The sequence below is a fragment of the Anolis sagrei genome, chromosome Y (genome assembly GCF_037176765.1).
Source record: "Anolis sagrei isolate rAnoSag1 chromosome Y, rAnoSag1.mat, whole genome shotgun sequence".
NCBI classification, from domain to species: Eukaryota; Metazoa; Chordata; class Lepidosauria; order Squamata; family Dactyloidae; genus Anolis; species Anolis sagrei.
Genome location: NC_090035.1, coordinates 20443666 through 20587844, shown reverse-complemented (window position 1 = coordinate 20587844; position 144179 = coordinate 20443666).

Here is a 144179-nt window from a genome sequence, read left to right as displayed (position 1 = left end):
ACAGTCGGATGATCCACTTCAATGTGTATTTTATGCCGCTGTATGGAAGAGGACCCAGATAACACAATACACTTCCGCACAACTGAACGAAAACCCACATTATCTGCTTTGAACTGGATTATTTGTGTCCACACAGCCGGATGATCCACTTCAATGTGTATTTTATGCAGCCATATGGAAGCGGACCCAGATAACCGAGGCCTCTTCCACACAGCTAAATGCAATCCCACATTATCTGCTTTGAATTGGATTATCTGTGTACACACAGCCAGATAATCCACTTCAATATGTATTTTCTGCAGCTGTATGGAAGAGGACCCAGATAACATAATCCCCTTCCACACAACTGAACGAAAACCCACATTATCTGCTTTGAACTGGATTATCTGTGTCCACACAGCCGGATGATCCACTTCAATGTGTATTTTATGCAGCCATATGGAAGGGGACCCAAATAACCCAGGCCTTTTCCACACAGTTGAATGAAATCCCACATCTACTTTGAAGTGGATTATCTGTGTCCACACAGCCAGATAATCCACTTCAATGTGTATTTTATGCCGCTGTATGGAAGAGGACCCAGATAACACAATACACTTCCGCACAACTGAACGAAAACCCACATTATCTGCTATGAACTGGATTATTTGTGTCCACACAGCCGGATGATCCACTTCAATGTGTATTTTATGCAGCCATATGGAAGCGGACCCAGATAACCGAGGCCTCTTCCACACAGCTAAATGCAATCCCACATTATCTGCTTTGAATTGGATTATCTGTGTCCACACAGCCAGATAATCCACTTCAATATGTATTTTCTGCAGTTGTATGGAAAAGGACCCAGATAACACAATCCCCTTCCTCACAACTGAACAAAAACCCGCATTATCTGCGTTGAACTGGATTATCTGTGTCCACACAGCCGGATGATCCACTTCAATGTGTATTTTATGCAGCCATATTTAAGGGGACCCAAATAACCCAGGCCTCTTCCACACAGTTGAATGAAATCCCACATTATCTACTTTGAAGTGGATTATCTGTGTCCACACAGCCAGATAATCCACTTCAATGTGTATTTTAAGCCGCTTTATGGAAGAGGACCCAGATAACACAATCCCCTTCCACACAACTGAATGATATCCCACATTATCTGTTTTGAACTGGATTATATGTGTCCACACAGGCAGATAATCCACTTCAATGTGTATTTTATACAGCTTTATGGAAGGGGACCCAAATAACCCAGGCCTCTTCTAAACAGTTGAATGAAATGCCACATTATCTGCTTTGAACTGGATTATCTGTGTCCACACAGCCGGATGATCCACTTCAATGTGTATTTTATGCAGCCATATGGAAGGGGACCCAGATAACCCAGGCCTCTTCCACACAGCTGAATGATATCACACATTATCTGCTTTGAACTGCATTATCTGTGTCCACACAGCCAGATAATCCACTTCAATATGTATTTTCTGCAGCTGTATGGAAGAGGACCCAGATAACACAATCCCCTTCCACACAACTGAACGAAAACCCACATTACCTGCTTTGAACTGGATTATCTGTGTCCACACAGCCGGATGATCCACTTCAATGTGTATTTTATCCAGCCATATGGAAGGGGACCCAAATAACCCAGGCCTCTTCCACACAGCTAAATGCAATCCCACATTATCTGCTTTGAAGTGGATTATCTGTGTCCACACAGCCAGATAATCCACTTCAATGTGTATTTTATGCCGCTATATGGAAGAGGACCCAGATAACACAATCCCCTTCCACACAACTGAATGATATCCCACATTATCTGCTTTGAACTGGATTATATGTGTCCACACAGCCAGATAATCCACTTCAATGTGTATTTTATGAAGCTGTATGGAAGGGGCCCCACATAACCATGCCTCTTCCACACAGCTGAATGAAATACCACATTATCTACTTTGAACTGGATTATCTGTGTCCACACAGCTAGATAATCCACTTCAATGTGTATTTTAACAGCCATATGGAAGGGGACCCAAATAACCCAGGCCTCTTCCACCCAGTGGAATGATATCCCACATTATCTGTTTTGAACTGGATTGTCTTTGTCCACACAGCCAAAAAATCCACTTCAATGTGTATTTTCTGCAGCTGTATGGAAGAGGACCCAGATAACACAATCCCCTTCCACACAACTGAACGAAAACCCACAATATCTGCTTTGAGGTGGATTATCTGTGTCCACACAGCCAGATGATCCACTTCAATATGTATTTTATGCCGCTATATGGACGGGGACCCAAATAACCCAGGCCACTTCCACACAGTTGAATGAAATCCCACATTATTAGCTTGGAACTGGATTCTCTGTGTCCACACAGCCAGATATTCCACTTCAATGTGTATTTTATGCAGCTCTATGGAAGGGGCCCCAAATAACCCATGCACCTTTCACACAGTGGAATTAAAACCCACATTATCTGCTTTGAACTGGATTATCTGTGTCCACACAGCCAGATAATCCACTTCAATGTGTATTTTCTGCAGCTATATGGAAGGGGACCCAAATAACCCAGGCCTTTTCCACACAGTTGAATGAAATCCCACATTATCTACTTTGAAGTGGATTATCTGTGTCCACACAGCCAGATAATCCACTTCAATGTGTATTTTCTGCAGTTGTATGGAAGAGGACCCAGATAACACAATCCCCTTCCACACAATTGAACAAAAACCCGCATTATCTGCTTTGAACTGGATTATCTGTGTCCACACAGCCGGATGATCCACTTCAATGTGTATTTTATGCAGCCATATGGAAGGGGACCCAAATAACCCAGGCCTCTTCCACACAGTTGAATGAAATCCCACATTATCTACTTTGAAGTGGATTATCTGTGTCCACACAGCCAGATAATCCACTTCAATGTGTATTTTATGCCGCTTTATGGAAGAGGGCCCAGATAACACAATCCCCTTCCACACAACTAAATGATATCCCACATTATCTGTTTTGAACTGGATTATATGTGTCCACACAGCCAGATAATCCACTTCAATGTGTATTTTATGCAGCTTTATGGAAGGGGACCCAAATAACCCAGGCCTCTTCCAAACAGTTGAATGAAATGCCACATTATCTGCTTTGAACTGGATTATCTGTGTCCACACAGCCGGATGATCCACTTCAATGTGTATTTTATGCAGCCATATGGAAGGGGACCCAGATAACCCAGGCCTCTTCCACACAGCTGAATGATATCACACATTATCTGCTTTGAACTGCATTATCTGTGTCCACAAGCCAGATAATCCACTTCAATATGTATTTTCTGCAGCTGTATGGAAGAGGACCCAGATAACACAATCCCCTTCCACACAACTGAACGAAAACCCACATTACGTGCTTTGAACTGGATTATCTGTGTCCACACAGCCGGATGATCCACTTCAATGTGTATTTTATCCAGCCATATGGAAGGGGACCCAAATAACCCAGGCCTCTTCCACACAGCTAAATGCAATCCCACATTATCTGCTTTGAAGTGGATTATCTGTGTCCGCACAGCCAGATAATCCACTTCAATGTGTATTTTATGCCGCTATATGGAAGAGGACCCAGATAACACAATCCCCTTCCACACAACTGAATGATATCCCACATTATCTGCTTTGAACTGGATTATATGTGTCCACACAGCCAGATAATCCACTTCAATGTGTATTTTATGCAGCTGTATGGAAGGGGCCCCACATAACCAGGCCTCTTCCACACAGCTGAATGAAATACCACATTATCTACTTTGAACTGGATTATCTGTGTCCACACTGCTAGATAATCCACTTCAATGTGTATTATAACAGCCATATGGAAGGGGACCCAAATAACCCAGGCCTCTTCCACCCAGTGGAATGATATCCCACATTATCTGTTTTGAACTGGATTGTCTTTGTCCACACAGCCAAAAAATCCACTTCAATGTGTATTTTATGCTACTGTATGGAAGGGGCCCCAAATAACCCAGGCACCTTCCACACAGTTGAATGAAATCCCACATTATCTACTTTGAAGTGGATTATCTGTATCCACACAGCCAGATAATCCACTTAAATATGTATTTTCTGCAGCTGTATGGAAGAGGACCCAGATAACACAATCCCCTTCCACACAACTGAACGAAAACCCACAATATCTGCTTTGAAGTAGATTATCTGTGTCCACACAGCCAGATGATCCACTTCAATGTGTATTTTATGCCGCTATATGGAAGGGGACCCAAATAACCCAGGCCTCTTCCACACAGTTGAATGAAATCCCACATTATTAGCTTGGAACTGGATTCTCTGTGTCCACACAGCCAGATATTCCACTTCAATGTGTATTTTATGCAGCTATATGGAAGAGGACCCAAATAACCCAGGCCTCTTCCACACAGCTAAATGCAATCCCACTTTATCTGCTTTGAAGTGGATTATCTGTGTACACACAGCCAGATAATCCACTTCAATATGAATTTTCTGCAGCTGTATGGAAGAGGACCCAGATAACATAATCCCCTTCCACACAACTGAACGAAAACCCACATTATCTGCTTTGAACTGGATTATCTGTGTCCACACAGCCGGATGATCCACTTCAATGTGTATTTTATGCAGCCATATGGAAGGGGACCCAAATAACCCAGGCGTTTTCCACACAGTTGAATGAAATCCCACATCTACTTTGAAGTGGATTATCTGTGTCCACACAGCCAGATAATCCACTTCAATGTGTATTTTATGCCGCTGTATGGAAGAGGACCCAGATAACACAATACATTTCCCTACAACTGAACGAAAACCCACATTATCTGCTTTGAACTGGATTATTTGTGTCCACACAGCCGGATTATCCACTTCAATGTGTATTTTATGCAGCCATATGGAAGCGGACCCAGATAACCGAGGCCTCTTCCACACAGCTAAATGCAATCCCACATTATCTGCTTTGAATTGGATTATCTGTGTCCACACAGCCAGATAATCCACTTCAATATGTATTTTCTGCAGTTGTATGGAAGAGGACCCAGATAACACAATCCCCTTCCACACAACTGAACAAAAACCCGCATTATCTGCTTTGAACTGGATTATCTGTGTCCACACAGCCGGATGATCCACTTCAATGTGTATTTTATGCAGCCATATGGAAGGGGACCCAAATAACCCAGGCCTCTTCCACACAGTTGAATGAAATCCCACATTATCTACTTTGAAGTGGATTATCTGTGTCCACACAGCCAGATAATCCACTTCAATGTGTATTTTAAGCCGCTTTATGGAAGAGGACCTAGATAACACAATCCCCTTCCACACAACTGAATGATATCCCACATTATCTGTTTTGAACTGGATTATATGTGTCCACACAGGCAGATAATCCACTTCAATGTGTATTTTATGCAGCTTTATGGAAGGGGACCCAAATAACCCAGGCCTCTTCCAAACAGTTGAATGAAATGCCACATTATCTGCTTTGAACTGGATTATCTGTGTCCACACAGCCCGATGATCCACTTCAATGTGTATTTTATGCAGCCATATGGAAGGGGACCCACATAACCCAGGCCTCTTCCACACAGCTGAATGATATCACACATTATCTGCTTTGAACTGCATTATCTGTGTCCACACAGCCAGATAATCCACTTCAATATGTATTTTCTGCAGCTGTATGGAAGAGGACCCAGATAACACAGTCCCCTTCCACACAACTGAACGAAAACCCACATTACCTGCTTTGAACTGGATTGTCTGTGTCCACACAGCCGGATGATCCACTTCAATGTGTATTTTATCCAGCCATATGGAAGGGGACCCAAATAACCCAGGCCTCTTCCACACAGCTAAATGCAATCCCACATTATCTGCTTTGAAGTGGATTATCTGTGTCCACACAGCCAGATAATCCACTTCAATGTGTATTTTATGCCGCTATATGGAAGAGGACCCAGATAACACAATCCCCTTCCACACAACTGAATGATATCCCACATTATCTGCTTTGAACTGGATTATATGTGTCCACACAGCCAGATAATCCACTTCAATGTGTATTTTATGCAGCTGTATGGAAGGGGCCCCACATAACCATGCCTCTTCCACACAGCTGAATGAAATACCACATTATCTACTTTGAACTGGATTATCTGTGTCCACACAGCTAGATAATCCACTTCAATGTGTATTTTAACAGCCATATGGAAGGGGACCCAAATAACCCAGGCCTCTTCCACCCAGTGGAATGATATCCCACATTATCTGTTTTGAACTGGATTGTCTTTGTCCACACAGCCAAAAAATCCACTTCAATGTGTATTTTCTGCAGCTGTATGGAAGAGGACCCAGATAACACAATCCCCTTCCACACAACTGAACGAAAACCCACAATATCTGCTTTGAAGTGGATTATCTGTGTCCACACAGCCAGATGATCCACTTCAATATGTATTTTATGCCGCTATATGGACGGGGACCCAAATAACCCAGGCCACTTCCACACAGTTGAATGAAATCCCACATTATTAGCTTGGAACTGGATTCTCTGTATCCACACAGCCAGATATTCCACTTCAATGTGTATTTTGTGCAGCTATATGGAAGGGGACCCAAATAACCCAGGCCTTTTCCACACAGTTGAATGAAATCCCACATTATCTACTTTGAAGTGGATTATCTGTGTCCACACAGCCAGATAATCCACTTCAATGTGTATTTTCTGCAGTTGTATGGAAGAGGACCCAGATAACACAATCCCCTTCCACACAATTGAACAAAAACCCGCATTATCTGCTTTGAACTGGATTATATGTGTCCACACAGGCAGATAATCCACTTCAATGTGTATTTTATGCAGCTTTATGGAAGGGGACCCAAATAACCCAGGCCTCTTCCACACAGTTGAATGAAATCCCACATTATCTACTTTGAAGTGGATTATCTGTGTCCACACAGCCAGATAATCCACTTCAATGTGTATTTTATGCCGCTTTATGGAAGAGGGCCCAGATAACACAATCCCCTTCCACACAACTGAATGATATCCCACATTATCTGTTTTGAACTGGATTATATGTGTCCACACAGGCAGATAATCCACTTCAATGTGTATTTTATGCAGCTTTATGGAAGGGGACCCAAATAACCCAGGCCTCTTCCAAACAGAATGAAATGCCACATTATCTGCTTTGAACTGGATTATCTGTGTCCACACAGCCGGATGATCCACTTCAATGTGTATTTTATGCAGCCATATGGAAGGGGACCCAGATAACCCAGGCCTCTTCCACACAGCTGAATGATATCACACATTATCTGCTTTGAACTGCATTATCTGTGTCCACAAGCCAGATAATCCACTTCAATATGTATTTTCTGCCGCTGTATGGAAGAGGACCCAGATAACACAATCCCCTTCCACACAACTGAACGAAAACCCACATTACGTGCTTTGAACTGGATTATCTGTGTCCACACAGCCGGATGATCCACTTCAATGTGTATTTTATCCAGCCATATGGAAGGGGACCCAAATAACCCAGGCCTCTTCCACACAGCTAAATGCAATCCCACATTATCTGCTTTGAAGTGGATTATCTGTGTCCACACAGCCAGATAATCCACTTCAATGTGTATTTTATGCCGCTATATGGAAGAGGACCCAGATAACACAATCCCCTTCCACACAACTGAATGATATCCCACATTATTAGCTTGGAACTGGATTATATGTGTCCACACAGCCAGATAATCCACTTCAATGTGTATTTTATGCAGCTGTATGGAAGGGGCCCCACATAACCAGGCCTCTTCCACACAGCTGAATGAAATACCACATTATCTACTTTGAACTGGATTATCTGTGTCCACACTGCTAGATAATCCACTTTAATGTGTATTATAACAGCCATATGGAAGGGGACCCAAATAACACAGGCCTCTTCCACCCAGTGGAATGATATCCCACATTATCTGTTTTGAACTGGATTGTCTTTGTCCACACAGCCAAAAAATCCACTTCAATGTGTATTTTATGCAACTGTATGGAAGGGGCCCCAAATAACCCAGGCACCTTCCACACAGTTGAATGAAATCCCACATTATCTACTTTGAAGTGGATTATCTGTATCCACACAGCCAGATAATCCACTTAAATATGTATTTTCTGCAGCTGTATGGAAGAGGACCCAGATAACACAATCCCCTTCCACACAACTGAACGAAAACCCACAATATCTGCTTTGAAGTGGATTATCTGTGTCCACACAGCCAGATGATCCACTTCAATGTGTATTTTATGCCGCTATATGGAAGGGGACCCAAATAACCCAGGCATCTTCCACACAGTTGAATGAAATCCCACATTATTAGCTTGGAACTGGATTCTCTGTGTCCACACAGCCAGATATTCCACTTCAATGTGTATTTTATGCAGCTATATGGAAGAGGACCCAAATAACCCAGGCCTCTTCCACACAGCTAAATGCAATCCCACTTTATCTGCTTTGAAGTGGATTATCTGTGTACACACAGCCAGATAATCCACTTCAATATGAATTTTCTGCAGCTGTATGGAAGAGGACCCAGATAACATAATCCCCTTCCACACAACTGAACGAAAACCCACATTATCTGCTTTGAACTGGATTATCTGTGTCCACACAGCCGGATGATCCACTTCAATGTGTATTTTATGCAGCCATATGGAAGGGGACCCAAATAACCCAGGCGTTTTCCACACAGTTGAATGAAATCCCACATCTACTTTGAAGTGGATTATCTGTGTCCACACAGCCAGATAATCCACTTCAATGTGTATTTTATGCCGCTGTATGGAAGAGGACCCAGATAACACAATACATTTCCCTACAACTGAACGAAAACCCACATTATCTGCTTTGAACTGGATTATTTGTGTCCACACAGCCAGATTATCCACTTCAATGTGTATTTTATGCAGCCATATGGAAGCGGACCCAGATAACCGAGGCCTCTTCCACACAGCTAAATGCAATCCCACATTATCTGCTTTGAATTGGATTATCTGTGTCCACACAGCCAGATAATCCACTTCATTATGTATTTTCTGCAGTTGTATGGAAGAGGACCCAGATAACACAATCCCCTTCCACACAACTGAACAAAAACCCGCATTATCTGCTTTGAACTGGATTATCTGTGTCCACACAGCCGGATGATCCACTTCAATGTGTATTTTATGCAGCCATATGGAAGGGGACCCAAATAACCCAGGCCTCTTCCACACAGTTGAATGAAATCCCACATTATCTACTTTGAAGTGGATTATCTGTGTCCACACAGCCAGATAATCCACTTTAATGTGTATTTTATGCCGCTTTATGGAAGAGGACCCAGATAACACAATCCCCTTCCACACAACTGAATGATATCCCACATTATCTGTTTTGAACTGGATTATATGTGTCCACACAGCCAGATAATCCACTTCAATGTGTATTTTATGCAGCTTTATGGAAGGGGACCCAAATAACCCAGGCACCTTCCACACAGTTGAATGAAATCCCACATTATCTACTTTGAAGTGGATTATCTGTATCCACACAGCCAGATAATCCACTTAAATATGTATTTTCTGCAGCTGTATGGAAGAGGACCCAGATAACACAATCCCCTTCCACACAACTGAACGAAAACCCACAATATCTGCTTTGAAGTGGATTATATGTGTCCACACAGCCAGATAATCCACTTCAATGTGTATTTTATGCAGCTGTATGGAAGGGGCCCCACATAACCATGCCTCTTCCACACAGCTGAATGAAATACCACATTATCTACTTTGAACTGGATTATCTGTGTCCACACAGCTAGATAATCCACTTCAATGTGTATTTTAACAGCCATATGGAAGGGGACCCAAATAACCCAGGCCTCTTCCCCCCAGTGGAATGATATCCCACATTATCTGTTTTGAACTGGATTGTCTTTGTCCACACAGGCAAAAAATCCACTTCAATGTGTATTTTCTGCAGCTGTATGGAAGAGGACCCAGATAACACAATCCCCTTCCACACAACTGAACGAAAACCCACAATATCTGCTTTGAAGTGGATTATCTGTGTCCACACAGCCAGATGATCCACTTCAATATGTATTTTATGCCGCTATATGGACGGGGACCCAAATAACCCAGGCCACTTCCACACAGTTGAATGAAATCCCACATTATTAGCTTGGAACTGGATTCTCTGTATCCACACAGCCAGATATTCCACTTCAATGTGTATTTTGTGCAGCTATATGGAAGGGGACCCAAATAACCCAGGCCTCTTCCACACAGTTGAATGAAATCCCACATTATCTACTTTGAAGTGGATTATCTGTGTCCACACAGCCAGATAATCCACTTCAATGTGTATTTTATGCCGCTTTATGGAAGAGGGCCCAGATAACACAATCCCCTTCCACACAACTGAATGATATCCCACATTATCTGTTTTGAACTGGATTATATGTGTCCACACAGGCAGATAATCCACTTCAATGTGTATTTTATGCAGCTTTATGGAAGGGGACCCAAATAACCCAGGCCTCTTCCACACAGTTGAATGAAATCCCACATTATCTACTTTGAAGTGGATTATCTGTGTCCACACAGCCGGATGATCCACTTCAATGTGTATTTTATGCAGCCATATGGAAGGGGACCCAGACAACCCAGGCCTCTTCCACACAGCTGAATGATATCACACATTATCTGCTTTGAACTGCATTATCTGTGTCCACAAGCCAGATAATCCACTTCAATATGTATTTTCTGCCGCTGTATGGAAGAGGACCCAGATAACACAATCCCCTTCCACATAACTGAACGAAAACCCACATTACGTGCTTTGAACTGGATTATCTGTGTCCACACAGCCGGATGATCCACTTCAATGTGTATTTTATCCAGCCATATGGAAGGGGACCCAAATAACCCAGGCCTCTTCCACACAGCTAAATGCAATCCCACATTATCTGCTTTGAAGTGGATTATCTGTATCCACACAGCCAGATAATCCACTTAAATATGTATTTTCTGCAGCTGTATGGAAGAGGACCCAGATAACACAATCCCCTTCCACACAACTGAACGAAAACCCACAATATCTGCTTTGAAGTGGATTATCTGTGTCCACACAGCCAGATGATCCACTTCAATGTGTATTTTATGCCGCTATATGGAAGGGGACCCAAATAACCCAGGCCTCTTCCACACAGTTGAATGAAATCCCACATTATTAGCTTGGAACTGGATTCTCTGTGTCCACACAGCCAGATATTCCACTTCAATGTGAATTTTATGCAGCTATATGGAAGAGGACCCAAATAACCCAGGCCTCTTCCACACAGCTAAATGCAATCCCACTTTATCTGCTTTGAAGTGGATTATCTGTGTACACACAGCCAGATAATCCACTTCAATATGAATTTTCTGCAGCTGTATGGAAGAGGACCCAGATAACATAATCCCCTTCCACACAACTGAACGAAAACCCACATTATCTGCTTTGAACTGGATTATCTGTGTCCACACAGCCGGATGATCCACTTCAATGTGTATTTTATGCAGCCATATGGAAGGGGACCCAAATAACCCAGGCGTTTTCCACACAGTTGAATGAAATCCCACATCTACTTTGAAGTGGATTATCTGTGTCCACACAGCCAGATAATCCACTTCAATGTGTATTTTATGCCGCTGTATGGAAGAGGACCCAGATAACACAATACATTTCCCTACAACTGAACGAAAACCCACATTATCTGCTTTGAACTGGATTATTTGTGTCCACACAGCCGGATTATCCACTTCAATGTGTATTTTATGCAGCCATATGGAAGCGGACCCAGATAACCGAGGCCTCTTCCACACAGCTAAATGCAATCCCACATTATCTGCTTTGAATTGGATTATCTGTGTCCACACAGCCAGATAATCCACTTCAATATGTATTTTCTGCAGTTGTATGGAAGAGGACCCAGACCACCTCATCCCTGGACCCATGCCCATCTTGGCTCATTAAATCAGCCAGAGGGGGGTTGCTTGACTGGTTTGTACCGATTATCAATACATCGCTGGAGCAAGGAATTTTTCCATCTAACCTGAAGCAGGCCGTGGTCCGCCCACTTATCAAAAAAGCTTCCCTTGACTCCTCGGTACTGAATAACTACAGGCCGATCTCCAACCTCCCCTTTTTGGGAAAGGTGCTGGAGAGGGTGGTCGCCTCTCAGCTTCAGGGTTTCCTAGACGATACCAACTACCTAGATCAGTCACAGTCTGGTTTCAGGCCTGGCCATGGCACCGAGACAGCCTTGGTCGCCTTGGTGGATGACCTCCGCAGAGAACTGGACAGGGGGAGTGTGACTCTGCTGGTTCTCTTGGACATCTCAGCGGCTTTCGATACCATCGATCATGGTATCCTTCTGGGTCGTCTCTCCGGGATGGGCCTTGGGGGCACGGTTCTGTCGTGGCTCCAGTCCTTCCTGGAGGGACGAACTCAGATGGTGAAGCTGGGAGATGCCTGCTCTGACCCCTGGCCTTTGACCTGTGGGGTCCCGCAAGGCTCTATTCTATCTCCCATGCTTTTTAACATCTACATGAAACCGCTGGGAGAGGTCATCCGGGGTTTTGGAGTTGGGTGCCATCTCTACGCGGATGACACACAACTCTACTACTCCTTTCCACCTAATTCCAAGGAGGCTTCTCAGGTGCTAGGTGAGTGCCTGGCCGCTGTGTCGATCTGGATGAGGAAGAACAAGCTGAAGATCAATCCCGACAAGACAGAGGTCCTCCTGGTCGATCGCAAACCGAATCGGGGTATAGGGTGGTTACCTGTGTTGGACGGGGTTACACTCCCCCTGAAGCCACAGGTCCGCAGTTTGGGCGTCCTCTTGGATTCCTCGCTTACACTTGAGGCTCAGGTGTCGGCGGTATCCGGGAGGGCCTTTGCGCAACTGAGACTTGTGCGCCAACTGCGACCATACCTCGTGAAGGCTGATCTGGCCGGGGTGGTCCACGCCTTGGTCACCTCTAGAATGGATTACTGCAATGCGCTCTACGTGGGGCTGCCCTTGAAGACGGCCCGGAAACTTCAATTGGTCCAGCGGGCAGCAGCCAGGATGCTAACTGGGGCTCACTATCAAGAGAGGTCTACCCCTCTGTTTAAGGAGCTCCACTGGCTGCCTTTTATTTTCCGGGCCCAATTCAAGGTGCAGGTGCTTACCTACAAAGCCCTAAACGGTTCGGGACCACCCTACCTGCGTGACCGCATCTCCATCTACGAACCCACACGCTCGCTACGGTCATCCGGAGAAGCCCTGCTTGTGATCCCACCCACGTCGCAAGCGCGCTTGGTGGGGACACGTGACAGGGCCTTTTCCGTGGCGGCCCCCAGACTTTGGAACGCCCTCCCAAAAGATCTCAGACAGGCCCCCACTCTAGCCGTTTTCAGAAGGAAGTTAAAAACCTGGCTGTTCCGTTGTGCCTTCCCAGACTAGGAATCCCCATCCCAGGTCCTAGAAGCACCTTAGCATAACCAATGTTGCTGCACACCACACTTTAATCCTACGTTCCTCCTGCCATTTCAGCACTTTTAATCCCTGTACCCCACTGCGCCGGCCGAACCAGTTTTTAATAGTGTCCTGATGTATTGTCATTGTGGTTTATTTTGCTTAATTGTTTTGATTTGCTTTGTTTACTGTTGTGCTATGTTTTCTTTTGTATTGTGTTTGAGGCTTCGGCCGTGTAAGCCGCATCGAGTCCTTCGGGAGATGCTAGCGGGGTACAAATAAAGTTAATAATAATAATAATAATAATAATAATAACACAATCCTCTTCCACACAACTGAACAAAAACCCGCATTATCTGCTTTGAACTGGATTATCTGTGTCCACACAGCCGGATGATCCACTTCAATGTGTATTTTATGCAGCCATATGGAAGGGGACCCAAATAACCCAGGCCTCTTCCACACAGTTGAATGAAATCCCACATTATCTACTTTGAAGTGGATTATCTGTGTCCACACAGCCAGATAATCCACTTCAATGTGTATTTTAAGCCGCTTTATGGAAGAGGACCCAGATAACACAATCCCCTTCCACACAACTGAATGATATCCCACATTATCTGTTTTGAACTGGATTATATGTGTCCACACAGGCAGATAATCCACTTCAATGTGTATTTTATGCAGCTTTATGGAAGGGGACCCAAATAACCCAGGCCTCTTCCAAACAGTTGAATGAAATGCCACATTATCTGCTTTGAACTGGATTATCTGTGTCCACACAGCCCGATGATCCACTTCAATGTGTATTTTATGCAGCCATATGGAAGGGGACCCACATAACCCAGGCCTCTTCCACACAGCTGAATGATATCACACATTATCTGCTTTGAACTGCATTATCTGTGTCCACACAGCCAGATAATCCACTTCAATATGTATTTTCTGCAGCTGTATGGAAGAGGACCCAGATAACACAGTCCCCTTCCACACAACTGAACGAAAACCCACATTACCTGCTTTGAACTGGATTGTCTGTGTCCACACAGCCGGATGATCCACTTCAATGTGTATTTTATCCAGCCATATGGAAGGGGACCCAAATAACCCAGGCCTCTTCCACACAGCTAAATGCAATCCCACATTATCTGCTTTGAAGTGGATTATCTGTGTCCACACAGCCAGATAATCCACTTCAATGTGTATTTTATGCCGCTATATGGAAGAGGACCCAGATAACACAATCCCCTTCCACACAACTGAATGATATCCCACATTATCTGCTTTGAACTGGATTATATGTGTCCACACAGCCAGATAATCCACTTCAAAGTGTATTTTATGCAGCTGTATGGAAGGGGCCCCACATAACCATGCCTCTTCCACACAGCTGAATGAAATACCACATTATCTACTTTGAACTGGATTATCTGTGTCCACACAGCTAGATAATCCACTTCAATGTGTATTTTAACAGCCATATGGAAGGGGACCCAAATAACCCAGGCCTCTTCCACCCAGTGGAATGATATCCCACATTATCTGTTTTGAACTGGATTGTCTTTGTCCACACAGGCAAAAAATCCACTTCAATGTGTATTTTCTGCAGCTGTATGGAAGAGGACCCAGATAACACCATCCCCTTCCACACAACTGAACGAAAACCCACAATATCTGCTTTGAAGTGGATTATCTGTGTCCACACAGCCAGATGATCCACTTCAATATGTATTTTATGCCGCTATATGGACGGGGACCCAAATAACCCAGGCCACTTCCACACAGTTGAATGAAATCCCACATTATTAGCTTGGAACTGGAATCTCTGTATCCACACAGCCAGATATTCCACTTCAATGTGTATTTTATGCAGCTCTATGGAAGGGGCCCCAAATAACCCATGCACCTTTCACACAGTGGAATTAAAACCCACATTATCTGCTTTGAAGTGGATTATCTGTGTCCACACAGCCAGATAATCCACTTCAATGTGTATTTTGTGCAGCCATATGGAAGGGGACCCAAATAACCCAGGCCTTTTCCACACAGTTGAATGAAATCCCACATTATCTACTTTGAAGTGGATTATCTGTGTCCACACAGCCAGATAATCCACTTCAATGTGTATTTTCTGCAGTTGTATGGAAGAGGACCCAGATAACACAATCCCCTTCCACACAACTGAACAAAAACCCGCATTATCTGCTTTGAACTGGATTATCTGTGTCCACACAGCCGGATGATCCACTTCAATGTGTATTTTATGCAGCCATATGGAAGGGGACCCAAATAACCCAGGCCTCTTCCACACAGTTGAATGAAATCCCACATTATCTACTTTGAAGTGGATTATCTGTGTCCACACAGCCAGATAATCCACTTTAATGTGTATTTTATGCCGCTTTATGGAAGAGGACCCAGATAACACAATCCCCTTCCACACAACTGAATGATATCCCACATTATCTGTTTTGAACTGGATTATATGTGTCCACACAGCCAGATAATCCACTTCAATGTGTATTTTATGCAGCTTTATGGAAGGGGACCCAAATAACCCAGGCACCTTCCACACAGTTGAATGAAATCCCACATTATCTACTTTGAAGTGGATTATCTGTATCCACACAGCCAGATAATCCACTTAAATATGTATTTTCTGCAGCTGTATGGAAGAGGACCCAGATAACACAATCCCCTTCCACACAACTGAACGAAAACCCACAATATCTGCTTTGAAGTGGATTATCTGTGTCCACACAGCCAGATGATCCACTTCAATGTGTATTTTATGCCGCTATATGGAAGGGGACCCAAATAACCCATGCACCTTTCACACAGTGGAATGAAATGCCACATTATCTGCTTTGTACTGAATTATCTGTGTCCACACAGCCGGATGATCCACTTCAATGTGTATTTTATGCCACTGTATGGAAGAGGACCCAGATAACACAATCCCCTTCCACACAACTGAAGGAAATTACACATCTGCTTTGAACTGGATTATCTGTGTTCACGCAGCCAGATAATCCACTTCAATGTGTATTTTATGCAGCTGTATGAAAAGGGCCCCAAATAACCCAGGCCCCTTCCACACAGTTGAATGATATCCCACATTATCTGCTTTGAACTGCATTATCTGTGTCCACACAGCAAGATAATCCACTTCAATGTGTATTTTATGCAGCTGTATTGAAGAGGCGCCAAATAACCCAGGCACCTTCCACACGGTTGAAGGAAATCCCACATTATCTGCTTTGAACTGGATTATCTGTGTCCACACAGCCGGATGATCCACTTCAATGTGTATTTTATGCAGCCATATGGAAGGGAACCCAAATAACCCAGGCCCCTTCCAAACCGATGAATGAAATCCCACATTATCTGCTTTGAACTGGATTATATGTGTCCACACAGCCAGATAATCCACTTCAATGTGTATTTTATGCAGCTTTATGGAAGGGGACCCAAATAACCCAGGCCCCTTCCAAACAGATGAATGAAATCCCACATTATCTACTTTGAACTGGATTATCTGTGTCCACACAGCCGGATAATCCACTTCAATGTGAATTTTATGCAGCTGTATGGAAAGGGCCCCAAATAACACAGGCCCCTTCCACACAGTTGAATGAAATCCCACATTATTACCATGGAATTGGATTATCTGTGTCCACACAGCCAGATATTCCACTTCAATGTGTATTTTATGCAGCTCTCTGGAAGGGGCCCCAAATAACCCATGCACCTTTCACACAGTGGAATTAAATTCCACATTATCTGCTTTGAACTGGATTATCTGTGTCCACACAGCCGAATGATCCTCTTTAATGTGTTCTTTATGTAGCCATATGGAAGGGGACCCAAATAACCCAGGCATCTTCCATACAGTTGAATGAAATCCCACATTATCTACTTTGAACTGGATTATCTGTGTCCACACAGCCAGATAATCCACTTCAATGTGTATTTTATGCCGATGTATGGAAGAGGACCCAGATAACACAATCCCATTCCACACAACTGAAGGAAATCACACATCTGCTTTGAACTGGATTATCTGTGTTCACGCAACCAGATAATCCACTTCAATGTGTATTTTATGCAGCTGTATGAAAAGGGCCACAAATAAACCAGGTCCCTTCCACACAGTTGAATGATATCCCACATTATCTGCTTTGAACTGCATTATCTGTGTCCACACAGCCAGATAATCCACTTCAATGTGTATTTTATGCAGCTGTATGGAAGGGGCGCCAAATAACCTAGGACGCTTCTACACAGCTGAATGAAATGCACATTAACTTCTTTAAACTGGATTATCTGTTTCCACACAGCCGGATGATACACTTCAATATGTATTTTATGCAGCCATATGGAAGAGAACCCAAATAACCCAGTCCTCTTCCACACAGCTAAATGCAATCCCACATTATCTGCTTTGAAGTGGATTATCTTTGTATACACTGCCAGATAATCCACTTCAATATGTATTTTCTGCCGCTGTATGGAAGAGGACCCAGATAACACAATCCCCTTCCACACAACTGAACAAAAACCCACATTATCTACTTTGAACTGGATTATCTGTGTCCACACAGCCGGATGAACCACTTCAATGTGTTCTTTTATGCAGCTTTATGGAAGGGGCCCCAAATAACCCAGGCCTCTTCCAAACAGATGAATGAAATCCCACATTATCAGCTTTGAACTGGATTATCTGTGTCCACACAGTCAGATAATCCTCTTCAATGAGTATTTTATGCAGCTGTATGGAAGGGGCCCCAAATAAAGCAGGCCTCTTCCACACAGAGGAATGAAATCCCAAATTATCTGCTTTGAACTGGATTATCTGTGTCCACACAGCCAGATAATCCACTTCAATGTGTATTTTATGCCGCTGTATGAAAGAGGACCCAGGTAACACAATCCCCTTCCACACAACTGAATGATATCCGACATTACCTGCTTTGAACTGGATTATATGTCTCCACACAGCCAGATAATCCACTTCAATGTGTATTTTATGCAGCTTTATGGAAGGGGACCCAAATAACCCAGGCCTCTTCTACACAGCTAAATGCAATCACACATTATCTGCTTTGAAGTGGATTATCTGTGTACACACAGCCAGATAATCCACTTCAATATGTATTTTATGCCGCTGTATGGAAGAGGGCCCAGATAACACAATCCCCTTGCACACAACTTAATGATATCCCACATTATCTGCTTTGAACTGGATTATATGTGTCCACACAGCCAGATAATCCACTTCAATGTGTATTTTATGCAGCTTTATAGAAGGGGACCCAAATAACCCAGGCCTCTTTCAAACAGATGAATGAAATCCCACATTATCTGCTTTGAACTGGATTATCTGTGTCCACACAGCCGGATTATCCACTTCAATGTGTATTTTATGCAGCCATATGGAAGGGGACCCAAATAACCCAGGCCTCTTCAACACAGTTGAATGTAATCCCACATTATCTACTTTGAAGTGGATTATCTGTGTCCACACATCCGGATGAACCACTTCAATGTGTATTTTATGCAGTTCTATGGAAGGGGCCCCAAATAATCCATGCACCTTTCACACAGTTGAATTAAGTCTCACATTATCTGTTTTGAACTGGATTATCTGTGTCCACACAGCCGGATGATCCACTTCAATGTGTATTTTATGCAGCCATATGGAAGGGGACCCAAATAACCCAGGCCTCTTCCACACAGTTGAATGAAATCTCACATTATCTACTTTGAAGTGGATTATCTGTGTACACACAGTCAGATAATCCACTTCAATATGTATTTTCTGCAGCTGTATGGAAGAGGACCCAGATAACACAATCCCCTTCCACCCAACTGAACGAAAACCCACATTATCTGCTTTTAACTGGATTATCTGTGTCCACACAGCCGGATGAACAACTTCAATGTGTATTTTATGCAGCTTTATGGAAGGGGTCCCAAATAACCCAGGCCTCTTCCAAACAGATGAATGAAATCCCACATTATCTCCTTTGAACTGGATTATCTGTGTCCACACAGCCAGATAATCCATTTCAATGTGTATTTTATGTGGCTGTATGGAAGGGGATCCAAAACATCCAGGCCCCTTCCACACAGCTGAATTAAATCCCACATTATCTGCATTGAACTGGATTTTCTGTGTCCACACAGCCGGATAATACACTTCAATGTGTATTTTATGCAGCTGTATGGAAAGGGCCCCAAATAACCCAGGCCCCTTCCACACAGTTGAATGAAATCCCACATTATTAGCTTGGAACTGGATTATCTGTGTCCACACAGCCAGATATTCCACTTCAATGTGTATCTTATGCAGCTGTATGGAAGGGGCCCCAAATAACCCATGCATCTTTCACACAGTTGAATGAAATCCCACATTATCTGCTTTGAACTGGATTATATGTGTCCACACAGCCTGATGATCCACTTCAATGTGTATTTTATGCAGCCATATGGAAGGGGACCGAAATAACCCAGGCCTCTTCCACACAGTGGAATGAAATCCCACATTATCTGTTTTGAACTGGATTATCTGTGTCCACACAGCCAGATAATCCACTTCAATGTGTATTTTATGCCGCTGTATGGAAGAGGACCCAGATAACACAATCCCCTTCCACACAACTGAATGATATCCGACATTATCTGCTTTGAACTGGATTATATGTCTCCACACAGCCAGATAATCCACTTCAATGTGTATTTTATGCAGCTTTATGGAAGGGGACCCAAATAACCCAGGCCTCTTCTACACAGCTAAATGCAATCCCACATTATCTGCTATGAAGTGGATTATCTGTGTACACACAGCCAGATAATCCACTTCAATATGTATTTTATGCCGCTGTATTGAAGAGGGCCCAGATAACACAATCCCCTTGCACACAACTTAATGATATCCCACATTATCTGCTTTGAACTGGATTATATGTGTCCACACAGCCAGATAATCCACTTCAATGTGTATCTTATGCAGCTTTATGGAAGGGGACCCAAATAACCCAGGCCTCTTCCAAACAGATGAATGAAATCCCACATTATCTGCTTTGAACTTGATTATCTGTGTCCACACAGCCGGATTATCCACTTCAATGTGTATTTTATGCAGCCATATGGAAGGGGACCCAAATAACCCAGGACTCTTCCACACAGTTTAATGAAATCCCACATTATCTACTTTGAAGTGGATTATCTGTGTCCACACAGCCGGATGAACCACTTCAATGTGTATTTTATGTGGCTGTATGGAAGGGGATCCAAAAAATCCAGGCACCTTCCACACTGCTGAATTAAATCTCACATTATCTGCTTTGAACTGGATTTTCTGTGTCCACACAGCCAGATAATCCACTTCAATGTGTATTTTATGCTGCTGTATGAAAAGGGCCACAAATAAACCAGGCCCCTTCCACACAGTTGAATGATATCCCACATTATCTGCTTTGAACTGCATTATCTGTGTCCACACAGCCAGATAATCCACTTCAATGTGTATTTTATGCAGCTGTATGGAAGAGGCGCCAAATAACCTAGGCCCCTTCTACACAGCTGAATTAAATGCCACATTAACTTCTTTAAACTGGATTATCTGTTTCCACACAGCCGGATGATCCACTTCAATGTGTATTTTATGCAGCCATATGGAAGGGGACCCAAATAACCCAGGCCTCTTCCACACAGCTAAATGCAATCCCACATTATCTGCTTTGAAGTCGATTATCTGTGTACACACAGCCAGATGATCCACTTCAATATGTATTTTCTGCAGCTGTATGGAAGAGGACCCAGATAACACAATCCCCTTCCACACAACTGAAGGAAAAACCACATTATCTGCTTTGAACTGGATTATCTGTGTCCACACAGCCGGATGAACCACTTCAATGTGTATTTTATGCAGCTTTATGGAAGGGGACCCAAATAACCCAGGCCTCTTCCAAACAGTTGAATGAAATCCCAAATTATCTGCTTTGAACTGGATTATCTGTGTCCACACAGCCAGATAATCCACTTCAATGTGTATTTTGTGCATCTGTATCGAAGAGGACCCAGATAACACAATCCCCTCCCACACAACTGAACGAAAACCCACATTATCTGCTTTGAACTGGATTATCTGTGTCCACACAGCCGGATGATCCACTTCAATGTGTATTTTATGCAGTCATATGGAAGGGGACCCAAATAACCCAGGCCTCTTCCACACAGTGGAATGAAATCCCACATTATCTGTTTTGAACTGGATTATCTGTGTCCACACAGCCAGATAATCCACTTCAATGTGTATTTTGTGCATCTGTATCGAAGAGGACCCAGATAACACAATCCCCTCCGACACAACTGAACGAAAAGCCACAATATCTGCTTTGAACTGGATTATCTGTGTCCACACAGCCGGATGATCCACTTCAATGTGTATTTTATGCAGTCATATGGAAGGGGACCCAAATAACCCAGGCCTCTTCCACACAGTGGAATGAAATCCCACATTATCTGTTTTGAACTGGATTATCTGTGTCCACACATCCAGATAATCCACTTCAATGTGTATTTTATGCCCGCTGTATGGAAGAGGACCCATATAACACAATCCCCTTCCACACAACAGAATGATATCCGACATTATCTGCTTTGAACTGGTTTATATGTCTCCACACAGCCAGATAATCCACTTCAATGTGTATTTTATGCAGCCATATGGAAGGGGACCCAAATAACCCAGGCCTCTTCCACACAGCTAAATGCAATCCCACATTATCTGCTTTGAATTGGATTATCTGTGTACACACAGCCAGATATTCCACTTCAATATGTATTTTCTGCCGCTGTATGGAAGAGAGCCGAGATAAGACAATCCCCTTCCACACAACTGAATGATATCCCACATTATGTGCTTTGAACTGGATTATATGTGTCCACACAGCCAGATAATCCACTTCAATGTGTATTTTATGCAGCTTTATGGAAGGGGACCCAAATAACCCAGGCCTCTTCCAAACAGATGAATGAAATCCCACATTATCTGCTTTGAACTGGATTATCTCTGTCCACACAGCCGGATGATCCACTTCAATGTGTATTTTATGCAGCCATATGGAAGGGGACCCAAATAACCCAGGCCTCTTCCACACAGTGGAATGAAATCCCACATTATCTGTTTTGAACTGGATTATCTGTGTCCACACAGCCAGATAATCCACTTCAATGTGTATTTTATTCCGCTGTATGGAAGAGGACCCAGATAAAACAATCCCCTTCCACACAAGTGAATGATATTCGACATTATCTGCTTTGAACTGGATTGTATGTCTCCACACAGCCAGATAATCCACTTCAATGTGTATTTTATGCAGCCATATGGAAGGGGACCCAAATAACCGAGGCCTCTTCTACACAGCTAAATGCAATCCCACATTATCTGCTTTGAAGTGGATTATCTGTGTACACATAGCCAGATAATCCACTTCAATATGTATTTTATGCCGCTGTATGGAAAAGGGCCCAGATAACACAATCCCCTTGCACACAACTGAATGATGTCCGACATTATCTGCTTTGAACTGGATTATATGTCTCCACACAGCCAGATAATCCACTTCAATGTGTATTTTATGCAGCTTTATGGAAGGGGACCCAAATAACCCAGGCCTCTTCCAAACAGATGAATGAAATCCCACATTATCTACTTTGAACTGGATTATCTGTGTCCACACAGCCGGATAATCCACTTCAATGTGTATTTTATGCAGCTGTATGGAAGGGGCCCCAAATAACCCATGCACCTTTCACACAGTTGAATGAAATCCCACATTATCTGCTTTGAACTGGATTATCTGTGTCCACACAGCCGGATTATCCACTTCAATGTGTATTTTATGCAGCTGTATGGAAGGGGACCCAAATAACCCAGGCCTCTTCCACACAGTTGAATGAAATCCCACATTATCTACTTTGAAGTGGATTATCTGTGTCCACACAGCCGGATGAACCACTTCAATGTGTATTTTATGCAGCTTTATGGAAGGGGCCCCAAATAACCCAGGCCTCTTCCAAACAAATGAATGAAATCCCACATTATCTGCTTTGAACTGGATTATCTGTGTCCACACAGACAGATAATCCACTTCAATGTGTATTTTATGTGGCTGTATGGAAAGGGATCCAAAAAATCCAGGCCCCTTCCATACTGCTGAATTAAATCTCACATTATCTGCTTTGAACTGGATTTTCTGTGTCCACACAGCCAGATAATCCACTTCAATGTGTATTTTATGCCGCTGTATGGAAGAGGACCCAGATAACACAATCCCCTTCCACACAACTGAAGGAAATCACACATCTGCTTTGAACTGGATTATCTGTTTTCACGCAGCCAGATAATTCACAATGTGTATTTTATGCCGCTGTATGAAAAGGGCCACAAATAAACCAGGCCCCTTCCACACAGTTGAATGATATCCCACATTATCTGCTTTGAACTGCATTATCTGTGTCTACACAGCCAGATAATCCACTTCAATGTATATTTTATGCAGCTGTATGGAAGAGGCGCCAAATAACCTAGGCCCCTTCTACACAGCTGAATTAAATGCCACATTAACTTCTTTAAACTGGATTATCTGTTTCCACACAGCCGGATGATCCACTTCAATGTGTATTTTATGCAGCCATATGGAAGAGGACCCAAATAAACCAGGCCTCTTCCACACAGCTAAATGCAATCCCACATTATCTGCTTTGAAGTCAATTATCTGTGTACACACAGCCAGATGATCCACTTCAATATGTATTTTCTGCAGCTGTATGGAAGAGGACCCAGATAACACAATCCCCTTCCACACAACTGAAGGAAATCACACATCTGCTTTGAACTGGATTATCTGTGTCCACACAGCCGGATGAACCAGTTCAATGTGTATTTTATGCAGCTTTATGGAAGGGGACCCAAATAACCCAGGCCTCTTCCAAACAAATGAATGAAATCCCACATTATCTGCTTTGAACTGGATTATCTGTGTCCACACAGACAGATAATCCACTTCAATGTGTATTTTATGTGGCTGTATGGAAAGGGATCCAAAAAATCCAGGCCCCTTCCATACTGCTGAATTAAATCTCACATTATCTGCTTTGAACTGGAGTTTCTGTGTCCACACAGCCAGATAATCCACTTCAATGTGTATTTTATGCCGCTGTATGGAAGAGGACCCAGATAACACAATCCCCTTCCACACAACTGAAGGAAATCACACATCTGCTTTGAACTGGATTATCTGTTTTCATGCAGCCAGATAATCCACTTCAATGTGTATTTTATGCCGCTGTATGAAAAGGGCCACAAATAAACCAGGCCCCTTCCACACAGTTGAATGATATCCCACATTATCTGCTTTGAACTGCATTATCTGTGTCCACACAGCCAGATAATCCACTTCAATGTATATTTTATGCAGCTGTATGGAAGAGGCGCCAAATAACCTAGGCCCCTTCTACACAGCTGAATTAAATGCCACATTAACTTCTTTAAACTGGATTATCTGTTTCCACACAGCCGGATGATCCACTTCAATGTGTATTTTATGCAGCCATATGGAAGAGGACCCAAATAACCCAGGCCTCTTCCACACAGCTAAATGCAATCCCACATTATCTGCTTTGAAGTCAATTATCTGTGTACACACAGCCAGATGATCCACTTCAATATGTATTTTCTGCAGCTGTATGGAAGAGGACCCAGATAACACAATCCCCTTCCACACAACTGAAGGAAATCACACATCTGCTTTGAACTGGATTATCTGTGTCCACACAGCCGGATGAACCAGTTCAATGTGTATTTTATGCAGCTTTATGGAAGGGGACCCAAATAACCCAGGCCTCTTCCAAACAGTTGAATGAAATTCCAAATTATCTGCTTTGAACTGGATTATCTGTGTCCACACAGCCAGATAATCCACTTCAATGTGTATTTTATGTGGCTGTATGGAAAGGGATCCAAAAAATCCAGGCCCCTTCCATACTGCTGAATTAAATCTCACATTATCTGCTTTGAACTGGATTTTCTGTGTCCACACAGCCAGATAATCCACTTCAATGTGTATTTTATGCCGCTGTATGGAAGAGGACCCAGATAACACAATCCCCTTCCACACAACTGAAGGAAATCACACATCTGCTTTGAACTGGATTATCTGTTTTCACGCAGCCATATAATCCACTTCAATGTGTATTTTATGCCGCTGTATGAAAAGGGCCACAAATAAACCAGGCCCCTTCCACACAGTTGAATGATATCCCACATTATCTGCTTTGAACTGCATTATCTGTGTCCATACAGCCAGATAATCCACTTCAATGTATATTTTATGCAGCTGTATGGAAGAGGCGCCAAATAACCTAGGCCCCTTCTACACAGCTGAATTAAATGCCACATTAACTTCTTTAAACTGGATTATCTGTTTCCACACAGCCGGATGATCCACTTCAATGTGTATTTTATGCAGCCATATGGAAGAGGACCCAAATAACCCAGGCCTCTTCCACACAGCTAAATGCAATCCCACATTATCTGCTTTGAAGTCAATTATCTGTGTACACACAGCCAGATGATCCACTTCAATATGTATTTTCTGCAGCTGTATGGAAGAGGACCCAGATAACACAATCCCCTTCCACACAACTGAAGGAAATCACACATCTGCTTTGAACTGGATTATCTGTGTCCACACAGCCGGATGAACCAGTTCAATGTGTATTTTATGCAGCTTTATGGAAGGGGACCCAAATAACCCAGGCCTCTTCCAAACAGTTGAATGAAATTCCAAATTATCTGCTTTGAACTGGATTATCTGTGTCCACACAGCCAGATAATCCACTTCAATGTGTATTTTGTGCATCTGTATCGAAGAGGACCCAGATAACACAATCCCCTCCCACACAACTGAACGAAAACCCACATTATCTGCTTTGAACTGGATTATCTGTGTCCACACAGCCGGATGATCCACTCCAATGTGTATTTTATGCAGCCATATGGAAGGGGACCCAAATAACCCAGGCCTCTTCCACACAGTGGAATGAAATACCACATTATCTGTTTTGAACTGGATTATCTGTTTCCACACAGCCAGATAATTCACTTCAATATGTATTTTATGCCGCTGTATGGAAGAGGGCCCAGATAACACAATCCCCTTCCACACAACTGAATGATATCCCACATTATCTGCTTTGAACTGGATTATATGTGTCCACACAGCCAGATAATCCACTTCAATGTGTATTTTATGCAGCTTTATGGAAGGGGACCCAAATAACCCAGGCCTCTTCCAAACAGATGAAAGAAATCCCACATTATCTACTTGGAACTGGATTATCTGTGTCCACACTGCCTGATAATCCACTTCAATGTGAATTTTATGCAGCTGTATGGAAAGGGCCCCAAATAACACAGGCCCCTTCCACACAGTTGAATGAAATCCCACATTATTAGCTTGGAACTGGATTATCTGTGTCCACACAGCCAGATATTCCACTTCAATGTGTATCTTATGCAGCTGTATGGAAGGGGCCCCAAATAACCCATGCACCTTTCACACAGTTGAATGAAATCCCACATTATCTGCTTTGAACTGGATTATCTGTGTCCACACAGCCGGACGATCCACTTCAATGTGTATTTTATGAAGCCATATGGAAGGGGACCCAAATAACCAAGGCCTCTTCCACACAGTGGAATGAAATCCCACATAATCTGTTTTGAACTGGATTATCTGTGTCCACACAGCCAGAGAATCCACTTCAATGTGCATTTTATGCCGCTGTATGGAAGAGGACCCAGATAACACAATCCCCTTCCACACAACTGAATGATATTCGACATTATCTGCTTTGAACTGGATTGTATGTCTCCACACAGCCAGATAATCCACTTCAATGTGTATTTTATGCAGCTTTATGGAAGGGGACCCAAATAACCCAGGCCTCTTCCACACAGTTGAATGAAATCCCACATTATCTACTTTGAAGTGGATTATCTGTGTCCACACAGCCGGATGAACCACTTCAATGTGTATTTTATGCAGCTTTATGGAGGGGGCCCCAAATAACCCAGGCCCCTTCCAAACAAATGAATGAAATCCCACATTATCTGCTTTGAACTGGATTATCTGTGTCCACACAGCCAGATAATCCACTTCAATGTGTATTTTATGCAGCCATATGGAAGGGGACCCAAATAACCCAGGCCTCTTCCACACAGTTGAATGAAATCCCACATTATCTACTTAGAACTGCATTATCTGTGTCCACAAAGCCGGATGAACCACTTCAATGTGTATTTTATGCAGCCATATGGAAGGGGACCCAAATAACCCAGGCCTCTTCCAAACAGATGAATGAAATCCCACATTATCTGCTTTGAACTGGATTATCTGTGTCCACACAGCCAGATAATCCACTTCAATGTGTATTTTATGTGGCTGTATGGAAGGGGATCCAAAAAAACCAGGCCCCTTCCACACTGCTGAATTAAATCTCACATTATCTGCTTTGAACTGGATTTTCTGTGTCCACACAGCCAGATAATCCACTTCAATGTGTATTTTATGCAGCTGTATGGAAAGGGCCCCAAATAACCCAGGCCTCTTCAACACAGCTGAATGAAATGCTACATTATCTGCTTTCAACTGGATTATATGTGTCCACACAGCCGGATGATCCACTTCAATGTGTTTTTTATGCAGCTGTATGGAAGGGGACCGAAATAACCCAGGCCCGTTCCACACAGCTGAATGCAATCCCACATTATCTGCTTTAAATTGGATTGTCTGTGTCCACAAAGCCAGATAATCCACTTCAATGTGTATTTTATGCAGCTGTATGGAAGGGGACCCAAATAACCCAGGCTCCTTCCACGCAGCTGAATTAAATCCCACATTATCTGCTTTGAACTGGATTGTCTGTGTCCACACAGCCAGATAATCCACTTCAATGTGTATTTTATGCAGCTGTATGGAAGGGGCCCCAAATAACCCAGGCACCTTCCACACAGTTGAATGAAATCCCACATTATCTACCTTGAAGTGGATTATCTGTGTCCACACAGCCAGATAATCCAATTCAATGTGTATTTTATGCCGCTGTGTGGAAGAGGACCCAGATAACACAATCCCCTTCCACACAACTGAATGATATCTCACATTATCTGCTTTGAACTGGATTATATGTGTCCACACAGCCAGATAATCCACTTTAATGTGTATTTTATGCAGCTTTATGGATGGGGCCCCAAATAACCCAGGCCTCTTCCAAACAGATGAATGAAATGCCACATTATCTGCTTTCAACTGTTTTATCTGTGTCCACACAGCCGGATGATCGACTTCAATGTGTTTTTTATGCAGCCATATGGAAGGGGACCCAAATAACCCAGGCCCCTTCCACACATCTTATCTGCTTTGAACTGGATTATCTGTGTCCACACAGCCGGATGATCCACTTCAATGTGTATTTTATGCCACTGTATGGAAGAGGACCCAGATAACACCATCCCCTTCCATACAACTGAATGATATCCCACATTATCTGCTTTCAACTGGATTATATGTGTCCACACAGCCAGATAATCCACTTCAATGTGTATTTTATGCAGCTTTATGGAAGGGGACCCAAATAACCCAGGCCTCTTCCAAACAGATGAATGAAAGCCCACATTATCTGCTTTGAACTGGATTATCTGTGTCCACACAGCCGGAAAATCCATTTCAATGTGGAATTTATGCCGCTGAATCGAAGAGGACCCAGATAAAACAATCCCCTTTCACACAACCGAATGATATCCCACATTATCTGCTTTGTACTGGATTATATGTGTCCACACAGCCAGAGAATCCACTTCAATGTGCATTTTGTGCAGCTGTATGGAAGGGGCCCCAAATAACCCAGGCCCCTTCCACACAGTTGAATGATATTCCATATTATCTGCTTTAAATTGGATTTTCTGTGAACACAAAGCCAGATAATCCACTTAAATGTGTATTTTATGCAGCTGTTTGGAAGGGGCCCCAAATAACCTAGGTACCTTCCACACAGCTGAATGAAATCCCACATCATCTGTTTTCAACTGGATTATCTGTGTCCACACAGCCGGATGATCCACTTCAATGTGTTTTTTATGCAGCCATATAGAAGGGGACCCAAATAACCCAGGCCCCTTCCACACATCTTATCTGCTTTGAACTGGATTATCTGTGTACACACAGCCAGATAATCCACTTCAAAGTGTATTTTATGCAGCTGTATGGAAGGGGCCCCAAATAACCCAGGCCCCTTCTACACAGCTGAATGAAATGCCACAGATGAATGAAATCCCATATTATCTGCTTTAAATTGGATTGTCTGTGTCCACAAAGCCAGATAATCCACGTCAATGTGCATTTTATGCAGCTGTATGGAAGGGGCCCCAAATAACCCAGTCCCCTTCTACACAGCAGAATGAAATGCCACATTAACTGGTTTGAACTGGATTATCTGTGTCCACACAGCTGGATGATCCACTTCAATGTGTATTTTATGCAGCCATATGGAAGGGGACCCAAACAACCCAGGCCTCTTCCACACAGCTAAATGCAATCCCACATTATCTGCTTTGAAGTGGATTATCTGTGTACACACAGCCAGATAATCCACTTCAATATGTATTTTCTGCAGCTGTATGGAAGAGGACCCAGATAACACAATTCCCTTCCCACACAACTGAACGAGAACCCACATTATCTGCTTTTAATTGGATTATCTGTGTCCACACAGCCGGATGAACCACTTCAATGTGTATTTTATGCAGCTTTATGGAAGGGGCCCCAAATAACCCAGGCCTCTTCCAAACAGATGAATGAAATCCCACATTATCTGCTTTGAACTGGATTATCTGTGTCCACACCGCCAGATAATCCATTTCAATGTGTATTTTATGTGGCTGTATGGAAGGGGATCCAAAAAATCCAGGCCCCTTCCACACAGCTGTATTAAATCCCACATTATCTGCATTGAATTGGATTTTCTGTGTCCACACACCCGGAGAATACACTTCAATGTGTATTTTATGCAGCTGTATGGAAAGGGCCCCAAATAATGCAGGCCCCTTCCACACAGTTGAATGAAATCCCGCATTATTAGCTTGGAACTGGATTATCTGTGTCCACACAGCCAGATAATCCACTTCAATGTGTATTTTATGCCCGCTGTATGGAAGAGGACCCATATAACACAATCCCCTTCCACACAACAGAATGATATCCGACATTATCTGCTTTGAACTGGATTATATGTCTCCACACAGCCAGATAATCCACTTCAATGTGTATTTTATGCAGCCATATGGAAGTGGACCCAAATAACCCAGGCCTCTTCCACACAGCTAAATGCAATCCCACATTATCTGCTTTGAACTGGATTATCTGTGTACACACAGCCAGATAATCCACTTCAATATGTATTATCTGCCGCTGTATGGAAGAGGGCCGAGATAAGACAATCCCCTTCCACCGAACTGAATGATATCCCACATTATGTGCTTTGAACTGGATTATATGTGTCCACACAGCCAGATAATCCACTTCAATGTGTATTTTATGCAGCTTTATGGAAGGGGACCCAAATAACCCAGGCCTCTTCCAAACAGATGAATGAAATCCCACATTATCTGCTTTGAACTGGATTATCTGTGTCCACACAGCCGGATGATCCACTTCAATGTGTATTTTATGCAGCCATATGGAAGGGGACCCAAATAACCCAGGCCTCTTCCACACAGTGGAATGAAATCCCACATTATCTGTTTTGAACTGGATTATCTGTGTCCACACAGCCAGATAATCCACTTCAATGTGTATTTTATTCCGCTGTATGGAAGAGGACCCAGATAACACAATCCCCTTCCACACAAGTGAATGATATTCGACATTATCTGCTTTGAACTGGATTGTATGTCTCCACACAGCCAGATAATCCACTTCAATGTGTATTTTATGCAGCCATATGGAAGGGGACCCAAATAACCCAGGCCTCTTCCACACAGTGGAATGAAATCCCACATTATCTGATTTGAACTGGATTATCTGTTTCCACACAGCCAGATAATTCACTTCAATATGTATTTTATGCCGCTGTATGGAAGAGGGCCCAGATAACACAATCCCCTTCCACACAACTGAACGAAAGCCCACATTATCTGCTTTGAACTGGATTATCTGTGTCCACACAGCCGGATGATCCACTTCAATGTGTATTTTATGCAGCTTTATGGAAGGGGACCCAAATAACCCAGGCCTCTTCCAAACAGATGAATGAAATCCCACATTATCTACTTGGAACTGGATTATCTGTGTCCACACTGCCTGATAATCCACTTCAATGTGAATTTTATGCAGCTGTATGGAAAGGGCCCCAAATAACACAGGCCCCTTCCACACAGTTGAATGAAATCCCACATTATTAGCTTGGAACTGGATTATCTGTGTCCACACAGCCGGATGATCCACTTCAATGTGTATCTTATGCAGCTTTATGGAAGGGGACCCAAATAACCCAGGCCTCTTCCAAACAGATGAATGAAATCCCACATTATCTGCTTTGAACTGGATTATCTGTGTCCACACAGCCGGATTATCCACTTCAATGTGTATTTTATGCAGCTGTATTGAAGAGGGCCCAGATAACACAATCCCCTTGCACACAACTTAATGATATCCCACATTATCTGCTTTGAACTGGATTATATGTGTCCACACAGCCAGATAATCCACTTCAATGTGTATCTTATGCAGCTTTATGGAAGGGGACCCAAATAACCCAGGCCTCTTCCAAACAGATGAATGAAATCCCACATTATCTGCTTTGAACTGGATTATCTGTGTCCACACAGCCGGATTATCCACTTCAATGTGTATTTTATGCAGCCATATGGAAGGGGACCCAAATAACCCAGGACTCTTCCACACAGTTTAATGAAATCCCACATTATCTACTTTGAAGTGGATTATCTGTGTCCACACAGCCGGATGAACCACTTCAATGTGTATTTTATGTGGCTGTATGGAAGGGGATCCAAAAAATCCAGGCACCTTCCACACTGCTGAATTAAATCTCACATTATCTGCTTTGAACTGGATTTTCTGTGTCCACACAGCCAGATAATCCACTTCAATGTGTATTTTATGCTGCTGTATGAAAAGGGCCACAAATAAACCAGGCCCCTTCCACACAGTTGAATGATATCCCACATTATCTGCTTTGAACTGCATTATCTGTGTCCACACAGCCAGATAATCCACTTCAATGTGTATTTTATGCAGCTGTATGGAAGAGGCGCCAAATAACCTAGGCCCCTTCTACACAGCTGAATTAAATGCCACATTAACTTCTTTAAACTGGATTATCTGTTTCCACACAGCCGGATGAACCACTTCAATGTGTATTTTATTCAGCCATATGGAAGAGGACCCAAATAACCCAGGCCTCTTCCACACAGCTAAATGCAATCCCACATTATCTGCTTTGAAGTCGATTATCTGTGTACACACAGCCAGATGATCCACTTCAATATGTATTTTCTGCAGCTGTATGGAAGAGGACCCAAATAACACAATCCCCTTCCACACAACTGAAGGAAAAACCACATTATCTGCTTTGAACTGGATTATCTGTGTCCACACAGCCGGATGAACCACTTCAATGTGTATTTTATGCAGCTTTATGGAAGGGGACCCAAATAACCCAGGCCTCTTCCAAACAGTTGAATGAAATCCCAAATTATCTGCTTTGAACTGGATTATCTGGATTATCTTTGAACTGGATTTGTGCATCTGTATCAAAGAGGACCCAGATAACACAATCCCCTCCCACACAACTGAACGAAAACCCACATTATCTGCTTTGAACTGGATTATCTGTGTCCACACAGCCGGATGATCCACTTCAATGTGTATTTTATGCAGTCATATGGAAGGGGACCCAAATAACCCAGGCCTCTTCCACACAGTGGAATGAAATCCCACATTATCTGTTTTGAACTGGATTATCTGTGTCCACACAGCCAGATAATCCACTTCAATGTATATTTTGTGCATCTGTATCGAAGAGGACCCAGATAACACAATCCCCTCCGACACAACTGAACGAAAAGCCACAATATCTGCTTTGAACTGGATTATCTGTGTCCACACAGCCGGATGATCCACTTCAATGTGTATTTTATGCAGTCATATGGAAGGGGACCCAAATAACCCAGGCCTCTTCCACACAGTGGAATGAAATCCCACATTATCTGTTTTGAACTGGATTATCTGTGTCCACACAGCCAGATATTCCACTTCAATATGTATTTTCTGCCGCTGTATGGAAGAGAGCCGAGATAAGACAATCCCCTTCCACACAACTGAATGATATCCCACATTATGTGCTTTGAACTGGATTATATGTGTCCACACAGCCAGATAATCCACTTCAATGTGTATTTTATGCAGCTTTATGGAAGGGGACCCAAATAACCCAGGCCTCTTCCAAACAGATGAATGAAATCCCACATTATCTGCTTTGAACTGGATTATCTCTGTCCACACAGCCGGATGATCCACTTCAATGTGTATTTTATGCAGCCATATGGAAGGGGACCCAAATAACCCAGGCCTCTTCCACACAGTGGAATGAAATCCCACATTATCTGTTTTGAACTGGATTATCTGTGTCCACACAGCCAGATAATCCACTTCAATGTGTATTTTATTCCGCTGTATGGAAGAGGACCCAGATAAAACAATCCCCTTCCACACAAGTGAATGATATTCGACATTATCTGCTTTGAACTGGATTGTATGTCTCCACACAGCCAGATAATCCACTTCAATGTGTATTTTATGCAGCCATATGGAAGGGGACCCAAATAACCGAGGCCTCTTCTACACAGCTAAATGCAATCCCACATTATCTGCTTTGAAGTGGATTATCTGTGTACACATAGCCAGATAATCCACTTCAATATGTATTTTATGCCGCTGTATGGAAAAGGGCCCAGATAACACAATCCCCTTGCACACAACTGAATGATGTCCGACATTATCTGCTTTGAACTGGATTATATGTCTCCACACAGCCAGATAATCCACTTCAATGTGTATTTTATGCAGCTTTATGGAAGGGGACCCAAATAACCCAGGCCTCTTCCAAACAGATGAATGAAATCCCACATTATCTACTTTGAACTGGATTATCTGTGTCCACACAGCCGGATAATCCACTTCAATGTGTATTTTATGCAGCTGTATGGAAGGGGCCCCAAATAACCCATGCACCTTTCACACAGTTGAATGAAATCCCACATTATCTGCTTTGAACTGGATTATCTGTGTCCACACAGCCGGATTATCCACTTCAATGTGTATTTTATGCAGCTGTATGGAAGGGGACCCAAATAACCCAGGCCTCTTCCACACAGTTGAATGAAATCCCACATTATCTACTTTGAAGTGGATTATCTGTGTCCACACAGCCGGATGAACCACTTCAATGTGTATTTTATGCAGCTTTATGGAAGGGCCCCAAATAACCCAGGCCTCTTCCAAACAAATGAATGAAATCCCACATTATCTGCTTTGAACTGGATTATCTGTGTCCACACAGACAGATAATCCACTTCAATGTGTATTTTATGTGGCTGTATGGAAAGGGTTCCAAAAAATCCAGGCCCCTTCCATACTGCTGAATTAAATCTCACATTATCTGCTTTGAACTGGATTTTCTGTGTCCACACAGCCAGATAATCCACTTCAATGTGTATTTTATGCCGCTGTATGGAAGAGGACCCAGATAACACAATCCCCTTCCACACAACTGAAGGAAATCACACATCTGCTTTGAACTGGATTATCTGTTTTCACGCAGCCATATAATCCACTTCAATGTGTATTTTATGCCGCTGTATGAAAAGGGCCACAAATAAACCAGGCCCCTTCCACACAGTTGAATGATATCCCACATTATCTGCTTTGAACTGCATTATCTGTGTCCATACAGCCAGATAATCCACTTCAATGTATATTTTATGCAGCTGTATGGAAGAGGCGCCAAATAACCTAGGCCCCTTCTACACAGCTGAATTAAATGCCACATTAACTTCTTTAAACTGGATTATCTGTTTCCACACAGCCGGATGATCCACTTCAATGTGTATTTTATGCAGCCATATGGAAGAGGACCCAAATAACCCAGGCCTCTTCCACACAGCTAAATGCAATCCCACATTATCTGCTTTGAAGTCAATTATCTGTGTACACACAGCCAGATGATCCACTTCAATATGTATTTTCTGCAGCTGTATGGAAGAGGACCCAGATAACACAATCCCCTTCCACACAACTGAAGGAAATCACACATCTGCTTTGAACTGGATTATCTGTGTCCACACAGCTGGATGAACCAGTTCAATGTGTATTTTATGCAGCTTTATGGAAGGGGACCCAAATAACCCAGGCCTCTTCCAAACAGTTGAATGAAATTCCAAATTATCTGCTTTGAACTGGATTATCTGTGTCCACACAGCCAGATAATCCACTTCAATGTGTATTTTGTGCATCTGTATCGAAGAGGACCCAGATAACACAATCCCCTCCCACACAACTGAACGAAAACCCACATTATCTGCTTTGAACTGGATTATCTGTGTCCACACAGCCGGATGATCCACTCCAATGTGTATTTTATGCAGCCATATGGAAGGGGACCCAAATAACCCAGGCCTCTTCCACACAGTGGAATGAAATACCACATTATCTGTTTTGAACTGGATTATCTGTTTCCACACAGCCAGATAATTCACTTCAATATGTATTTTATGCCGCTGTATGGAAGAGGGCCCAGATAACACAATCCCCTTCCACACAACTGAATGATATCCCACATTATCTGCTTTGAACTGGATTATATGTGTCCACACAGCCAGATAATCCACTTCAATGTGTATTTTATGCAGCTTTATGGAAGGGGACCCAAATAACCCAGGCCTCTTCCAAACAGATGAAAGAAATCCCACATTATCTACTTGGAACTGGATTATCTGTGTCCACACTGCCTGATAATCCACTTCAATGTGAATTTTATGCAGCTGTATGGAAAGGGCCCCAAATAACACAGGCCCCTTCCACACAGTTGAATGAAATCCCACATTATTAGCTTGGAACTGGATTATCTGTGTCCACACAGCCAGATATTCCACTTCAATGTGTATCTTATGCAGCTGTATGGAAGGGGCCCCAAATAACCCATGCACCTTTCACACAGTTGAATGAAATCCCACATTATCTGCTTTGAACTGGATTATCTGTGTCCACACAGCCGGACGATCCACTTCAATGTGTATTTTATGAAGCCATATGGAAGGGGACCCAAATAACCAAGGCCTCTTCCACACAGTGGAATGAAATCCCACATAATCTGTTTTGAACTGGATTATCTGTGTCCACACAGCCAGAGAATCCACTTCAATGTGCATTTTATGCCGCTGTATGGAAGAGGACCCAGATAACACAATCCCCTTCCACACAACTGAATGATATTCGACATTATCTGCTTTGAACTGGATTGTATGTCTCCACACAGCCAGATAATCCACTTCAATGTGTATTTTATGCAGCTTTATGGAAGGGGACCCAAATAACCCAGGCCTCTTCCACACAGTTGAATGAAATCCCACATTATCTACTTTGAAGTGGATTATCTGTGTCCACACAGCCGGATGAACCACTTCAATGTGTATTTTATGCAGCTTTATGGAGGGGGCCCCAAATAACCCAGGCCCCTTCCAAACAAATGAATGAAATCCCACATTATCTGCTTTGAACTGGATTATCTGTGTCCACACAGCCAGATAATCCACTTCAATGTGTATTTTATGCAGCCATATGGAAGGGGACCCAAATAACCCAGGCCTCTTCCACACAGTTGAATGAAATCCCACATTATCTACTTAGAACTGCATTATCTGTGTCCACACAGCCGGATGAACCACTTCAATGTGTATTTTATGCAGCCATATGGAAGGGGACCCAAATAACCCAGGCCTCTTCCAAACAGATGAATGAAATCCCACATTATCTGCTTTGAACTGGATTATCTGTGTCCACACAGCCAGATAATCCACTTCAATGTGTATTTTATGTGGCTGTATGGAAGGGGATCCAAAAAATCCAGGCCCCTTCCACACTGCTGAATTAAATCTCACATTATCTGCTTTGAACTGGATTTTCTGTGTCCACACAGCCAGATAATCCACTTCAATGTGTATTTTATGCAGCTGTATGGAAGAGGACCCAGATAACACAATCCCCTTCCACACAGCTGAATGCAATCCCACATTATCTGCATTGAACTGGATTCCCTGTGTCCACACAGCCAGATAATCCACTTCAATGTGTATTTTATGCAGCTGTATGGAAAGGGCCCCAAATAACCCAGGCCTCTTCAACACAGCTGAATGAAATGCTACATTATCTGCTTTCAACTGGATTATATGTGTCCACACAGCCGGATGATCCACTTCAATGTGTTTTTTATGCAGCTGTATGGAAGGGGACCGAAATAACCCAGGCCCCTTCCACACAGCTGAATGCAATCCCACATTATCTGCTTTAAATTGGATTGTCTGTGTCCACAAAGCCAGATAATCCACTTCAATGTGTATTTTATGCAGCTGTATGGAAGGGGACCCAAATAACCCAGGCTCCTTCCACGCAGCTGAATTAAATCCCACATTATCTGCTTTGAACTGGATTGTCTGTGTCCACACAGCCAGATAATCCACTTCAATGTGTATTTTATGCAGCTGTATGGAAGGGGCCCCAAATAACCCAGGCACCTTCCACACAGTTGAATGAAATCCCACATTATCTACCTTGAAGTGGATTATCTGTGTCCACACAGCCAGATAATCCAATTCAATGTGTATTTTATGCCGCTGTGTGGAAGAGGACCCAGATAACACAATCCCCTTCCACACAACTGAATGATATCTCACATTATCTGCTTTGAACTGGATTATATGTGTCCACACAGCCAGATAATCCACTTTAATGTGTATTTTATGCAGCTTTATGGATGGGGCCCCAAATAACCCAGGCCTCTTCCAAACAGATGAATGAAATGCCACATTATCTGCTTTCAACTGGATTATCTGTGTCCACACAGCCGGATGATCGACTTCAATGTGTTTTTTATGCAGCCATATGGAAGGGGACCCAAATAACCCAGGCCCCTTCCACACATCTTATCTGCTTTGAACTGGATTATCTGTGTCCACACAGCCGGATGATCCACTTCAATGTGTATTTTATGCCACTGTATGGAAGAGGACCCAGATAACACCATCCCCTTCCATACAACTGAATGATATCCCACATTATCTGCTTTCAACTGGATTATATGTGTCCACACAGCCAGATAATCCACTTCAATGTGTATTTTATGCAGCTTTATGGAAGGGGACCCAAATAACCCAGGCCTCTTCCAAACAGATGAATGAAAGCCCACATTATCTGCTTTGAACTGGATTATCTGTGTCCACACAGCCGGAAAATCCATTTCAATGTGGAATTTATGCCGCTGAATCGAAGAGGACCCAGATAAAACAATCCCCTTTCACACAACCGAATGATATCCCACATTATCTGCTTTGTACTGGATTATATGTGTCCACACAGCCAGAGAATCCACTTCAATGTGCATTTTGTGCAGCTGTATGGAAGGGGCCCCAAATAACCCAGGCCCCTTCCACACAGTTGAATGATATTCCATATTATCTGCTTTAAATTGGATTTTCTGTGAACACAAAGCCAGATAATCCACTTAAATGTGTATTTTATGCAGCTGTTTGGAAGGGGCCCCAAATAACCTAGGTACCTTCCACACAGCTGAATGAAATCCCACATCATCTGTTTTCAACTGGATTATCTGTGTCCACACAGCCGGATGATCCACTTCAATGTGTTTTTTATGCAGCCATATAGAAGGGGACCCAAATAACCCAGGCCCCTTCCACACATCTTATCTGCTTTGAACTGGATTATCTGTGTACACACAGCCAGATAATCCACTTCAATGTGTATTTTATGCAGCTGTATGGAAGGGGCCCCAAATAACCCAGGCCCCTTCTACAGAGCTGAATGAAATGCCACAGATGAATGAAATCCCATATTATCTGCTTTAAATTGGATTGTCTGTGTCCACAAAGCCAGATAATCCACGTCAATGTGTATTTTATGCAGCTGTATGGAAGGGGCCCCAAATAACCCAGTCCCCTTCTACACAGCAGAATGAAATGCCACATTAACTGGTTTGAACTGGATTATCTGTGTCCACACAGCTGGATGATCCACTTCAATGTGTATTTTATGCAGCCATATGGAAGGGGACCCAAACAACCCAGGCCTCTTCCACACAGCTAAATGCAATCCCACATTATCTGCTTTGAAGTGGATTATCTGTGTACACACAGCCAGATAATCCACTTCAATATGTATTTTCTGCAGCTGTATGGAAGAGGACCCAGATAACACAATTCCCTTCCCACACAACTGAACGAGAACCCACATTATCTGCTTTTAATTGGATTATCTGTGTCCACACAGCCGGATGAACCACTTCAATGTGTATTTTATGCAGCTTTATGGAAGGGGCCCCAAATAACCCAGGCCTCTTCCAAACAGATGAATGAAATCCCACATTATCTGCTTTGAACTGGATTATCTGTGTCCACACCGCCAGATAATCCATTTCAATGTGTATTTTATGTGGCTGTATGGAAGGGGATCCAAAAAATCCAGGCCCCTTCCACACAGCTGTATTAAATCCCACATTATCTGCATTGAATTGGATTTTCTGTGTCCACACACCCGGAGAATACACTTCAATGTGTATTTTATGCAGCTGTATGGAAAGGGCCCCAAATAATGCAGGCCCCTTCCACACAGTTGAATGAAATCCCGCATTATTAGCTTGGAACTGGATTATCTGTGTCCACACAGCCAGATATTCCACTTCAATGTGTATCTTATGCAGCTGTATGGAAGGGGCCCCAAATAACCCATGCACCTTTCACACAGTTGAATGAAATCCCACATTATCTGCTTTGAACTGGATTATCTGTGTCCACACAGCCGGATGATCCACTTCAATGTGTATTTTATGCAGCCATATGGAAGGGGACCCAAATAACCCAGGCCTCTTCCACACAGTGGAATGAAATCCCACATTATCTGTTTTGAACTGGATTATCTGTGTCCACACAGCCAGATAATCCACTTCAATGTGTATTTTATGCCGCTGTATGGAAGAGGACCCAGATAACACAATCCCCTTCCACACAACTGAATGATATCCGACATTATCTGCTTTGAACTGGATTATATGTCTCCACACAGCCAGATAATCCACTTCAATGTCTATTTTATGCAGCTTTATGGAGGGGGACCCAAATAACCCAGGCCTCTTCTACACAGCTAAATGCAATCCCACATTATCTGCTTTGAAGTGGATTATCTGTGTACACACAGCCAGATAATCCACTTCAATATGTCTTTTATGCCGCTGTATGGAAGAGCGCCCAGATAACACAATCCCCTTGCACACAACTTAATTATATCCCACATTATCTGCTTTGAACTGGATTATATGTGTCCACACAGCCAGATAATCCACTTCAATGTGTATCTTATGCAGCTTTATGGAAGGGGACCCAAATAACCCAGGCCTCTTCCAAACAGATGAATGAAATCCCACATTATCTGCTTTCAACTGGATTATCTGTGTCCACACAGCCGGATTATCCACTTCAATGAGTATTTTATGCAGCCATATGGAAGAGGACCCAAATAACCCAGGACTCTTCCACACAGTTGAATGAAATCCCACATTATCTACTTTGAAGTGGATTATCTGTGTCCACACAGCCGGATGAACCACTTCAATGTGTATTTTATGTGGTTGTATGGAAGGGGATCCAAAAAATCCAGGCACCTTCCACACTGCTGAATTAAATCTCACATTATCTGCTTTGAACTGGATTTTCTGTGTCCACACAGCCAGATAATCCACTTCAATGTGTATTTTATGCTGCTGTATGAAAAGGGCCACAAATAAACCAGGCCCCTTCCACACAGTTGAATGATATCCCACATTATCTGCTTTGAACTGCATTATCTGTGTCCACACAGCCAGATAATCCACTTCAATGTGTATTTTATGCAGCTGTATGGAAGAGGCGCCAAATAACCTAGGCCCCTTCTACACAGCTGAATTAAATGCCACATTAACTTCTTTAAACTGGATTATCTGTTTCCACACAGCCGGATGATCCACTTCAATGTGTATTTTATGCAGCCATATGGAAGAGGACCCAAATAACCCAGGCCTCTTCCACACAGCTAAATGCAATCCCACATTATCTGCTTTGAAGTCGATTATCTGTGTACACACAGCCAGATGATCCACTTCAATATGTATTTTCTGCAGCTGTATGGAAGAGGACCCAGATAACACAATCCCCTTCCACACAACTGAAGGAAAACCCACATTATCTGCTTTGAACTGGATTATCTGTGTCCACACAGCCGGATGAACCACTTCAATGTGTATTTTATGCAGCTTTATGGAAGGGGACCCAAATAACCCAGGCCTCTTCCAAACAGTTGAATGAAATCCCAAATTATCTGCTTTGAACTGGATTATCTGTGTCCACACAGCCAGATAATCCACTTCAATGTGTATTTTGTGCATCTGTATCGAAGAGGACCCAGATAACACAATCCCCTCCCACACAACTGAATGAAAAGCCACATTATCTGCTTTGAACTGGATTATCTGTGTCCACACAGCCGGATGATCCACTTCAATGTGTATTTTATGCAGTCATATGGAAGGGGACCCAAATAACCCAGGCCTCTTCCACACAGTGGAATGAAATCCCACATTATCTGTTTTGAACTGGATTATCTGTGTCCACACAGCCAGATAATCCACTTCAATGTGTATTTTGTGCATCTGTATCGAAGAGGACCCAGATAACACAATCCCCTCCCACACAACTGAACGAAAAGCCACATTATCTGCTTTGAACTGGATTATCTGTGTCCACACAGCCGGATGATCCACTTCAATGTGTATTTTATGCAGTCATATGGAAGGGGACCCAAATAACCCAGGCCTCTTCCACACAGTGGAATGAAATCCCACATTATCTGTTTTGAACTGGATTATCTGTGTCCACACAGCCAGATAATCCACTTCAATGTGTATTTTATGCCCGCTGTATGGAAGAGGACCCATATAACACAATCCCCTTCCACACAACAGAATGATATCCGACATTATCTGCTTTGAACTGGATTATATGTCTCCACACAGCCAGATAATCCACTTCAATGTGTATTTTATGCAGACATATGGAAGTGGACCCAAATAACCCAGGCCTCTTCCACACAGCTAAATGCAATCCCACATTATCTGCTTTGAACTGGATTATCTGTGTACACACAGCCAGATAATCCACTTCAATATGTATTATCTGCCGCTGTATGGAAGAGGGCCGAGATAAGACAATCCCCTTCCACCGAACTGAATGATATCCCACATTATGTGCTTTGAACTGGATTATATGTGTCCACACAGCCAGATAATCCACTTCAATGTGTATTTTATGCAGCTTTATGGAAGGGGACCCAAATAACCCAGTCCTCTTCCAAACAGATGAATGAAATCCCACATTATCTGCTTTGAACTGGATTATCTGTGTCCACACAGCCGGATGATCCACTTCAATGTGTATTTTATGCAGCCATATGGAAGGGGACCCAAATAACCCAGGCCTCTTCCACACAGTGGAATGAAATCCCACATTATCTGTTTTGAACTGGATTATCTGTGTCCACACAGCCAGATAATCCACTTCAATGTGTATTTTATTCCGCTGTATGGAAGAGGACCCAGATAACACAATCCCCTTCCACACAAGTGAATGATATTCGACATTATCTGCTTTGAACTGGATTGTATGTCTCCACACAGCCACATAATCCACTTCAATGTGTATTTTATTCCGCTGTATGGAAGAGGACCCAGATAACACAATCCCCTTCCACACAAGTGAATGATATTCGACATTATCTGTTTTGAACTGGATTATCTGTTTCCACACAGCCAGATAATTCACTTCAATATGTATTTTATGCCGCTGTATGGAAGAGGGCCCAGATAACACAATCCCCTTCCACACAACTGAACGAAAGCCCACATTATCTGCTTTGAACTGGATTATCTGTGTCCACACAGCCGGATGATCCACTTCAATGTGTATTTTATGCAGCTTTATGGAAGGGGACCCAAATAACCCAGGCCTCTTCCAAACAGATGAATGAAATCCCACATTATCTACTTGGAACTGGATTATCTGTGTCCACACTGCCTGATAATCCACTTCAATGTGAATTTTATGCAGCTGTATGGAAAGGGCCCCAAATAACACAGGCCCCTTCCACACAGTTGAATGAAATCCCACATTATTAGCTTGGAACTGGATTATCTGTGTCCACACAGCCGGATGATCCACTTCAATGTGTATCTTATGCAGCTTTATGGAAGGGGACCCAAATAACCCAGGCCTCTTCCAAACAGATGAATGAAATCCCACATTATCTGCTTTGAACTGGATTATCTGTGTCCACACAGCCGGATTATCCACTTCAATGTGTATTTTATGCAGCCATATGGAAGAGGACCCAAATAACCCAGGACTCTTCCACACAGTTGAATGAAATCCCACATTATCTACTTTGAAGTGGATTATCTGTGTCCACACAGCCGGATGAACCACTTCAATGTGTATTTTATGTGGCTGTATGGAAGGGGATCCAAAAAATCCAGGCACCTTCCACACTGCTGAATTAAATCTCACATTATCTGCTTTGAACTGGATTTTCTGTGTCCACACAGCCAGATAATCCACTTCAATGTGTATTTTATGCTGCTGTATGAAAAGGGCCACAAATAAACCAGGCCCCTTCCACACAGTTGAATGATATCCCACATTATCTGCTTTGAACTGCATTATCTGTGTCCACACAGCCAGATAATCCACTTCAATGTGTATTTTATGCAGCTGTATGGAAGAGGCGCCAAATAACCTAGGCCCCTTCTACACAGCTGAATTAAATGCCACATTAACTTCTTTAAACTGGATTATCTGTTTCCACACAGCCGGATGATCCACTTCAATGTGTATTTTATGCAGCCATATGGAAGAGGACCCAAATAACCCAGGCCTCTTCCACACAGCTAAATGCAATCCCACATTATCTGCTTTGAAGTCGATTATCTGTGTACACACAGCCAGATGATCCACTTCAATATGTATTTTCTGCAGCTGTATGGAAGAGGACCCAGATAACACAATCCCCTTCCACACAACTGAAGGAAAACCCACATTATCTGCTTTGAACTGGATTATCTGTGTCCACACAGCCGGATGAACCACTTCAATGTGTATTTTATGCAGCTTTATGGAAGGGGACCCAAATAACCCAGGCCTCTTCCAAACAGTTGAATGAAATCCCAAATTATCTGCTTTGAACTGGATTATCTGTGTCCACACAGCCAGATAATCCACTTCAATGTGTATTTTGTGCATCTGTATCGAAGAGGACCCAGATAACACAATCCCCTCCCACACAACTGAACGAAAAGCCACATTATCTGCTTTGAACTGGATTATCTGTGTCCACACAGCCGGATGATCCACTTCAATGTGTATTTTATGCAGTCATATGGAAGGGGACCCAAATAACCCAGGCCTCTTCCACACAGCTAAATGCAATCCCACATTATCTGCTTTGAAGTCGATTATCTGTGTACACACAGCAAGATGATCCACTTCAATATGTATTTTCTGCAGCTGTATGGAAGAGGACCCAGATAACACAATCCCCTTCCACACAACTGAAGGAAAACCCACATTATCTGCTTTGAACTGGATTATCTGTGTCCACACAGCCGGATGAACCACTTCAATGTGTATTTTATGCAGCTTTATGGAAGGGGACCCAAATAACCCAGGCCTCTTCCAAACAGTTGAATGAAATCCCAAATTATCTGCTTTGAACTGGATTATCTGTGTCCACACAGCCAGATAATCCACTTCAATGTGTATTTTGTGCATCTGTATCGAAGAGGACCCAGATAACACAATCCCCTCCCACACAACTGAACGAAAAGCCACATTATCTGTTTTGAACTGGATTATCTGTGTCCACACAGCCAGATAATCCACTTCAATGTGTATTTTATGCCCGCTGTATGGAAGAGGACCCATATAACACAATCCCCTTCCACACAACAGAATGATATCCGACATTATCTGCTTTGAACTGGATTATATGTCTCCACACAGCCAGATAATCCACTTCAATGTGTATTTTATGCAGCCATATGGAAGTGGACCCAAATAACCCAGGCCTCTTCCACACAGCTAAATGCAATCCCACATTATCTGCTTTGAACTGGATTATCTGTGTACACACAGCCAGATAATCCACTTCAATATGTATTTTCTGCCGCTGTATGGAAGAGGGCCGAGATAAGACAATCCCCTTCCACCGAACTGAATGATATCCCACATTATGTGCTTTGAACTGGATTATATGTGTCCACACAGCCAGATAATCCACTTCAATGTGTATTTTATGCAGCTTTATGGAAGGGGACCCAAATAACCCAGACCTCTTCCAAACAGATGAATGAAATCCCACATTATCTGCTTTGAACTGGATTATCTGTGTCCACACAGCCGGATGATCCACTTCAATGTGTATTTTATGCAGCCATATGGAAGGGGACCCAAATAACCCAGGCCTCTTCCACACAGTGGAATGAAATCCCACATTATCTGTTTTGAACTGGATTATCTGTGTCCACACAGCCAGATAATCCACTTCAATGTGTATTTTATTCCGCTGTATGGAAGAGGACCCAGATAACACAATCCCCTTCCACACAAGTGAATGATATTCGACATTATCTGCTTTGAACTGGATTGTATGTCTCCACACAGCCAGATAATCCACTTCAATGTGTATTTTATGCAGCCATATGGAAGGGGACCCAAATAACCCAGGCCTCTTCCACACAGTGGAATGAAATCCCACATTATCTGTTTTGAACTGGATTATCTGTTTCCACACAGCCAGATAATTCACTTCAATATGTATTTTATGCCGCTGTATGGAAGAGGGCCCAGATAACACAATCCCCTTCCACACAACTGAACGAAAGCCCACATTATCTGCTTTGAACTGGATTATCTGTGTCCACACAGCCGGATGATCCACTTCAATGTGTATTTTATGCAGCTTTATGGAAGGGGACCCAAATAACCCAGGCCTCTTCCAAACAGATGAATGAAATCCCACATTATCTACTTGGAACTGGATTATCTGTGTCCACACTGCCTGATAATCCACTTCAATGTGAATTTTATGCAGCTGTATGGAAAGGGCCCCAAATAACACAGGCCCCTTCCACACAGTTGAATGAAATCCCACATTATTAGCTTGGAACTGGATTATCTGTGTCCACACAGCCGGATGATCCACTTCAATGTGTATTTTATGCAGCCATATGGAAGGGGACCCAAATAACCAAGGCCTCTTCCACACAGTGGAATGAAATCCCACATAATCTGTTTTGAACTGGATTATCTGTGTCCACACAGCCAGATAATCCACTTCAATGTGTATTTTATGCCGCTGTATGGAAGAGGACCCAGATAACACAATCCCCTTCCACCCAACTGAATGATATTCGACATTATCTGCTTTGAACTGGATTGTATGTCTCCACACAGCCAGATAATCCACTTCAATGTGTATTTTTTGCAGCTTTATGGAAGGGGACCCAAATAACCCAGGCCTCTTCCACACAGTTGAATGAAATCCCACATTATCTACTTTGAAGTGGATTATCTGTGTCCACACATCCGGATGAACCACTTCAATGTGTATTTTATGCAGCTTTATGGAAGGGGCCCCAAATAACCCAGGCCCCTTCCAAACAGATGAATGAAATCCCACATTATCTGCTTTGAACTGGATTATCTGTGTCCACACAGCCAGATAATCCACTTCAATGTGTATTTTATGTGGCTGTATGGAAGGGGATCCAAAAAATCCAGGCCCCTTCCACACAGTTGAATGAAATCCCACATTATTAGCTTGGAACTGGATTATCTGTGTCCACACAGCCGGATGATCCACTTCAATGTGTATCTTATGCAGCTTTATGGAAGGGGACCCAAATAACCCAGGCCTCTTCCAAACAGATGAATGAAATCCCACATTATCTGCTTTGAACTGGATTATCTGTGTCCACACAGCCGGATTATCCACTTCAATGTGTATTTTATGCAGCCATATGGAAGAGGACCCAAATAACCCAGGACTCTTCCACACAGTTGAATGAAATCCCACATTATCTACTTTGAAGTGGATTATCTGTGTCCACACAGCCGGATGAACCACTTCAATGTGTATTTTATGTGGCTGTATGGAAGGGGATCCAAAAAATCCAGGCACCTTCCACACTGCTGAATTAAATCTCACATTATCTGCTTTGAACTGGATTTTCTGTGTCCACACAGCCAGATAATCCACTTCAATGTGTATTTTATGCTGCTGTATGAAAAGGGCCACAAATAAACCAGGCCCCTTCCACACAGTTGAATGATATCCCACATTATCTGCTTTGAACTGCATTATCTGTGTCCACACAGCCAGATAATCCACTTCAATGTGTATTTTATGCAGCTGTATGGAAGAGGCGCCAAATAACCTAGGCCCCTTCTACACAGCTGAATTAAATGCCACATTAACTTCTTTAAACTGGATTATCTGTTTCCACACAGCCGGATGATCCACTTCAATGTGTATTTTATGCAGCCATATGGAAGAGGACCCAAATAACCCAGGCCTCTTCCACACAGCTAAATGCAATCCCACATTATCTGCTTTGAAGTCGATTATCTGTGTACACACAGCCAGATGATCCACTTCAATATGTATTTTCTGCAGCTGTATGGAAGAGGACCCAGATAACACAATCCCCTTCCACACAACTGAAGGAAAACCCACATTATCTGCTTTGAACTGGATTATCTGTGTCCACACAGCCGGATGAACCACTTCAATGTGTATTTTATGCAGCTTTATGGAAGGGGACCCAAATAACCCAGGCCTCTTCCAAACAGTTGAATGAAATCCCAAATTATCTGCTTTGAACTGGATTATCTGTGTCCACACAGCCAGATAATCCACTTCAATGTGTATTTTGTGCATCTGTATCGAAGAGGACCCAGATAACACAATCCCCTCCCACACAACTGAACGAAAAGCCACATTATCTGCTTTGAACTGGATTATCTGTGTCCACACAGCCGGATGATCCACTTCAATGTGTATTTTATGCAGTCATATGGAAGGGGACCCAAATAACCCAGGCCTCTTCCACACAGCTAAATGCAATCCCACATTATCTGCTTTGAAGTCTATTATCTGTGTACACACAGCCAGATGATCCACTTCAATATGTATTTTCTGCAGCTGTATGGAAGAGGACCCAGATAACACAATCCCCTTCCACACAACTGAAGGAAAACCCACATTATCTGCTTTGAACTGGATTATCTGTGTCCACACAGCCGGATGAACCACTTCAATGTGTATTTTATGCAGCTTTATGGAAGGGGACCCAAATAACCCAGGCCTCTTCCAAACAGTTGAATGAAATCCCAAATTATCTGCTTTGAACTGGATTATCTGTGTCCACACAGCCAGATAATCCACTTCAATGTGTATTTTGTGCATCTGTATCGAAGAGGACCCAGATAACACAATCCCCTCCCACACAACTGAACGAAAAGCCACATTATCTGTTTTGAACTGGATTATCTGTGTCCACACAGCCAGATAATCCACTTCAATGTGTATTTTATGCCCGCTGTATGGAAGAGGACCCATATAACACAATCCCCTTCCACACAACAGAATGATATCCGACATTATCTGCTTTGAACTGGATTATATGTCTCCACACAGCCAGATAATCCACTTCAATGTGTATTTTATGCAGCCATATGGAAGTGGACCCAAATAACCCAGGCCTCTTCCACACAGCTAAATGCAATCCCACATTATCTGCTTTGAACTGGATTATCTGTGTACACACAGCCAGATAATCCACTTCAATATGTATTTTCTGCCGCTGTATGGAAGAGGGCCGAGATAAGACAATCCCCTTCCACCGAACTGAATGATATCCCACATTATGTGCTTTGAACTGGATTATATGTGTCCACACAGCCAGATAATCCACTTCAATGTGTATTTTATGCAGCTTTATGGAAGGGGACCCAAATAACCCAGGCCTCTTCCAAACAGATGAATGAAATCCCACATTATCTGCTTTGAACTGGATTATCTGTGTCCACACAGCCGGATGATCCACTTCAATGTGTATTTTATGCAGCCATATGGAAGGGGACCCAAATAACCCAGGCCTCTTCCACACAGTGGAATGAAATCCCACATTATCTGTTTTGAACTGGATTATCTGTGTCCACACAGCCAGATAATCCACTTCAATGTGTATTTTATTCCGCTGTATGGAAGAGGACCCAGATAACACAATCCCCTTCCACACAAGTGAATGATATTCGACATTATCTGCTTTGAACTGGATTGTATGTCTCCACACAGCCAGATAATCCACTTCAATGTGTATTTTATGCAGCCATATGGAAGGGGACCCAAATAACCCAGGCCTCTTCCACACAGTGGAATGAAATCCCACATTATCTGTTTTGAACTGGATTATCTGTTTCCACACAGCCAGATAATTCACTTCAATATGTATTTTATGCCGCTGTATGGAAGAGGGCCCAGATAACACAATCCCCTTCCACACAACTGAACGAAAGCCCACATTATCTGCTTTGAACTGGATTATCTGTGTCCACACAGCCGGATGATCCACTTCAATGTGTATTTTATGCAGCTTTATGGAAGGGGACCCAAATAACCCAGGCCTCTTCCAAACAGATGAATGAAATCCCACATTATCTACTTGGAACTGGATTATCTGTGTCCACACTGCCTGATAATCCACTTCAATGTGAATTTTATGCAGCTGTATGGAAAGGGCCCCAAATAACACAGGCCCCTTCCACACAGTTGAATGAAATCCCACATTATTAGCTTGGAACTGGATTATCTGTGTCCACACAGCCGGATGATCCACTTCAATGTGTATTTTATGCAGCCATATGGAAGGGGACCCAAATAACCAAGGCCTCTTCCACACAGTGGAATGAAATCCCACATAATCTGTTTTGAACTGGATTATCTGTGTCCACACAGCCAGATAATCCACTTCAATGTGTATTTTATGCCGCTGTATGGAAGAGGACCCAGATAACACAATCCCCTTCCACACAACTGAATGATATTCGACATTATCTGCTTTGAACTGGATTGTATGTCTCCACACAGCCAGATAATCCACTTCAATGTGTATTTTTTGCAGCTTTATGGAAGGGGACCCAAATAACCCAGGCCTCTTCCACACAGTTGAATGAAATCCCACATTATCTACTTTGAAGTGGATTATCTGTGTCCACACAGCCGGATGAACCACTTCAATGTGTATTTTATGCAGCTTTATGGAAGGGGCCCCAAATAACCCAGGCCCCTTCCAAACAGATGAATGAAATCCCACATTATCTGCTTTGAACTGGATTATCTGTGTCCACACAGCCAGATAATCCACTTCAATGTGTATTTTATGTGGCTGTATGGAAGGGGATCCAAAAAATCCAGGCCCCTTCCACACTGCTGAATTAAATCTCACATTATCTGCTTTGAACTGGATTTTCTGTGTCCACACAGCCAGATAATCCACTTCAATGTGTATTTTATGCAGCTGTATGGAAGAGGACCCAGATAACACAATCCCCTTCCACACAGCTGAATGCAATCGCACATTATCTGCATTGAACTGGAATCCCTGTGTCCACACAGCCAGATAATCCACTTCAATGTGTATTTTATGCAGCTGTATGGAAAGGGCCCCAAATAACCCAGGCCTCTTCAACACAGCTGAATGAAATGCCACATTATCTGCTTTCAACTGGATTATCTGTGTCCACACAGCCGGATGATCCACTTCAATGTGTTTTTTATTCAGCTGTATGGAAGGGGACCGAAATAACCCAGGCCCCTTCCACACAGCTGAATACAATCCCACATTATCTGCTTTAAATTGGATTGTCCGTGTCCACAAAGCCAGATAATCCACTTCAATGTGTATTTTATGCAGCTGTATGGAAGGGGACCCAAATAACCCAGGCTCCTTCCACGCAGCTGAATTAAATCCCACATTATCTGCTTTGAACTGGATTGTCTGTGTCCACACAACCAGATAATCCACTTCAATGTGTATTTTATGCAGCTGTATGGAAGGGGACCCAGATAACACAATCCCCTTCCACACAGCTGAATGCAATCCCACATTATCTGCATTGAACTGGATTCCCTGTGTCCACACAGCCAGATAATCCACTTCAATGTGTATTTTATGCCGCTGTATGGAAGAGGACCCAGATAACACAATCCCCTTCCACACAACTGAATGATATCTCACATTATCTGCTTTGAACTGGATTATATGTGTCCACACAGCCAGATAATCCACTTTAATGTGTATTTTATGCAGCTTTATGGATGGGGCCCCAAATAACCCAGGCCTCTTCCAAACAGATGAATGAAATGCCACATTATCTGCTTTCAACTGGATTATCTGTGTCCACACAGCCGGATGATCCACTTCAATGTGTATTTTATGCACCTGTATGGAAGGGGCCCCAAATAACCCATGCACCTTTCACACAGTTGAATGAAATCCCACATTATCTGCTTTGAACTGGATTATCTGTGTCCACACAGCCGGACAATCCACTTCAATGTGTATTTTATGCAGCTGTATGAAAGGGGATCCAAAAAACCCAGGCCTATTCCACACAGATGAATGAGATCCCATATTATCTGCTTTAAATTGGATTTTCTGTGTACACAAAGCCAGATAATCCACTTAAATGTGTATTTTATGCAGCTGTATGGAAGGGGCCCCAAATAACCTAGGTCCCTTCCACACAGCTGAATGAAATGCCACATTATCTGCTTTCAACTGGATTATCTGTGTCCACACAGCCGGATGATCCACTTCAATGTGTTTTTTATGCAGCCATATGGAAAGGGACCCAAATAACCCAGGCCCCTTCCACACATCTTATCTGCTTTGAACTGGATTATCTGTGTCCACACAGCCGGATGATCCACTTCAATGTGTATTTTATGCCACTGTATGGAAGAGGACCCAGATAACACCATCCCCTTCCATACAACTGAATTATATCCCACATTATCTGCTTTCAACTGGATTATTTGTGTCCACACAGCCAGATAATCCACTTCAATGTGTATTTTATGCAGCTTTATGGAACGGGACCCAAATAACCCAGGCCTCTTCCAAACAGATGAATGAAATCCCACATTATCTGCTTTGAACTGGATTATCTGTGTCCACACAGCCGGAAAATCCATTTCAATGTGGAATTTCTGCCGCTGAATCGAAGAGGACCCAGATAACACAATCCCCTTCCACACAACTGAACGAAAACCCACATTATCTGCTTTTAATTGGATTATCTGTGTCCACACAGCCGGATGAACCACTTCAATGTGTATTTTATGCAGCTTTATGGAAGGGGCCCCAAATAACCCAGGCCTCTTCCAAACAGATGAATGAAATCCCACATTATCTGCTTTGAACTGGATTATCTGTGTCCACACAGCCAGATAATCCATTTCAATGTGTATTTTATGTGGCTGTATGGAAGGGGATCCAAAAAATCCAGGCCCCTTCCACACAGCTGTATTAAATCCCACATTATCTGCATTGAATTGGATTTTCTGTGTCCACAAAGCCAGATATTCCACTTCAATGTGTATCTTATGCAGCTGTATGGAAAGGGCCCCAAATAACCCAGGCCCCTTCCACACAGTTGAATGAAATCCCACATTATTAGCTTGGAACTGGATTATCTGTGTCCACACAGCCAGATATTCCACTTCAATGTGTATCTTATGCAGCTGTATGGAAGGGGCCCCAAATAACCCATGCACCTTTCACACAGTTGAATGAAATCCCACATTATCTGCTTTGAACTGGATTATCTGTGTCCACACAGCCGGATGATCCACTTCAATGTGTTTTTTATGCAGCCATATGGAAGGGGACCCAAATAACCCAGGCCTCTTCCACACAGTGGAATGAAATCCCACATTATCTGTTTTGAACTGGATTATCTGTGTCCACACAGCCAGATAATCCACTTCAATGTGTATTTTATGCCGCTGTATGAAAGAGGACCCAGATAACACCATCCCCTTCCACACAACTGAATGATATCCGACATTATCTGCTTTGAACTGGATTATATGTCTCCGCACAGCCAGATAATCCACTTCAATGTGTATCTTATGCAGCTGTATGGAAGGGGCCCCAAATAACCCAGGCCCCTTCCACACAGTTGAATGATATTCCATATTATCTGATTTAAATTGGATTTTCTGTGAACACAAAGCCAGATAATCCACTTAAATGTGTATTTTATGCAGCTGTTTGGAAGGGGCCCCAAATAACCTAGGTCCCTTCCACACAGCTGAATGAAATCCCACATCATCTGTTTTCAACTGGATTATCTGTGTCCACACAGCCGGATGATCCACTTCAATGTGTTTTTTATGCAGCCATATAGAAGGGGACCCAAATAACCCAGGCCCCTTCCACACATCTTATCTGCTTTGAACTGGATTATCTGTGTACACACAGCCAGATAATCCACTTCAATGTGTATTTTATGCAGCTGTATGGAAGGGGCCCCAAATAACCCAGGCCCCTTCTACACAGCTGAATGAAATGCCACAGATGAATGAAATCCCATATTATCTGCTTTAAATTGGATTGTCTGTGTCCACAAAGCCAGATAATCCACGTCAATGTGTATTTTATGCAGCTGTATGGAAGGGGCCCCAAATAACCCAGTCCCCTTCTACACAGCAGAATGAAATGCCACATTAACTGCTTTGAACTGGATTATCTGTGTCCACACAGCCGGATGATCCACTTCAATGTGTATTTTATGCAGCCATATGGAAGGGGACCCAAATAACCCAGGCCTCTTCCACACAGCTAAATGCAATCCCACATTATCTGCTTTGAAGTGGATTATCTGTGTACACACAGCCAGATAATCCACTTCAATATGTATTTTCTGCAGCTGTATGGAAGAGGACCCAGATAACCCAGGCCTCTTCTACACAGCTAAATGCAATCCCACATTATCTGCTTTGAAGTGGATTATCTGTGTACACACAGCCGGATGAACGACTTCAATATGTATTTTATGCCGCTGTATGGAAGAGGGCCCAGATAACACAATCCCCTTGCACACAACTGAATGATATCCGACATTATCTGCTTTGAACTGGATTATATGTCTCCACACAGCCAGATAATCCACTGCAATGTGTATTTTATGCAGCTTTATGGAAGGGGACCCAAGTAACCCAGGCCTCTTCTACACAGCTAAATGCAATCCCACATTATCTGCTTTGAAGTGGATTATCTGTGTACACACAGCCAGATAATCCACTTCAATATGTATTTTATGCAGGTGTATGGAAGGGGACCCAAATAACCCAGGACTCTTCCACACAGTTGAATAAAATCCCACATTATCTACTTTGAATTGGATTATCTGTGTCCACACAGCTGGATGAACCACTTCAATGTGTATTTTATGCAGCTTTATGGAAGGGGCCCCAAATAACCCAGGCCTCTTCCAAACAGATGAATGAAATCCCACATTATCTGCTTTGAACTGCATTATCTGTGTCCACGCAGCCAGATAATCCACTTCAATGTGCATTTTATGCAGCTGTATGGAAGAGGCGCCAAATAACCTAGGCCCCTTCTACACAGCTGAATTAAATACCACATTAACTTCTTTAAACTGGATTATCTGTTTCCACACAGCCGGATGATGCACTTCAATGTGTATTTTATGCAGCCATATGGAAGAGGACCCAAATAACCCAGGCCTCTTCCACACAGCTAAATGCAATCCCACATTATCTGCTTTGAAGTCGATTATCTGTGTACACACAGCCAGATGATCCACTTCAATATGTATTTTCTGCAGCTGTATGGAAGAGGACCCAGATAACACAATCCCCTTCCACACAACTGAAGGAAAACCCACATTATCTGCTTTGAACTGGATTATCTGTGTCCACACAGCCGGATGAACCACTTCAATGTGTATTTTATGCAGCTTTATGGAAGGGGACCCAAATAACCCAGGCCTCTTCCAAACAGTTGAATGAAATCCCAAATTATCTGCTTTGAACTGGATTATCTGTGTCCACACAGCCAGATAATCCACTTCAATGTGTATTTTGTGCATCTGTATCGAAGAGGACCCAGATAACACAATCCCCTCCCACACAACTGAACGAAAAGCCACATTATCTGCTTTGAACTGGATTATCTGTGTCCACACAGCCGGATGATCCACTTCAATGTGTATTTTATGCAGTCATATGGAAGGGGACCCAAATAACCCAGGCCTCTTCCACACAGTGGAATGAAATCCCACATTATCTGTTTTGAACTGGATTATCTGTGTCCACACAGCCAGATAATCCACTTCAATGTGTATTTTGTGCATCTGTATCAAAGAGGACCCAGATAACACAATCCCCTCCCACACAACTGAACGAAAAGCCACATTATCTGCTTTGAACTGGATTATCTGTGTCCACACAGCCGGATGATCCACTTCAATGTGTATTTTATGCAGTCATATGGAAGGGGACCCAAATAACCCAGGCCTCTTCCACACAGTGGAATGGAATCCCACATTATCTGTTTTGAACTGGATTATCTGTGTCCACACAGCCAGATAATCCACTTCAATGTGTATTTTATGCCCGCTGTATGGAAGAGGACCCATATAACACAATCCCCTTCCACACAACAGAATGATATCCGACATTATCTGCTTTGAACTGGATTATATGTCTCCACACAGCCAGATAATCCACTTCAATGTGTATTTTATGCAGTCATATGGAAGGGGACCCAAATAACCCAGGCCTCTTCCACACAGTGGAATGGAATCCCACATTATCTGTTTTGAACTGGATTATCTGTGTCCACACAGCCAGATAATCCACTTCAATGTGTATTTTATGCCCGCTGTATGGAAGAGGACCCATATAACACAATCCCCTTCCACACAACAGAATGATATCCGACATTATCTGCTTTGAACTGGATTATATGTCTCCACACAGCCAGATAATCCACTTCAATGTGTATTTTATGCAGCCATATGGAAGGGGACCCAAATAACCCAGGCCTCTTCCACACAGCTAAATGCAATCCCACATTATCTGCTTTGAACTGGATTATCTGTGTACACACAGCCAGATAATCCACTTCAATATGTATTATCTGCCGCTGTATGGAAGAGGGCCGAGATAAGACAATCCCCTTCCACCGAACTGAATGATATCCCACATTATGTGCTTTGAACTGGATTATATGTGTCCACACAGCCAGATAATCCACTTCAATGTGTATTTTATGCAGCTTTATGGAAGGGGACCCAAATAACCCAGGCCTCTTCCAAACAGATGAATGAAATCCCACATTATCTGCTTTGAACTGGATTATCTGTGTCCACACAGCCGGATGATCCACTTCAATGTGTATTTTATGCAGCCATATGGAAGGGGACCCAAATAACCCAGGCCTCTTCCACACAGTGGAATGAAATCCCACATTATCTGTTTTGAACTGGATTATCTGTGTCCACACAGCCAGATAATCCACTTCAATGTGTATTTTATTCCGCTGTATGGAAGAGGACCCAGATAACACAATCCCCTTCCACACAAGTGAATGATATTCGACATTATCTGCTTTGAACTGGATTGTATGTCTCCACACAGCCAGATAATCCACTTCAATGTGTATTTTATGCAGCCATATGGAAGGGGACCCAAATAACCCAGGCCTCTTCCACACAGTGGAATGAAATCCCACATTATCTGTTTTGAACTGGATTATCTGTTTCCACACAGCCAGATAATTCACTTCAATATGTATTTTATGCCGCTGTATGGAAGAGGGCCCAGATAACACAATCCCCTTCCACACAACTGAACGAAAGCCCACATTATCTGCTTTGAACTGGATTATCTGTGTCCACACAGCCGGATGATCCACTTCAATGTGTATTTTATGCAGCTTTATGGAAGGGGACCCAAATAACCCAGGCCTCTTCCAAACAGATGAATGAAATCCCACATTATCTGCTTTGAACTGGATTATCTGTGTCCACACAGCCGGATTATCCACTTCAATGTGTATTTTATGCCGCTGTATTGAAGAGGGCCCAGATAACACAATCCCCTTGCACACAACTTAATGATATCCCACATTATCTGCTTTGAACTGGATTATATGTGTCCACACAGCCAGATAATCCACTTCAATGTGTATCTTATGCAGCTTTATGGAAGGGGACCCAAATAACCCAGGCCTCTTCCAAACAGATGAATGAAATCCCACATTATCTGCTTTGAACTGGATTATCTGTGTCCACACAGCCGGATTATCCACTTCAATGTGTATTTTATGCAGCCATATGGAAGGGGACCCAAATAACCCAGGACTCTTCCACACAGTTTAATGAAATCCCACATTATCTACTTTGAAGTGGATTATCTGTGTCCACACAGCCGGATGAACCACTTCAATGTGTATTTTATGTGGCTGTATGGAAGGGGATCCAAAAAATCCAGGCACCTTCCACACTGCTGAATTAAATCTCACATTATCTGCTTTGAACTGGATTTTCTGTGTCCACACAGCCAGATAATCCACTTCAATGTGTATTTTATGCTGCTGTATGAAAAGGGCCACAAATAAACCAGGCCCCTTCCACACAGTTGAATGATATCCCACATTATCTGCTTTGAACTGCATTATCTGTGTCCACACAGCCAGATAATCCACTTCAATGTGTATTTTATGCAGCTGTATGGAAGAGGCGCCAAATAACCTAGGCCCCTTCTACACAGCTGAATTAAATGCCACATTAACTTCTTTAAACTGGATTATCTGTTTCCACACAGCCGGATGATCCACTTCAATGTGTATTTTATGCAGCCATATGGAAGAGGACCCAAATAACCCAGGCCTCTTCCACACAGCTAAATGCAATCCCACATTATCTGCTTTGAAGTCAATTATCTGTGTACACACAGCCAGATGATCCACTTCAATATGTATTTTCTGCAGCTGTATGGAAGAGGACCCAGATAACACAATCCCCTTCCACACAACTGAAGGAAATCACACATCTGCTTTGAACTGGATTATCTGTGTCCACACAGCCGGATGAACCAGTTCAATGTGTATTTTATGCAGCTTTATGGAAGGGGACCCAAATAACCCAGGCCTCTTCCAAACAGTTGAATGAAATTCCAAATTATCTGCTTTGAACTGGATTATCTGTGTCCACACAGCCAGATAATCCACTTCAATGTGTATTTTGTGCATCTGTATCGAAGAGGACCCAGATAACACAATCCCCTCCCACACAACTGAACGAAAACCCACATTATCTGCTTTGAACTGGATTATCTGTGTCCACACAGCCGGATGATCCACTCCAATGTGTATTTTATGCAGCCATATGGAAGGGGACCCAAATAACCCAGGCCTCTTCCACACAGTGGAATGAAATACCACATTATCTGTTTTGAACTGGATTATCTGTTTCCACACAGCCAGATAATTCACTTCAATATGTATTTTATGCCGCTGTATGGAAGAGGGCCCAGATAACACAATCCCCTTCCACACAACTGAATGATATCCCACATTATCTGCTTTGAACTGGATTATATGTGTCCACACAGCCAGATAATCCACTTCAATGTGTATTTTATGCAGCTTTATGGAAGGGGACCCAAATAACCCAGGCCTCTTCCAAACAGATGAAAGAAATCCCACATTATCTACTTGGAACTGGATTATGTGTGTCCACACTGCCTGATAATCCACTTCAATGTGAATTTTATGCAGCTGTATGGAAAGGGCCCCAAATAACACAGGCCCCTTCCACACAGTTGAATGAAATCCCACATTATTAGCTTGGAACTGGATTATCTGTGTCCACACAGCCAGATATTCCACTTCAATGTGTATCTTATGCAGCTGTATGGAAGGGGCCCCAAATAACCCATGCACCTTTCACACAGTTGAATGAAATCCCACATTATCTGCTTTGAACTGGATTATCTGTGTCCACACAGCCGGACGATCCACTTCAATGTGTATTTTATGAAGCCATATGGAAGGGGACCCAAATAACCAAGGCCTCTTCCACACAGTGGAATGAAATCCCACATAATCTGTTTTGAACTGGATTATCTGTGTCCACACAGCCAGAGAATCCACTTCAATGTGCATTTTATGCCGCTGTATGGAAGAGGACCCAGATAACACAATCCCCTTCCACACAACTGAATGATATTCGACATTATCTGCTTTGAACTGGATTGTATGTCTCCACACAGCCAGATTATCCACTTCAATGTGTATTTTATGCAGCTTTATGGAAGGGGACCCAAATAACCCAGGCCTCTTCCACACAGTTGAATGAAATCCCACATTATCTACTTTGAAGTGGATTATCTGTGTCCACACAGCCGGATGAACCACTTCAATGTGTATTTTATGCAGCTTTATGGAGGGGGCCCCAAATAACCCAGGCCCCTTCCAAACAAATGAATGAAATCCCACATTATCTGCTTTGAACTGGATTATCTGTGTCCACACAGCCAGATAATCCACTTCAATGTGTATTTTATGCAGCCATATGGAAGGGGACCCAAATAACCCAGGCCTCTTCCACACAGTTGAATGAAATCCCACATTATCTACTTAGAACTGCATTATCTGTGTCCACACAGCCGGATGAACCACTTCAATGTGTATTTTATGCAGCCATATGGAAGGGGACCCAAATAACCCAGGCCTCTTCCAAACAGATGAATGAAATCCCACATTATCTGCTTTGAACTGGATTATCTGTGTCCACACAGCCAGATAATCCACTTCAATGTGTATTTTATGTGGCTGTATGGAAGGGGATCCAAAAAATCCAGGCCCCTTCCACACTGCTGAATTAAATCTCACATTATCTGCTTTGAACTGGATTTTCTGTGTCCACACAGCCAGATAATCCACTTCAATGTGTATTTTATGCAGCTGTATGGAAGAGGACCCAGATAACACAATCCCCTTCCACACAGCTGAATGCAATCCCACATTATCTGCATTGAACTGGATTCCCTGTGTCCACACAGCCAGATAATCCACTTCAATGTGTATTTTATGCAGCTGTATGGAAAGGGCCCCAAATAACCCAGGCCTCTTCAACACAGCTGAATGAAATGCTACATTATCTGCTTTCAACTGGATTATATGTGTCCACACAGCCGGATGATCCACTTCAATGTGTTTTTTATGCAGCTGTATGGAAGGGGACCGAAATAACCCAGGCCCCTTCCACACAGCTGAATGCAATCCCACATTATCTGCTTTAAATTGGATTGTCTGTGTCCACAAAGCCAGATAATCCAATTCAATGTGTATTTTATGCAGCTGTATGGAAGGGGACCCAAATAACCCAGGCTCCTTCCACGCAGCTGAATTAAATCCCACATTATCTGCTTTGAACTGGATTGTCTGTGTCCACACAGCCAGATAATCCACTTCAATGTGTATTTTATGCAGCTGTATGGAAGGGGCCCCAAATAACCCAGGCACCTTCCACACAGTTGAATGAAATCCCACATTATCTACCTTGAAGTGGATTATCTGTGTCCACACAGCCAGATAATCCAATTCAATGTGTATTTTATGCCGCTGTGTGGAAGAGGACCCAGATAACACAATCCCCTTCCACACAACTGAATGATATCTCACATTATCTGCTTTGAACTGGATTATATGTGTCCACACAGCCAGATAATCCACTTTAATGTGTATTTTATGCAGCTTTATGGATGGGGCCCCAAATAACCCAGGCCTCTTCCAAACAGATGAATGAAATGCCACATTATCTGCTTTCAACTGTTTTATCTGTGTCCACACAGCCGGATGATCGACTTCAATGTGTTTTTTATGCAGCCATATGGAAGGGGACCCAAATAACCCAGGCCCCTTCCACACATCTTATCTGCTTTGAACTGGATTATCTGTGTCCACACAGCCGGATGATCCACTTCAATGTGTATTTTATGCCACTGTATGGAAGAGGACCCAGATAACACCATCCCCTTCCATACAACTGAATGATATCGCACATTATCTGCTTTCAACTGGATTATATGTGTCCACACAGCCAGATAATCCACTTCAATGTGTATTTTATGCAGCTTTATGGAAGGGGACCCAAATAACCCAGGCCTCTTCCAAACAGATGAATGAAAGCCCACATTATCTGCTTTGAACTGGATTATCTGTGTCCACACAGCCGGAAAATCCATTTCAATGTGGAATTTATGCCGCTGAATCGAAGAGGACCCAGATAAAACAATCCCCTTTCACACAACCGAATGATATCCCACATTATCTGCTTTGTACTGGATTATATGTGTCCACACAGCCAGAGAATCCACTTCAATGTGCATTTTGTGCAGCTGTATGGAAGGGGCCCCAAATAACCCAGGCCCCTTCCACACAGTTGAATGATATTCCATATTATCTGCTTTAAATTGGATTTTCTGTGAACACAAAGCCAGATAATCCACTTAAATGTGTATTTTATGCAGCTGTTTGGAAGGGGCCCCAAATAACCTAGGTACCTTCCACACAGCTGAATGAAATCCCACATCATCTGTTTTCAACTGGATTATCTGTGTCCACACAGCCGGATGATCCACTTCAATGTGTTTTTTATGCAGCCATATAGAAGGGGACCCAAATAACCCAGGCCCCTTCCACACATCTTATCTGCTTTGAACTGGATTATCTGTGTACACACAGCCAGATAATCCACTTCAAAGTGTATTTTATGCAGCTGTATGGAAGGGGCCCCAAATAACCCAGGCCCCTTCTACACAGCTGAATGAAATGCCACAGATGAATGAAATCCCATATTATCTGCTTTAAATTGGATTGTCTGTGTCCACAAAGCCAGATAATCCACGTCAATGTGTATTTTATGCAGCTGTATGGAAGGGGCCCCAAATAACCCAGTCCCCTTCTACACAGCAGAATGAAATGCCACATTAACTGGTTTGAACTGGATTATCTGTGTCCACACAGCTGGATGATCCACTTCAATGTGTATTTTATGCAGCCATATGGAAGGGGACCCAAACAACCCAGGCCTCTTCCACACAGCTAAATGCAATCCCACATTATCTGCTTTGAAGTGGATTATCTGTGTACACACAGCCAGATAATCCACTTCAATATGTATTTTCTGCAGCTGTATGGAAGAGGACCCAGATAACACAATTCCCTTCCCACACAACTGAACGAGAACCCACATTATCTGCTTTTAATTGGATTATCTGTGTCCACACAGCCGGATGAACCACTTCAATGTGTATTTTATGCAGCTTTATGGAAGGGGCCCCAAATAACCCAGGCCTCTTCCAAACAGATGAATGAAATCCCACATTATCTGCTTTGAACTGGATTATCTGTGTCCACACCGCCAGATAATCCATTTCAATGTGTATTTTATGTGGCTGTATGGAAGGGGATCCAAAAAATCCAGGCCCCTTCCACACAGCTGTATTAAATCCCACATTATCTGCATTGAATTGGATTTTCTGTGTCCACACACCCGGATAATACACTTCAATGTGTATTTTATGCAGCTGTATGGAAAGGGCCCCAAATAATGCAGGCCCCTTCCACACAGTTGAATGAAATCCCGCATTATTAGCTTGGAACTGTATTGTCTGTGTCCACACAGCCAGATATTCCACTTCAATGTGTATCTTATGCAGCTGTATGGAAGGGGCCCCAAATAACCCATGCACCTTTCACACAGTTGAATGAAATCCCACATTATCTGCTTTGAACTGGATTATCTGTGTCCACACAGCCGGATGATCCACTTCAATGTGTATTTTATGCAGCCATATGGAAGGGGACCCAAATAACCCAGGCCTCTTCCACACAGTGGAATGAAATCCCACATTATCTGTTTTGAACTGGATTATCTGTGTCCACACAGCCAGATAATCCACTTCAATGTGTATTTTATGCCGCTGTATGGAAGAGGACCCAGATAACACAATCCCCTTCCACACAACTGAATGATATCCGACATTATCTGCTTTGAACTGGATTATATGTCTCCACACAGCCAGATAATCGACTTCAATGTCTATTTTATGCAGCTTTATGGAGGGGGACCCAAATAACCCAGGCCTCTTCTACACAGCTAAATGCAATCCCACATTATCTGCTTTGAAGTGGATTATCTGTGTACACACAGCCAGATAATCCACTTCAATATGTCTTTTATGCCGCTGTATGGAAGAGCGCCCAGATAACACAATCCCCTTGCACACAACTTAATTATATCCCACATTATCTGCTTTGAACTGGATTATATGTGTCCACACAGCCAGATAATCCACTTCAATGTGTATCTTATGCAGCTTTATGGAAGGGGACCCAAATAACCCAGGCCTCTTCCAAACAGATGAATGAAATCCCACATTATCTGCTTTGAACTGGATTATCTGTGTCCACACAGCCGGATTATCCACTTCAATGAGTATTTTATGCAGCCATATGGAAGAGGACCCAAATAACCCAGGACTCTTCCACACAGTTGAATGAAATCCCACATTATCTACTTTGAAGTGGATTATCTGTGTCCACACAGCCGGATGAACCACTTCAATGTGTATTTTATGTGGTTGTATGGAAGGGGATCCAAAAAATCCAGGCACCTTCCACACTGCTGAATTAAATCTCACATTATCTGCTTTGAACTGGATTTTCTGTGTCCACACAGCCAGATAATCCACTTCAATGGATTATTTTATGCTGCTGTATGAAAAGGGCCACAAATAAACCAGGCCCCTTCCACACAGTTGAATGATATCCCACATTATCTGCTTTGAACTGCATTATCTGTGTCCACACAGCCAGATAATCCACTTCAATGTGTATTTTATGCAGCTGTATGGAAGAGGCGCCAAATAACCTAGGCCCCTTCTACACAGCTGAATTAAATGCCACATTAACTTCTTTAAACTGGATTATCTGTTTCCACACAGCCGGATGATCCACTTCAATGTGTATTTTATGCAGCCATATGGAAGAGGACCCAAATAACCCAGGCCTCTTCCACACAGCTAAATGCAATCCCACATTATCTGCTTTGAAGTCGATTATCTGTGTACACACAGCCAGATCATCCACTTCAATATGTATTTTCTGCAGCTGTATGGAAGAGGACCCAGATAACACAATCCCCTTCCACACAACTGAAGGAAAACCCACATTATCTGCTTTGAACTGGATTATCTGTGTCCACACAGCCGGATGAACCACTTCAATGTGTATTTTATGCAGCTTTATGGAAGGGGACCCAAATAACCCAGGCCTCTTCCAAACAGTTGAATGAAATCCCAAATTATCTGCTTTGAACTGGATTATCTGTGTCCACACAGCCAGATAATCCACTTCAATGTGTATTTTGTGCATCTGTATCGAAGAGGACCCAGATAACACAATCCCCTCCCACACAACTGAACGAAAAGCCACATTATCTGCTTTGAACTGGATTATCTGTGTCCACACAGCCGGATGATCCACTTCAATGTGTATTTTATGCAGTCATATGGAAGGGGACCCAAATAACCCAGGCCTCTTCCACACAGTGGAATGAAATCCCACATTATCTGTTTTGAACTGGATTATCTGTGTCCACACAGCCAGATAATCCACTTCAATGTGTATTTTGTGCATCTGTATCGAAGAGGACCCAGATAACACAATCCCCTCCCACACAACTGAACGAAAAGCCACATTATCTGCTTTGAACTGGATTATCTGTGTCCACACAGCCGGATGATCCACTTCAATGTGTATTTTATGCAGTCATATGGAAGGGGACCCAAATAACCCAGGCCTCTTCCACACAGTGGAATGAAATCCCACATTATCTGTTTTGAACTGGATTATCTGTGTCCACACAGCCAGATAATCCACTTCAATGTGTATTTTATGCCCGCTGTATGGAAGAGGACCCATATAACACAATCCCCTTCCACACAACAGAATGATATCCGACATTATCTGCTTTGAACTGGATTATATGTCTCCACACAGCCAGATAATCCACTTCAATGTGTATTTTATGCAGCCATATGGAAGTGGACCCAAATAACCCAGGCCTCTTCCACACAGCTAAATGCAATCCCACATTATCTGCTTTGAACTGGATTATCTGTGTACACACAGCCAGATAATCCACTTCAATATGTATTATCTGCCGCTGTATGGAAGAGGGCCGAGATAAGACAATCCCCTTCCACCGAACTGAATGATATCCCACATTATGTGCTTTGAACTGGATTATATGTGTCCACACAGCCAGATAATCCACTTCAATGTGTATTTTATGCAGCTTTATGGAAGGGGACCCAAATAACCCAGGCCTCTTCCAAACAGATGAATGAAATCCCACATTATCTGCTTTGAACTGGATTATCTGTGTCCACACAGCCGGATGATCCACTTCAATGTGTATTTTATGCAGCCATATGGAAGGGGACCCAAATAACCCAGGCCTCTTCCACACAGTGGAATGAAATCCCACATTATCTGTTTTGAACTGGATTATCTGTGTCCACACAGCCAGATAATCCACTTCAATGTGTATTTTATTCCGCTGTATGGAAGAGGACCCAGATAACACAATCCCCTTCCACACAAGTGAATGATATTCGACATTATCTGCTTTGATCTGGATTGTATGTCTCCACACAGCCAGATAATCCACTTCAATGTGTATTTTATGCAGCCATATGGAAGGGGACCCAAATAACGCAGGCCTCTTCCACACAGTGGAATGAAATCCCACATTATCTGTTTTGAACTGGATTATCTGTTTCCACACAGCCAGATAATTCACTTCAATATGTATTTTATGCCGCTGTATGGAAGAGGGCCCAGATAACACAATCCCCTTCCACACAACTGAACGAAAGCCCACATTATCTGCTTTGAACTGGATTATCTGTGTCCACACAGCCGGATGATCCACTTCAATGTGTATTTTATGCAGCTTTATGGAAGGGGACCCAAATAACCCAGGCCTCTTCCAAACAGATGAATGAAATCCCACATTATCTACTTGGAACTGGATTATCTGTGTCCACACTGCCTGATAATCCACTTCAATGTGAATTTTATGCAGCTGTATGGAAAGGGCCCCAAATAACACAGGCCCCTTCCACACAGTTGAATGAAATCCCACATTATTAGCTTGGAACTGGATTATCTGTGTCCACACAGCCGGATGATCCACTTCAATGTGTATCTTATGCAGCTTTATGGAAGGGGACCCAAATAACCCAGGCCTCTTCCAAACAGATGAATGAAATCCCACATTATCTGCTTTGAACTGGATTATCTGTGTCCACACAGCCGGATTATCCACTTCAATGTGTATTTTATGCCGCTGTATTGAAGAGGGCCCAGATAACACAATCCCCTTGCACACAACTTAATGATATCCCACATTATCTGCTTTGAACTGGATTATATGTGTCCACACAGCCAGATAATCCACTTCAATGTGTATCTTATGCAGCTTTATGGAAGGGGACCCAAATAACCCAGGCCTCTTCCAAACAGATGAATGAAATCCCACATTATCTGCTTTGAACTGGATTATCTGTGTCCACACAGCCGGATTATCCACTTCAATGTGTATTTTATGCAGCCATATGGAAGGGGACCCAAATAACCCAGGACTCTTCCACACAGTTTAATGAAATCCCACATTATCTACTTTGAAGTGGATTATCTGTGTCCACACAGCCGGATGAACCACTTCAATGTGTATTTTATGTGGCTGTATGGAAGGGGATCCAAAAAATCCAGGCACCTTCCACACTGCTGAATTAAATCTCACATTATCTGCTTTGAACTGGATTTTCTGTGTCCACACAGCCAGATAATCCACTTCAATGTGTATTTTATGCTGCTGTATGAAAAGGGCCACAAATAAACCAGGCCCCTTCCACACAGTTGAATGATATCCCACATTATCTGCTTTGAACTGCATTATCTGTGTCCACACAGCCAGATAATCCACTTCAATGTGTATTTTATGCAGCTGTATGGAAGAGGCGCCAAATAACCTAGGCCCCTTCTACACAGCTGAATTAAATGCCACATTAACTTCTTTAAACTGGATTATCTGTTTCCACACAGCCGGATGATCCACTTCAATGTGTATTTTATGCAGCCATATGGAAGAGGACCCAAATAACCCAGGCCTCTTCCACACAGCTAAATGCAATCCCACATTATCTGCTTTGAAGTCGATTATCTGTGTACACACAGCCAGATGATCCACTTCAATATGTATTTTCTGCAGCTGTATGGAAGAGGACCCAGATAACACAATCCCCTTCCACACAACTGAACGAAAACCCACATTATCTGCTTTGAACTGGATTATCTGTGTCCACACAGCCGGATGATCCACTTCAATGTGTATTTTATGCAGTCATATGGAAGGGGACCCAAATAACCCAGGCCTCTTCCACACAGTGGAATGAAATCCCACATTATCTGTTTTGAACTGGATTATCTGTGTCCACACAGCCAGATAATCCACTTCAATGTATATTTTGTGCATCTGTATCGAAGAGGACCCAGATAACACAATCCCCTCCGACACAACTGAACGAAAAGCCACAATATCTGCTTTGAACTGGATTATCTGTGTCCACACAGCCAGATAATCCACTTCAATGTGTATTTTATGCAGTCATATGGAAGGGGCCCCAAAAAACCCAGTCCCCCACCACACAGTTGAATGAAATCCTACATTATCTGCTTTGAACTGCATTATCTGTGTCCACACAGCCAGATAATCCACTTCAATGTGTATTTTATGCAGCTGTATGGAAGGGGCCCCAAATAACCCAGGCACCTTCCACACAGTTGAATGAAACCCCACATTATCTGCTTTGAACTGGATTATCTGTGTCCACACAGCCGGATGATCCACTTCAATGTGTATTTTATGCAGCCATATGGAAGGAGCCCCAAAAAACCCAGTGCCCCACCACACAGCTGAATTTAATCCCACATTATCTGCTTTGAACTGGATTTTCTGTGTCCACACAGCCGGAAAACCACTTCAATGTGAATTTTATGCAGCTGTATGGAAAGGGCCCCAACTAACACAGGCCCCTTCCACACAGCTGAATTAAATCCCACATGATCTGCTTTGAACTGGATTATCTGTGTCCACACAGCCAGATAATCCACTTCAATGTGTATTTTATGCAGCTGTATGGAAGGGGCCCCAAATAACCTAGGCCCCTTCCACACAGCTGAATGAAATCCCACATTATTTGCTTTGAACTGGATTATCTGTGTCCACACAGCCGGATGATCCACTTCAATGTGTATTTTATGCAGCCATATAGAAGGCGACCCATATAACCCAGGCATCTTCCACACAGTTGAATGAAACCCCACATTATCTGCTTTGAACTGGATTATCTGTGTCCACACAGCCAGATAATCCACTTCAATGTGTATTTTATGCAGCTGTATGGAAGGGGCCCCAAAAAACCCAGTCCCCCACCACACAGTTGAATGAAATCCTACATTATCTGCTTTGAACTGCATTATCTGTGTCCACACAGCCAGATAATCCACTTCAATGTGTATTTTATGCAGCTGTATGGAAGGGGCCCCAAATAACCCAGGCACCTTCCACACAGTTGAATGAAACCCCACATTATCTGCTTTGAACTGGATTATCTGTGTCCACACAGCCGGATGATCCACTTCAATGTGTATTTTATGCAGCCATATGGAAGGAGCCCCTAAAAACCCAGTGCCCCACCACACAGCTGAATGAAATCCCACATTATCTGCTTTGAACTGGATTATCTGTGTCCACACAGCCAGACAATCCACTTCAATGTGTATTTTATGTAGCTGTATGGAAGGGGATCCAAAAAACCCAGGCCCCTTCCACACAGCTGAATTAAATCCCACATTATCTGCTTTGAACTGGATTTTCTGTGTCCACACAGCCGGATAACCACTTCAATGTGAATTTTATGCAGCTGTATGGAAAGGGCCCCAAATAACACAGGGCCCTTCCACACAGTTGAATGAAATCCCACGTTATCTGCTTTGAACTGGATTATCTGTGTCCACACAGCCAGATAATCCACTTCAATGCGTGTTTTATGCAGCTGTATGGAAGGGGCCCCATATAACCCAGGCCCCTTCCACACAGTTGAATGAAATGCCACTTTATCTGCTTTGAACTGGATTATCTGTGTCCACACAGCTAGATAATCCACTTCAATGTGTATTTTATGCAGCTGTATGGAAGGGGTCCCAAAAAACCAGGCACCTTCCACACAGTTGAATTAAATCCCACATTATCTGCTTTGAACTGGATTTTCTGTGTCCACACAGCCGGATAACCACTTCAATGTGAATTTTATGCAGCTGTATGGAAGGGGACCCAAATAACCCAGGCCTCTTCAACACAGTTGAATGAAACCCCACATTTTCTGCTTTGAACTGGATTATCTGTGTCCACACAGCCAGATAATCCAATGCGTGTTTTATGCAGCTGTATGGAAGGGGCCCCAAATAACCGAGGCCCCTTCCACACAGTTGAATGAAATCCCACATGATCTGCTTTGAACTGGATTATCTGTGTCCACACAACCAGATAATCCACTTCAATGCGTGTTTTATGCAACTGTATGGAAGGGGCCCCAAATAACCCAGGCCCCTTCCACACAGTTGAATGAAATGCCACTTTATCTGCTTTGAACTGGATTATCTGTGTCCACACAGCCAGACAATCCAATTCAATGTGTATTTTATGCCGCTGTATGGAAGAGGACCCAGATAACACAATCCCCTTCCACACAATTGAATGAAAACTCACTTTATCTGCTTTGATCTGGATTATCTGTGTCCACACAGCCAGATAATCCACTTCAATGTGTATTTTATGCAGCTGTATGGAAGGGGACCCAAATAACCCAGGCCTCTTCCACACAGCTGAATGAAATCCTACATTATCTGCTTTGAACTGCATTATCTGTGTCCACACAGCCAGATAATCCACTACAATGTGTATTTTATGCAGCCATATGGAAGGGGACCCAAATAACCCAGGCCCCTTCCACACAGCTAAATGCAATCCCACAATATCTGCTTTGAACTGGATTATCTGTGTCCACACAGCCAGATAATCCACTTCAATGTGGATTTTATGCAGCTGTATGGAAGGGGTCCCAAATAACCTAGGCCCCTTCCACACAGCTGAATGAAATCCCAGATTATCTGCTTTGAACTGGATTATCTGTGTCCACACAGCTAGATAATCCACTTCAATGTGTATTTTATGCAGCTGTATGGAAAGGGCCCCAAATAACACAGGCCCCTTCCACACAGTTGAATTAAATCCCACATTATCTGCTTTGAACTGGATTATCTGTGTCCACACAGCCAGATAATCCACTTCAATGTGTATTTTATGCAGCTGTATGGAAAGGGCCCCAAATAACACAGGCCCGTTCCACACAGCTGAATGAAATCCCAGATTATCTGCTTTGAACTGGATTATCTGTGTCCACACAGCTAGATAATCTACTTCAATGTGTATTTTATGCAGCTGTATGGAAGGGGTCCCAAAAAACCAGGCACCTTCCACACAGTTGAATTAAATCCCACATTATCTGCTTTGAACTGGATTTTCTGTGTCCACACAGCCGGATAACCACTTCAATGTGAATTTTATGCAGCTGTATGGAAAGGGCCCCAAATAACACAGGCCCCTTCCACACAGTTGAATGAAATCCCACATGATCTGCTTTGAACTGGATTATCTGTGTCCACACAGCCAGATAATCCACTTCAATGCGTGTTTTATGCAGCTGTATGGAAGGGGCCCCAAATTACCCAGGCCCCTTCCACACAGTTGAATGAAATGCCACTTTATCTGCTTTGAACTGGATTATCTGTGTCCACACAGCCAGATAAACCACTTCAATGCGTGTTTTATGCAGCTGTATGGAAGGGGCCCCAAATAACCCAGGCCCCTTCCACACAGTTGAATGAAATCCCACATTTTCTGCTTTGAACTGGATTATATGTGTCCACACAACCAGATAATCCACTTCAATGCGTGTTTTTTGCAGCTGTATGGAAGGGGACCCAAATAACCCAGGCCTCTTCCACACAGCTGAATGAAATCCTACATTATCTGCTTTGAACTGCATTATCTATGTCCACACAGCCAGATAATCCACTTCAATGTGTATTTTATGCAGCCATATGGAAGGGGACCGAAATAACCCAGGCCCCTTCCACACAGCTAAATGCAATCCCACAATATCTGCTTTGAACTGGATTATCTGTGTCCACACAGCCAGATAATCCACTTCAATGTGTATTTTATGCAGCTGTATGGAAGGGGCCCCAAAAAACCCAGCCCCCCACCACACAGCTGAATGAAATCCCACATTATCTGCTTTGAACTGGATTATCTACGTCCACACAGCCAGACAATCCACTTCAATGTGTATTTTATGTAGCTGTATGGAAGGGGCCCCAAATAACCCAGGCCCCTTCCACACAGCTGAATGGAATCCCACATTATCTGCTTTGAACTGGATTATCTGTGTCCACACAGCCGGATCATCCACTTCAATGTGTATTTTATGCAGCTGTATGGAAGGGGACCCAAATAACCCAGGCCCCCACCACGCAGCTGAATGTAAATCCTACATTATCTGCTTTGAACTGGATTATCTGTGTCCACACAGCTAGATAATCCACTTCAATGTGTATTTTATGCAGCTGTATGGAAGGGGTCCCAAATAACCCAGGCCTCTTCAACACAGATGAATGAAATCCCACATTATCTGCTTTGAACTGGATTATCTGTGTCCACACAGCCAGAAATCCACTTCAATGTGTATGTTATGCAGATGTATGGAAGGGGCCCCCAAAAAAACCAGGCACCTTCCACACAGTTGAATTAAATCCCACATTATCTGCTTTGAACTGGATTTTCTGTGTCCACACAGCCGGATAACCACTTCAATGTGAATTTTATGCAGCTGTATGGAAAGGGCCCCAAATAACACAGGCCCCTTCCACACAGTTGAATGAAATCCCACATGATCTGCTTTGAACTGGATTATCTGTGTCCACACAGCCAGATAATCCACTTCAATGCGTGTTCTATGCAGCTGTATGGAAGGGGCCCCAAATAACCGAGGCCCCTTCCACACAGTTGAATGAAATCCCACATGATCTGCTTTGAACTGGATTATCTGTGTCCACACAGCCAGATAATCCACTTCAATGCGTGTTTTATGCAGCTGTATGGAAGGGGCCCCAAATAACCCAGGCCCCTTCCACACAGTTGAATGAAATGCCACTTTATCTGCTTTGAACTGGATTATCTGTGTCCACACAGCCAGACAATCCACTTTAATGTGTATTTTATGCCGCTGTATGGAAGAGGACCCAGACAACACAATCCCCTTCCACACAACTGAATGAAAACTCACTTTATCTGCTTTGATCTGGATTATCTGTGTCCACACAGCCAGATAATGCACTTCAATGTGTATTCTATGCAGCCATATGGAAGGGGACACAAATAACCTAGGCCCCTTCCACACAGCTAAATGCAATCCCACAATATCTGCTTTGAACTGGATTATCTGTGTCCACACAGCCAGATAATCCACTTCAATGTGTATTTTATGCAGCTGTATGGAAGGGGCCCCAAAAAACCCAGTCCCCCACCACACAGCTGAATGAAATCCCACATTATCTGCTTTGAACTGGATTATCTGTGTCCACACAGCCAGATAATCCACTTCAATGCGTGTTTTATGCAGCTGTATGGAAGGGGCCCCAAATAACCCAGGCCCCTTCCACACAGTTGAATGAAATGCCACTTTATCTGCTTTGAACTGGATTATCTGTGTCCACACAGCCGGATCATCCACTTCAATGTGTATTTTATGCAGCTGTATGGAAGGGGACCCAAATAACCCAGGCCTCTTCAACACAGTTGAATGAAACCCCACATTTTCTGCTTTGAACTGGATTATCTGTGTCCACACAGCCAGATAATCCAATGCGTGTTTTGTGCAGCTGTATGGAAGGGGCCCCAAATAACCGAGGCCCCTTCCACACAGTTGAATGAAATCCCACATGATCTGCTTTGAACTGGATTATCTGTGTCCACACAACCAGATAATCCACATCAATGCGTGTTTTATGCAACTGTATGGAAGGGGCCCCAAATAACCCAGGCCCCTTCCACACAGCTGAATGAAATCCCAGATTATCTGCTTTGAACTGGATTATCTGTGTCCACACAGCTAGATAATCCACTTCAATGTGTATTTTATGCAGATGTATGGAAGGGGCCCCCAAAAAACCAGGCACCTTCCACACAGTTGAAATAAATCCCACATTATCTGCTTTGAACTGGATTTTCTGTGTCCACACAGCCGGATAACCACTTCAATGTGAATTTTATGCAGCTGTATGGAAAGGGCCCCAAATAACACAGGCCCCTTCCACACAGTTGAATGAAATCCCACTTGATCTGCTTTGAACTGGATTATCTGTGTCCACACAGCCAGATAATCCACTTCAATGCGTGTTTTATGCAGCTGTATGGAAGGGGCCCCAAATTACCCAGGCCCCTTCCACACAGTTGAATGAAATGCCACTTTATCTGCTTTGAACTGGATTATCTGTGTCCACACAGCCAGATAAACCACTTCAATGCGTGTTTTATGCAGCTGTATGGAAGGGGCCCCAAATAACCCAGGCCCCTTCCACACAGCTGAATTTAATCCCACATTATCTGCTTTGAACTGGATTTTCTGTGTCCACACAGCCGGATAACCACTTCAATGTGAATTTTATGCAGCTGTATGGAAAGGGCCCCAAATAACACAGGCCCCTTCCACACAGTTGAATGAAATCCCACATGATCTGCTTTGAACTGGATTAAGTGTGTCCACACAGCCAGATAATCCACTTCAATGTGTATTTTATGCAGCTGTATGGAAGGGGACCCAAATAACCTAGGCCCCTTCCACACAGCTGAATGAAATCTCACATTATTTGCTTTGAACTGGATTATCTGTGTCCACACAGCCGGATGATCCACTTCAATGTGTATTTTATGCAGCCATATAGAAGGGGACCCATATAACCCAGGCATCTTCCACACAGTTGAATGAAACCCCACATTATCTGCTTTGAACTGGATTATCTGTGTCCACACAGCCAGATAATCCACTTCAATGTGTATTTTATGCAGCTGTATGGAAGGGGCCCCAAATTACCCAGGCCCCTTCCACACAGTTGAATGAAATGCCACTTTATCTGCTTTGAACTGGATTATCTGTGTCCACACAGCCAGATAAACCACTTCAATGCGTGTTTTATGCAGCTGTATGGAAGGGGCCCCAAATAACCCAGGCCCCTTCCACACAGCTGAATTTAATCCCACATTATCTGCTTTGAACTGGATTTTCTGTATCCACACAGCCGGATAACCACTTCAATGTGAATTTTATGCAGCTGTATGGAAAGGGCCCCAAATAACACAGGCCTCTTCAACACAGATGAATGAAATCCCACATTATCTGCTTTGAACTGGATTATCTGTGTCCACACAGCCAGAAATCCACTTCAATGTGTATGTTATGCAGATGTATGGAAGGGGCCCCCCAAAAAACCAGGCACCTTCCACACAGTTGAATTAAATCCCACATTATCTGCTTTGAACTGGATTTTCTGTGTCCACACAGCCGGATAACCACTTCAATGTGAATTTTATGCAGCTGTATGGAAAGGGCCCCAAATAACACAGGCCCCTTCCACACAGTTGAATGAAATCCCACATGATCTGCTTTGAACTGGATTATCTGTGTCCACACAGCCAGATAATCCACTTCAATGCGTGTTCTATGCAGCTGTATGGAAGGGGCCCCAAATAACCGAGGCCCCTTCCACACAGTTGAATGAAATCCCACAATATCTGCTTTGAACTGGATTATCTGTGTCCACACAGCCAGATAATCCACTTCAATGCGTGTTTTATGCAGCTGTATGGAAGGGGCCCCAAATAACCCAGGCCCCTTCCACACAGTTGAATGAAATGCCACTTTATCTGCTTTGAACTGGATTATCTGTGTCCACACAGCCAGACAATCCACTTTAATGTGTATTTTATGCCGCTGTATGGAAGAGGACCCAGACAACACAATCCCCTTCCACACAACTGAATGAAAACTCACTTTATCTGCTTTGATCTGGATTATCTGTGTCCACACAGCCAGATAATGCACTTCAATGTGTATTCTATGCAGCCATATGGAAGGGGACACAAATAACCTAGGCCCCTTCCACACAGCTAAATGCAATCCCACAATATCTGCTTTGAACTGGATTATCTGTGTCCACACAGCCAGATAATCCACTTCAATGTGTATTTTATGCAGCTGTATGGAAGGGGCCCCAAAAAACCCAGTCCCCCACCACACAGCTGAATGAAATCCCACATTATCTGCTTTGAACTGGATTATCTGTGTCCACACAGCCAGATAATCCACTTCAATGCGTGTTTTATGCAGCTGTATGGAAGGGGCCCCAAATAACCCAGGCCCCTTCCACACAGTTGAATGAAATGCCACTTTATCTGCTTTGAACTGGATTATCTGTGTCCACACAGCCGGATCATCCACTTCAATGTGTATTTTATGCAGCTGTATGGAAGGGGACCCAAATAACCCAGGCCTCTTCAACACAGTTGAATGAAACCCCACATTTTCTGCTTTGAACTGGATTATCTGTGTCCACACAGCCAGATAATCCAATGCGTGTTTTGTGCAGCTGTATGGAAGGGGCCCCAAATAACCGAGGCCCCTTCCACACAGTTGAATGAAATCCCACATGATCTGCTTTGAACTGGATTATCTGTGTCCACACAACCAGATAATCCACATCAATGCGTGTTTTATGCAACTGTATGGAAGGGGCCCCAAATAACCCAGGCCCCTTCCACACAGCTGAATGAAATCCCAGATTATCTGCTTTGAACTGGATTATCTGTGTCCACACAGCTAGATAATCCACTTCAATGTGTATTTTATGCAGATGTATGGAAGGGGCCCCCAAAAAACCAGGCACCTTCCACACAGTTGAAATAAATCCCACATTATCTGCTTTGAACTGGATTTTCTGTGTCCACACAGCCGGATAACCACTTCAATGTGAATTTTATGCAGCTGTATGGAAAGGGCCCCAAATAACACAGGCCCCTTCCACACAGTTGAATGAAATCCCACTTGATCTGCTTTGAACTGGATTATCTGTGTCCACACAGCCAGATAATCCACTTCAATGCGTGTTTTATGCAGCTGTATGGAAGGGGCCCCAAATTACCCAGGCCCCTTCCACACAGTTGAATGAAATGCCACTTTATCTGCTTTGAACTGGATTATCTGTGTCCACACAGCCAGATAAACCACTTCAATGCGTGTTTTATGCAGCTGTATGGAAGGGGCCCCAAATAACCCAGGCCCCTTCCACACAGCTGAATTTAATCCCACATTATCTGCTTTGAACTGGATTTTCTGTGTCCACACAGCCGGATAACCACTTCAATGTGAATTTTATGCAGCTGTATGGAAAGGGCCCCAAATAACACAGGCCCCTTCCACACAGTTGAATGAAATCCCACATGATCTGCTTTGAACTGGATTATCTGTGTCCACACAGCCAGATAATCCACGTCAATGTGTATTTTATGCAGCTGTATGGAAGGGGACCCAAATAACCTAGGCCCCTTCCACACAGCTGAATGAAATCTCACATTATTTGCTTTGAACTGGATTATCTGTGTCCACACAGCCGGATGATCCACTTCAATGTGTATTTTATGCAGCCATATAGAAGAGGACCCATATAACCCAGGCATCTTCCACACAGTTGAATGAAACCCCACATTATCTGCTTTGAACTGGATTATCTGTGTCCACACAGCCAGATAATCCACTTCAATGTGTATTTTATGCAGCTGTATGGAAGGGGCCCCAAATTACCCAGGCCCCTTCCACACAGTTGAATGAAATGCCACTTTATCTGCTTTGAACTGGATTATCTGTGTCCACACAGCCAGATAAACCACTTCAATGCGTGTTTTATGCAGCTGTATGGAAGGGGCCCCAAATAACCCAGGCCCCTTCCACACAGCTGAATTTAATCCCACATTATCTGCTTTGAACTGGATTTTCTGTGTCCACACAGCCGGATAACCACTTCAATGTGAATTTTATGCAGCTGTATGGAAAGGGCCCCAAATAACACAGGCCCCTTCCACACAGTTGAATGAAATCCCACATGATCTGCTTTGAACTGGATTATCTGTGTCCACACAGCCAGATAATCCACTTCAATGTGTATTTTATGCAGCTGTATGGAAGGGGCCCCAAATAACCTAGGCCCCTTCCACACAGCTGAATGAAATCCCACATTATTTGCTTTGAACTGGATTATCTGTGTCCACACAGCCGGATGATCCACTTCAATGTGTATTTTATGCAGCCATATAGAAGGGGACCCATATAACCCAGGCATCTTCCACACAGTTGAATGAAACCCCACATTATCTGCTTTGAACTGGATTATCTGTGTCCACACAGCCAGATAATCCACTTCAATGTGTATTTTATGCAGCTGTATGGAAGGGGCCCCAAAAAACCCAGTCCCCCACCACACAGTTGAATGAAATCCTACATTATCTGCTTTGAACTGCATTATCTGTGTCCACACAGCCAGATAATCCACTTCAATGTGTATTTTATGCAGCTGTATGGAAGGGGCCCCAAATAACCCAGGCACCTTCCACACAGTTGAATGAAACCCCACATTATCTGCTTTGAACTGGATTATCTGTGTCCACACAGCCGGATGATCCACTTCAATGTGTATTTTATGCAGCCATATGGAAGGAGCCCCAAAAAACCCAGTGCCCCACCACACAGCTGAATGAAATCCCACATTATCTGCTTTGAACTGGATTATCTGTGTCCACACAGCCAGACAATCCACTTCAATGTGTATTTTATGTAGCTGTATGGAAGGGGATCCAAAAAACCCAGGCCCCTTCCACACAGCTGAATTAAATCCCACATTATCTGCTTTGAACTGGATTTTCTGTGTCCACACAGCCGGATAACCACTTCAATGTGAATTTTATGCAGCTGTATGGAAAGGGCCCCAAATAACACAGGGCCCTTCCACACAGTTGAATGAAATCCCACATTATCTGCTTTGAACTGGATTATCTGTGTCCACACAGCCAGATAATCCACTTCAATGCGTGTTTTATGCAGCTGTATGGAAGGGGCCCCATATAACCCAGGCCCCTTCCACACAGTTGAATGAAATGCCACTTTATCTGCTTTGAACTGGATTATCTGTGTCCACACAGCCAGACAATCCACTTCAATGTGTATTTTATGCCGCTGTATGGAAGAGGACCCAGATAACACAATCCCCTTCCACACAACTGAATGAAAACTCACTTTATCTGCTTTGATCTGGATTATCTGTGTCCACACAGCCAGATAATGCACTTCAATGTGTATTCTATGCAGCCATATGGAAGGGGACCTAAATAACCCAGGCCCCTTCCACACAGCTGAATTAAATCCCACATTATCTGCTTTGAACTGGATTATCTGTGTCCACACAGCCAGATAATCCACTTCAATGTGTATTTTATGCAGCTGTATGGAAGGGGCCCCAAAAAACCCAGTCCCCCACCACACAGCTGAATGAAATCCCACATTATCTGCTTTGAACTGGATTATCTGTGTCCACACAGCCAGATAATCCACTTCAATGCGTGTTTTATGCAGCTGTATGGAAGGGGCCCCAAATAACCCAGGCCCCTTCCACACAGTTGAATGAAATGCCACTTTATCTGCTTTGAACTAGATTATCTGTGTCCACACAGCCGGATCATCCACTTCAATGTGTATTTTATGCAGCTGTATGGAAGGGGACCCAAATAACCCAGGCCTCTTCAACACAGTTGAATGAAACCCCACATTTTCTGCTTTGAACTGGATTATCTGTGTCCACACAGCCAGATAATCCAATGCGTGTTTTATGCAGCTGTATGGAAGGGGCCCCAAATAACCGAGGCCCCTTCCACACAGTTGAATGAAATCCCACATGATCTGCTTTGAACTGGATTATCTGTGTCCACACAACCAGATAATCCACTTCAATGCGTGTTTTATGCAACTGTATGGAAGGGGCCCCAAATAACCCAGGCCCCTTCCACACAGTTGAATGAAATGCCACTTTATCTGCTTTGAACTGGATTATCTGTGTCCACACAGCCAGACAATCCAATTCAATGTGTATTTTATGCCGCTGTATGGAAGAGGACCCAGATAACACAATCCCCTTCCACACAACTGAATGAAAACTCACTTTATCTGCTTTGATCTGGATTATCTGTGTCCACACAGCCAGATAATCCACTTCAATGTGTATTTTATGCCGCTGTATGGAAGGGGCCCCAAATAACCCATGCCTCTTCAACACAGTTGAATGAAACCCCACATTTTCTGCTTTGAACTGGATTATATGTGTCCACACAGCCAGATAATCCAATTCAATGTGTATTTTATGCAGCTGTATGGAAGGGGCCCCAAATAACCTAGGCCCCTTCCACACAACCGAATGAAATCCCACATTATCTGCTTTGAACTGGATTATCTGTGTCCACACAGCCGGATGATCCACTTCAATGTGTATTTTATGCAGCCATATGAAAGGGGACCCATATAACCCAGACCCCACCACACAGCTGAATGAAATCCCACATTATCTGCTTTGAACTGGATTATCTGTTTCCATACAGCCGGATAACCACTTCAATGTGTATTTTATGTAGCTGTATGGAAGGGGATCCAAAAAAACTAGGCCCCTTCCACACAGCTGAATTAAATCCCACATTATCTGCTTTGAACTGGATTTTCTGTGTCCACACAGCCGGATAACCACTTCAATGTGAATTTTATGCAGCTGTATGGAAAGGGCCCCAAATAACACAGGCCCCTTCCATACAGTTGAATGAAATCCCACATGATCTGCTTTGAACTGGATTATCTGTGTCCACACAGCCAGATAATCCACTTCAATGTGTATTTTATGCAGCTGTATGGAAGGGGCCCCAAATAACCTAGGCCCCTTCCCCACAGCTGAATGAAATCCCACATTATCTGCTTTGAACTGGATTATCTGTGTCCACACAGCCGGATGATCCACTTCAATGTGTATTTTATGCAGCCATATAAAAGGGGACCCATATAACCCAGGCATCTTCCACACAGTTGAATGAAACCCCACATTATCTGCTTTGAACTGGATTATCTGTGTCCACACAGCCAGATAATCCACTTCAATGTGTATTTTATGCAGCTGTATGGAAGGGGCCCCAAAAAACCCAGTCCCCCACCACACAGCTGAATGAAATCCCACATTATCTGCTTTGAACTGGATTATCTGTGTCCACACAGCCAGATAATCCACTTCAATGCGTGTTTTATGCAGCTGTATGGAAGGGGCCCCAAATAACCCAGGCCCCTTCCACACAGTTGAATGAAATGCCACTTTATCTGCTTTGAACTAGATTATCTGTGTCCACACAGCCGGATCATCCACTTCAATGTGTATTTTATGCAGCTGTATGGAAGGGGACCCAAATAACCCAGGCCTCTTCAACACAGTTGAATGAAACCCCACATTTTCTGCTTTGAACTGGATTATCTGTGTCCACACAGCCAGATAATCCAATGCGTGTTTTATGCAGCTGTATGGAAGGGGCCCCAAATAACCGAGGCCCCTTCCACACAGTTGAATGAAATCCCACATGATCTGCTTTGAACTGGATTATCTGTGTCCACACAACCAGATAATCCACTTCAATGCGTGTTTTATGCAACTGTATGGAAGGGGCCCCAAATAACCCAGGCCCCTTCCACACAGTTGAATGAAATGCCACTTTATCTGCTTTGAACTGGATTATCTGTGTCCACACAGCCAGACAATCCAATTCAATGTGTATTTTATGCCGCTGTATGGAAGAGGACCCAGATAACACAATCCCCTTCCACACAACTGAATGAAAACTCACTTTATCTGCTTTGATCTGGATTATCTGTGTCCACACAGCCAGATAATCCACTTCAATGTGTATTTTATGCCGCTGTATGGAAGGGGCCCCAAATAACCCATGCCTCTTCAACACAGTTGAATGAAACCCCACATTTTCTGCTTTGAACTGGATTATATGTGTCCACACAGCCAGATAATCCAATTCAATGTGTATTTTATGCAGCTGTATGGAAGGGGCCCCAAATAACCTAGGCCCCTTCCACACAACCGAATGAAATCCCACATTATCTGCTTTGAACTGGATTATCTGTGTCCACACAGCCGGATGATCCACTTCAATGTGTATTTTATGCAGCCATATGAAAGGGGACCCATATAACCCAGACCCCACCACACAGCTGAATGAAATCCCACATTATCTGCTTTGAACTGGATTATCTGTTTCCATACAGCCGGATAACCACTTCAATGTGTATTTTATGTAGCTGTATGGAAGGGGATCCAAAAAAACTAGGCCCCTTCCACACAGCTGAATTAAATCCCACATTATCTGCTTTGAACTGGATTTTCTGTGTCCACACAGCCGGATAACCACTTCAATGTGAATTTTATGCAGCTGTATGGAAAGGGCCCCAAATAACACAGGCCCCTTCCATACAGTTGAATGAAATCCCACATGATCTGCTTTGAACTGGATTATCTGTGTCCACACAGCCAGATAATCCACTTCAATGTGTATTTTATGCAGCTGTATGGAAGGGGCCCCAAATAACCTAGGCCCCTTCCCCACAGCTGAATGAAATCCCACATTATCTGCTTTGAACTGGATTATCTGTGTCCACACAGCCGGATGATCCACTTCAATGTGTATTTTATGCAGCCATATAAAAGGGGACCCATATAACCCAGGCATCTTCCACACAGTTGAATGAAACCCCACATTATCTGCTTTGAACTGGATTATCTGTGTCCACACAGCCAGATAATCCACTTCAATGTGTATTTTATGCAGCTGTATGGAAGGGGCCCCAAAAAACCCAGTCCCCCACCACACAGTTGAATGAAATCCTACATTATCTGCTTTGAACTGCATTATCTGTGTCCACACAGCCAGATAATCCACTTCAATGTGTATTTTATGCAGCTGTATGGAAGGGGCCCCAAATAACCCAGGCACCTTCCACACAGTTGAATGAAACCCCACATTATCTGCTTTGAACTGGATTATCTGTGTCCACACAGCCGGATGATCCACTTCAATGTGTATTTTATGCAGCCATATGGAAGGAGCCCCAAAAAACCCAGTGCCCCACCACACAGCTGAATTTAATCCCACATTATCTGCTTTGAACTGGATTTTCTGTGTCCACACAGCCGGATAACCACTTCAATGTGAATTTTATGCAGCTGTATGGAAAGGGCCCCAAATAACACAGGCCCCTTCCACACAGCTGAATTAAATCCCACATGATCTGCTTTGAACTGGATTATCTGTGTCCACACAGCCAGATAATCCACTTCAATGTGTATTTTATGCAGCTGTATGGAAGGGGCCCCAAATAACCTAGGCCCCTTCCACACAGCTGAATGAAATCCCACATTATTTGCTTTGAACTGGATTATCTGTGTCCACACAGCCGGATGATCCACTTCAATGTGTATTTTATGCAGCCATATAGAAGGGGACCCATATAACCCAGGCATCTTCCACACAGTTGAATGAAACCCCACATTATCTGCTTTGAACTGGATTATCTGTGTCCACACAGCCAGATAATCCACTTCAATGTGTATTTTATGCAGCTGTATGGAAGGGGCCCCAAAAAACCCAGTCCCCCACCACACAGTTGAATGAAATCCTACATTATCTGCTTTGAACTGCATTATCTGTGTCCACACAGCCAGATAATCCACTTCAATGTGTATTTTATGCAGCTGTATGGAAGGGGCCCCAAATAACCCAGGCACCTTCCACACAGTTGAATGAAACCCCACATTATCTGCTTTGAACTGGATTATCTGTGTCCACACACCCGGATGATCCACTTCAATGTGTATTTTATGCAGCCATATGGAAGGAGCCCCAAAAAACCCAGTGCCCCACCACACAGCTGAATGAAATCCCACATTATCTGCTTTGAACTGGATTATCTGTGTCCACACAGCAAGACAATCCACTTCAATGTGTATTTTATGTAGCTGTATGGAAGGGGATCCAAAAAACCCAGGCCCCTTCCACACAGCTGAATTAAATCCCACATTATCTGCTTTGAACTGGATTTTCTGTGTCCACACAGCCGGATAACCACTTCAATGTGAATTTTATGCAGCTGTATGGAAAGGGCCCCAAATAACACAGGGCCCTTCCACACAGTTGAATGAAATCCCACATTATCTGCTTTGAACTGGATTATCTATGTCCACACAGCCAGATAATCCACTTCAATGCGTGTTTTATGCAGCTGTATGGAAGGGGCCCCATATAACCCAGGCCCCTTCCACACAGTTGAATGAAATGCCACTTTATCTGCTTTGAACTGGATTATCTGTGTCCACACAGCTAGATAATCCACTTCAATGTGTATTTTATGCAGCTGTATGGAAGGGGTCCCAAAAAACCAGGCACCTTCCACACAGTTGAATTAAATCCCACATTATCTGCTTTGAACTGGATTTTCTGTGTCCACACAGCCGGATAACCACTTCAATGTGTATTTTATGCAGCCATATGGAAGGAGCCCCAAAAAACCCAGTGCCCCACCACACAGCTGAATGAAATCCCACATTATCTGCTTTGAACTGGATTATCTGTGTCCACACAGCCAGACAATCCACTTCAATGTGTATTTTATGTAGCTGTATGGAAGGGGATCCAAAAAACCCAGGCCCCTTCCACACAGCTGAATTAAATCCCACATTATCTGCTTTGAACTGGATTTTCTGTGTCCACACAGCCGGATAACCACTTCAATGTGAATTTTATGCAGCTGTATGGAAAGGGCCCCAAATAACACAGGGCCCTTCCACACAGTTGAATGAAATCCCACATTATCTGCTTTGAACTGGATTATCTGTGTCCACACAGCCAGATAATCCACTTCAATGCGTGTTTTATGCAGCTGTATGGAAGGGGCCCCATATAACCCAGGCCCCTTCCACACAGTTGAATGAAATGCCACTTTATCTGCTTTGAACTGGATTATCTGTGTCCACACAGCCAGACAATCCACTTCAATGTGTATTTTATGCCGCTGTATGGAAGAGGACCCAGATAACACAATCCCCTTCCACACAACTGAATGAAAACTCACTTTATCTGCTTTGATCTGGATTATCTGTGTCCACACAGCCAGATAATGCACTTCAATGTGTATTCTATGCAGCCATATGGAAGGGGACCCAAATAACCCAGGCCCCTTCCACACAGCTGAATTAAATCCCACATTATCTGCTTTGAACTGGATTATCTGTGTCCACACAGCCAGATAATCCACTTCAATGTGTATTTTATGCAGCTGTATGGAAGGGGCCCCAAAAAACCCAGTCCCCCACCACACAGCTGAATGAAATCCCACATTATCTGCTTTGAACTGGATTATCTGTGTCCACACAGCCAGATAATCCACTTCAATGCGTGTTTTATGCAGCTGTATGGAAGGGGCCCCAAATAACCCAGGCCCCTTCCACACAGTTGAATGAAATGCCACTTTATCTGCTTTGAACTAGATTATCTGTGTCCACACAGCCGGATCATCCACTTCAATGTGTATTTTATGCAGCTGTATGGAAGGGGACCCAAATAACCCAGGCCTCTTCAACACAGTTGAATGAAACCCCACATTTTCTGCTTTGAACTGGATTATCTGTGTCCACACAGCCAGATAATCCAATGCGTGTTTTATGCAGCTGTATGGAAGGGGCCCCAAATAACCGAGGCCCCTTCCACACAGTTGAATGAAATCCCACATGATCTGCTTTGAACTGGATTATCTGTGTCCACACAACCAGATAATCCACTTCAATGCGTGTTTTATGCAACTGTATGGAAGGGGCCCCAAATAACCCAGGCCCCTTCCACACAGTTGAATGAAATGCCACTTTATCTGCTTTGAACTGGATTATCTGTGTCCACACAGCCAGACAATCCAATTCAATGTGTATTTTATGCCGCTGTATGGAAGAGGACCCAGATAACACAATCCCCTTCCACACAACTGAATGAAAACTCACTTTATCTGCTTTGATCTGGATTATCTGTGTCCACACAGCCAGATAATCCACTTCAATGTGTATTTTATGCCGCTGTATGGAAGGGGCCCCAAATAACCCATGCCTCTTCAACACAGTTGAATGAAACCCCACATTTTCTGCTTTGAACTGGATTATATGTGTCCACACAGCCAGATAATCCAATTCAATGTGTATTTTATGCAGCTGTATGGAAGGGGCCCCAAATAACCTAGGCCCCTTCCACACAACCGAATGAAATCCCACATTATCTGCTTTGAACTGGATTATCTGTGTCCACACAGCCGGATGATCCACTTCAATGTGTATTTTATGCAGCCATATGAAAGGGGACCCATATAACCCAGACCCCACCACACAGCTGAATGAAATCCCACATTATCTGCTTTGAACTGGATTATCTGTTTCCATACAGCCGGATAACCACTTCAATGTGTATTTTATGTAGCTGTATGGAAGGGGATCCAAAAAAACTAGGCCCCTTCCACACAGCTGAATGAAATCCCACATTATCTGCTTTGAACTGGATTTTCTGTGTCCACACAGCCGGATAACCACTTCAATGTGAATTTTATGCAGCTGTATGGAAAGGGCCCCAAATAACACAGGCCCCTTCCATACAGTTGAATGAAATCCCACATGATCTGCTTTGAACTGGATTATCTGTGTCCACACAGCCAGATAATCCACTTCAATGTGTATTTTATACAGCTGTATGGAAGGGGCCCCAAATAACCTAGGCCCCTTCCCCACAGCTGAATGAAATCCCACATTATCTGCTTTGAACTGGATTATCTGTGTCCACACAGCCGGATGATCCACTTCAATGTGTATTTTATGCAGCCATATAGAAGGGGACCCATATAACCCAGGCATCTTCCACACAGTTGAATGAAACCCCACATTATCTGCTTTGAACTGGATTATCTGTGTCCACACAGCCAGATAATCCACTTCAATGTGTATTTTATGCAGCTGTATGGAAGGGGCCCCAAAAAACCCAGTCCCCCACCACACAGTTGAATGAAATCCTACATTATCTGCTTTGAACTGCATTATCTGTGTCCACACAGCCAGATAATCCACTTCAATGTGTATTTTATGCAGCTGTATGGAAGGGGCCCCAAATAACCCAGGCACCTTCCACACAGTTGAATGAAACCCCACATTATCTGCTTTGAACTGGATTATCTGTGTCCACACAGCCGGATGATCCACTTCAATGTGTATTTTATGCAGCCATATGGAAGGAGCCCCAAAAAACCCAGTGCCCCACCACACAGCTGAATTTAATCCCACATTATCTGCTTTGAACTGGATTTTCTGTGTCCACACAGCCGGATAACCACTTCAATGTGAATTTTATGCAGCTGTATGGAAAGGGCCCCAAATAACACAGGCCCCTTCCACACAGCTGAATTAAATCACACATGATCTGCTTTGAACTGGATTATCTGTGTCCACACAGCCAGATAATCCACTTCAATGTGTATTTTATGCAGCTGTATGGAAGGGGCCCCAAATAACCTAGGCCCCTTCCACACAGCTGAATGAAATCCCACATTATTTGCTTTGAACTGGATTATCTGTGTCCACACAGCCGGATGATCCACTTCAATGTGTATTTTATGCAGCCATATAGAAGGGGACCCATATAACCCAGGCATCTTCCACACAGTTGAATGAAACCCCACATTATCTGCTTTGAACTGGATTTTCTGTGTCCACACAGCCGGATAACCACTTCAATGTGAATTTTATGCAGCTGTATGGAAGGGGACCCAAATAACCCAGGCCTCTTCAACACAGTTGAATGAAACCCCACATTTTCTGCTTTGAACTGGATTATCTGTGTCCACACAGCCAGATAATCCAATGCGTGTTTTATGCAGCTGTATGGAAGGGGCCCCAAATAACCGAGGCCCCTTCCACACAGTTGAATGAAATCCCACATGATCTGCTTTGAACTGGATTATCTGTGTCCACACAACCAGATAATCCACTTCAATGCGTGTTTTATGCAACTGTATGGAAGGGGCCCCAAATAACCCAGGCCCCTTCCACACAGTTGAATGAAATGCCACTTTATCTGCTTTGAACTGGATTATCTGTGTCCACACAGCCAGACAATCCAATTCAATGTGTATTTTATGCCGCTGTATGGAAGAGGACCCAGATAACACAATCCCCTTCCACACAATTGAATGAAAACTCACTTTATCTGCTTTGATCTGGATTATCTGTGTCCACACAGCCAGATAATCCACTTCAATGTGTATTTTATGCAGCTGTATGGAAGGGGACCCAAATAACCCAGGCCTCTTCCACACAGCTGAATGAAATCCTACATTATCTGCTTTGAACTGCATTATCTGTGTCCACACAGCCAGATAATCCACTTCAATGTGTATTTTATGCAGCCATATGGAAGGGGACCCAAATAACCCAGGCCCCTTCCACACAGCTAAATGCAATCCCACAATATCTGCTTTGAACTGGATTATCTGTGTCCACACAGCCAGATAATCCACTTCAATGTGGATTTTATGCAGCTGTATGGAAGGGGTCCCAAATAACCTAGGCCCCTTCCACACAGCTGAATGAAATCCCAGATTATCTGCTTTGAACTGGATTATCTGTGTGCACACAGCTAGATAATCCACTTCAATGTGTATTTTATGCAGCTGTATGGAAAGGGCCCCAAATAACACAGGCCCCTTCCACACAGTTGAATTAAATCCCACATTATCTGCTTTGAACTGGATTATCTGTGTCCACACAGCCAGATAATCCACTTCAATGTGTATTTTATGCAGCTGTATGGAAAGGGCCCCAAATAACACAGGCCCCTTCCACACAGCTGAATGAAATCCCAGATTATCTGCTTTGAACTGGATTATATGTGTCCACACAGCTAGATAATCCACTTCAATGTGTATTTTATGCAGCTGTATGGAAGGGGTCCCAAAAAACCAGGCACCTTCCACACAGTTGAATTAAATCCCACATTATCTGCTTTGAACTGGATTTTCTGTGTCCACACAGCCGGATAACCACTTCAATGTGAATTTTATGCAGCTGTATGGAAAGGGCCCCAAATAACACAGGCCCCTTCCACACAGTTGAATGAAATCCCACATGATCTGCTTTGAACTGGATTATCTGTGTCCACACAGCCAGATAATCCACTTCAATGCGTGTTTTATGCAGCTGTATGGAAGGGGCCCCAAATTACCCAGGCCCCTTCCACACAGTTGAATGAAATGCCACTTTATCTGCTTTGAACTGGATTATCTGTGTCCACACAGCCAGATAAACCACTTCAATGCGTGTTTTATGCAGCTGTATGGAAGGGGCCCCAAATAACCCAGGCCCCTTCCACACAGTTGAATGAAATCCCACATTTTCTGCTTTGAACTGGATTATATGTGTCCACACAACCAGATAATCCACTTCAATGCGTGTTTTTTGCAGCTGTATGGAAGGGGACCCAAATAACCCAGGCCTCTTCCACACAGCTGAATGAAATCCTACATTATCTGCTTTGAACTGCATTATCTATGTCCACACAGCCAGATAATCCACTTCAATGTGTATTTTATGCAGCCATATGGAAGGGGACCCAAATAACCCAGGCCCCTTCCACACAGCTAAATGCAATCCCACAATATCTGCTTTGAACTGGATTATCTGTGTCCACACAGCCAGATAATCCACTTCAATGTGTATTTTATGCAGCTGTATGGAAGGGGCCCCAAAAAACCCAGCCCCCCACCACACAGCTGAATGAAATCCCACATTATCTGCTTTGAACTGGATTATCTACGTCCACACAGCCAGACAATCCACTTCAATGTATATTTTATGTAGCTGTATGGAAGGTTCCCCAAATAACCCAGGCCTCTTCAACACAGATGAATGGAATCCCACATTATCTGCTTTGAACTGGATTATCTGTGTCCACACAGCCGGATCATCCACTTCAATGTGTATTTTATGCAGCTGTATGGAAGGGGACCCAAATAACCCAGGCCCCCACCACGCAGCTGAATGTAAATCCTACATTATCTGCTTTGAACTGGATTATCTGTTTCCACACAGCTAGATAATCCACTTCAATGTGTATTTTATGCAGCTGTATGGAAGGGGCCCCAAATAACCCAGGCCTCTTCAACACAGATGAATGAAATCCCACATTATCTGCTTTGAACTGGATTATCTGTGTCCACACAGCCAGAAATCCACTTCAATGTGTGTGTTATGCAGATGTATGGAAGGGGCCCCCAAAAAAACCAGGCACCTTCCACACAGTTGAATTAAATCCCACATTATCTGCTTTGAACTGGATTTCCTGTGTCCACACAGCCGGATAACCACTTCAATGTGAATTTTATGCAGCTGTATGGAAAGGGCCCCAAATAACACAGGCCCCTTCCACACAGTTGAATGAAATCCCACATGATCTGCTTTGAACTGGATTATCTGTGTCCACACAGCCAGATAATCCACTTCAATGCGTGTTCTATGCAGCTGTATGGAAGGGGCCCCAAATAACCCAGGCCCCTTCCACACAGTTGAATGAAATCCCACAATATCTGCTTTGAACTGGATTATCTGTGTCCACACAGCCAGATAATCCACTTCAATGCGTGTTTTATGCAGCTGTATGGAAGGGGCCCCAAATAACCCAGGCCCCTTCCACACAGTTGAATGAAATGCCACTTTATCTGCTTTGAACTGGATTATCTGTGTCCACACAGCCAGACAATCCACTTTAATGTGTATTTTATGCCGCTGTATGGAAGAGGACCCAGACAACACAATCCCCTTCCACACAACTGAATGAAAACTCACTTTATCTGCTTTGATCTGGATTATCTGTGTCTACACAGCCAGATGATGCACTTCAATGTGTATTCTATGCAGCCATATGGAAGGGGACACAAATAACCCAGGCCCCTTCCACACAGCTAAATGCAATCCCACAATATCTGCTTTGAACTGGATTATCTGTGTCCACACAGCCAGATAATCCACTTCAATGTGTATTTTATGCAGCTGTATGGAAGGGGCCCCAAAAAACCCAGTCCCCCACCACACAGCTGAATGAAATCCCACATTATCTGCTTTGAACTGGATTATCTGTGTCCACACAGCCAGATAATCCACTTCAATGCGTGTTTTATGCAGCTGTATGGAAGGGGCCCCAAATAACCCAGGCCCCTTCCACACAGTTGAATGAAATGCCACTTTATCTGCTTTGAACTGGATTATCTGTGTCCACACAGCCGGATCATCCACTTCAATGTGTATTTTATGCAGCTGTATGGAAGGGGACCCAAATAACCCAGGCCTCTTCAACACAGTTGAATGAAACCCCACATTTTCTGCTTTGAACTGGATTATCTGTGTCCACACAGCCAGATAATCCAATGCGTGTTTTGTGCAGCTGTATGGAAGGGGCCCCAAATAACCGAGGCCCCTTCCACACAGTTGAATGAAATCCCACATGATCTGCTTTGAACTGGATTATCTGTGTCCACACAACCAGATAATCCACTTCAATGGGTGTTTTATGCAACTGTATGGAAGGGGCCCCAAATAACACAGGCCCCTTCCACACAGCTGAATGAAATCCCAGATTATCTGCTTTGAACTGGATTATCTGTGTCCACACAGCTAGATAATCCACTTCAATGTGTATTTTATGCAGATGTATGGAAGGGGCCCCCAAAAAACCAGGCACCTTCCACACAGTTGAATTAAATCCCACATTATCTGCTTTGAACTGGATTTTCTGTGTCCACACAGCCGGATAACCACTTCAATGTGAAATTTATGCAGCTGTATGGAAAGGGCCCCAAATAACACAGGCCCCTTCCACACAGTTGAATGAAATCCCACTTGATCTGCTTTGAACTGGATTATCTGTGTCCACACAGCCAGATAATCCACTTCAATGCGTGTTTTATGCAGCTGTATGGAAGGGGCCCCAAATTACCCAGGCCCCTTCCACACAGTTGAATGAAATGCCACTTTATCTGCTTTGAACTGGATTATCTGTGTCCACACAGCCAGATAAACCACTTCAATGCGTGTTTTATGCAGCTGTATGGAAGGGGCCCCAAATAACCCAGGCCCCTTCCACACAGCTGAATTTAATCCCACATTATCTGCTTTGAACTGGATTTTCTGTGTCCACACAGCCGGATAACCACTTCAATGTGAATTTTATGCAGCTGTATGGAAAGGGCCCCAAATAACACAGGCCCCTTCCACACAGTTGAATGAAATCCCACATGATCTGCTTTGAACTGGATTATCTGTGTCCACACAGCCAGATAATCCACTTCAATGTGTATTTTATGCAGCTGTATGGAAGGGGCCCCAAATAACCTAGGCCACTTCCACACAGCTGAATGAAATCCCACATTATTTGCTTTGAACTGGATTATCTGTGTCCACACAGCCGGATGATCCACTTCAATGTGTATTTTATGCAGCCATATAGAAGGGGACCCATATAACCCAGGCATCTTCCACACAGTTGAATGAAACCCCACATTATCTGCTTTGAACTGGATTATCTGTGTCCACACAGCCAGATAATCCACTTCAATGTGTATTTTATGCAGCTGTATGGAAGGGGCCCCAAAAAACCCAGTCCCCCACCACACAGTTGAATGAAATCCTACATTATCTGCTTTGAACTGCATTATCTGTGTCCACACAGCCAGATAATCCACTTCAATGTGTATTTTATGCAGCTGTACGGAAGGGGCCCCAAATAACCCAGGCACCTTCCACACAGTTGAATGAAATCCCACATTTTCTGCTTTGAACTGGATTATATGTGTCCACACAACCAGATAATCCACTTCAATGCGTGTTTTTTGCAGCTGTATGGAAGGGGACCCAAATAACCCAGGCCTCTTCCACACAGCTGAATGAAATCCTACATTATCTGCTTTGAACTGCATTATCTATGTCCACACAGCCAGATAATCCACTTCAATGTGTATTTTATGCAGCCATATGGAAGGGGACCCAAATAACCCAGGCCCCTTCCACACAGCTAAAAGGAATCCCACAATATCTGCTTTGAACTGGATTATCTGTGTCCACACAGCCAGATAATCCACTTCAATGTGTATTTTATGCAGCTGTATGGAAGGGGCCCCAAAAAACCCAGCCCCCCACCACACAGCTGAATGAAATCCCACATTATCTGCTTTGAACTGGATTATCTACATCCACACAGCCAGACAATCCACTTCAATGTGTATTTTATGTAGCTGTATGGAAGGGGCCCCAAATAACCCAGGCCCCTTCCACACAGTTGAATGGAATCCCACATTATCTGCTTTGAACTGGATTATCTGTGTCCACACAGCCGGATCATCCACTTCAATGTGTATTTTATGCAGCTGTATGGAAGGGGACCCAAATAACCCAGGCCCCCACCACGCAGCTGAATGTAAATCCTACATTATCTGCTTTGAACTGGATTATCTGTGTCCACACAGCTAGATAATCCACTTCAATGTGTATTTTATGCAGCTGTATGGAAGGGGCCCCAAATAACCCAGGCCTCTTCAACACAGATGAATGAAATCCCACATTATCTGCTTTGAACTGGATTATCTGTGTCCACACAGCCAGAAATCCACTTCAATGTGTATGTTATGCAGATGTATGGAAGGGGCCCCCAAAAAAACCAGGCACCTTCCACACAGTTGAATTAAATCCCACATTATCTGCTTTGAACTGGATTTTCTGTGTCCACACAGCCGGATAACCACTTCAATGTGAATTTTATGCAGCTGTATGGAAAGGGCCCCAAATAACACAGGCCCCTTCCACACAGTTGAATGAAATCCCACATGATCTGCTTTGAACTGGATTATCTGTGTCCACACAGCCAGATAATCCACTTCAATGCGTGTTCTATGCAGTTGTATGGAAGGGGACCCAAATAACCCAGGCCCCTTCCACACAGTTGAATGAAATCCCACATGATCTGCTTTGAACTGGATTATCTGTGTCCACACAGCCAGATAATCCACTTCAATGCGTGTTTTATGCAGCTGTATGGAAGGGGCCCCAAATAACCCAGGCCCCTTCCACACAGTTGAATGAAATGCCACTTTATCTGCTTTGAACTGGATTATCTGTGTCCACACAGCCAGACAATCCACTTTAATGTTTATTTTATGCCGCTGTATGGAAGAGGACCCAGACAACACAATCCCCTTCCACACAACTGAATGAAAACTCACTTTATCTGCTTTGATCTGGATTATCTGTGTCTACACAGCCAGATAATGCACTTCAATGTGTATTCTATGCAGCCATATGGAAGGGGACACAAATAACCCAGGCCCCTTCCACACAGCTAAATGCAATCCCACAATATCTGCTTTCAACTGGATTATCTGTGTCCACACAGCCAGATAATCCACTTCAATGTGTATTTTATGCAGCTGTATGGAAGGGGCCCCAAAAAACCCAGTCCCCCACCACACAGCTGAATGAAATCCCACATTATCTGCTTTGAACTGGATTATCTGTGTCCACACAGCCAGATAATCCACTTCAATGCGTGTTTTATGCAGCTGTATGGAAGGGGCCCCAAATAACCCAGGCCCCTTCCACACAGTTGAATGAAATGCCACTTTATCTGCTTTGAACTGGATTATCTGTGTCCACACAGCCGGATCATCCACTTCAATGTGTATTTTATGCAGCTGTATGGAAGGGGACCCAAATAACCCAGGCCTCTTCAACACAGTTGAATGAAACCCCACATTTTCTGCTTTGAACTGGATTATCTGTGTCCACACAGCCAGATAATCCAATGCGTGTTTTGTGCAGCTGTATGGAAGGGGCCCCAAATAACCGAGGCCCCTTCCACACAGTTGAATGAAATCCCACATGATCTGCTTTGAACTGGATTATCTGTGTCCACACAACCAGATAATCCACTTCAATGCGTGTTTTATGCAACTGTATGGAAGGGGCCCCAAATAACCCAGGCCCCTTCCACACAGCTGAATGAAATCCCAGATTATCTGCTTTGAACTGGATTATCTGTGTCCACACAGCTAGATAATCCACTTCAATGTGTATTTTATGCAGATGTATGGAAGGGGCCCCCAAAAAACCAGGCACCTTCCACACAGTTGAATTAAATCCCACATTATCTGCTTTGAACTGGATTTTCTGTGTCCACACAGCCGGATAACCACTTCAATGTGAATTTTATGCAGCTGTATGGAAAGGGCCCCAAATAACACAGGCCCCTTCCACACAGTTGAATGAAATCCCACTTGATCTGCTTTGAACTGGATTATCTGTGTCCACACAGCCAGATAATCCACTTCAATGCGTGTTTTATGCAGCTGTATGGAAGGGGCCCCAAATTACCCAGGCCCCTTCCACACAGTTGAATGAAATGCCACTTTATCTGCTTTGAACTGGATTATCTGTGTCCACACAGCCAGATAAACCACTTCAATGCGTGTTTTATGCAGCTGTATGGAAGGGGCCCCAAATAACACAGGCCCCTTCCACACAGTTGAATGAAATCCCACATGATCTGCTTTGAACTGGATTATCTGTGTCCACACAGCCAGATAATCCACTTCAATGTGTATTTTATGCAGCTGTATGGAAGGGGCCCCAAATAACCTAGGCCCCTTCCACACAGCTGAATGAAATCCCACATTATTTGCTTTGAACTGGATTATCTGTGTCCACACAGCCGGATGATCCACTTCAATGTGTATTTTATGCAGCCATATAGAAGGGGACCCATATAACCCAGGCATCTTCCACACAGTTGAATGAAACCCCACATTATCTGCTTTGAACTGGATTATCTGTGTCCACACAGCCAGATAATCCACTTCAATGTGTATTTTATGCAGCTGTATGGAAGGGGCCCCAAATTACCCAGGCCCCTTCCACACAGTTGAATGAAATGCCACTTTATCTGCTTTGAACTGGATTATCTGTGTCCACACAGCCAGATAAACCACTTCAATGCGTGTTTTATGCAGCTGTATGGAAGGGGCCCCAAATAACCCAGGCCCCTTCCACACAGCTGAATTTAATCCCACATTATCTGCTTTGAACTGGATTTTCTGTGTCCACACAGCCGGATAACCACTTCAATGTGAATTTTATGCAGCTGTATGGAAAGGGCCCCAAATAACACAGGCCCCTTCCACACAGTTGAATGAAATCCCACATGATCTGCTTTGAACTGGATTATCTGTGTCCACACAGCCAGATAATCCACTTCAATGTGTATTTTATGCAGCTGTATGGAAGGGGCCCCAAATAACCTAGGCCCCTTCCACACAGCTGAATGAAATCCCACATTATTTGCTTTGAACTGGATTATCTGTGTCCACACAGCCGGATGATCCACTTCAATGTGTATTTTATGCAGCCATATAGAAGGGGACCCATATAACCCAGGCATCTTCCACACAGTTGAATGAAACCCCACATTATCTGCTTTGAACTGGATTATCTGTGTCCACACAGCCAGATAATCCACTTCAATGTGTATTTTATGCAGCTGTATGGAAGGGGCCCCAAAAAACCCAGTCCCCCACCACACAGTTGAATGAAATCCTACATTATCTGCTTTGAACTGCATTTTCTGTGTCCACACAGCCAGATAATCCACTTCAATGTGTATTTTATGCAGCTGTACGGAAGGGGCCCCAAATAACCCAGGCACCTTCCACACAGTTGAATGAAACCCCACATTATCTGCTTTGAACTGGATTATCTGTGTCCACACAGCCGGATGATCCACTTCAATGTGTATTTTATGCAGCCATATGGAAGGAGCCCCAAAAAACCCAGTGCCCCACCACACAGCTGAATGAAATCCCACATTATCTGCTTTGAACTGGATTATCTGTGTCCACACAGCCAGACAATCCACTTCAATGTGTATTTTATGTAGCTGTATGGAAGGGGATCCAAAAAACCCAGGCCCCTTCCACACAGCTGAATTAAATCCCACATTATCTGCTTTGAACTGGATTTTCTGTGTCCACACAGCCGGATAACCACTTCAATGTGAATTTTATGCAGCTGTATGGAAAGGGCCCCAAATAACACAGGGCCCTTCCACACAGTTGAATGAAATCCCACATGATCTGCTTTGAACTGGATTATCTGTGTCCACACAGCCAGATAATCCACTTCAATGCGTGTTTTACGCAGCTGTATGGAAGGGGCCCCATATAACCCAGGCCCCTTCCACACAGTTGAATGAAATGCCACTTTATCTGCTTTGAACTGGATTATCTGTGTCCACACAGCCAGACAATCCACTTCAATGTGTATTTTATGCCGCTGTATGGAAGAGGACCCAGATAACACAATCCCCTTCCACACAACTGAATGAAAACTCACTTTATCTGCTTTGATCTGGATTATCTGTGTCTACACAGCCAGATAATGCACTTCAATGTGTATTCTATGCAGCCATATGGAAGGGGACCCAAATAACCCAGGCCCCTTCCACACAGCTGAATTAAATCCCACATTATCTGCTTTGAACTGGATTATCTGTGTCCACACAGCCAGATAATCCACTTCAATGTGTATTTTATGCAGCTGTATGGAAGGGGCCCCAAAAAACCCAGTCCCCCACCACACAGCTGAATGAAATCCCACATTATCTGCTTTGAACTGGATTATCTGTGTCCACACAGCCAGATAGTCCACTTCAATGCGTGTTTTATGCAGCTGTATGGAAGGGGCCCCAAATAACCCAGGCCCCTTCCACACAGTTGAATGAAATGCCACTTTATCTGCTTTGAACTGGATTATCTGTGTCCACACAGCCGGATCATCCACTTCAATGTGTATTTTATGCAGCTGTATGGAAGGGGACCCAAATAACCCAGGCCTCTTCAACACAGTTGAATGAAACCCCACATTTTCTGCTTTGAACTGGATTATCTGTGTCCACACAGCCAGATAATCCAATGCGTGTTTTATGCAGCTGTATGGAAGGGGCCCCAAATAACCGAGGCCCCTTCCACACAGATGAATGAAATCCCACATGATCTGCTTTGAACTGGATTATCTGTGTCCACACAGCCAGATAATCCACTTCAATGCGTGTTTTATGCAACTGTATGGAAGGGGCCCCAAATAACCCAGGCCCCTTCCACACAGTTGAATGAAATGCCACTTTATCTGCTTTGAACTGGATTATCTGTGTCCACACAGCCAGACAATCCAATTCAATGTGTATTTTATGCCGCTGTATGGAAGAGGACCCAGATAACACAATCCCCTTCCACACAACTGAATGAAAACTCACTTTATCTGCTTTGATCTGGATTATCTGTGTCCACACAGCCAGATAATCCACTTCAATGTGTATTTTATGCAGCTGTATGGAAGGGGACCCAAATAACCCAGGCCTCTTCCACACAGCTGAATGAAATCCTACATTATCTGCTTTGAACTGCATTATCTGTGTCCACACAGCCAGATAATCCACTTCAATGTGTATTTTATGCAACCATATGGAAGGGGACCCAAATAACCCAGGCCCCTTCCACACAGCTAAATGCAATCCCACAATATCTGCTTTGAACTGGATTATCTGTGTCCACACAGCCAGATAATCCACTTCAATGTGTATTTTATGCAGCTGTATGGAAGGGGTCCCAAATAACCTAGGCCCCTTCCACACAGCTGAATGAAATCCCAGATTATCTGCTTTGAACTGGATTATCTGTGTCCACACAGCTAGATCATCCACTTCAATGTGTATTTTATGCAGATGTATGGAAGGGGCCCCCAAAAAACCAGGCACCTTCCACACAGTTGAATTAAATCCCACATTATCTGCTTTGAACTGGATTTTCGGTGTCCACACAGCCGGATAACCACTTCAATGTGAATTTTATGCAGCTGTATGGAAAGGGCCCCAAATAACACAGGCCCCTTCCACACAGTTGAATTAAATCCCACATTATCTGCTTTGAACAGGATTATCTGTGTCCACACAGCCAGATAAACCACTTCAATGCGTGTTTTATGCAGCTGTATGGAAGGGGCCCCAAATAACCCAGGCCCCTTCCACACAGTTGAATGAAATCCCACATTTTCTGCTTTGAACTGGATTATATGTGTCCACACAACCAGATAATCCACTTCAATGCGTGTTTTTTGCAGCTGTATGGAAGGGGACCCAAATAACCCAGGCCTCTTCCACACAGCTGAATGAAATCCTACATTATCTGCTTTGAACTGCATTATCTATGTCCACACAGCCAGATAATCCACTTCAATGTGTATTTTATGCAGCCATATGGAAGGGGACCCAAATAACCCAGGCCCCTTCCACACAGCTAAATGCAATCCCACAATATCTGCTTTGAACTGGATTATCTGTGTCCACACAGCCAGATAATCCACTTCAATGTGTATTTTATGCAGCTGTATGGAAGGGGCCCCAAAAAACCCAGCCCCCCACCACACAGCTGAATGAAATCCCACATTATCTGCTTTGAACTGGATTATCTACGTCCACACAGCCAGACAATCCACTTCATTGTGTATTTTATGTAGCTGTATGGAAGGGGCCCCAAATAACCCAGGCCCCTTCCACACAGCTGAATGGAATCCCACATTATCTGCTTTGAACTGGATTATCTGTGTCCACACAGCCGGATCATCCACTTCAATGTGTATTTTATGCAGCTGTATGGAAGGGGACCCAAATAACCCAGGCCCCCACCACGCAGCTGAATGTAAATCCTACATTATCTGCTTTGAACTGGATTATCTGTGTCCACACAGCTAGATAATCCACTTCAATGTGTATTTTATGCAGCTGTATGGAAGGGGCCCCAAATAACCCAGGCCTCTTCAACACAGATGAATGAAATCCCACATTATCTGCTTTGAACTGGATTATCTGTGTCCACACAGCCAGAAATCCGCTTCAATGTGTATGTTATGCAGATGTATGGAAGGGGCCCCCCAAAAAACCAGGCACCTTCCACACAGTTGAATTAAATCGCACATTATCTGCTTTGAACTGGATTTTCTGTGTCCACACAGCCGGATAACCACTTCAATGTGAATTTTATGCAGCTGTATGGAAAGGGCCCCAAATAACACAGGCCCCTTCCACACAGTTGAATGAAATCCCACATGATCTGCTTTGAACTGGATTATCTGTGTCCACACAGCCAGATAATCCACTTCAATGCGTGTTTTATGCAGCTGTATGGAAGGGGCCCCAAATAACCCAGGCCCCTTCCACACAGTTGAATGAAATCCCACAATATCTGCTTTGAACTGGATTATCTGTGTCCACACAGCCAGATAATCCACTTCAATGCGTGTTTTATGCAGCTGTATGGAAGGGGCCCCAAATAACCCAGGCCCCTTCCACACAGTTGAATGAAATGCCACTTTATCTGCTTTGAACTGGATTATCTGTGTCCACACAGCCAGACAATCCACTTTAATGTGTATTTTATGCCGCTGTATGGAAGAGGACCCAGACAACACAATCCCCTTCCACACAACTGAATGAAAACTCACTTTATCTGCTTTGATCTGGATTATCTGTGTCCACACAGCCAGATAATGCACTTCAATGTGTATTCTATGCAGCCCTATGGAAGGGGACCCAAATAACCCAGGCCCCTTCCACACAGCTAAATGCAATCCCACAATATCTGCTTTCAACTGGATTATCTGTGTCCACACAGCCAGATAATCCACTTCAATGTGTATTTTATGCAGCTGTATGGAAGGGGCCCCAAAAAACCCAGTCCCCCACCACACAGCTGAATGAAATCCCACATTATCTGCTTTGAACTGGATTATCTGTGTCCACACAGCCAGATAATCCTCTTCAATGCGTGTTTTATGCAGCTGTATGGAAGGGGCCCCAAATAACCCAGGCCCCTTCCACACAGTTGAATGAAATGCCACTTTATCTGCTTTGAACTGGATTATCTGTGTCCACACAGCCGGATCATCCACTTCAATGTGTATTTTATGCAGCTGTATGGAAGGGGACCCAAATAACCCAGGCCTCTTCAACACAGTTGAATGAAACCCCACATTTTCTGCTTTGAACTGGATTATCTGTGTCCACACAGCCAGATAATCCAATGCGTGTTTTGTGCAGCTGTATGGAAGGGGCCCCAAATAACCGAGGCCCCTTCCACACAGTTGAATGAAATCCCACATGATCTGCTTTGAACTGGATTATCTGTGTCCACACAACCAGATAATCCACTTCAATGCGTGTTTTATGCAACTGTATGGAAGGGGCCCCAAATAACCCAGGCCCCTTCCACACAGTTGAATGAAATGCCACTTTATCTGCTTTGAACTGGATTATCTGTGTCCACACAGCCAGACAATCCACTTTAATGTGTATTTTATGCCGCTGTATGGAAGACCCAGACAACACAATCCCCTTCCACACAACTGAATGAAAACTCACTTTATCTGCTTTGATCTGGATTATCTGTGTCCACACAGCCAGATAATGCACTTCAATGTGTATTCTATGCAGCCCTATGGAAGGGGACCCAAATAACCCAGGCCCCTTCCACACAGCTAAATGCAATCCCACAATATCTGCTTTCAACTGGATTATCTGTGTCCACACAGCTAGATAATCCACTTCAATGTGTATTTTATGCAGATGTATGGAAGGGGCCCCCAAAAAACCAGGCACCTTCCACACAGTTGAATTAAATCCCACATTATCTGCTTTGAACTGGATTTTCTGTGTCCACACAGCCGGATAACCACTTCAATGTGAATTTTATGCAGCTGTATGGAAAGGGCCCCAAATAACACAGGCCCCTTCCACACAGTTGAATGAAATCCCACTTGATCTGCTTTGAACTGGATTATCTGTGTCCACACAGCCAGATAATCCACTTCAATGCGTGTTTTATGCAGCTGTATGGAAGGGGCCCCAAATTACCCAGGCCCCTTCCACACAGTTGAATGAAATGCCACTTTATCTGCTTTGAACTGGATTATCTGTGTCCACACAGCCAGATAAACCACTTCAATGCGTGTTTTATGCAGCTGTATGGAAGGGGCCCCAAATAACCCAGGCCCCTTCCACACAGCTGAATTTAATCCCACATTATCTGCTTTGAACTGGATTTTCTGTGTCCACACAGCCGGATAACCACTTCAATGTGAATTTTATGCAGCTGTATGGAAAGGGCCCTAAATAACACAGGCCCCTTCCACACAGTTGAATGAAATCCCACATGATCTGCTTTGAACTGGATTATCTGTGTCCACACAGCCAGATAATCCACTTCAATGCGTGTTTTATGCAGCTGTATGGAAGGGGCCCCAAATAACCCAGGCCCCTTCCACACAGTTGAATGAAATGCCACTTTATCTGCGTTGAACTGGATTATCTGTGTCCACACAGCCAGACAATCCACTTCAATGTGTATTTTATGCCGCTGTATGGAAGAGGACCCAGATAACACAATCCCCTTCCACACAACTGAATGAAAACTCACTTTATCTGCTTTGATCTGGATTATCTGTGTCCACACAGCCAGATAATCCACTTCAATGTGTATTTTATGCAGCTCTATGGAAAGGGCCCCAAAAAACCCAGTCCCCCACCACACAGCTGAATGAAATCCCACATTATCTGCTTTGAACTGGGTTATCTGTGTCCACACAGCCAGATAATCCACTTCAATGTATATTTTATGCAGCTGTATGGAAGGGGCCCCAAAAAACCCAGTCCCCCACCACACAGCTGAATGAAATGCCACTTTATCTGCTTTGAACTGGATTATCTGTGTCCACACAGACGGATAACCACTTCAATCTGTATTTTATGCAGCCATGTGGAAGGGGACCCAAATAACTCAGGCCCCTTCCACACAGCTAAATGCAATCCCACATTATCTGCTTTGAACTGGATTATCTGTGTCCACACAGCCAGATAATCCAGATAAAATACAATGTGTATTTTATGCAGCTGTATGGAAAGGGCCCCAAAAAACCCAGCCCCCCACTACACAGCTGAATGAAATACCGCATTATCTGCTTTGAACTGGATTATCTGTGTCCACACAGCCAGACAATCCACTTCAATGTGTATTTTATGTAGCTGTATGGAAGGGTCCCCAAATAACCCAGGCCCCTTCCACATAGCTGAATGGAATCCCACATTATCTGCTTTGAACTGGATTATCTGTGTCCACACAGCCGGATAACCACTTCAATGTGAATTTTATGCAGCTGTATGGAAAGGGCCCCAAATAACACAGGCCCCTTCCACACAGTTGAATGAAATCCCACATGATCTGCTTTGAACTGGATTATCTGTGTCCACACAGCCAGACAATCCACTTCAATGTGTATTTTATGTAGCTGTATGGAAGGGTCCCCAAATAACCCAGGCCCCTTCCACATAGCTGAATGGAATCCCACATTATCTGCTTTGAACTGGATTATCTGTGTCCACACAGCCGGATAACCACTTCAATGTGAATTTTATGCAGCTGTATGGAAAGGGCCCCAAATAACACAGGCCCCTTCCACACAGTTGAATGAAATCCCACATGATCTGCTTTGAACTGGATTATCTGTGTCCACACAGCCAGATAATCCACTTCAATGCGTGTTTTATGCAGCTGTATGGAAGGGGTCCCAAATTACCCAGGCCCCTTCCACACAGTTGAATGAAATGCCACTTTATCTGCTTTGAACTGGATTATCTGTGTCCACACAGCCAGATAAACCACTTCAATGCGTGTTTTATGCAGCTGTATGGAAGGGGCCCCAAATAACCCAGGCCCCTTCCACACAGCTGAATTTAATCCCACATTATCTGCTTTGAACTGGATTTTCTGTGTCCACATTGCCGGATAACCACTTCAATGTGAATTTTATGCAGCTGTATGGAAAGGGCCCTAAATAACACAGGCCCCTTCCACACAGTTGAATGAAATCCCACATGATCTGCTTTGAACTGGATTATCTGTGTCCACACAGCCAGATAATCCACTTCAATGCGTGTTTTATGCAGCTGTATGGAAGGGGCCCCAAATAACCCAGGCTCCTTCCACACAGTTGAATGAAATACCACTTTATCTGCGTTGAACTGGATTATCTGTGTCCACACAGCCAGACAATCCACTTCAATGTGTATTTTATGCCGCTGTATGGAAGAGGACCCAGATAACACAATCCCCTTCCACACAACTGAATGAAAACTCACTTTATCTGCTTTGATCTGGATTATCTGTGTCCACACAGCCAGATAATCCACTTCAATGTGTATTTTATGCAGCTCTATGGAAAGGGCCCCAAAAAACCCAGTCCCCCACCACACAGCTGAATGAAATCCCACATTATCTGCTTTGAACTGGGTTATCTGTGTCCACACAGCCAGATAATCCACTTCAATGTGTATTTTATGCAGCTGTATGGAAGGGGCCCCAAAAAACCCAGTCCCCCACCACACAGCTGAATGAAATGCCACTTTATCTGCTTTGAACTGGATTATCTGTGTCCACACAGATGGATAACCACTTCAATCTGTATTTTATGCAGCCATGTGGAAGGGGACCCAAATAACTCAGGCCCCTTCCACACAGCTAAATGCAATCCCACATTATCTGCTTTGAACTGGATTATCTGTGTCCACACAGCCAGATAATCCAGATAAAATACAATGTGTATTTTATGCAGCTGTATGGAAAGGGCCCCAAAAAACCCAGCCCCCCACCACACAGCTGAATGAAATACCGCATTATCTGCTTTGAACTGGATTATCTGTGTCCACACAGCCAGACAATCCACTTCAATGTGTATTTTATGTAGCTGTATGGAAGGGGCCCCAAATAACCCAGGCCCCTTCCACATAGCTGAATGGAATCCCACATTATCTGCTTTGAACTGGATTATCTGTGTCCACACAGCCGTATCATCCACTTCAATGTGTATTTTATGCAGCTGTATGGAAGGGGACCCAAATAACCCAGACCCCACCACGCAGCTGAATTTAAATCCCACATTATCTGCTTTGAACTGGATTATCTGTGTCCACACAGCTAGATAATCCACTTCAATGTGTATTTTATGCAGCTGTATGGAAGGGGCCCCAAATAACCCAGGCCTCTTCAACACAGATGAATGAAATCCCACATTATTTGCTTTGAACTGGATTATCTGTGTCCACACAGCCAGATAATCCACTTCAATGCGTGTTTTATGCAGCTGTATGGAAGAGGCCCCAAATAACACAGGCCCCTTCCCCACAGTTGAATGAAATGCCACTTTATCTTTATGTGTATTTTATGCAGCTGTATGGAAGGGGCCCCAAAAAACCCAGTCCCCCACCACACAGCTGAATGAAATACCACATTATCTGCTTTGAACTGGATTATCTGTGTCCACACAGCCAGACAATCCACTTCAATGTGTATTTTATGTAACTGTATGGAAGGGGCCCCAAATAACCCAGGCCTCTTCAACACAGATGAATGAAATCCCACATTATCTGCTTTGAACTGGATTATCTGTGTCCACACAGCCAGATAATCCACTTCAATGCGTGTTTTATGCAGCTGTATGGAAGGGGACCCAAAAAACCCAGGCCCCTTCCACACAGCTAAATGCAATCCCACAATATCTGCTTTGAACTGGATTATCTGTGTCCACACAGCCAGATAATCCACTTCAATGTGTATTTTATGCAGCTGTATGGAAGGGGCCCCAAAAAACTCAGCCCCCCACCACACAGCTGAATGAAATCCCACATTATCTGCTTTATACTGGATTATCTGTGTCCACACAGCCAGACAATCCACTTCAATGTGTATTTTATGTAGCTGTATGGAAGGGGATCCAAAAAACCCAGGCCCCTTCCACACAGCTGAATTTAATCCCACATTATCTGCTTTGAACTGGATTTTCTGTGTCCACACAGCCGGATAACCACTTCAATGTGAATTTTATGCAGCTGTATGGAAAGGGCCCTAAATAACACAGGCCCCTTCCACACAGTTGAATGAAATCCCACATGATCTGCTTTGAACTCGATTATCTGTGTCCACACAGCCAGATAATCCACTTCAATGCGTGTTTTATGCAGCTGTATGGAAGGGGCCCCAAATAACCCAGGCCCCTTCCACACAGTTGAATGAAATGCCACTTTATCTGCGTTGAACTGGATTATCTGTGTCCACACAGCCAGACAATCCACTTCAATGTGTATTTTATGCCGCTGTATGGAAGAGGACCCAGATAACGCAATCCCCTTCCACACAACTGAATGAAAACTCACTTTATCTGCTTTGATCTGGATTATCTGTGTCCACACAGCCAGATAATCCACTTCAATGTGTATTTTATGCAGCTCTATGGAAAGGGCCCCAAAAAACCCAGTCCCCCACCACACAGCTGAATGAAATCCCACATTATCTGCTTTGAACTGGGTTATCTGTGTCCACACAGCCAGATAATCCACTTCAATGTGTATTTTATGCAGCTGTATGGAAGGGGCCCCAAAAAACCCAGTCCCCCACCACACAGCTGAATGAAATCCCACATAATCTGCTTTGAACTGGATTATCTGTGTCCACACAGACGGATAACCACTTCAATCTGTATTTTATGCAGCCATGTGGAAGGGGACCCAAATAACTCAGGCCCCTTCCACACAGCTAAATGCAATCCCACATTATCTGCTTGGAACTGGATTATCTGTGTCCACACAGCCAGATAATCCAGATAAAATACAATGTGTATTTTATGCAGCTGTATGGAAAGGGCCCCAAAAAACCCAGCCCCCCACCACACAGCTGAATGAAATACCGCATTATCTGCTTTGAACTGGATTATCTGTGTCCACACAGCCAGACAATCCACTTCAATGTGTATTTTATGTAGCTGTATGGAAGGGGCCCCAAATAACCCAGGCCCCATCCACATAGCTGAATGGAATCCCACATTATCTGCTTTGAACTGGATTATCTGTGTCCACACAGCCGTATCATCCACTTCAATGTGTATTTTATGCAGCTGTATGGAAGGGGACTCAAATAACCCAGACCCCACCACGCAGCTGAATTTAAATCCCACATTATCTGCTTTGAACTGGATTATCTGTGTCCACACAGCTAGATAATCCACTTCAATGTGTATTTTATGCAGCTGTATGGAAGGGGTCCCAAATTACCCAGGCCCCTTCCACACAGTTGAATGAAATGCCACTTTATCTGCTTTGAACTGGATTATCTGTGTCCACACAGCCAGATAAACCACTTCAATGCGTGTTTTATGCAGCTGTATGGAAGGGGCCCCAAATAACCCAGGCCCCTTCCACACAGCTGAATTTAATCCCACATTATCTGCTTTGAACTGGATTTTCTGTGTCCACACTGCCGGATAACCACTTCAATGTGAATTTTATGCAGCTGTATGGAAAGGGCCCTAAATAACACAGGCCCCTTCCACACAGTTGAATGAAATCCCACATGATCTGCTTTGAACTGGATTATCTGTGTCCACACAGCCAGATAATCCACTTCAATGCGTGTTTTATGCAGCTGTATGGAAGGGGCCCCAAATAACCCAGGCTCCTTCCACACAGTTGAATGAAATACCACTTTATCTGCGTTGAACTGGATTATCTGTGTCCACACAGCCAGACAATCCACTTCAATGTGTATTTTATGCCGCTGTATGGAAGAGGACCCAGATAACACAATCCCCTTCCACACAACTGAATGAAAACTCACTTTATCTGCTTTGATCTGGATTATCTGTGTCCACACAGCCAGATAATCCACTTCAATGTGTATTTTATGCAGCTCTATGGAAAGGGCCCCAAAAAACCCAGTCCCCCACCACACAGCTGAATGAAATCCCACATTATCTGCTTTGAACTGGGTTATCTGTGTCCACACAGCCAGATAATCCACTTCAATGTGTATTCTATGCAGCTGTATGGAAGGGGCCCCAAAAAACCCAGTCCCCCACCACACAGCTGAATGAAATGCCACTTTATCTGCTTTGAACTGGATTATCTGTGTCCACACAGATGGATAACCACTTCAATCTGTATTTTATGCAGCCATGTGGAAGGGGACCCAAATAACTCAGGCCCCTTCCACACAGCTAAATGCAATCCCACATTATCTGCTTTGAACTGGATTATCTGTGTCCACACAGCCAGATAATCCAGATAAAATACAATGTGTATTTTATGCAGCTGTATGGAAAGGGCCCCAAAAAACCCAGCCCCCCACCACACAGCTGAATGAAATACCGCATTATCTGCTTTGAACTGGATTATCTGTGTCCACACAGCCAGACAATCCACTTCAATGTGTATTTTATGTAGCTGTATGGAAGGGGCCCCAAATAACCCAGGCCCCTTCCACATAGCTGAATGGAATCCCACATTATCTGCTTTGAACTGGATTATCTGTGTCCACACAGCCGTATCATCCACTTCAATGTGTATTTTATGCAGCTGTATGGAAGGGGACCCAAATAACCCAGACCCCACCACGCAGCTGAATTTAAATCCCACATTATCTGCTTTGAACTGGATTATCTGTGTCCACACAGCTAGATAATCCACTTCAATGTGTATTTTATGCAGCTGTATGGAAGGGGCCCCAAATAACCCAGGCCTCTTCAACACAGATGAATGAAATCCCACATTATTTGATTTGAACTGGATTATCTGTGTCCACACAGCCAGATAATCCACTTCAATGCGTGTTTTATGCAGCTGTATGGAAGAGGCCCCAAATAACACAGGCCCCTTCCCCACAGTTGAATGAAATGCCACTTTATCTTTATGTGTATTTTATGCAGCTGTATGGAAGGGGCCCCAAAAAACCCAGTCCCCCACCACACAGCTGAATGAAATACCACATTATCTGCTTTGAACTGGATTATCTGTGTCCACACAGCCAGACAATCCACTTCAATGTGTATTTTATGTAACTGTATGGAAGGGGCCCCAAATAACCCAGGCCTCTTCAACACAGATGAATGAAATCCCACATTATCTGCTTTGAACTGGATTATCTGTGTCCACACAGCCAGATAATCCACTTCAATGCGTGTTTTATGCAGCTGTATGGAAGGGGACCCAAAAAACCCAGGCCCCTTCCACACAGCTAAATGCAATCCCACAATATCTGCTTTGAACTGGATTATCTGTGTCCACACAGCCAGATAATCCACTTCAATGTGTATTTTATGCAGCTGTATGGAAGGGGCCCCAAAAAACTCAGCCCCCCACCACACAGCTGAATGAAATCCCACATTATCTGCTTTATACTGGATTATCTGTGTCCACACAGCCAGATAGTCCACTTCAATGTGTATTTTATGTAGCTGTATGGAAGGGGATCCAAAAAACCCAGGCCCCTTCCACACAGCTGAATTTAATCCCACATTATCTGCTTTGAACTGGATTTTCTGTGTCCACACAGCCGGATAACCACTTCAATGTGAATTTTATGCAGCTGTATGGAAAGGGCCCTAAATAACACAGGCCCCTTCCACACAGTTGAATGAAATCCCACATGATCTGCTTTGAACTCGATTATCTGTGTCCACACAGCCAGATAATCCACTTCAATGCGTGTTTTATGCAGCTGTATGGAAGGGGCCCCAAATAACCCAGGCCCCTTCCACACAGTTGAATGAAATGCCACTTTATCTGCGTTGAACTGGATTATCTGTGTCCACACAGCCAGACAATCCACTTCAATGTGTATTTTATGCCGCTGTATGGAAGAGGACCCAGATAACGCAATCCCCTTCCACACAACTGAATGAAAACTCACTTTATCTGCTTTGATCTGGATTATCTGTGTCCACACAGCCAGATAATCCACTTCAATGTGTATTTTATGCAGCTCTATGGAAAGGGCCCCAAAAAACCCAGTCCCCCACCACACAGCTGAATGAAATCCCACATTATCTGCTTTGAACTGGGTTATCTGTGTCCACACAGCCAGATAATCCACTTCAATGTGTATTTTATGCAGCTGTATGGAAGGGGCCCCAAAAAACCCAGTCCCCCACCACACAGCTGAATGAAATCCCACATAATCTGCTTTGAACTGGATTATCTGTGTCCACACAGACGGATAACCACTTCAATCTGTATTTTATGCAGCCATGTGGAAGGGGACCCAAATAACTCAGGCCCCTTCCACACAGCTAAATGCAATCCCACATTATCTGCTTGGAACTGGATTATCTGTGTCCACACAGCCAGATAATCCAGATAAAATACAATGTGTATTTTATGCAGCTGTATGGAAAGGGCCCCAAAAAACCCAGCCCCCCACCACACAGCTGAATGAAATACCGCATTATCTGCTTTGAACTGGATTATCTGTGTCCACACAGCCAGACAATCCACTTCAATGTGTATTTTATGTAGCTGTATGGAAGGGGCCCCAAATAACCCAGGCCCCATCCACATAGCTGAATGGAATCCCACATTATCTGCTTTGAACTGGATTATCTGTGTCCACACAGCCGTATCATCCACTTCAATGTGTATTTTATGCAGCTGTATGGAAGGGGACTCAAATAACCCAGACCCCACCACGCAGCTGAATTTAAATCCCACATTATCTGCTTTGAACTGGATTATCTGTGTCCACACAGCTAGATAATCCACTTCAATGTGTATTTTATGCAGCTGTATGGAAGGGGCCCCAAATAACCCAGGCCTCTTCAACACAGATGAATGAAATCCCACATTATTTGCTTTGAACTGGATTATCTGTGTCCACACAGCCAGATAATCCACTTCAATGCGTGTTTTATGCAGCTGTATGGAAGGGGCCCCAAATAACACAGGCCCCTTCCACACAGTTGAATGAAATGCCACTTTATCTTTATGTGTATTTTATGCAGCTGTATGGAAGGGGCCCCAAAAAACCCAGTCCCCCACCACACAGCTGAATGAAATACCACATTATCTGCTTTGACCTGGATTATCTGTGTCCACACAGCCAGACAATCCACTTCAATGTGTATTTTATGTAGCTGTATGGAAGGGGCCCCAAATAACCCAGGCCTCTTCAACACAGATGAATGAAATCCCACATTATCTGCTTTGAACTGGATTATCTGTGTCCACACAGCCAGATAATCCACTTCAATGTGTATGTTATGCAGATGTATGGAAGGGACCCCCAAAAAAACCAGGCACCTTCCACACAGAAGAATGAAACCCCACATTTTCTGCTTTGAACTGGATTATATGTGTCCACACAGCCAGATAATCCACTTCAATGTGTATTTTATGCAGCTGTATGGAAGGGGCCCCAAATAACCCAGGCCCCTTCCTCACCGTTGAATGAAATCCTACATTATCTGCTTTGAACTGCATTATCTGTGTCCACACAGCCAGATAATCCACTTCAATGTGTATTTTATGCAGCTGTATGGAAGGGGCCCCAAATAACCTAGACCCCTTCCACACAGCTGAATGAAATCCCACATTATCTGCTTTGAACTGGATTATCTGTGTCCACACAGCCGGATCATCCACTTCAATGTGTATTTTATGCAGCCATATGCAAGGGGACCCATATAACCCAGGCACCTTCCACACAGTTGAATGAAACCCCACATTATCTGCTTTGAACTGGATTATCTGTGTCCACACAGCCAGATAATCCACTTCAATGTGTATTTTATGCAGCTCTATGGAAGGGGCCCCAAAAAACCCAGTCCCCCACCACACAGCTGAATGAAATCCCACATTATCTGCTTTGAACTGGATTATCTGTGTCCACACAGGCAGACAATCCACTTCAATGTGTATTTTATGCAGCTGTATGGCAGAGGCCCCAAAAAACCAAGTCGCCCACAACACAGCTGAATGAAATCCCACATTATCTGCTTTGAACTGGATTATCTGTGTCCACACAGCCAGACAATCCACTTCAATGTGTATTTTATGTAGCTGTATGGAAGGGGATCCAAAAAACCCAGGCCCCTTCCACACAGCTGAATTTAATCCCACATTATCTGCTTTGAACTGGATTTTCTGTGTCCACACAGCCGGATAACCACTTCAATGTGAATTTTATGCAGCTGTATGGAAAGGGCCCTAAATAACACAGGCCCCTTCCACACAGTTGAATGAAATCCCACATGATCTGCTTTGAACTGGATTATCTGTGTCCACACAGCCAGATAATCCACTTCATGCGTGTTTTATGCAACTGTATGGAAGGGGCCCCAAATAACCCAGGCCCCTTCCACACAGTTGAATGAAATGCCACTTTATCTGCTTTGAACTGGATTATCTGTGTCCACACAGCCAGACAATCCACTTCAATGTGTATTTTATGCCGCTGTATGGAAGAGGACCCAGATAACACAATCCCCTTCCACACAACTGAATGAAAACTCACTTTATCTGCTTCGATCTGGATTATCTGTGTCCACACAGCCAGATAATCCACTTCAATGTGTATTTTATGCAGCTGTATGGCAGAGGCCCCAAAAAACCAAGTCGCCCACAACACAGCTGAATGAAATCCCACATTATCTGCTTTGAACTGGATTATCTGTGTCCACACAGCCAGACAATCCACTTCAATGTGTATTTTATGTAGCTGTATGGAAGGGGATCCAAAAAACCCAGGCCCCTTCCACACAGCTGAATTTAATCCCACATTATCTGCTTTGAACTGGATTTTCTGTGTCCACACAGCCGGATAACCACTTCAATGTGAATTTTATGCAGCTGTATGGAAAGGGCCCTAAATAACACAGGCCCCTTCCACACAGTTGAATGAAATCCCACATGATCTGCTTTGAACTGGATTATCTGTGTCCACACAGCCAGATAATCCACTTCATGCGTGTTTTATGCAGCTGTATGGAAGGGGCCCCAAATAACCCAGGCCCCTTCCACACAGTTGAATGAAATGCCACTTTATCTGCTTTGAACTGGATTATCTGTGTCCACACAGCCAGACAATCCACTTCAATGTGTATTTTATGCCGCTGTATGGAAGAGGACCCAGATAACACAATCCCCTTCCACACAACTGAATGAAAACTCACTTTATCTGCTTCGATCTGGATTATCTGTGTCCACACAGCCAGATAATCCACTTCAATGTGTATTTTATGCAGCTCTATGGAAGGGGCCCCAAAAAACCCAGTCCCCCACCACACAGCTGAATGAAATCCCACATTATCTGCTTTGAACTGGATTATCTGTGTCTACACAGACGGATAACCACTTCAATCTGTATTTTATGCAGCCATATGGAAGGGGACCCAAATAACTCAGGCCCCTTCCACACATCTAAATGCAATCCCACATTATCTGCTTTGAACTGGATTATCTGTGTCCACACAGCCAGATAATCCACTACAATGTGTATTTTATGCAGCTGTATGGAAAGGGCCCCAAAAAAACCCAGCCCCCCACCTCACAGCTGAATGAAATACCACATTATCTGCTTTGAACTGGATTATCTGTGTCCACACAGCCAGACAATCCACTTCAATGTGTATTTTATGTAGCTGTATGGAAGGGGCCCCAAATAACCCAGGCCCCTTCCACATAGCTGAATGGAATCCCACATTATCTGCTTTGAACTGGATTATCTGTGTCCACACAGCCGTATCATCCACTTCAATGTGTATTTTATGCAGCTGTATGGAAGGGGACCCAAATAACCCAGACCCCACCACGCAGCTGAATGTAAATCCCACATTATCTGCTTTGAACTGGATTATCTGTGTCCACACAGCTAGATAATCCACTTCAATGTGTATTTTATGCAGCTGTATGGAAGGGGCCCCAAATAACCCAGGCCTCTTCAACACAGATGAATGAAATCCCACATTATTTGCTTTGAACTGGATTATCTGTGTCCACACAGCCAGATAATCCACTTCAATGCGTGTTTTATGCAGCTGTATGGAAGGGGCCCCAAATAACACAGGCCCCTTCCACACAGTTGAATGAAATGCCACTTTATCTTTATGTGTATTTTATGCAGCTGTATGGAAGGGGCCCCAAAAAACCCAGTCCCCCACCACACAGCTGAATGAAATACCACATTATCTGCTTTGAACTGGATTATCTGTGTCCACACAGCCAGACAATCCACTTCAATGTGTATTTTATGTAGCTGTATGGAAGGGGCCCCAAATAACCCAGGCCTCTTCAACACAGATGAATGAAATCCCACATTATCTGCTTTGAACTGGATTATCTGTGTCCACACAGCCAGATAATCCACTTCAATGTGTATGTTATGCAGATGTATGGAAGGGACCCCCAAAAAAACCAGGCACCTTCTACACAGATGAATGAAACCCCACATTTTCTGCTTTGAACTGGATTATATGTGTCCACACAGCCAGATAATCCACTTCAATGTGTATTTTATGCAGCTGTATGGAAGGGGCCCCAAATAACCCAGGCCCCTTCCTCACCGTTGAATGAAATCCTACATTATCTGCTTTGAACTGCATTATCTGTGTCCACACAGCCAGATAATCCACTTCAATGTGTATTTTATGCAGCTGTATGGAAGGGGCCCCAAATAACCTAGGCCCCTTCCACACAGTTGAATGAAACCCCACATTATCTGCTTTGAACTGGATTATCTGTGTCCACACAGCCGGATAACCACTTCAATGTGAATTTTATGCAGCTGTATGGAAGGGGATCCAAAAAACCCAGGCCCCTTCCACACAGCTGAATTTAATCCCACATTATCTGCTTTGAACTGGATTTTCTGTGTCCACACAGCCGGATAACCACTTCAATATGAATTTTATGCAGCTGTATGGAAAGGGCCCTAAATAACACAGGCCCCTTCCACACAGTTGAATGAAATCCCACATGATCTGCTTTGAACTGGATTATCTGTGTCCACACAGCCAGATAATCCACTTCATGCGTGTTTTATGCAGCTGTATGGAAGGGGCCCCAAATAACCCAGGCCCCTTCCACACAGTTGAATGAAATGCCACTTTATCTGCTTTGAACTGGATTATCTGTGTCCACACAGCCAGACAATCCACTTCAATGTGTATTTTATGCCGCTGTATGGAAGAGGACCCAGATAACACAATCCCCTTCCACACAACTGAATGAAAACTCACTTTATCTGCTTCGATCTGGATTATCTGTGTCCACACAGCCAGATAATCCACTTCAATGTGTATTTTATGCAGCTCTATGGAAGGGGCCCCAAAAAACCCAGTCCCCCACCACACAGCTGAATGAAATCCCACATTATCTGCTTTGAACTGGATTTTCTGTGTCCACACAGCCAGATAATCCACTTCAATGTGTATTTTATGCAGCTGTATGGAAGAGGCCCCAAAAAACCCAGTCGCCCACCACACAGCTGAATGAAATCCCACATTATCTGCTTTGAACTGGATTATCTGTGTCCACACAGCCAGACAATCCACTTCAATGTGTATTTTATGTAGCTGTATGGAAGGGGATCCAAAAAACCCAGGCCCCTTCCACAGAGCTGAATTTAATCCCACATTATCTGCTTTGAACTGGATTTTCTGTGTCCACACAGCCGGATAACCACTTCAATGTGAATTTTATGCAGCTGTATGGAAAGGGACCTAAATAAAACAGGCCCCTTCCACACAGTTGAATGAAATCCCACATGATCTGCTTTGAACTGGATTATCTGTGTCCACACAGCCAGATAATCCACTTCATGCGTGTTTTATGCAGCTGTATGGAAGGGGCCCCAAATAACCCAGGCCCCTTCCACACAGTTGAATGAAATGCCACTTTATCTGCTTTGAACTGGATTATCTGTGTCCACACAGCCAGACAATCCACTTCAATGTGTATTTTATGTAGCTGTATGGAAGGGGCCCCAAATAACCCAGGCCCCTTCCACATAGCTGAATGGAATCCCACATTATCTGCTTAGAACTGGATTATCTGTGTCCACACAGCCGTATCATCCACTTCAATGTGTATTTTATGCAGCTGTATGGAAGGGGACCCAAATAACACAGACCCCACCACGCAGCTGAATGTAAATCCCACATTATCTGCTTTGAACTGGATTATCTGTGTCCACACAGCTAGATAATCCACTTCAATGTGTATTTTATGCAGCTGTTTGGAAGGGGCCCCAAATAACCCAGGCCTCTTCAACTCAGATGAATGAAATCCCACATTATCTGCTTTGAACTGGATTATCTGTGTCCACACAGCGAGATAATCCACTTCAATGCGTGTTTTATGCAGCTGTATGGAAGGGGACCCAAAAAACCGAGGCCCCTTCCACACAGCTAAATGCAATCCCACAATATCTGCTTTGAACTGGATTATCTGTGTCCACACAGCCAGATAATCCACTTCAATGTGTATTTTATGCAGCTGTATGGAAGGGGCCCCAAAAAACTCAGCCCCCCACCACACAGCTGAATGAAATCCCACATTATCTGCTTTGAACTGGATTATCTGTGTCCACACAGCAAGACAATCCACTTCAATGTGTATTTTATGTAGCTGTATGGAAGGGGATCCAAAAAACCCAGGCCCCTTCCACACAGCTGAATTTAATCCCACATTATCTGCTTTGAACTGGATTTTCTGTGTCCACACAGCCGGATAACCACTTCAATGTGAATTTTATGCAGCTGTATGGAAAGGGCCCTAAATAACACAGGCCCCTTCCACACAGTTGAATGAAATCCCACATGATCTGCTTTGAACTGGATTATCTGTGTCCACACAGCCAGATAATCCACTTCAATGCGTGTTTTATGCAGCTGTATGGAAGGGGCCCCAAATAACCCAGGCCCCTTCCACACAGTTGAATGAAATGCCACTTTATCTGCGTTGAACTGGATTATCTGTGTCCACACAGCCAGACAATCCACTTCAATGTGTATTTTATGCCGCTGTATGGAAGAGGACCCAGATAACACAATCCCCTTCCACACAACTGAATGAAAACTCACTTTATCTGCTTTGATCTGGATTATCTGTGTCCACACAGCCAGATAATCCACTTCAATGTGTATTTTATGCAGCTCTATGGAAGGGGCCCCAAAAAACCCAGTCCCCCACCACACAGCTGAATGAAATCCCACATTATCTGCTTTGAACTGGATTATCTGTGTCCACACAGCCAGATAATCCACTTCAATGTGTATTTTATGCAGCTGTATGGATGGGGCCCCAAAAAACCCAGTCCCCCACCACACAGCTGAATGAAATCCCACATTATCTGCTTTGAACTGGATTATCTGTGTCCACACAGACGGATAACCACTTCAATCTGTGTTTTATGCAGCTGTATGGAAAGGGCCCCAAAAAACCCAGCCCCCCACCACACAGCTGAATGAAATCCCACATTATCTGCTTTGAACTGGATTATCTGTGTCCACACAGCCAGACAATCCACTTCAATGTGTATTTTATGTAGCTGTATGGAAGGGGCCCCAAATAACCCAGGCCCCTTCCACATAGCTGAATGGAATCCCACATTATCTGCTTTGAACTGGATTATCTGTGTCCACACAGCCGTTTCATCCACTTCAATGTGTATTTTATGCAGCTGAATGGAAGGGGACCCAAATAACCCAGACCCCACCACGCAGCTGAATGTAAATCCCACATTATCTGCTTTGAACTGGATTATCTGTGTCCACACAGCCAGATAATCCACTTCAATGCGTGTTTTATGCAGCTGTATGGAAGGGGCCCCAAATAACACAGGCCCCTTCCACACAGTTGAATGAAATGCCACTTTATCTTTATGTGTATTTTATGCAGCTGTATGGAAGGGGCCCCAAAAAACCCAGTCCCCCACCACACAGCTGAATGAAATACCACATTATCTGCTTTGAACTGGATTATCTGTGTCCACACAGCCAGACAATCCACTTCAATGTGTATTTTATGTAGCTGTATGGAAGGGGCCCCAAATAACCCAGGCCCCTTCCACACAGCTGAATGGAATCCCACATTATCTGCTTTGAACTGGATTATCTGTGTCCACACAGCGGGATCATCCACTTTAATGTGTATTTTATGCAGCTGTATGGAAGGGGCCCCAAATAACCCAGGCCTCTTCAACACAGATGAATGAAATCCCACATTATCTGCTTTCAACTGGATTATCTGTGTCCACACAGCCAGATAATCCACTTCAATGTGTATGTTATGCAGATGTATGGAAGGGACCCCCAAAAAAACCAGGCACCTTCCACACAGATGAATGAAACCCCATATTTTCTGCTTTGAACTGGATTATATGTGTCCACACAGCCAGATAATCCACTTCAATGTGTATTTTATGCAGCAGTATGGAAGGGGCCCCAAATAACCCAGACCCCTTCCTCACCGTTGAATGAAATCCTACATTATCTGCTTTGAACTGCATTATCTGTGTCCACACAGCCAGATAATCCACTTCAATGTGTATTTTATGCAGCTGTATGGAAGGGGCCCCAAATAACCTAGGCCCCTTCCACACAGCTGAATGAAATCCCACATTATCTGCTTTGAACTGGATTATGTGTGTCCACACAGACGGATAACCACTTCAATCTGAATTTTATGCAGCCATATGGAAGGGGACCCAAATAACTCAGCCCCCTTCCACACAGCTAAATGCAATCCCACATTATCTGCTTTGAACTGGATTATCTGTGTCCACACAGCCAGATAATCCACTTCAATGTGTATTTTATGCAGCTGTATGGAAGGGGCCCCAAATAACCCAGGCCTCTTCAACACAGATGAAATCCCACATTATCTGCTTTGAACTGGATTATCTGTGTCCACACAGCCAGACAATCCACTTCAATGTGTATTTTATGTAGCTGTATGGAAGGGGCCCCAAATAACCCAGGCCCCTTCCACACAGCTGAATGGAATCCCACATTATCTGCTTTCAACTGGATTATCTGTGTCCACACAGCCAGATAATCCATTTCAATGCGTGTTTTATGCAGCTGTATGGAAGGGGCCCCAAATAACCCAGGCCCCTTCCACACAGTTGAATGAAACGCCACTTTATCTGCTTTGAACTGGATTATCTGTGTCCACACAGCCAGACAATCCACTTTAATGTGTATTTTATGCCGCTGTATGGAAGAGGACCCAGACAACACAATCCCCTTCCACACAACTGAATGAAAACTCACTTTATCTGCTTTGATCTGGTTTATCTGTGTCCACACAGCCAGATAATCCACTTCAATGTGTATTTTATGCAGCTGTATGGAAGAGGCCCCAAAAAACCCAGTCCCCCACCACACAGCTGAATGAAATCCCACATTATCTGCTTTGAACTGGATTATCTGTGTCCACACAGCCAGACAATCCACTTCAATGTGTATTTTATGTAGCTGTATGGAAGGGGATCCAAAAAACCCAGGCCCCTTCCACACAGCTGAATTTAATCCCACATTATCTGCTTTGAACTGGATTTTCTGTGTCCACACAGCCGGATAACCACTTCAATGTGAATTTTATGCAGCTGTATGGAAAGGGCCCTAAATAACACAGGCCCCTTCCACACAGTTGAATGAAATCCCACATGATCTGCTTTGAACTGGATTATCTGTGTCCACACAGCCAGATAATCCACTTCATGCGTGTTTTATGCAGCTGTATGGAAGGGGCCCCAAATAACCCAGGTCCCTTCCACACAGTTGAATGAAATGCCACTTTATCTGCTTTGAACTGGATTATCTGTGTCCACACAGCCAGACAATCCACTTCAATGTGTATTTTATGCCGCTGTATGGAAGAGGACCCAGATAACACAATCCCCTTCCACACAACTGAATGAAAACTCACTTTATCTGCTTCGATCTGGATTATCTGTGTCCACACAGCCAGATAATCCACTTCAATGTGTATTTTATGCAGCTCTATGGAAGGGGCCCCAAAAAACCCAGTCCCCCACCACACAGCTGAATGAAATCCCACATTATCTGCTTTGAACTGGATTATCTGTGTCTACACAGACGGATAACCACTTCAATCTGTATTTTATGCAGCCATATGGAAGGGGACCCAAATAACTCAGGCCCCTTCCACACAGCTAAATGCAATCCCACATTATCTGCTTTGAACTGGATTATCTGTGTCCACACAGCCAGATAATGCACTACAATGTGTATTTTATGTAGCTGTATGGAAAGGGCCCCAAAAAAACCCAGCCCCCCACCACACAGCTGAACGAAATACCACATTATCTGCTTTGAACTGGATTATCTGTGTCCACACAGCCAGACAATCCACTTCAATGTGTATTTTATGTAGCTGTATGGAAGGGGCCCCAAATAACACAGGCCCCTTCCACATAGCTGAATGGAATCCCACATTATCTGCTTAGAACTGGATTATCTGTGTCCACACAGCCGTATCATCCACTTCAATGTGTATTTTATGCAGCTGTATGGAAGGGGACCCAAATAACACAGACCCCACCACGCAGCTGAATGTAAATCCCACATTATCTGCTTTGAACTGGATTATCTGTGTCCACACAGCTAGATAATCCACTTCAATGTGTATTTTATGCAGCTGTTTGGAAAGGGCCCCAAATAACCCAGGCCTCTTCAACTCAGATGAATGAAATCCCACATTATCTGCTTTGAACTGGATTATCTGTGTCCACACAGCCAGATAATCCACTTCAATGCGTGTTTTATGCAGCTGTATGGAAGGGGACCCAAAAAACCCAGGCCCCTTCCACACAGCTAAATGCAATCCCACAATATCTGCTTTGAACTGGATTATCTGTGTCCACACAGCCAGATAATCCACTTCAATGTGTATTTTATGCAGCTGTATGGAAGGGGCCCCAAAAAACTCAGCCCCCCACCACACAGCTGAATGAAATCCCCAATAATCTGCTTTGAACTGGATTATCTGTGTCCACACAGCCAGACAATCCACTTCAATGTGTATTTTATGTAGCTGTATGGAAGGGGATCCAAAAAACCCAGGCCCCTTCCACACAGCTGAATTTAATCCCACATTATCTGCTTTGAACTGGATTTTCTGTGTCCACGCAGCCGGATAACCACTTCAATGTGAATTTTATGCAGCTGTATGGAAAGGGCCCTAAATAACACAGGCCCCTTCCACACAGTTGAATGAAATCCCACATGATCTGCTTTGAACTGGATTATCTGTGTCCACACAGCCAGATAATCCACTTCAATGCGTGTTTTATGCAGCTGTATGGAAGGGGCCCCAAATAACCCAGGCCCCTTCCACACAGTTGAATGAAATGCCACTTTATCTGCGTTGAACTGGATTATCTGTGTCCACACAGCCAGACAATCCACTTCAATGTATATTTTATGCCGCTGTATGGAAGAGGACCCAGATAACACAATCCCCTTCCACACAACTGAATGAAAACTCACTTTATCTGCTTTGATCTGGATTATCTGTGTCCACACAGCCAGATAATCCACTTCAATGTGTATTTTATGCATCTCTATGGAAGGGGCCCCAAAAAACCCAGTCCCCCACCACACAGCTGAATGAAATCCCACATTATCTGCTTTGAACTGGATTATCTGTGTCCACACAGCCAGATAATCCACTTCAATGTGTATTTTATGCAGCTGTATGGAAGGGGCCCCAAAAAACCCAGTCCCCCACCACACAGCTGAATGAAATCCCACATTATATGCTTTGAACTGGATTATCTGTGTCCACACAGACGGATAACCACTTCAATCTGTGTTTTATGCAACTGTATGGAAAGGGCCCCAAAAAACCCAGCCCCCCACCACACAGCTGAATGAAATCCCACATTATCTGCTTTGAACTGGATTATCTGTGTCCACACAGCCAGACAATCCACTTCAATGTGTATTTTATGCAGCTGTATGGAAGGGGCCCCAAATAACCCAGGCCCCTTCCACATAGCTGAATGGAATCCCACATTATCTGCTTTGAACTGGATTATCTGTGTCCACACAGCCGTTTCATCCACTTCAATGTGTATTTTATGCAGCTGAATGGAAGGGGACCCAAATAACCCAGACCCCACCAGGAGCTGAATGTAAATCCCACATTATCTGCTTTGAACTGGATTATCTGTGTCCACACAGCTAGATAATCCACTTCAATGTGTATTTTATGCAGCTGTATGGAAGGGGCCCCAAATAACCCAGGCCTCTTCAACACAGATGAATGAAATCCCACATTATCTGCTTTGAACTGGATTATCTGTGTCCACACAGCCAGATAATCCACTTCAATGTGTATTTTATGCAGCTGTATGGAAGGGGCCCCAAATAACCCAGACCCCTTCCTCACCGTTGAATGAAATCCTACATTATCTGCTTTGAACTGCATTATCTGTGTCCACACAGCCAGATAATCCACTTCAATGTGTATTTTATGCAGCTGTTTGGAAGGGGCCCCAAATAACCTAGGCCCCTTCCACACAGCTGAATGAAATCCCACATTATCTGCTTTGAACTGGATTATCTGTGTCCACACAGCCGGATTATCCACTTCAATGTGTATTTTATGCAGCCATATGGAAGGGGACCCATATAACCCAGGCACCTTCCACACAGTTGAATGAAACCCCACATTATCTGCTTTGAACTGGATTATCTGTGTCCACACAGCCAGATAATCCACTTCAATGTGTATTTTATGCAGCTGTATGGAAGGGGCCCCAAAAAACCCAGTCCCCCACCACACAGCTGAATGAAATCCCACATTATCTGCTTTGAACTGGATTATCTGTGTCCACACAGCCAGATAATCCACTACAATGCGTGTTTGATGCAGCTGTATGGAAGGGGCCCCAAAAAACACAGGCCCCTTCCACACAGTTGAATGAAATGCCACTTTATCTGCTTTGAACTGGATTATCTGTGTCCACACAGCCAGATAATCCAATTCAATGTGTATTTTATGCAGCTGTATGGAAGGGGCCCCAAAAAACCCAGTCCCCCACCACACAGCTGAATGAAATCCCACATTATCTGCTTTGAACTGGATTATGTGTGTCCACACAGACGGATAACCACTTCAATCTGAATTTTATGCAGCCATATGGAAGGGGGCCCAAATAACTCAGGCCCCTTCCACACAGCTAAATGCAATCCCACATTATCTGCTTTGAACTGGATTATCTGTGTCCACACAGCCAGATAATCCACTTCAATGTGTATTTTATGCAGCTGTATGGAAGGGGCCCCAAATAACCCAGGCCTCTTCAACACAGATGAAATCCCACATTATCTGCTTTGAACTGGATTATCTGTGTCCACACAGCCAGACAATCCACTTCAATGTGTATTTTATGTAGCTGTATGGAAGGCGCCCCAAATAACCCAGGCCCCTTCCACACAGCTGAATGGAATCCCACATTATCTGCTTTGAACTGGATTATCTGTGTCCACAGAGGCAGACAATCCACTTCAATGTGTATTTTTTGTAGCTGTATGGAAGGGGATCCAAATAACCCAGGCCCCTTCCACACAGCTAAATGCAATTCAACAATATCTGCTTTGAACTGGATTATCTGTGTCCACACAGCCAGATAATCCACTACAATGTGTATTTTATGCCGCTGTATGGAAGAGGACCCAGATAACAATCCCCTTCCACACAGCTGAATGAAATTCCACATTATCTGCTTTGAACTGGATTATCTGTGTCCACACAGCCAGATAATCCACTACAATGTGCATTTTATGCAGCTGTATGGAAGGGGCCCCAAAAAACCCAGCCCCCCACCACACAGCTGAATGAAATCCCACAGTATCTGCTTTGAACTGAATTATCTGTGTCCACACAGCCAGACAATCCACTTCAATGTGTATTTTATATAGCTGTATGGAAGGGGATCCAAAAAACCCAGGCCCCTTCCACACAGCTGAATTAAATCCCACATTATCTGCTTTGAACTGGATTTTCTGTGTCCACACAGCCGGATAACCACTTCAATGTGAATTTTATGCATCTGTATGGAAAGGGCCCCAAATAACACAGGCCCCTTCCACACAGTTGAATGGAATCCCACATGATCTGCTTTGAACTGGATTATCTGTGTCCACACAGCCAGATAATCCACTTCAATGCGTGTTTTATGCAGTTGTATGGAAGGGGCCCCAAATAACCCAGGCCCCTTCCACACAGTTGAATGAAATGCCACTTTATCTGCTTTGAACTGGATTATCTGTGTCCACACAGCCAGACAATCCACTTCAATGTGTATTTTATGCCGCTGTATGGAAGAGGACCCAGATAACACAATCCCCTTCCACACAACTGAATGAAAACTCACTTTATCTGCTTTGATCTGGATTATCTGTGTCCACACAGCCAGATAATCCACTTCAATGTGTATTTTATGCAGCTGTATGGAAGGGGACCCAAATAACCCAGGCCTCTTCCACACAGCTGAATGAAATCCTACATTATCTGCTTTGAACTGGATTATCTGTGTCCACACAGCCAGATAATCCACTTCAATGTGTATTTTATGCAGCCATATGGAAGGGGACCCAAATAACCCAGGCCCTTTCCACACAGCTAAATGCAATTCCACAATATCTGCTTTGAACTGGATTATCTGTGTCCACACAGCCAGATAATCCACTTCAATGTGTATTTTATGCAGCTGTATGGAAGGGGCCCCAAAAAACCCAGTCCCCCACCACACAGCTGAATGAAATCCCACATTATCTGCTTTGAACTGGATTATCTGTGTCCACACAGACGGATAACCCCTTCAATCTGTATTTTATGCAGCCATATGGAAGGGGACCCAAATAACTCAGGCCCCTTCCACACAGCTAAATGCAATCCCACATTATCTGCTTTGAACTGGATTATCTGTGTCCACACAGCCAGATAATCCACTACAATGTGCATTTTATGCAGCTGTATGGAAGGGGCCCCAAAAAACCCAGCCCCCCCACCACACAGCTGAATGAAATCCCACATGATCTGCTTTGAACTGGATTATCTGTGTCCACACAGCCAGACAATCCACTTCAATGTGTATTTTATGTAGCTGTATGGAAGGGGATCCAAAAAACCGAGGCCCCTTCCACACAGCTGAATTAAATCCCACATTATCTGCTTTGAACTGGATTTTCTGTGTCCACACAGCCGGATAACCACTTCAATGTGAATTTTATGCAGCTGTATGGAAAGGGCCCCAAATAACACAGGCCCCTTCCACACAGTTGAATGAAATGCCACTTTATCTGCTTTGAACTGGATTATCTGTGTCCACACAGCCAGATAATCCACTTCAATGTGTATTTTATGCCGCTGTATGGAAGAGGACCCAGATAACAATCCCCTTCCACACAGCTGAATGAAATTCCACATTATCTGCTTTGAACTGGATTATCTGTGTCCACACAGCCAGATAATCCACTACAATGTGCATTTTATGCAGCTGTATGGAAGGGGCCCCAAAAAACCCAGCCCCCCACCACACAGCTGAATGAAATCCCACAGTATCTGCTTTGAACTGAATTATCTGTGTCCACACAGCCAGACAATCCACTTCAATGTGTATTTTATGTAGCTGTATGGAAGGGGATCCAAAAAACCCAGGCCCCTTCCACACAGCTGAATTAAATCCCACATTATCTGCTTTGAACTGGATTTTCTGTGTCCACACAGCCGGATAACCACTTCAATGTGAATTTTATGCATCTGTATGGAAAGGGCCCCAAATAACACAGGCCCCTTCCACACAGTTGAATGGAATCCCACATGATCTGCTTTGAACTGGATTCTCTGTGTCCACACAGCCAGATAATCCATTTCAATGCGTGTTTTATGCAGTTGTATGGAAGGGGCCCCAAATAACCCAGGCCCCTTCCATACAGTTGAATGAAATGCCACTTTATCTGCTTTGAACTGGATTATCTGTGTCCACACAGCCAGACAATCCACTTCAATGTGTATTTTATGCCGCTGTATGGAAGAGGACCCAGATAACACAATCCCCTTCCACACAACTGAATGAAAACTCACTTTATCTGCTTTGATCTGGATTATCTGTGTCCACACAGCCAGATAATCCACTTCAATGTGTATTTTATGCAGCTGTATGGAAGGGGACCCAAATAACCCAGGCCTCTTCCACACAGCTGAATGAAATCCTACATTATCTGCTTTGAACTGGATTATCTGTGTCCACACAGCCAGATAATCCACTTCAATGTGTATTTTATGCAGCCATATGGAAGGGGACCCAAATAACCCAGGCCCTTTCCACACAGCTAAATGCAATTCCACAATATCTGCTTTGAACTGGATTATCTGTGTCCACACAGCCAGATAATCCACTTCAATGTGTATTTTATGCAGCTGTATGGAAGGGGCCCCAAAAAACCCAGCCCCCCACCACACAGCTGAATGAAATCCCACAGTATCTGCTTTGAACTGAATTATCTGTGTCCACACAGCCAGACAATCCACTTCAATGTGTATTTTATAGCTGTATGGAAGGGGATCCAAAAAACCCAGGCCCCTTCCACACAGCTGAATTAAATCCCACATTATCTGCTTTGAACTGGATTTTCTGTGTCCACACAGCCGGATAACCACTTCAATGTGAATTTTATGCATCTGTATGGAAAGGGCCCCAAATAACACAGGCCCCTTCCACACAGTTGAATGAAATGCCACTTTATCTGCTTTGAACTGGATTATCTGTGTCCACACAGCCAGATAATCCACTTCAATGTGTATTTTATGCCGCTGTATGGAAGAGGACCCAGATAACAATCCCCTTCCACACAGCTGAATGAAATTCCACATTATCTGCTTTGAACTGGATTATCTGTGTCCACACAGCCAGATAATCCACTACAATGTGCATTTTATGCAGCTGTATGGAAGGGGCCCCAAAAAACCCAGCCCCCCACCACACAGCTGAATGAAATCCCACAGTATCTGCTTTGAACTGAATTATCTGTGTCCACACAGCCAGACAATCCACTTCAATGTGTATTTTATGTAGCTGTATGGAAGGGGATCCAAAAAACCCAGGCCCCTTCCACACAGCTGAATTAAATCCCACATTATCTGCTTTGAACTGGATTTTCTGTGTCCACACAGCCGGATAACCACTTCAATGTGAATTTTATGCATCTGTATGGAAAGGGCCCTAAATAACACAGGCCCCTTCCACACAGTTGAATGGAATCCCACATGATCTGCTTTGAACTGGATTATCTGTGTCCACACAGCCAGATAATCCACTTCAATGCGTGTTTTATGCAGTTGTATGGAAGGGGCCCCAAATAACCCAGGCCCCTTCCATACAGTTGAATGAAATGCCACTTTATCTGCTTTGAACTGGATTATCTGTGTCCACACAGCCAGACAATCCACTTCAATGTGTATTTTATGCCGCTGTATGGAAGAGGACCCAGATAACACAATCCCCTTCCACACAACTGAATGAAAACTCACTTTATCTGCTTTGATCTGGATTATCTGTGTCCACACAGCCAGATAATCCACTTCAATGTGTATTTTATGCAGCTGTATGGAAGGGGACCCAAATAACCCAGGCCTCTTCCACACAGCTGAATGAAATCCTACATTATCTGCTTTGAACTGGATTATCTGTGTCCACACAGCCAGATAATCCACTTCAATGTGTATTTTATGCAGCTGTATGGAAGGGGCCCCAAAAAACCCAGTCCCCCACCACACAGCTGAATGAAATCCCACATTATCTGCTTTGAACTGGATTATCTGTGTCCACACAGACGGATAACCACTTCAATCTGTATTTTATGCAGCCATATGGAAGGGGACCCAAATAACTCAGGCCCCTTCCACACAGCTAAATGCAATCCCACATTATCTGCTTTGAACTGGATTATCTGTGTCCACACAGCCAGATAATCCACTACAATGTGCATTTTATGCAGCTGTATGGAAGGGGCCCCAAAAAACCCAGCCCCCCCACCACACAGCTGAATGAAATCCCACATGATCTGCTTTGAACTGGATTATCTGTGTCTACACAGCCAGACAATCCACTTCAATGTGTATTTTATGTAGCTGTATGGAAGGGGATCCAAAAAACCCAGGCCCCTTCCACACAGCTGAATTAAATCCCACATTATCTGCTTTGAACTGGATTTTCTGTGTCCACACAGCCGGATAACCACTTCAATGTGAATTTTATGCAGCTGTATGGAAAGGGCCCCAAATAACACAGGCCCCTTCCACACAGTTGAATGAAATCCCACATGATCTGCTTTGAACTGGATTATCTGTGTCCACACAGCCAGATAATCCACTTCAATGCGTGTTTTATGCAGCTATATGGAAGGGGCCCCAAATAACCCAGGCCCCTTCCACACAGTTGAATGAAATGCCACTTTATCTGCTTTGAACTGGATTATCTGTGTCCACACAGCCAGACAATCCACTTCAATGTGTATTTTATGCCGCTGTATGGAAGAGGACCCAGATAACACAATCCCCTTCCACACAACTGAATGAAAACTCACTTTATCTGCTTTGATCTGGATTATCTGTGTCCACACAGCCAGATAATCCACTTCAATGTGTATTTTATGCAGCTGTATGGAAGGGGCCCCAAAAAACCCAGTCCCCCACCACACAGCTGAATGAAATCCGACATTATCTGCTTTGAACTGGATTATCTGTGTCCACACAGCCAGATAATCCACTACAATGTGTATTTTATGCAGCTGTATGGAAGGGGCCCCAAAAAACCCAGCCCCCCACCACACAGCTGAATGAAATCCCACATTATCTGCTTTGAACTGGATTATCTGTGTCCACACAGGCAGACAATCCACTTCAATGTGTATTTTATGTAGCTGTATGGAAGGGGATCCAAAAAACCCAGGCCCCTTCCACACAGCTGAATTAAATCTCACATTATCTGCTTTGAACTGGATTATCTGTGTCCACACAGCCGGATAACCACTTTAATGTGAATTTTATGCAGCTGTATGGAAAGGGCCCCAAATAACCCAGGCCCCTTGCACACAGTTGAATGAAATGCCACTTTATCTGCTTTGAACTGTATTATCAGTGTCCACACAGCCAGATAATCCACTACAATGTGTATTTTATGCCGCTGTATGGAAGAGGACCCAGATAACAATCCCCTTCCACACAACTGAATGAAAACTCACTTTATCTGCTTTGATCTGGATTATCTGTGTCCACACAGCCAGATAATCCACTTCAATGTGTATTTTATGCCGCCGTATGGAAGGGGACCCAAATAACCCAGGCCTCTTCCACACAGCTGAATGAAATTCCACATTATCTGCTTTGAACTGGATTATCTGTGTCCACACAGCCAGATAATCCACTACAATGTGCATTTTATGCAGCTGTATGGAAGGGCCCCCAAAAAACCCAGCCCCCCACCACACAGCTGAATTAAATCCCACATTATCTGCTTTGAACTGGATTTTCTGTGTCCACACAGCCGGATAACCACTTCAATGTGAATTTTATGCAGCTGTATGGAAAGGGCCCCAAATAACACAGGCCCCTTCCACACAGTTGAATGAAATCCCACATGATCTGCTTTGAACTGGATTATCTGTGTCCACACAGCCAGATAATCCACTTCAATGCGTGTTTTATGCAGCTGTATGGAAGGGGCCCCAAATAACCCAGGCCCCTTCCACACAGTTGAATGAAATGCCACTTTATCTGCTTTGAACTGGATTATCTGTTTCCACACAGCCAGACAATCCACTTCAATGTGTATTTTATGCCGCTGTATGGAAGAGGACCCAGATAACAATCCCCTTCCACACAACTGAATGAAAACTCACTTTATCTGCTTTGATCTGGATTATCTGTGTCCACACAGCCAGATAATCCACTTCAATGTGTATTTTATGCCGCCGTATGGAAGGGGATCCAAATAACCCAGGCCTCTTCCACACAGCTGAATGAAATTCCACATTATCTGCTTTGAACTGGATTATCTGTGTCCACACAGCCAGATAATCCACTACAATGTGCATTTTATGCAGCTGTATGGAAGGGCCCCCAAAAAACCCAGCCCCCCACCACACAGCTGAATTAAATCCCACATTATCTGCTTTGAACTGGATTTTCTGTGTCCACACAGCCGGATAACCACTTCAATGTGAATTTTATGCAGCTGTATGGAAAGGGCCCCAAATAACACAGGCCCCTTCCACACAGTTGAATGAAATCCCACATGATCTGCTTTGAACTGGATTATCTGTGTCCACACAGCCAGATAATCCACTTCAATGCGTGTTTTATGCAGCTGTATGGAAGGGGCCCCAAATAACCCAGGCCCCTTCCACACAGTTGAATGAAATGCCACTTTATCTGCTTTGAACTGGATTATCTGTTTCCACACAGCCAGACAATCCACTTCAATGTGTATTTTATGCCGCTGTATGGAAGAGGACCCAGATAACACAATCCCCTTCCACACAACTGAATGAAAACTCACTTTATCTGCTTTGATCTGGATTATCTGTGTCCACACAGCCAGATAATCCACTTCAATGTGTATTTTATGCAGCTGTATGGAAGGGGATCCAAATAACCCAGGCCTCTTCCACACAGCTGAATGAAATCCTACATTATCTGCTTTGAACTGGATTATCTGTGTCCACACAGCCAGATAATCCACTTCAATGTGTATTTTATGCAGCCATATGGAAGGGGAACCAAATAACCCAGGCCCTTTCCACACAGCTAAATGCAATTCCACAATATCTGCTTTGAACTGGATTATCTGTGTCCACACAGCCAGATAATCCACTTCAATGCGTGTTTTATGCAGCTGTATGGAAGGGGCCCCAAATAACCCAGGCCCCTTCCACACAGTTGAATGAAATGCCACTTTACCTGCTTTGAACTGGATTATCTGTGTCCACACAGCCAGATAATCCACTTCAATGCGTGTTTTATGCAGCTGTATGGAAGGGGCCCCAAAAAACCCAGTCCCCCACCACACAGCTGAATGAAATCCCACATTATCTGCTTTGAACTGGATTATCTGTGTCCACACAGACGGATAACCACTTCAATCTGTATTTTATGCAGCCATATGGAAGGGGACCCAAATAACTCAGGCCCCTTCCACACAGCTAAATGCAATCCCACATTATCTGCTTTGAACTGGATTATCTGTGTCCACACAGCCAGATAATCCACTACAATGTGCATTTTATGCAGCTGTATGGAAGGGGCCCCAAAAAACCCAGCCCCCCCCCCCACCACACAGCTGAATGAAATCCCACATGATCTGCTTTGAACTGGATTATCTGTGTCCACACAGCCAGACAATCCACTTCAATGTGTATTTTATGTAGCTGTATGGAAGGGGATCCAAAAAACCCAGGCCCCTTCCACACAGCTGAATTAAATCCCACATTATCTGCTTTGAACTGGATTTTCTGTGTCCACACAGCCGGATAACCACTTCAATGTGAATTTTATGCAGCTGTATGGAAAGGGCCCCAAATAACACAGGCCCCTTCCACACAGTTGAATGAAATCCCACATGATCTGCTTTGAACTGGATTATCTGTGTCCACACAGCCAGATAATCCACTTCAATGCGTGTTTTATGCAGCTGTATGGAAGGGGCCCCAAATAACCCAGGCCCCTTCCACACAGTTGAATGAAATGCCACTTTATCTGCTTTGAACTGGATTATCTGTGTCCACACAGCCAGACAATCCACTTCAATGTGTATTTTATGCCGCTGTATGGAAGAGGACCCAGATAACACAATCCCCTTCCACACAACTGAATGAAAACTCACTTTATCTGCTTTGATCTGGATTATCTGTGTCCACACAGCCAGATAATCCACTTCAATGTGTATTTTATGCAGCTGTATGGAAGGGGCCCCAAAAAACCCAGTCCCCCACCACACAGCTGAATGAAATCCCACATTATCTGCTTTGAACTGGATTATATGTGTCCCCACAGCCAGATAATCCACTACAATGTGTATTTTATGCAGCTGTATGGAAAGGGCCCCAAATAACCCAGGCCCCTTCCACACAACTGAATGAAAACTCACTTTATCTGCTTTGATCTGGATTATCTGTGTCCACACAGCCAGATAATCCACTTCAATGTGTATTTTATGCCGCCGTATGGAAGGGGACCCAAATAACCCAGGCCTCTTCCACACAGCTGAATGAAATTCCACATTATCTGCTTTGAACTGGATTATCTGTGTCCACACAGCCAGATAATCCACTACAATGTGCATTTTATGCAGCTGTATGGAAGGGCCCCCAAAAAACCCAGCCCCCCACCACACAGCTGAATTAAATCCCACATTATCTGCTTTGAACTGGATTTTCTGTGTCCACACAGCCGGATAACCACTTCAATGTGAATTTTATGCAGCTGTATGGAAAGGGCCCCAAATAACACAGGCCCCTTCCACACAGTTGAATGAAATCCCACATGATCTGCTTTGAACTGGATTATCTGTGTCCACACAGCCAGATAATCCACTTCAATGCGTGTTTTATGCAGCTGTATGGAAGGGGCCCCAAATAACCCAGGCCCCTTCCACACAGTTGAATGAAATGCCACTTTACCTGCTTTGAACTGGATTATCTGTGTCCACACAGCCAGACAATCCACTTCAATGTGTATTTTATGCCGCTGTATGGAAGAGGACCCAGATAACACAATCCCCTTCCACACAACTGAATGAAAACTCACTTTATCTGCTTTGATCTGGATTATCTGTGTCCACACAGCCAGATAATCCACTTCAATGTGTATTTTATGCAGCTGTATGGAAGGGGACCCAAATAACCCAGGCCTCTTCCACACAGCTGAATGAAATCCTACATTATCTGCTTTGAACTGGATTATCTGTGTCCACACAGCCAGATAATCCACTTCAATGTGTATTTTATGCAGCCATATGGAAGGGGACCCAAATAACCCAGGCCCTTTCCACACAGCTAAATGCAATTCCACAATATCTGCATTGAACTGGATTATCTGTGTCCACACAGCCAGATAATCCACTTCAATGTGTATTTTATGCAGCTGTATGGAAGGGGCCCCAAAAAACCCAGTCCCCCACCACACAGCTGAATGAAATCCCACATTATCTGCTTTGAACTGGATTATCTGTGTCCACACAGACGGATAACCACTTCAATCTGTATTTTATGCAGCCATATGGAAGGGGACCCAAATAACTCAGGCCCCTTCCACACAGCTAAATGCAATCCCACATTATCTGCTTTGAACTGGATTATCTGTGTCCACACAGGCAGACAATCCACTTCAATGTGTATTTTATGTAGCTGTATGGAAGGGGATCCAAAAAACCCAGGCCCCTTCCACACAGCTGAATTAAATCCCACATTATCTGCTTTGAACTGGATTATCTGTGTCCACACAGCCGGATAACCACTTTAATGTGAATTTTATGCAGCTGTATGGAAAGGGCCCCAAATAACCCAGGCCCCTTGCACACAGTTGAATGAAATGCCACATGATCTGCTTTGAACTGTATTATCTGTGTCCACACAGCCAGATAATCCACTTCAATGTGTATTTTATGCCGCTGTATGGAAGAGGACCCAGATAACAATCCCCTTCCACACAACTGAATGAAAACTCACTTTATCTGCTTTGATCTGGATTATCTGTGTCCACACAGCCAGATAATCCACTTCAATGTGTATTTTATGCCGCCGTATGGAAGGGGACCCAAATAACCCAGGCCTCTTCCACACAGCTGAATGAAATTCCACATTATCTGCTTTGAACTGGATTATCTGTGTCCACACAGCCAGATAATCCACTACAATGTGCATTTTATGCAGCTGTATGGAAGGGCCCCCAAAAAACCCAGCCCCCCACCACACAGCTGAATGAAATCCCACATGATCTGCTTTGAACTGGATTATCTGTGTCCACACAGCCAGACAATCCACTTCAATGTGTATTTTATGTAGCTGTATGGAAGGGGACCCAAAAAACCCAGGCCCCTTCCACACAGCTGAATTAAATCCCACATTATCTGCTTTGAACTGGATTTTCTGTGTCCACACAGCCGGATAACCACTTCAATGTGAATTTTATGCAGCTGTATGGAAAGGGCCCCAAATAACACAGGCCCCTTCCACACAGTTGAATGAAATCCCACATGATCTGCTTTGAACTGGATTATCTGTGTCCACACAGCCAGATAATCCACTTCAATGCGTGTTTTATGCAGCTGTATGGAAGGGGCCCCAAATAACCCAGGCCCCTTCCACACAGTTGAATGAAATGCCACTTTATCTGCTTTGAACTGGATTATCTGTGTCCACACAGCCAGACAATCCACTTCAATGTGTATTTTATGCCGCTGTATGGAAGAGGACCCAGATAACACAATCCCCTTCCACACAACTGAATGAAAACTCACTTTATCTGCTTTGATCTGGATTATCTGTGTCCACACAGCCAGATAATCCACTTCAATGTGTATTTTATGCAGCTGTATGGAAGGGGCCCCAAAAAACCCAGTCCCCCACCACACAGCTGAATGAAATCCCACATTATCTGCTTTGAACTGGATTATATGTGTCCACACAGCCAGATAATCCACTACAATGTGTATTTTATGCAGCTGTATGGAAGGGGCCCCAAAAAACCCAGCCGCCCACCACACAGCTGAATGAAATCCCACATTATCTGCTTTGAACTGGATTATCTGTGTCCACACAGGCAGACAATCCACTTCAATGTGTATTTTATGTAGCTGTATGGAAGGGGATCCAAAAAACCCAGGCCCCTTCCACACAGCTGAATTAAATCCCACATTATCTGCTTTGAACTGGATTATCTGTGTCCACACAGCCGGATAACCACTTTAATGTGAATTTTATGCAGCTGTATGGAAAGGGCCCCAAATAACCCAGGCCCCTTGCACACAGTTGAATGAAATGCCACATGATCTGCTTTGAACTGTATTATCTGTGTCCACACAGCCAGATAATCCACTTCAATGTGTATTTTATGCCGCTGTATGGAAGAGGACCCAGATAACAATCCCCTTCCACACAACTGAATGAAAACTCACTTTATCTGCTTTGATCTGGATTATCTGTGTCCACACAGCCAGATAATCCACTTCAATGTGTATTTTATGCCGCCGTATGGAAGGGGACCCAAATAACCCAGGCCTCTTCCACACAGCTGAATGAAATTCCACATTATCTGCTTTGAACTGGATTATCTGTGTCCACACAGCCAGATAATCCACTACAATGTGCATTTTATGCAGCTGTATGGAAGGGCCCCCAAAAAACCCAGCCCCCCACCACACAGCTGAATTAAATCCCACATTATCTGATTTGAACTGGATTTTCTGTGTCCACACAGCCGGATAACCACTTCAATGTGAATTTTATGCAGCTGTATGGAAAGGGCCCCAAATAACACAGGCCCCTTCCACACAGTTGAATGAAATCCCACATGATCTGCTTTGAACTGGATTATCTGTGTCCACACAGCCAGATAATCCACTTCAATGCGTGTTTTATGCAGCTGTATGGAAGGGGCCCCAAATAACCCAGGCCCCTTCCACACAGTTGAATGAAATGCCACTTTACCTGCTTTGAACTGGATTATCTGTGTCCACACAGCCAGATAATCCACTTCAATGCGTGTTTTATGCAGCTGTATGGAAGGGGCCCCAAAAAACCCAGTCCCCCACCACACAGCTGAATGAAATCCCACATTATCTGCTTTGAACTGGATTATCTGTGTCCACACAGACGGATAACCACTTCAATCTGTATTTTATGCAGCCATATGGAAGGGGACCCAAATAACTCAGGCCCCTTCCACACAGCTAAATGCAATCCCACATTATCTGCTTTGAACTGGATTATCTGTGTCCACACAGCCAGATAATCCACTACAATGTGCATTTTATGCAGCTGTATGGAAGGGGCCCCAAAAAACCCAGCCCCCCACCACACAGCTGAATGAAATCCCACATTATCTGCTTTGAACTGGATTATCTGTGTCCACACAGCCAGACAATCCACTTCAATGTGTATTTTATGTAGCTGTATGGAAGGGGATCCAAAAAACCCAGGCCCCTTCCACACAGCTGAATTAAATCCCACATTATCTGCTTTGAACTGGATTTTCTGTGTCCACACAGCCGGATAACCACTTCAATGTGAATTTTATGCAGCTGTATGGAAAGGGCCCCAAATAACACAGGCCCCTTCCACACAGTTGAATGAAATCCCACATGATCTGCTTTGAACTGGATTATCTGTGTCCACACAGCCAGATAATCCACTTCAATGCGTGTTTTATGCAGCTGTATGGAAGGGGCCCCAAATAACCCAGGCCCCTTCCACACAGTTGAATGAAATGCCACTTTATCTGCTTTGAACTGGATTATCTGTGTCCACACAGCCAGACAATCCACTTCAATGTGTATTTTATGCCGCTGTATGGAAGAGGACCCAGATAACACAATCCCCTTCCACACAACTGAATGAAAACTCACTTTATCTGCTTTGATCTGGATTATCTGTGTCCACACAGCCAGATAATCCACTTCAATGTGTATTTTATGCAGCTGTATGGAAGGGGCCCCAAAAAACCCAGTCCCCCACCACACAGCTGAATGAAATCCCACATTATCTGCTTTGAACTGGATTATATGTGTCCACACAGCCAGATAATCCACTACAATGTGTATTTTATGCAGCTGTATGGAAGGGGCCCCAAAAAACCCAGCCGCCCACCACACAGCTGAATGAAATCCCACATTATCTGCTTTGAACTGGATTATCTGTGTCCACACAGGCAGACAATCCACTTCAATGTGTATTTTATGTAGCTGTATGGAAGGGGATCCAAAAAACCCAGGCCCCTTCCACACAGCTGAATTAAATCCCACATTATCTGCTTTGAACTGGATTATCTGTGTCCACACAGCCGGATAACCACTTTAATGTGAATTTTATGCAGCTGTATGGAAAGGGCCCCAAATAACCCAGGCCCCTTGCACACAGTTGAATGAAATGCCACATGATCTGCTTTGAACTGTATTATCTGTGTCCACACAGCCAGATAATCCACTTCAATGTGTATTTTATGCCGCTGTATGGAAGAGGACCCAGATAACAATCCCCTTCCACACAACTGAATGAAAACTCACTTTATCTGCTTTGATCTGGATTATCTGTGTCCACACAGCCAGATAATCCACTTCAATGTGTATTTTATGCCGCCGTATGGAAGGGGACCCAAATAACCCAGGCCTCTTCCACACAGCTGAATGAAATTCCACATTATCTGCTTTGAACTGGATTATCTGTGTCCACACAGCCAGATAATCCACTACAATGTGCATTTTATGCAGCTGTATGGAAGGGCCCCCAAAAAACCCAGCCCCCCACCACACAGCTGAATTAAATCCCACATTATCTGATTTGAACTGGATTTTCTGTGTCCACACAGCCGGATAACCACTTCAATGTGAATTTTATGCAGCTGTATGGAAAGGGCCCCAAATAACACAGGCCCCTTCCACACAGTTGAATGAAATCCCACATGATCTGCTTTGAACTGGATTATCTGTGTCCACACAGCCAGATAATCCACTTCAATGCGTGTTTTATGCAGCTGTATGGAAGGGGCCCCAAATAACCCAGGCCCCTTCCACACAGTTGAATGAAATGCCACTTTACCTGCTTTGAACTGGATTATCTGTGTCCACACAGCCAGACAATCCACTTCAATGTGTATTTTATGCCGCTGTATGGAAGAGGACCCAGATAACACAATCCCCTTCCACACAACTGAATGAAAACTCACTTTATCTGCTTTGATCTGGATTATCTGTGTCCACACAGCCAGATAATCCACTTCAATGTGTATTTTATGCAGCTGTATGGAAGGGGACCCAAATAACCCAGGCCTCTTCCACACAGCTGAATGAAATCCTACATTATCTGCTTTGAACTGGATTATCTGTGTCCACACAGCCAGATAATCCACTTCAATGTGTATTTTATGCAGCCATATGGAAGGGGACCCAAATAACCCAGGCCCTTTCCACACAGCTAAATGCAATTCCACAATATCTGCTTTGAACTGGATTATCTGTGTCCACACAGCCAGATAATCCACTTCAATGTGTATTTTATGCAGCTGTATGGAAGGGGCCCCAAAAAACCCAGTCCCCCACCACACAGCTGAATGAAATCCCACATTATCTGCTTTGAACTGGATTATCTGTGTCCACACAGACGGATAACCACTTCAATCTGTATTTTATGCAGCCATATGGAAGGGGACCCAAATAACTCAGGCCCCTTCCACACAGCTAAATGCAATCCCACATTATCTGCTTTGAACTGGATTATCTGTGTCCACACAGCCAGATAATCCACTACAATGTGCATTTTATGCAGCTGTATGGAAAGGGCCCCAAAAAACCCAGCCCCCCACCACCACACAGCTGAATGAAATCCCACATGATCTGCTTTGAACTGGATTATCTGTGTCCACACAGCCAGACAATCCACTTCAATGTGTATTTTATGTAGCTGTATGGAAGGGGATCCAAAAAACCCAGGCCCCTTCCACACAGCTGAATTAAATCCCACATTATCTGCTTTGAACTGGATTTTCTGTGTCCACACAGCCGGATAACCACTTCAATGTGAATTTTATGCAGCTGTATGGAAAGGGCCCCAAATAACACAGGCCCCTTCCACACAGTTGAATGAAATCCCACATGATCTGCTTTGAACTGGATTATCTGTGTCCACACAGCCAGATAATCCACTTCAGTGCGTGTTTTATGCAGCTGTATGGAAGGGGCCCCAAATAACCCAGGCCCCTTCCACACAGTTGAATGAAATGCCACTTTATCTGCTTTGAACTGGATTATCTGTGTCCACACAGCCAGACAATCCACTTCAATGTGTATTTTATGCCGCTGTATGTAAGAGGACCCAGATAACACAATCCCCTTCCACACAACTGAATGAAAACTCACTTTATCTGCTTTGATCTGGATTATCTGTGTCCACACAGCCAGATAATCCACTTCAATGTGTATTTTATGCAGCTGTATGGAAGGGGCCCCAAAAAACCCAGTCCCCCACCACACAGCTGAATGAAATCCCACATTATCTGCTTTGAACTGGATTATATGTGTCCACACAGCCAGATAATCCACTACAATGTGTATTTTATGCAGCTGTATGGAAGGGGCCCCAAAAAACCCAGCCCCCCACCACACAGCTGAATGAAATCCCACATTATCTGCTTTGAACTGGATTATCTGTGTCCACACAGGCAGACAATCCACTTCAATGTGTATTTTATGTAGCTGTATGGAAGGGGATCCAAAAAACCCAGGCCCCTTCCACACAGCTGAATTAAATCCCACATTATCTGCTTTGAACTGGATTATCTGTGTCCACACAGCTGGATAACCACTTTAATGTGAATTTTATGCAGCTGTATGGAAAGGGCCCCAAATAACCCAGGCCCCTTGCACACAGTTGAATGAAATGCCACATGATCTGCTTTGAACTGTATTATCTGTGTCCACACAGCCAGATAATCCACTTCAATGTGTATTTTATGCCGCTGTATGGAAGAGGACCCAGATAACAATCCCCTTCCACACAACTGAATGAAAACTCACTTTATCTGCTTTGATCTGGATTATCTGTGTCCACACAGCCAGATAATCCACTTCAATGTGTATTTTATGCCGCCGTATGGAAGGGGACCCAAATAACCCAGGCCTCTTCCACACAGCTGAATGAAATTCCACATTATCTGCTTTGAACTGGATTATCTGTGTCCACACAGCCAGATAATCCACTACAATGTGCATTTTATGCAGCTGTATGGAAGGGCCCCCAAAAAACCCAGCCCCCCACCACACAGCTGAATTAAATCCCACATTATCTGCTTTGAACTGGATTTTCTGTGTCCACACAGCCGGATAACCACTTCAATGTGAATTTTATGCAGCTGTATGGAAAGGGCCCCAAATAACCCAGGCCCCTTCCACACAGTTGAATGAAATGCCACTTTATCTGCTTTGAACTGTATTATCTGTGTCCACACAGCCAGATAATCCACTTCAATGTGTATTTTATGCCGCTGTATGGAAGAGGACCCAGATAACTAATTCGGCCTTGGTCTCCCAGCGCCTGGTGGTGCTGGGAGACTTTAACATCCACGCCGAGACCACTTTATCTGGCGCAGCTCAGGACTTTATGGCCACCATGACGGCCATAGGACTGTCACAGATAATATCCGGCCCCACGCATCAAGCTGGGCACACTCTCGACCTTGTCTTTGTGGCGGACGATGAATTGATCAGAGTGGAAGATCAAAACATCCTTCCAGTGTCATGGTCTGACCATCATCTGATCACATTTAGACTTACTGCGACCCTAAACCTCCGCAGGGGTGGAGGACAAATTAAGATGGTCCGCCCTAGGAGACTGATGGATCCGGACGGATTCCTGAGGAATCTTAGGGTTCTTCCTGCCTTGGAGCCTGGCGATTCTATCGACGCCTTGGTAACTCTCTATAACGGGGAGATGGCCAGGGCGTTAGATACGATCGCACCCGAACGCCCCATCTCGTTGCGTCGTGACAGGCCATCTCCTTGGTTCACCGAGGAGCTGGCTGTGATGAAGCATACGAGAAGGGGGCTAGAGCGCAAATGGAGGAAATCTCGAGATGTATCTGATCGAACACGGGCTAGAGCCTCTCTTAAGGCATACTCCGTGGCCATACGGGCGGCCAGGAAGTCATTCACGACCGCTCGTATAGCATCTGCAGCAAATAGATCATCGGAGCTGTTTCGGGTCGTGGGAGAACTCCTCCACCCACCTGCGGTGGAGGAGGTCCCTGACGACCCCGCAGCTCGGTGTCGCGATTTCGCACACCATTTTGCAGATAAAGTCGCCCAGATACGTCTCGAGCTCGACTCCAATTCCATCGCAGTACCAGGAGAGGTGACGGAGGCACCTGCTTGTCCAATTTTGTGGGATTCTTTTAGGCTTGTTCTTCCTGAAACCGTGGAGGAGATTATTGGGGCTGTGAGAGCGACCACCTCATCTCTAGACCCATGCCCATCTTGGCTCATTAAATCAGCCAGAGGGGGGTTGCTTGATTGGTTTGTACTGATTGTCAACGCATCGCTGGAGCAAGGAATTTTTCCATCCAATTTGAAGCAGGCCGTGGTCCGTCCACTTATCAAAAAAGCTTCCCTTGACTCCACGGTGCTGAATAACTACAGGCCGATCTCCAACCTCCCCTTTTTGGGTAAGGTGCTGGAGAGGGTGGTCGCCTCTCAGCTTCAGGGTTTCCTGGACGATACCAACTACCTAGATCAGTCACAGTCTGGTTTCAGGCCTGGTCATGGCACCGAGACAGCCTTGGTCGCCTTGGTGGATGACCTCCGCAGAGAGCTGGACAGGGGGAGTGTGACCCTGCTGGTTCTCTTGGACATCTCAGCGGCTTTCGATACCATCGATCATGGTATCCTTCTGGGTCGTCTCTCCGGGATGGGCCTTGGGGGCACGGTTCTGTCGTGGCTCCAGTCCTTCCTGGAGGGACGAACTCAGATGGTGAAGCTGGGAGACGCCTGCTCTGACCCCTGGCCTTTGACCTGTGGGGTCCCGCAAGGCTCTATTCTGTCGCCCATGCTTTTTAACATCTACATGAAACCGCTGGGAGAGGTCATCCGGAGTTTTGGAGTTGGGTGCCATCTCTACGCGGATGACACACAACTCTACTACTCTTTTCCACCTAACTCCAAGGAGGCTTCTCGGGTCCTAGACGAGTGCCTGGCCGCTGTGTCGATCTGGATGAGGAAGAACAAGCTGAAGATCAATCCCGATAAGACAGAGGTCCTCCTGGTCGATCGCAAACCAGATCGGGGTATAGGGTGGTCACCTGTGTTGGACGGGGTTACACTCCCCCTGAAGCCACAGGTCCGCAGTTTGGGTGTCCTCCTGGATTCTTCGCTTACACTTGAGGCCCAGGTGTCGGCGGTATCCGGGAGGGCCTTTGCACAACTGAGACTTGTGCGCCAGCTGCGACCGTACCTCGTGAAGGCGGATCTGGCCGGGGTGGTCCACGCCTTGGTCACCTCTAGAATGGATTACTGCAATGCGCTCTACGTGGGGCTGCCCTTGAAGACGGCTCGGAAACTACAATTGGTCCAGCGGGCAGCAGCCAGGATGCTAACTGGAGCTCATTATCAAGAGAGGTCAACCCTCTTGTTCAAGGAGCTCCACTGGCTGCCATTTATTTTCCGAGCCCAATTCAAGGTGCAGGTGCTCACCTACAAAGCCCTGAACGGTTTGGGACCACCCTACCTGCGTGACCGCATCACCATCTATGAACCCACACGCTCGCTCCGGTCATCTGGGGAGGCCCTGCTCGTGATCCCACCCACGTCGCAAGCGCGCTTGGTGGGGACACGTGACAGGGCCTTCTCTGTGGCGGCCCCCCGACTTTGGAACGCCCTCCCAAAAGAGCTCAGGCAAGCCCCCACTCTAGCCGTCTTCAGAAGGAACCTAAAAACTTGGCTGTTCCGTTGTGCCTTCCCAGACTAGGAATCCCCACCCAAGCCCTAGTAGCACCTTAGCATAACAAATTGTCACTGCACATCGCACTTTTAACCCTACGTGCCTCCTGCCATTCAGCACTTTTAACCCTTGTACCCCAGTGCGCCGGCCGAACCAGTTTTTAATAATGTCTTGATGTACTGTCTTTGTTGTTATTCTGCTTATTGCTTGATTTGCTTAGTATTGTGGTGTTATATTATTTTGCTTATTGTTTGATTTGCCTTGTTGTTGTGATGTTATACTTTCTACTGTATTGTGTTGAGGCTTCGGCCTGTGTAAGCCGCATCGAGTCCTCCGGGAGATGGTAGCGGGGTACAAATAAAGTTAATAATAATAATAATAATAACAATCCCCTTCCACACAACTGAATGAAAACTCACTTTATCTGCTTTGATCTGGATTATCTGTGTCCACACAGCCAGATAATCCACTTCAATGTGTATTTTATGCCGCCGTATGGAAGGGGACCCAAATAACCCAGGCCTCTTCCACACAGCTGAATGAAATTCCACATTATCTGCTTTGAACTGGATTATCTGTGTCCACACAGCCAGATAATCCACTACAATGTGCATTTTATGCAGCTGTATGGAAGGGGCCCCAAAAAACCCAGCCCCCCACCACACAGCTGAATGAAATCCCACAGTATCTGCTTAGAACTGGATTATCTGTGTCCACACAGCCAGACAATCCACTTCAATGTGTATTTTATGTAGCTGTATGGAAGGGGATCCAAAAAACCCAGGCCCCTTCCACACAGCTGAATTAAATCAAACATTATCTGCTTTGAA